A 130,494-nucleotide genomic window follows, 5' to 3' on the forward strand; every position below is an offset into this window, starting at 1 on the left:
GGGGTCCCCACAACCTGCCCCAGGGTGAATGGTGGGAGGAGGATCTGGGGGTCAGAGAGGGTCTCAGGGGTTTTGGCGGGGTCTCCCCTCACCTCCGTGTGGCTGTGGGGAGGTCAGGGTGGTGGGGATCGGGACTCAGGGGTTCGGGGTTGGGTGTGTCCGGACGGGGGTGGGTTCAGGGGGTTCAGGGTGGGCTCAAGGGTCTCAGGGGTTCTCGGTGGTGGTGGTGGGGGTCTCCCCTCACCTCCATGTCCCGGATGGCCCCCCAGGCGCGCTCCACGCTCTCCACCCGCTCATAGCGGAGCTGTCCCGGCAGCAGCCGCTGGTTCAGCACCTCGAGCGAGCCGCGCCGGTACCGCAGCGACTCCAGCGCCATCGCGGGGCCAACACCGCCCCTTCCGGCCCCCCCGACGGGGAGGGGGGTCACATCCACGGAACAACCCCCGGGAACGGGGAACAACACCGGGGACGGGAAACAACACCCGGGAATGGGGAACAACACCGGGAACGGGGAACAACACCGGGAATGGGGAACAACCCCGGAATGGGGAACAACCCCCGGGAATGGGGAACAACACCGGGAATGGGGAACAACACCCAGGAATGGGGGAACAACACCCGGGAACGGGGGAACAACACACCGGGAATGGGGAACAATCCCGGGAATGGGGAACAACACCCGGGAATGGGGGACAACCCCGGGAAATGGGGAACAACCCCCGGGAATGGGGGAACAACCCCGGGAACGGGAAACAACCCCCGGGAACGGGGAACAACACCGGGAATGGGGGACAACACACCGGGAATGAGGGGACAACACCCCGGGAATGGGGGAACAACCCCGGGAACGGGGGAACAACCCCCGGGAACGGGGAAACAACCCTCAGGAACGGGAAATAACCCCCGGGAATGGGGGAACAACCCCGGGAATGGGAACAGCCCCCGGGAATGGGGGAACAACCCCGGGAATGGGGGAACAACCCCCGGGAATGGGTGAACAACACCGGGAATGGGGAACAACCCCCGGGAATGGGGAACAACCCCCGGGAATGGGGAACAACACCGGGAATGGGGAACAACACCCGGGAATGGGAGAACAACCCCCGGGAATGGGAGAAAACCCCCAGGAACGGGGGAACAACCCCAGAGAATGGGGAACAATCCCCGGGAATGAGGGAACAGCTCCCGGGATTGGGGGAACAACCCCCGGGAATGGGGAACAACCCCCGGGAACGGGGGAACAATCCCCGGGAAGGGGAAACAACCCTCAGGAACGGGAAATAACCCCCGGGAATGGGGGAACAACCCCCGGGAGATGGAGGGGCACCCCCGCCAGTGACACCACGTGGGGCCCGATCCGGGGGTCCCGGTCCAGGCTGGAGATCCCGGGGGGTCCTGGTCCAGGCTGCAAACCCGTCGCTTCCAACCCCCCCACAACATCGGGATCACTGTTTTATACTGGGCTCACTGGTCCGTACTGGGGTCCCTGGTTTACACCCCCGATCCCGGGAGGTTTCTGGTCCATGGGAGGGTCCCACAGTCGGGGGGGGTTGTGGAATCCTGATCCATGGTGGGGGTCCTGATCTGGGGGGTTCCCATGGCGGAGTGGGGGGGTCCCTAATTCATGATGGGAGGTCCCAGTTAGGGGGGGTCTCCCAGCAGGGGGTGGGACACACACGACAGGACACCGGTGCCACCAACTCCGTTTAATTTTGGGGTGCTGGGGGGGGTATAAATTACAGGGGAGGTCTGTGGGGGTGGGGAGAGCTCTGGGTGCACCCCAGACCACCCCGGGGGTCCAGCCCCCAAACCGCGGCTCAGGCGCTGTCAGAGCTGGAGTCCGAGTAGTCGGCGACAAGGGACGGGGTGGGGGCGGCCCTGGGGGGGCCCAGGGGCAGCGCAGGGGGTCCCTCCTGTCCTGGGGGCTGCAGGGGCGTCCCCACCGCCCTGGGGGGCTGCAGGGGGTCCTCCCCAGCGCCGGGATTCCCTGGGGGGGGTCCCTCCGCCCCCCCACTCTCCTCCCCCACCCTCCTGCGCACGATGCCGAGGCCGGCGGGGGTCGGGGGGCCTGGGGGTCCTTGGCGCTCAGGCCCCCAGGGGCAGTTTGGGCAGCGCCCGGGGGGTCCCGGAGCCAAACCAGGGCCGGTGCGAGATCTCGGAGCGTTTCAGCCGCTGCCTCTCGTCGTAGGCTGTGGGGGAACAGGGGGAAATGGGGGGTCACCGGGGGGGCAGGACCCCCAGAGCCCCCTCCAAAGGCTCCCAGGACCCCCCCACGCACAGTCGGGGGCGCGCAGGGTGAGCAGGGCGGCGAGGCGCCGATCCTCCTCCTCCTCCCGCACCAGGGGGATGCTCAGCCCGGCCCTCGCCCGCAGCGCCGCTGCCTCCTCCTCCTCCTCCTGCAGCGTCCTCTTCTCCTCCTGGGGGGGCACGGGGGGGCCGAGACCCCCGCACTGGGTGTGTGGGGGTCCCAGAGCGCTCCCACAGTTGGGCTTTTGGGGGGCCCCGAGCCCCCCCAGTGGGTGGTTGGGGGTCCCGGGTGGGTTATTTGGGGGTCCCGAGTCCCCCTGGGTGCATTTTGGGGGTCCCGGGTGGGTTATTTGGGGGTCCCAGTCCCCGGGCATTGGGGTCCCAGGTGGGTTATTTGGGGTCAGTCCCCTGGTGCATTTGGGTCCTGGGTGGGTATTTGCGACCCCTGGGTGCATTTGGGGGTCCCAGGTGGGTTATTTGGGGGCTGGACCCCTAGGTGCAGGTCCCGTGGGTTATTTGGGTCGAGTCCCCCTGGGTGCATTTTGGGGGTCCCGGGTGGGTTATTTGGGGGTCCCGAGTCCCCCCGGGTGCATTTTGGGGGTCCCGGGTGGGTTATTTGGGGGTCCCCAGGTGCATTTTGGGGGTCCTGGGTGGGTTCTGGGGGGTCCCTCACTCGGAACTGCCGGCGCAGGCGGCTGTTGAGCCCGAAGTCGTCCCTCCAGGCGTCCTGGGCCTCCTGCAGCCGGCTCAGGGTGGGGGTCTCGCGCTCCAGGACCCCCCGGTCCTGCACCCCGTGCTCCAGGCGGAACATGGGATCGAGGGCCAGGCGCTCCTTGTGCTCCGGGGCTGCAACGGGAATGGGAGCACTGGGAGTGACTGGGGCTGACCAGTGGGGCTGGTGCTGGGCCTGAGTGGGGTTACTGGGCCGTACTGGTGTTACTGGGCCGTACTGGAGTCACAGAGAGGTGGGGGCCGGGCGCTGTCCCGGGGGTCCCAGCGCTCTTTTCTGGGACTGACTCGCTGGGGGCACTGGGACTCGCTGGGGGCACTGGGACTCGCTGGGGACACTGGGACTGGGCCATACTGGGGTTCCTGGGGTTGCTGGTGCTGCTGCACTCACAGGGGGGCGGGGCCTGGGCGCTGTCCCGGGGGTCCCAGCGCTCCTCCTTGCGCCGGGCCCCGCTGACGATGACGTAGTCGCAGCTGGCGGGGTCCGTCTGCAGCTCGATGTGGTTCACGCACAGGTGACATTTCATCCGGAACCTGGGAGGGCCAGGGGGGTGGTCACAGCTCAGGGGGTCCAGGGGGATCCCCAGGTGTCCCCAGAGCTCGGGGGGGAGGTGTCACACCCACCTGTACACGGGGGTGGTGTAGTAATTCCCCACCTTCTTCTTCTCCGCGTTGTACCTGACACCTGGAGGGGTGGGAGGGGTCAGACCCCCCCTCCCCAAAGGATTTGGGGACCCCCACTGACCACCCAAACCCCTGGGACTCACCAAAACACGCCCACCCCCAAAACTCTGCTGCCAGGCCCTCGAATCCCCAATGCCCCTGGACCCCTCAAAACCCCCAGACAGACCCCCAAAAATCCCTGACATCCCCAGCCCCCAGACCCCCAACAGCTGACCCCCTGATCCTTCACAACCCTCAAAAGCTCCCCCAGAACCCCCCCAACAGCCCAGGACACCCTCCCAGCCGCCCCCAGCCCCGCTCACCCATCCCGATGTGGTTCTTGCAGCCGTCGCACCAGATGTTAAAGGGCATCTCGAACCTGGAGGGGGGCACAGGGGGGCAAGGGAGGTTTGGGGGTGTCCCGGGGCCCCCCCAGCTGTGCCAGGGGCCGTTCTGGGCTGTGCCTGCCCCTCACCTGATGACCAGGATGCCCTGGGAGAGCTTCCGGGCGCGCTCCCGCAGGGGGTGGCTGTGGTGGTACTTGTTGAGGGAGCCATGCTGGAGGAGAAAAGGAGGGGTCAGGGGGGTCCACAGCACCCCAAAACCCCCCTGACACCCCCCTGGCAGCCCCCCAGAACCCCAAACCCCCTGAACCCCAAATCCCCCTCACAGCCCCCAAATCCCTGACAGCTCTCCCAGCCCCCAAATCCACACTTACATCCCCCAGTTCCCCCAAACCTCCAAAAATCGCCCCTAACCCCCCAAATACCTCCTGACACCTTCCCAGCCCCCAAATCCACACTTACATCCCCAGTTCCCCCAAACCTCCAAAAAATCGCCCTAACCCCCCACAAATACCCCCTGCCACCCTCCCAGCCCAAATTCTCCCCAGCCCCCCCAGAGCCCCTCACCCACCTTGGCGGGGTCGAAGTCGGGGGGGTAGTACTTGTTGGTGCCCTTGCGCTCGCCCTGGGGGACATTGGGGGGTCACGGGGGGCCTCCCGGTGGCCTCGGTGGCCCCGTGGTGGCCCCGGTAGCCTCAGGATGGCCACGGTGGCCCAGATGTCTTCCGTGCAGCCACAGTGGCCCCGGTGGCCCCAGGGTGGCCCTGTGGTGGCCCCGAGGTGGCCGTGGTGGCCTCAGTTCAGCTGAGGTGGCCCCAGTAGGCCCAGGGTGGCCCTGGTGGCCCAGATGTCCCTGGTGCAGCCACGGTGGCCCCGAGGTGGCCCCGAGGTGGTCCCGTCCCCACTCACCATGGCCGAGGGTCTCTGGAGCACAGGCAGGACCTGGGGAGGACGAGGAGGTTACTGGGGAGCCCCCAGTTTGTACTGGGACAGGGACCCCCTCCCAGTATGGGGGTAATGGTCACTGGTCAGCAGTGGGAACAGGGTTAAGGGGACAGGGATCCCCAATGCCCTCCCAGTACGGGCTTAACAGTCACTGCTTTATACTGGGGTCCCTGATCTGTACTGGGCTTACTGGTCTATACTGGGGTCCCTGATCTGTACTGGGCTTACTGGTCTATACTGGGATGCACACTGAGTGTCGCTGATCCCTACTGGGGTCTGTACTGGGAGTCCCTGGTCTATACGGGGGTTTCTACTGGGGTCCCTGACCCATACTGGTCTATACTGGTTTAAACTGGTCCCCCCGTCCCCCCGATTGCCCCCGAACCTCTTCCGGCTCCGCTGGTCAGAGCCCCGCCCCTTTCCGCTTGCGTCACCGCGCGCTGATTGGTCCAACAGCACAAGAAAGGCGGGGCCCCCAGGAGGCCCCGCCCCTCTCGCAGCCTCGCGTTTGCGACCCCTGGCGGCGCCGCAGCGCCGTGGCTTACGGCGGCCCTTAGCAACGGGGGCCATAGCAACGACTGGTCCATAGCAACGACTGGTCCATAGCAAACGGGTCCATAGCAACGGGGCCCGTAGCAACAGCAGGACCATAGCAACTGGGCTCCATCTCAAGGGGGCCTGTAGCAACGGGGCCCATAGCAACGAGGGGCCATAGCCACGGGATCTCCATAGCAGTTGGGCCCATAGCAACGAGGGTCTCCACAGGAACAGGGGTTTCCATAGAAACGGGGGGTCCGTCGCAACGGGGCTTCCTAGCAATGGGAGTCTCCATAGCAACGGAGCCCCTAGAAATGGAGTCCATAGTAACAGGGGTCCATAGCAACGGGGCTGTCTCCATAGCAATGGGACCCATAACAATGGGGTCTCCATAGAAACGGGGGGCCATGGCAACCTGGAGCAACCAGAGCCCCCCCAGCCCCTGCCTGTGGGTGATGTCCCCCCTCTACCCCCTGGGTTCTGGGGTTCCCCTCACTGTCCCCTCCCCGGGGTCCCCCCACAGTGTCCCCTGGTCACACTGGGACCCCCTGGCAGCCTCAGCCCTCCCAGGGTGACACAGGGGTGTCACACCCCCCCCATCCATCCCCCTCTATCCCCACGGGGGTGACACTGTCACTGTCCCTCTGCTGTGGATCACATGGGGGTGGCAGTGTCCCCTTCCCCCCCACTCCCCTGTGTCCCCGTGGGGGTGCCATTGTCCCCGTCCCTGTCACACACCTGCCACCACCATCCCTGTCCCCAGCAGGTGCCACCATGGTGGCCTTTGATCCATCCCCGCAGGCGGGCGCTGCCTCATCACAGAGACCGCTAATGAGCCACTGCAGGGCCACCCCCCTGTCCCCACGGCCACCCCTGTGTTCCCACAGCCACCTCCATGTCCCCACAGCCACCCCTGTGTCCCCACAGCCACCCCCCTGTCCCCACAGCCACCCCCTGTCCCCACGGCCACCCCCTGTCCCCACAGCCACCCCACTGTCCCAACGACCACCCCTGTGTCCTCATGGCCACCCCCATGTCCCCATGGCCACCCCCTGTCCCCACGGCCACCCCCCGTGTCCCCATACCCACCCCCATGTCCCCACGGCCACCCCCATGTCCCCATACCCACCCCCTGTCCCCATGTGCCACTCCCTGTGTCCTCACGGCCACCTCACTGTCCCCACAGCCACCCCCTGTCTCCCCACTGGCCCATGCCCCCTGTCCCCATGGCCACCCCCTGTCCCCACAGCCACCCCCATGTCCTCACGGCCACCTCACTGTCCCCACGGCCACCCCCCTGTCCCCACGGCCACCCCCATGTCCCCATGGCCACCCCACTGTCCCCACAGCCACCCCCTGTCCCCACGGCCACCCCCATGTTCCCACGGCCACCCCACTGTCCCCACGGCCACCCCCTGTCCCCATGGCCACCCCTGTCCCCATGGCCACCCTCCTGTCCCCACGGCCATCCCCGTGTCCCCACGGCCACCCCACTGTCCCCACGGCCACCCCACTGTCCCTCATGGCCACCCCACTGTCCCAACGACCACCCCTGTGTCCCCATGGCCACCCCCCTGTCCCCATGGCCACCCCACTGTCCCCATGGCCACCCCTGTGTCCCCACGGCCACCCCCCTGTCCCCACGGCCACCCCACTGTCCCCACAGCCACCCCACTGTCCCCATGGCCACCCCTGTGTCCCCATGGCCACCCCCCCATGTTCCCACAGCCACCCCCTGTCCCCACAGCCACCCCCATGTTCCTATGGCCACCCCACTGTCCCCACAGCCACCCCCTGTCCCCACGGCCAGCCCCTGTCCCCACGGCCACCCCCTGTCCCCACGGCCACCCCTGTCCCAGCCCCCTGTCCCCACAGCCACCCCCCTGTCCCCACGGCCACCCCCTGTCCCCATGGCCACCCCCGTGTCCCCATGGCCACCCCCCTGTCCCCACAGCCACCCCCCTGTCCCCACGGCCACCCCACTGTCCCCATGGCCACCCCCGTGTCCCCATGGCCACCCCCCTGTCCCCACAGCCACCCCCGTGTCCCCACCGCCACCCCCACTGTCCCCACGGCTGTGTCTGACACCGGCCAGCCCGAGGGATGTCCGAGGGAGGGTACGGGGGACACGGGGAGGACACGGGGGACACGGGGAGGACACGGGGGTCTGGCATCCCTTGGGGACAGCAGGGCTGGGTGTCCCCACGGTGGGACACACGTGTGACGTTGGCACCGGCTCGAGGCGAGTCCGGGCAGGGGAAGGTGCTGAGTCTGCAGTTTGGGGTCATGGCAGAGCCACCGACACACGAGAACACGCGTGAGGGGCTGTGCACACACATGTGGGGTCAGGGGCACATGTGTGTCAGGCCATGCACACACATGTGGGGCCGTGCACACACATCAGGTCTGCACACGTGTGTCGGGCCATGCACACACATGTGGGACCTGCACACACATCAGGCCTGCACACACATGTGGGGCCGTGCACACACATCAGGCCGTGCACACACATGTGGGGCCGTGCACACACATCAGGCCTGCACACACGTGTGTCAGATCATGCACACACATGTGGGGCCGTGCACACACATCAGGCCTGCACACACGTGTGTCAGATCATGCACACACATGTGGGGCCTGTGCACACACGTGTCAGGCCATGCACACACGTGTGGGGCCGTGCACACACATCGGGCCTGCACACACGTGTCAGACCATGCATGTGTGGGTCACAGACACACACATCAGGCCATGCACACACATGTCAGTCCGTGCACACACGTGTCAGTCCGTGCACACACGTGTGAGCTGACCCTGGAAGCCCCCAGAGGGTCCCCCCAGTCCCCCCCCCCAGTGGTTTGGGGTCCCCATCTTACAGGTGACACTCAGGGTCCCCTTTGGGGACAGTCCCTGCTCGGGATCCCCCCACGGGGGACGGAACCCACGGGGGTCCCTGGTGACCCCGCACCTGGTGCCGCGGGGGGTCCGGGGGTGCTCTGTGACCTTGCTCCCCCCGCCCGCAGCCCCCCCGGGTGCTGCGGGGTCGCGGTGGCCCGGGGGTGACACCGGCAGTGCCACGTGCGGCCGCTGCGGCGGCGCCGGGACAAAAGCGGCGCCGGGACAAAGGGCCGTGACGTCACCGGGGGCTGGGGGGCACCCCCTGACCCAGTTCGGCCCGTTCGGGGGGGCTGTCAGAGCGGGGGGGGCCCGGGGGACCCCACGGGAGGGGAGCGCCAGGGGGGCACCACTGCCCGTCCCCGGGAGGTCGGACCGGTGGCGGGGGTCTGGGGGTGACAACGGGGTCACCGCGGGGGGAAACTGAGGCAGGGGAGGGGTAATTAAAGCCCACTAATTAACCCTGGGGTAAATCGAGGAGGAGGAGGAGGAGGAGAAAGGTCCCGGGCACTGGGGGGCGGAAAAGGAGGAGGAGGAGGAGGAGGAAGAAGAGGAAGGTCCCAGGTATTGGGGAGCAAGAGAGTAGGAGGAGGAGGTGGAAGAGGAGGAGGAGGAGGAAGGTCTTGGGTATTGGGGGACAGCAGGAGGAGGAAGAGGAAGGTCCTGGGCACTGGGGGGGCAGGAGGAGGAGGAGGACGAGGAAGAGGAAGGTCCCGGGCATTGGGGAGTAGGAGGAGGGGGAGGAGGAGGAGGAGGAGGAGGAGGAAGGTCCTGGGCACTGGGGAGCACGAGGAGGAGGAGGAAGGTCCCGGGTATTGGGGGGGGAGGAGGAGGGGGAGGAGGAGGAGGAGGAGGAGGAGGAGCAGCAGCAGCGCGAGCTCTGCCGCAGCCCGGCCCGATGGGCCCCGTCACCCCGCTGCTGCCGGGGGGCTGACGGCGACCCCCGCCCGGCCCCGCCGCCCCGAGGGGGGGTCCGCACCCCCACCGTCCGCCGCCGCCTTTTTTCTATCGATCCTTTGGATTTTGGGACAATTTGGGGATTTCGAGGGGATTTTTTACCTCCCCCCCTCTCACTGATGCTCCGGGCCGGGGGCGCCGGGATGCGCTGAGCGAGCCCCGGCTTTTTCTGTCCCCCCGCCCCCACCGCCCCAAAATTACCGCAACCCTCCCGGCGGAAGCTGACCGAGCCGCAGCGCCGGGACCCCCGCACCCCGCGCCGGGGGCACCGCGAGCTGCAGCGGAGGGACCCCCCCACCGCGGGGCACCGGGAGCCGCAGCGGGGGGACCCTCCCGGTCTCGAGGCATCGGGACCCCCCACTCCGGGGCACCGCGAGCCGCAGCGAAGGGACCCCCCCGCGAAACCGGGGCACCGCAGCGCCAGGACCCCTGCAACCCGCTCCGGGGGCACCGGGACCACCCCCCCGCACCGGGAGCCGCAGCGCCGGGGACCCTTTTACACCGGGGGTGCCCCTCGAAACCCCCCGCACCGGATTGCGGGGGGGGCACTCGCAGAAGGACCCCCCCCATCCTCCGGGGCACCGCAGCGAAGGGACCCCCAGCGGGGCACTGGGAACCGCAGCGCCGCGACCCCCCCGCGCCGGGGCACCGGGAGCCGCAGCGGAGGGACCCCCGCACCCCTCGGACCCCCTTCCCAATCTCGGGGTCTCCCCCTCGCCGCACCGGCTCGCGGGGGGGCCGCGCCGCACCGAGGGATGCTCGGGATGCTGGCCCTGCTCTGAGCGCCCCTCGTCCGGTCGGGACGGACCCCGACCCCGGCCCCCCGAGGATTTAGGGGGGCCCATGGGATGTGATGAGCTCCTCGGCGGTGCCGGCCTCAGCAGCGTGACCCCCCCTCGGCGGGATGGCTCGTTTCGGAGAGGAGGTGGCGGCCCGTTATGGGCCCGGCGGCGGCGGGAGCGGCCCCGGGGCGGCGGCGGGGGCCGGGGCGCGGGGGTCTCGGCAGGGCCCCCCCGGGGCGCAGCGCCTCTACAAACAGTCCATGGCCCAGCGCGCCCGCACCATGGCCCTGTACAACCCCATCCCGGTGCGGCAGAACTGCCTCACCGTCAACCGCTCGCTCTTCCTCTTCAGCGAGGACAACGTGGTGAGGAAATACGCCAAAAAGATCACCGAATGGCCATATCCTTTTGGGGCGGGGGGACACCCCCGCGCCGGACCCTCCCTCGGCACGGGGCACCCGGCTGTGGCACCCCCCGCACCCCGTGAGGGGGAGCTGGGACGGGCACGGGGACCCCCTGCCCCGCAGGCTGCAGTGGGGTCACCGTGTCCTGCATTGGGATCCCCATTCCCGTATTGGGGTCACCGTGTCCTGCCTTGGGGTCGCCTGGGTTGCATTGGGGTCACTGTGTCCTGCACTGGGGTCCCCAGTCCAACATTAGGGTCCCCAGTCCAACATTAGGGTCCCCAGTCCTTCATTGGGGTCATCATGTCCTGCATGAGCTCTCCAGATCCAAATTGGGCTCTCTCTGCCCTACACTGGGGCCCCTGTTCTGCACTGGGGTCCCCAATCCCATGTTGGGGTCCCCTGGCCTGCACTGGGGTCCCCAGCTCCATACTGGAGTCTCCATGCCCTGTCCCTGTCCCCCTGTCGTACACTGGGGTCTCCATCCCCCTTTTGGGGTCACCATGTCCTACCTAAGCTCTCCAGCCCCATATTGGGGTCACCAGTCCCATTGTGGGGCCCCAATCCCACAGCTCCATCCCCCTACCTGCTTTGGGGTCCCCCTGACCTGTGTGAGGGTTCCCATCCCTGACCTCCTTTGGGGGCCCCATTTCTGTGTCCTGCACCGGGGTCCCCGTCCCTGTCACGTGTCACCTCTCCAGTCCCATATCGGGGTCACGAGCCCCATATTGGGGTCACTGTCCCTGGCCTGTACTGGGGTCCCCATGTGCTGTATTGGGGTCCCCCTTTTGGGGTCACCCCCTGTCCCCCCTTTTGGGGTCACCATGTCCTGCATTGGGGTCCTGCATGAGGGTCCCCAGTCCCATACTGGGGGCCCATCCCCAAGTCCCTGCACTCCATAACCCCCTAGACCCCCCATCTCCATCCTCCCAGGGTCCCCCCAGACTCGGGGTGTCCCCAGGTCCGTCCCCCTTCCCCAGTGGGGTGTTTGGGGGCTGTTTTGCAGGGGCTGCAGATCCTTGGGTTCCACCAGGCCCCTTCCCCCTTCTTCCTGCACCCCAAAACCCTCAATCAGTGACAGCAGCACCCCAAAAGGGCCCCCGTCACTCCAAAAGGGCCCCCACCATCCCAAAACAGGCACTGACACCCCAAAACAGTCACTGTCACCCCAAAACAGTCACTGTCACCCCAAAACAGCCACTGTCACCCCAAAACAGGCACTGTCACCTCTCCCGGCAGCTGGAGGGGGCCCCTAATGGGTTGTGGGGGGGTCCCTTCGTGCTTTTGGGGTGCTGCTGGGGGTGCTATGAGATCTGGGGACCCCCCCCGGCACCGGGGGCAGTTTGGGGGTCCGGGCAGCCTCCAGGCACGTCCACGGTGACCCCGAAATGGGGGGTGGGGGTGGCGGAAGGGTCTGGGGGTGCCGGATCGGAGGTTGCGGGTCCCGGGGGGGTTTGGTGTGCCGGATCGGGGGGATGCGGGTCCCGGGAGGGATCTGGGGGTGCCGAATCGGGGGGATGCGGGTCCCGGGGGGATGGCCGCGCCGTTTCGTGCCGCAGCGGGTCCGGCAGCGCCGTGCGCGGGGCGCGGGGCCGCGGTGATGGGCGCGGGGCCGCGCGGTGGGGAAGGGGCCTCGTGGCGGGGCCGGGGAGGGGCTTTGGGGGTGCCCCGGGGTGCTGAGGGGGGGTGATGCATCACCCCCCCCCGCCCGCGGCCCTGCGGGTCCCATCCTGCGGCACCGGAGCCTCCCACGCCGGTCCTGAGGCGAGGGGGCGGCGGGAGCCCGGGGGAAGCTCCCAGGGATCCCAAAATCCGTCCTGATGGGGACCCCCCCTCCGGGAGGGGAGGGACACAGAAAAGGGGGTGGGGGAGATCCCCGAGCTTGGTTTGGGGGGCAGAACCCCGTGGCTGAGTGGCTGTGCTGGGCTGGATTGGTGCTGGATCTCTCCTGGATTGGTGTAGGATTGGTGCTGGATCTGGGCTGGATTGGTGCTGGATCTCTCCTGGATTGGTATTGGATTGGTGCTGGATCTGGGCTGGATCTGGGCCGGATTGGTGCTGGATCCATCCTGGGTTGGTGCTGGATCCCTCCTGGATCCTCCTGGGCTGGTGCTGCATCGCAGCGCTGCTGCCCTGGTTATGGCCGGGCTGTGCCAGGAGCTGTTCCGGGCCGGATACTGGCACTGGATCCCTGGGATGTGCCAGGGAACTGTGCTGGAAAACCGGGCTGTGCCAGGAGCCATGCCAGGGATACCAGCACTGGATCCCTGGGCCGCGCCGGGGGCTGTGCCAGGGACACTGGCACTGGAAGCTGTGCCGGAGGGCCAGGCCATGCCAGGGATACCAGCACTGGATCCCTGGGCCGTGCCAGGGAGCTCTGCCGGGATGGGTACTGGCACCAGGAGCTGTGCCGGATCCCTGGGCCGTGCCAGGGAGCTGTGCCATGCCGGAGAGTGGCACCGGATCCCCGTGCTGTGCCGGCAGCCTCACCGTGCCAGGGCCTGGGGCCGTGCCCGGTAGCTGTGCCAGGTCACTGCGCTGTGCCCGAACCACGCCGGGGCCGTGCCCAGCAGGGTGGCAATGCGGGATGGGGGACGGGATGGGGTAGTGGGGTGATGGATGTGGGATGGGGGACGGGATGGGGCAGTGGGGTGATGGATGTGGGATGGGGCAGGGGGTGATGGATGTGGGATGGGGGATTGGGATGGGGCAGTGGGGTGATGGATGCGGGATGGGGCAGTGGGATGGGGCAGTGGGGTGATGGATGCGGGATGGGGGAGTGGGATGGGGCAGTGGGGTGATGGATGCGGGATGGGGCAGTGGAGGTGATGGATGTGGATGGGGGATTGGGATGGGGCAGTGGGGTGATGGATGTGGGGTGATGGATGTGGGATGGGGGATTGGGATGGGGCAGTGGGGTGATGGATGTGGGATGGGGCAGTGGGGTGATGGATGTGGGATGGGGGATTGGGATGGAGCAGTGGGGTGATGGATGCGGGATGGGGGACTGGGATGGGGCAGTGGGGTGATGGATGCGGGATGGGGCAGTGGGATGGAGCAGTGGGGTGATGGATGTGGGGTGATGGATGTGGGATGGGGGATTGGGATGGGGCAGTGGGGTGATGGATGCGGGATGGGGATTGGGATGGAGCAGTGGGGTGGCCGTGCCAGGTGCCCTGTGGTGCCAGAGCTGTGCCAGGGCAGATAATGGGGTCGGGTGGCTGTGCCCGAGTGCTGGGCCGGGTTGGGGAGCTGGGCTGTGCCAGGTGCTGTGCGGGATGGCTGTGCCGTGCCGGGATGGCCGCAAGCTGTGCCATGCTGGGTGTCCATGTTGGGTGCTGTGCCATGGGGGATATCCGTGTGGGATCCTGTGCTGTGCTGGATACCCATCCATGTGGGACCCCCTGCCAGCCCCGGTGCCGGCAGCCGCCCCAGGGACTGGATCCGGCCTCTCCTTTGTGCCCATCGGTGCCACCGCGGCCCCAGGCAGGGGCACCACTGGGGACGTGGGGCAGAACACGGGCACCGCTGGTGGGACAGGGATGTGGGGCAGGGGACAGGGACTTGGGGCAGGACACGGGATCGTGGGGCAGGACACGGGATCGTGGGGTTGGGACTGACACGGGATCGTGGGGCAGGACACGGGCTGCCGTGACCGAGGACGTGGGACAGGACGCAGGGACACGGAACAGAGTAGGGTCACCACCGCGGTGCCAGGGCCGCCCCCCCATCCCGCAGCCCCTCGGCGGGGCCCCCCCGGCCCGATGCCCGCCCCCGAGGTGCCCCCGCGGGTCGCGGCGGGTCTCGCTGTCCCCGGGGTGCTTTGATCGCGGTGGCCCGCCGGGCACGAGGCTCGAGCCGCGGCTGCCGCGGCGCTGCTTTGATGAGGGAATTAATTAACGAGCCGCCGAACACGCGGTGCCAACACCGGGGCACGGGGAAGGGAGGGAGGGGGTGGCCGACCCTCCCTTTGGGCACCCTTGGGCTCCTCTGCTGCCTCGGTTTCACGGTTTGGGGGTCCCTCAGCCCCATGGTTTCCTTGACTTGCCCCCCACTCCTTTTGAATACATGATTTTAGCCACCATCATCGCCAACTGCATCGTTCTGGCGCTCGAGCAGCACCTGCCCGACGAGGACAAGACCCCCATGTCGGAGAGGCTGGTGAGGGGGGGGGTCGGGTCGGGGGGGTGGTACTGGGCACCCCTGGGGCTGGGGGAGGGTCCCTGGGAAAGCAGGGAGGGACCCTGCCATCCCTGGGGGCTCCAGAGAGGGACCCCGGGCACCCCTGGGGTTCTGGTGAGGGTCCCAGTGGAGGTCCCTGGCCACCCTCGGGGTGCAAGTGGGGGGTCCCTGGGGCTCTGCTAGGGGTCCCTGACCTCTCTGGGGGCTTGGCTGAGGGTCCCTGGTCATCCTGGGGGCCCCACAGATTGTCCCCAGCCCACTATGGGGTCCCTGCCATCTGTCTCTGTCCCCCCCCAGTGTGGGTAGCAGGCCAAGGGGTGGGGGGACTGCCAGCCCACCCCCAGCCCACGCTGGCCACGAGTCCCAGTTCCCCCCGGACCCGCTGCTGTCCCAGTTTCCTCCTTACTGGAAATCTGGGCCACGCAGGGAGTGGCACCGCCCCTGGCCGGGGCCAGCCAGGGGACTGGGGGGGATGGGGGCAGTGCTGGCCCCTCACCCTGAGGGTGGGGGGCCGGCTAGGGGTGTCTGTGACCCCTGTGACCTGTGCCTGGTCAATGTCCCCTCACACCTGTCCCACCTGCCCCCTCCCACCTGTCCCACCTGCCCCTGACCCCTGTCCCCCCCGCTCCCAGGATGACACGGAGCCGTATTTCATCGGCATCTTCTGCTTCGAGGCCGGGATCAAAATCATCGCCCTGGGCTTCGCCTTCCACAAAGGCTCCTACCTGAGGAACGGCTGGAACGTCATGGACTTCGTGGTGGTGCTCACAGGGTGGGTGACAGCCCGGGGGGACACCTGGGACACACCCGTGGACACCTGGGGGTGGGACACACGCGTGGAAACGTCCTGGGCTTCGCGGTGGTGTTTGCAGCGGGGACACGTGGGGACACACCTGGGGACACCTGTGAGGGACACCCTGGGGTGGCATGCACCTGTGAGGGACACCCTGTGGGTGGCACACACCTTGGTGGGATGCCTGTGAGAGGGGGGACACTTGGAGACACACACCTGGGAATGTCACAGGCTTTGTGGTGGTGCTCACAGGGTGAGGGACCCCCAGGGGGGACACGTGGGGACACTCCTCTGCAGACACACAGAGGTGTGGGGCAGGGCTGTGGGGTGCAGGACTCCCCCACACACCCACCTGTGCAGCGGCTGTGCCTCCACACACGTGTTCCACGTGTGTTCCTCGTGTTCCCACGTGTGTGCAGGGCTGCGGGTGGGGGGAGGTGTGTGTGGGGGGGCTGTCAGTCGGGGCCTTTCGGCTCGTCCTGTCCCTGTGTCCCCAGGGGCCTCTCAGCGCTGTCACAACTTGTCCCCTGCAGTGTCACTCACTGGGAGGCACCAGCAGCGCCAGTGGCAGCTCAGAGACCCCCCTCGGACACAAAACCCTCCTCCACCCATCCTCAGAGACCCCCCCAGACACAAAACCCTCCTCCACCCATCCTCAGAGACCCCCCCAGACACAAAACCCTCCTCCACCCATCCTCAGAGACCCCCTCGGACACAAAACCCTCCTCCACCCATCCTCTGAGACCCCCCTGGACACAGAGCTCCCCCCCAACTCCCACACCCCACCACCACAAACCCAGAAGCCCCCAAACTCCAGAGCCCCCCGGGACCTCTGGCCCTACCCACGGGTCCTTCACTCACTCAGGGGGGAACACTGAGGTGGGGGAGGCCTGGGGCTGGTTTTGGGGGGTCAGGGGGTGATGGTTCCCTCTGCTTCCCCCCCTAAACCCTCCTTTCCCTGCAAGCCCCCCACCCCTAGCCCCCTACTCTGCTCCTCCCCGGGAAATGGGGTGAAGGAAAGGGAGGGAATGGGGGTGAAGGGAAGGGGATTAAAGGGGGTAAATGGGGGGAATTAACGGGGGGAATGGGGGTGATGAACTGAGGGGAAAGGGGGTCATCGGGGCTGGCTGGGGGTGGTGCAGACCAAGGGTCCGTCCCGTTGCCATGGCAACGGGGGATCTTCCTGGGCACCGGGAGGGGAGGGTGGCGGTCGTGGGGACAGCGATGGACCCCCGGGGGGCACACGGGATCCCCTCGGGCTCCTCGGGGACGCCGGCGCTGGCCGCCACCCCTCCCGGGCTGTGCCCACCCGGCTGTGCCCACCCGGCTGTGCCCACCCGGCTGTGCCCGGCTCTGGCACCGCCGCCGCTGGCACCGGCACCGGCAGCGCCGCCGGAAAGGGCTAAAAATAGCCCCGAGCTGGAGCTGCCGCCCCCGGCACCGGCACCGGCTGCGGCCCCGGGCACGTGGGGCTGCGGGGACGCGGGATCGGGGACACGGGAGGGACACGGGGGCTCGTGGTGGCCGCGGGGGCTCGTGGCCCTGCAGCGGGGGGGCACGTGAGGGCTCGTGGTGGCCACGGGCTCGTGGCCCTGAGGCAGGGGCGAATAGGGGGGTTTGTAGGAGCTCACGGTGGCCCTGCAGTGGCGGGGAGGCACGTGGGGGCTCGTGGTGGCTACAGTGGCCCAGCTGGGGGTCCCACCCCCCGGGGAGTGCCCCTGCCCGCTGATCCCCCTTGTCCCCGCAGCATCCTGGCCACGGTGGGCTCCCAGTTCGACCTGCGGACGCTGCGGGCCGTGCGCGTGCTCCGGCCCCTCAAGCTGGTCTCGGGGATCCCAAGTGAGTGCCGGGGGGCTTTAGGGGCCTGGGGAGGGTGGGGTGGGGGAAATTGCGGGTCCAGGGGGTCTGTGTGGGGCCGTGGCCGCTCAGCCCCACCTGCCCCAGGTTTACAAGTCGTGCTGAAGTCCATCATGAAGGCGATGATCCCACTGCTGCAGATTGGGCTCCTCCTCTTCTTCGCGATCCTCATCTTCGCCATCATAGGATTAGAGTTTTATATGGGCAAATTCCACACCACCTGCTTCGACCTGGTCACAGGTGGGGGCTGCACCCCCCAAAATGCTCTCCCCAAATCACCTTCAAACCCCCTGAACCCCCTCCTGACCTGCCAACCCCCATCAACACCTCCCCCCTCCCAAAACCATTCCTGACCCCCTGGAAACCCCACAATCCTCTGCAAACCAGCATGAGTGTCCCTAAATTCCCTGCACCGCCCCACCAAGCCCTCCTAAATCCTCCCAAACCACCTCCAAGGCCTCCCCAAACCCTTCCCAAACTCCCTCCCTTTGGAACACCCTTTAACCTGCCCTGAATCCCCTCAACCCCCTCTGAACCCCCTCCAATGTACCCCCCAAACCCCTCTGCCCCCCTCCTTGCAACATTTTCCCCCCTGGGGTGGGCTCGACTCCTGCCGTGGGGGTGCGAGTGGGGCTGGGGGGCACATCCTCCCCCCCTTCCCCAAATCTCCGCGGGCTTGTGGCCGGTGCTCGATTTGGAACGTCCTAATTCCTGCTCTCCCTTGATGAGGCCGTTAATTGGCCGCGGCTATTTCTGTCAGCGCCCCGCGGTGGGGAGGAGGGGCACGGGGGAGGTCCCAGGGACACCGGGGGGTACGGGCAGGTGGGACCTCACCCCTGTGCCCCCCTCCCAGACGAGATTCGTGTGGAGGTCTCAGATCTGCCGCAACGGCCCCGTGGGGAGTGAGGGCGGGGGGGGATCCCGGGAAGAGCAGAGGGGGTCCGGAGGGGCACGGGATGGGGGGAAATTCGGCCAGGTGGGACCTGCCTTCTGTGCCCCCCTCCCTTGCCCCCAGATGAGATCAAGGTGGAGGTCCCGTGCGGGACGGACGAGCCGGCCCGGATCTGCCCCAACGGCACCAAGTGCAAGAAATATTGGGAAGGGCCCAACTACGGCATCACCCAGTTCGACAACATCCTCTTCGCCGTGCTCACCGTCTTCCAGTGCATCACCATGGAAGGGTGGACCGACCTCCTCTACTATGTGAGCCCCGGGCCCGCCCCGGGCCCATCCCGGGCTCCTCCCGGTCCCCTCCCAGGCTCCCGGCCCCCTCCTTTCTCCATCGGAGGCTCCTCCCGTCCCTCCCCAGGGCATCTTCTGTCAACCCCCAGGACATCTGTTCCCGCCCCCAGGGTCTTCTTGTGTCCCACCCTGGGTCACCTCCTGTCCCCCCAGCCCCCTCTGTCCTCCCACAACTTCATGTGTTGCTCGTGGGACCCCCTGGGAACACCCCCAGGTCATGGGACCCCCTGGGAACACCCCCAGGTCATGGGACCCCCTGGGAACACCCCCAGGTCATAGGACCCTCCCATCTGCATGGGAACCCCCCCCTCCCCGCAACTTGTGGAACCCCTCAACTCATGGAACCCCCTGGGAACCCCCCAGCTCATGGGAAACCCCCAGCTCATGGGATCCCAAACTCATGGGACCCCCCCATCTCTTGGGACACTCTGGGACCCTCTGATCTCACGGCATTCCCCCATGCACCCCCCCCCGCTCCCCTCCACCCCCAGAGCAACGATGCCTCAGGGAACACTTGGAACTGGCTGTACTTCATCCCCCTCATCATCATCGGCTCCTTTTTTATGCTGAACCTCGTGCTGGGGGTCCTGTCCGGGTAAGCGGCGGAGAGCGGGGAGGAAGTTGGGGAGGGGGTAACTTGGGGGCCTCCCCCCGGGCCCTCCCGCTGACCGGGGGTCCACAGGGAGTTTGCCAAAGAGCGGGAGCGGGTGGAGAACCGCCGGGCGTTCCTGAAGCTGCGGCGGCAGCAGCAAATCGAGCGGGAGCTCAACGGATACATGGAGTGGATCTCCAAGGCGGGTGAGGGGCGGGCGAGGGGCGGGTGAGGGCGGTGAGGCGGACCCTCCCGCGACCCCCGGGACTCCCCAAACCCTCCCGACCCCTCTAAACCCCTGTAAAGCCCCTTAAACCTCTCCCGACCTCCCTTAAACCCCTCCCCCGCCCCCAACCCCCTAAACCTCTCCCCAACCCTTCCCAAACCTCCTTAACCCCCTCTGGACCCCTCCCCGGCCCCCCTGAGCCCCCCCACTTTCCCTCAGAAGAGGTGATCCTGGCCGAGGACGAGCCCGAGGCAGAGCCCCGGCGTCCCTTCGATGGTAAGTTTGCAGCCCCGGCCCCCCGGCTCGAGGGCAGCTCCCACTGCGGGGGGCACAGGAGGGACCCCCCGGGTGACGGCTGCCCCCCTGTGCCCCCCCCTGCGGGAGCTCTCCGGAGGGCCACCAGCAAGAGGAGCAAGACGGACCTGCTGAGCCCCGAGGAGGCGAGGAGCAGCTGGGGGACATCGCTGCCATGGGTGGGTGGGGGCCCTGGGGGTGGGGGCGTGGGAGGAGGTTTGGGGGACTCAGCTGGGAGGGGATGGGAGGGTGACAGGGGTGGGGGGTGATGGAGGTGGGCTGGGGGACGGATGGGGGTGATGGGTAATGGTTTGAGAGGGCAGTGGGTGCTGGGTGACCCTGGGGGGGTGGTGGGTGCTGGGTGAGAGTTTTGGGGAGCGGTGGGTGCTGGGTGACATTTTGGGGGGTGGTGGATGCTGGGTGCTCCTTTGGGGGGCCATGGGGTGATGGACCCGACCCCGGGGTGTCCCCACAGGGTCCCCCTTTGCCCGTGCCAGCCTCAAAAGTGCCAAGCTGGAGAACTCCACCTTCTTCCACAAGCGGGAGCGGCGGATGCGCTTCCACATCCGGCGGATGGTGAAAACTCAGGCCTTCTACTGGACCGTGCTCAGTCTGGTAGCCCTCAACACCCTGTGTGTTGCTATCGTTCACTACGACCAGCCAGATTGGCTTTCCGACTTCCTCTGTGAGTCAGCCCGAGCCCCCGAGCCCCTCCGAGTCCCCCTGAGCCCCCCGGAGCCCTCCAGAGCCCCCTGGACCCCTCCAGCTCTTGTGATTCCCCCCAGCTTGTGGGACCAGAGCCCCCAGACTGTGGGATTCCCCCAGTTTGTGCCCCGCTCCTCCTCCCCTCCTCCTGGGATCCCCCAGCTCATGGGACCCCCGGGAACCCCTGAGTGTCTCCCCTCCCCTCACCACTGCTCCCTCTCCCCCCCAGACTATGCAGAATTCATTTTCTTGGGACTCTTTATGTCCGAAATGTTTATAAAAATGTACGGGCTGGGAACGCGGCCTTACTTCCACTCCTCCTTCAACTGCTTCGACTGTGCCGTGAGCGAGGGCTGGGGCGGGAACAGGGCGGGAACGAGGCGGGAATGGGGCTGGGATGGGCTGGGAATGGGGATGGGGTGGAGTAAAATGGGGTGGATTGGGGTGGGATAAGGATGAGAACAAGAATGGGGTGGAATGAGGATGGGGTGGAATGAGGTTGGGGATGGGACACAGAATTGGATAGTTTGGGTTGGTTTCAGAATGGGATGGATGGAACAGGATGGGATGAGATGGGACTGATGGTTTGGGATGGGGGGGATGGGATGGGATGGGATGGGATGGGATGGGATGGGATGGGATGGGGACCATCCTGGGACACCCCCTCCCCCCGCCCCCATCCCAGGTTATCATCGGAAGCATCTTCGAGGTGATCTGGGCTGTTGTGAAGCCGGGAACATCCTTCGGGATCAGCGTCCTGCGAGCTCTCAGGTTACTGCGCATCTTCAAAGTCACCAAGTGAGTCCTGCCACCCCCCTGCCATGACCCCCCCATGTCCCCAAGTCCCTCCATGTCCCCACATCTGCCCACATCCCCTCGTGCCCCCCTGAACCCCCCGTGCCCCTGCAGGTACTGGGCTTCCCTGCGGAACCTGGTGGTGTCCCTGCTCAACTCCATGAAGTCCATCATCAGCCTCCTCTTCCTCCTCTTTCTCTTCATTGTCGTCTTCGCCCTTTTGGGGATGCAGCTCTTCGGGGGACAGTGAGTGACCCCCAGGACCCCTGGGAACACCCTCCCCCCCAGAAACAGGGGGTCTTTGTGCCCCCGCCATGTCCCTGGCAGGGTTGGGGCTCCCACTGCTGCCCCCCTCAATCCCCCCCAGGTTCAATTTTGATGACGGGACCCCTCCCACCAACTTCGACACTTTCCCAGCAGCAATAATGACGGTGTTTCAGGTGGGGACCCCTGGAGCCCCACCCAGGGGAGCTCCTGAGGGGGCACAGGGGGCACCAGGGGGACATGGAGGGATGTGGGGGGACACTGGGGGCATGGAGGGATCTGAGGGGACAGAGGTGGTATGGGGGATATGGGGGTGGGAGGGGATATGGAGGAACCTTGGGGGACATAGGGGCACAAGGAAGAACACACGGGACATGGACTGATGGGGGGCACAGGGGGGCACAGGGGGACGTGGGCTGACAGGGGGCATGGGGGGACTTGTGGGGGCACAGCAGGGCCCGGGGGGTCCCCGAGGCTAGGGGGGAGTCCCTGCTGCCCCCACAGCTTCTTCCTGCCCCAGATCCTGACGGGGGAAGACTGGAACGCGGTGATGTACGACGGCATCAAATCTCAGGGCGGCGTCAAGGGGGGGATGGTTTTCTCTGTCTACTTCATCGTCCTCACCCTCTTCGGCAACTGTATCCTGAGGGTCCTGGGGAGTCTTGGGAGGGTCCTGGGAGGGTCCTGGGAGGGGAGGGGCTGCCCTAGCCCCCACTTTGCCTTGACGTGGCCCCAGACACCCTCCTCAACGTCTTCTTGGCCATCGCGGTTGACAACTTGGCCAACGCGCAGGAGCTCACCAAGGTGGGGGGTCCGGGGGACCTGGGGGATCCAGGGGGCCTGGGCGGGTCCTCGGGGCTGGGCTGGACTCGGTGCTGTGGCTTTGCAGGATGAGCAGGAGGAGGAAGAAGCTGCCAACCAGAAGCTGGCGCTGCAGAAGGCGAAGGAGGTGGCCGAGGTCAGCCCGCTCTCCGCGGCCAACATGTCCGTCACCATGTGAGTGCCCGGAGTTGACCCAGGGACACCCTGGAGCCAGCCTGGATCTGGCCTGGATCCATCCCAGAGTCATCGGGGATCCATCCCGGATCCATCCCAGAACCACCCCAGAGCCATTGGGGATCTATCCCAGATCCATCCTGGAGCCATCCCCGAGCCATCCCGGATCCACCCTGGATCTATCCTGGAGCCATCCCCTGTCCCATCCTCGCCTCCAGCCCAGCCCAACCCCGCCCAACCCCCTCCCTCCCCAGGAAGGAGCAGCAGAAGAACCAGAAACCTTCTAAATCCGTGTGGGAGCAGCGCACGAGCGAGCTGCGGAAGCAGAACCTGCTGGCGAGCCGGGAGGCGCTTTACAGCGAGCTGGAGCCCGAGGAGCGCTGGAAGGTGCCCTACGCGCGGCACCTGCGCCCGGACATGAAGACACACCTGGACCGGCCGCTGGTCGTGGACCCGCAGGAGAACCGCAACAACAACACCAACAAAATGCGCCCTGGGGAACCCCCGCCCGACCCCCGCTTCGGGCCGCTGCGGCAGCCGCGCTACCCCGACTCCGGCGGCGCCCCCGGCCCGCCGAGCCCCCAGGGCCCCCGGGCACCGCCCCTGCAGCCGGAGCCGGGAGCCCGGGCGGGAACCGAGCCCCGAGCGCGGTTTCGGGGACGGGGAGCGGCACAAACCGCGGCACCGGAGCCGCGACGGCCGCGCCGGGTCCCCCGAGCGGGAGCATCGGAGGCACCGCGGGCACCGCCGGGGGACCGAGGAGGGCGAGGAGGGGGGACCGAGGCCCGAGAGGCGCCCGCGGCACCGGGACGGGGCCCGGCCGGCCCGGGGGGACGGGGACGGGGAGCACCACGGGGACGGCGAGAGGCGGCGGCGGCACCGGCACGGGCCACCCGGCTACGACGGAGAGGGCAGGAGGGAGGACAAGGAGCGGCGGCACCGCAGGAGGAGGTGAGGGCGTGGGGAGGATCCCCCGGGCTTGGCAGGACCCCCTCGGAGATGGGAGCTTCTCTGGATCCCAGCAGAGACCCCGGTATCCGTTGGCCCTCCCAGCTCTGTTTGCCCCCAGAGCTTTCCTGGGGGTGCCAGGGGGTCCGCTCTGAGCCCCCTGCTCTGCTCCCCCCCCACAGGGAGCAGCAGATCCCCCCGGCACCGTCGGGCCCGACGCTCTCGACCACCCGCCCCATCCAGCAGGACATGGGGCGCCGGGAGCCCCCCGTGGCCGAGGACATCGACAACATGAAGAACAACAAACTGGCCACTTCTGAGCCCCCAGCGCCCCCCACCATGGGCAACCACACCCCCTGCCCCACCGGGGCCCCCTCGCGCCGGCCCCCACCACCACCAACCTCCCGCCCCGAAAACAGCCTGGTGGTCACCAACCCCGGCCCCCTCCAACAACAACCCTCCAAGGGTGGGGGGAAACCTGAGCACACGGCCGTGGACATCCCCCTTCCCACCGCCCCCAGCAACGCCCTGGTCCAAGGTAGGGGAGTTTGGGGGGCTGGGGTGGGAGCAGGGGGTCTGGAGGGGCTGAAAGGTCTGGGGAGTTCAGAGGGTCCGGGGGGTCCAGGGGATATGAGGAGGTCTGGGGGGTCCAGGTGGTCTGGGAGGTTCTGATTGTCCAGTTTGGGCAGTGAGTTCAGAGAGTCGAGGAAGTTCCAGGTGATTTGGGGGTGGTCCGGGTGGTCCCTGATGCCACTGTCCCCCTCTTCCTGCAGTGAACAAGAACGCCAACCCCGAGCCACTGCCCCGCAAGGAGGAGGAGGAGGAGAAGAAGGAGGAAGGCGACGGGCAGGATGAGAACGGCCCCAAGCCCATGGTGCCCTACAGCTCCATGTTCATCCTCTCCACCACCAACCCGTGAGCACCGGTGGGGGGGTCAGGGGCCGGGGGGACTCTGAGGGGGTCAGGGGTCCCCCCACACTGTCCCCTCCCCTTCCCCCGGCAGGTTCCGCCGGCTGTGCCACTACATCGTGAACCTGCGGTACTTCGAGATGTGCATCCTCATGGTCATCGCCATGAGCAGCATCGCCTTGGCCGCCGAGGACCCCGTGCAGCCCAACGCCCCCCGGAACAATGTGAGACACCCCCCCTCCCTGACACCCACTGGGACCCCCTCGGGGGCTGGGGGAGTGAGCCCACTCCTCGTGGGGCTGATCTGCAAAAGTGGGGGGACCCCAAAATAGAGCCCAAAGCCGGGGGGGGGGCATCTCACAGGCTCTGTGCTGGGTCTGAGAGCCAGAGAGCAGCTGGGGGGTGATGAGTGGTCCCAGGGGGATCCTGGGAGGATGATGAGGGGCCCAGGGGTGCTGAGGGCTGCTGAGGGGGTCCTGGAGGGGGTCCCCATCCATCTCCCCCCACCCCACCTCCAGGTGTTACGCTACTTCGACTACGTCTTCACGGGGGTCTTCACCTTTGAGATGGTGATCAAGGTGAGTGCAGGCCGGGGGTTCTGCAGGGTGGGAGGGTCCCCCCAGCACCCCTTGACCACCCCCTACCCCATTTCCCCCCTTCCTCCCCCCAGATGGTGGATCTGGGGCTGGTGCTTCACCAAGGTGCCTATTTCCGGGACCTGTGGAACATTCTGGATTTCATTGTGGTCAGCGGGGCCCTGGTGGCCTTTGCCTTCACGTGAGTTTGGGGAGGGGATGGGCAGGGGAGGTACGGGGGTTGATGGGTGGGGGGCACCTCTCCCAGTGCCCCCCAGTGCCCCCTGGGGGGCTGTGCCACCGCCCGCTCTCTCTCTGTGTCGCTTTGACGTCCGTCCGTCCTCGGCCGTTTGTCACCACGTTGTGTCGTCCTGTCACCGTCCCCGTGTGGGGGGAGAGGGAGGAGTAACCTGCGAGTAAGGTGGGAGAAAGGGCCTAGGGAGGGGTGAGAGAGCCCTGAGGGGCTGAGAATGCCCTGAGTAAAGGGTGAGCAACCCCTGAGTAAAGGGTGAGCATCCTCTGAGTCACCCAGCATCCTTAAAGGGTGAGCATCCCTTGAGTAAAGAGAGAGCATCCCCTGAGTAAAGGATGTCAATCCCCTGAGTGACTGAGCACCCCCCAAGCAAAGCCCAAGCATCCTTTGAGTAACTGAGCATCCCCCGAGTAACCTGAGCACTGCCCGTGTAACTGAGTGACCCCAAAGCACAGGCTGAGCATCTCCCACCCCCTGTGAGGTGTGAGCAAGCCTGGAGCAGACCCCGAGTAACTCCCAGGAGGCCGGGATGCCCCGTGGCTCCACCCTCCCTCCCACGTGGCTCCCGGGGGGTGGGTCCTGGGGGGTGGTCTGGGCTCTCACCGTGCCTTGTCTCTCCCCTTCCTCTGCCACCGCCGCAGGAGCAGCTCACGGTAAATCCTTCTGCCTTCGTCTCTGTCCTTGTCCTCTCCTCGTGCTCATGGTCTTGCCTTGCTCCCCCCTCCTTCCCTCCCCCCTCCCCAAAAGATGGCTCCCTCATCCTACAAAAACTACCTCAGGGTGGGATGGAAGGGGGGATCAACCTCGAGGGAGGGGAGGGACCGTGGTGGGAGAGGAGGGGGTGGGACCATCCATGGTCCTGCTGGGGCAGATTCAGGGGTGCCTTGGCCACTCTGAGGGTCCCACATCCCCCTGTGTGCCCCCTGCAGTGGCAGCAGCAAGGGGAAGGACATCAACACCATTAAGTCCCTCCGCGTCCTCCGCGTCCTCCGGCCCCTCAAGACCATCAAGAGGCTGCCCAAGCTCAAGGTGGGCTCAGGGGGAGAGTTTTCTGCCCACCAAGAGGGGTTTGGGGGGTCCTAGCCCATGCTGAGCCCCCCCCACTGTGCCCCAGGCGGTTTTTGACTGCGTGGTGAACTCGCTGAAGAACGTCCTCAACATCCTCATCGTCTACATGCTCTTCATGTTCATCTTCGCCGTGGTGGCCGTGCAGCTCTTCAAGGGCAAGTTCTTCTACTGCACCGACGAATCCAAGGAGTTCGAGAAGGACTGCAGGTACAGCCCGGCCGGGCAGGGCTCTGTGGGGCCCCCCTGAGCCCCCTGCCCACCCCCCTGACCCCGCAGGGGCGAGTACCTGGTGTACGAGAAGGACAACGAGGTGAAGGCGCAGAAGCGGGAGTGGAAGAAGTACGAGTTCCACTACGACAACGTGCTCTGGGCGCTGCTCACCCTCTTCACCGTCTCCACTGGCGAGGGGTGGCCGCAGTAAGGGTGGATCTGGGGGGACATGAGGGTTCGAGGGGTGCCGGGGGGTGAGGGTGGGGAGGACAGAGGGACCCCCACCCTGTCCCTGCCCTCCGCAGGGTCCTCAAGCACTCGGTGGATGCCACGTACGAGAATCAAGGGCCGAGCCCCGGGTACCGGATGGAGATGTCCATCTTCTACGTTGTCTACTTCGTCGTCTTCCCCTTCTTCTTTGTCAACATCTTCGTGGCCTTGATCATCATCACCTTCCAGGAGCAGGGGGACAAGATGATGGAGGAGTACAGCCTGGAGAAGAACGAGGTGCCTCCTTTGGGGGGCTGTTGGGGGGCAGTGGGAGCCTTAGAAGTCATTAAAGAAGCCCCACCGTGGAGTCACGAGGTGCAGAAAGGACCCCCTTGCTCTCTCAGCTCAGAGGGGAGCCCGAGCGTGGCTTTGTATCCAGTCTCTGCCTGGGGTTATGCCAGTCCTTTAAATTTAAGGAATTACAGAGGTGGGGCTGAACCATCTTTGTCCCGCAGGTTTGAGTGGTGGCAAATCAGAGATATTTGTGTAAAGTGGATTATTTATTAGGCCAGATGAGCAGACAAAAGATCTCAATCAGAGTTATCTACTACATAGCTAAAAACCTACTAGGAGAGTGTAATATGGCATAGAATAGTGTAGGGCACTGTATCAAAGCAATTATATTAAAACAATGATGTGTAAAGTCTGTGGAAGAACCTGCCCTGTGGAAGTCAAGGCTGGGCCTTTATACTTAGAACAGGTTCCCAGGTCTGGCAGCAGCTCATCCATCAAATTCTGCCTCAGAAAGCAGGATGTGGTTGAGGTTTTGGAACCAGGCTGGGTTTAGCAAAATCCAACACCAAAACCAACCAGAGCAGTGACTCACTATGGAGAGCATGGATTGTTTGGGGTCTCTGGATACATTCTAGGTCTTGTCAGAGTTAGACCCTCCTGCCAGAGGCCTCTCTGGGGTGGGTGATACCTGTGTCCCCCCCTCCCCAGAGGGCCTGCATCGACTTCGCCATCAGTGCCAAGCCGCTGACTCGGCACATGCCCCAGAACCGCCAGAGCTTCCAGTACCGCATGTGGCAGTTCGTGGTGTCCCCCCCCTTCGAGTACACCATCATGGCCATGATCGCCCTCAACACCATCGTCCTCATGATGAAGGTGGGTGGGGAGTGGGTTGGGGGGGCCCAGAGAGCCCCTTGGGGGTTGTTCTTAATCCCTGTAAGCCCCCAGGGTCCTCTCAGGCCTGACCCTGCTGGGGTTGGTCCTCCTCTGTCCCCTGGAAGGTGTCACTGTCCCCTGGAGCTGGACCAGGACTGTGCTCCTGGATCCATCCCTGGATATGTCCCTGTCCCCCAAGGCCTGTCCCTGCCCCCCAGAATCCATCCCCCTCCTGGGATCCCCCCTGCCCCCACGTCCCCACCCTCCTCCGTTGTCCCCCCAGTTCTATGACGCCTCTGACACCTACGAGAACGTCCTCAAGATGTTCAACAACGTCTTCACCTCCCTCTTCTCCCTCGAGTGTCTTCTCAAGATTATGGCGTTTGGCGTCCTGGTACGTCCCAGGGACCCCAGGAATGTGGGGGACCCCCAATCTCAGGGAACCCCAGGACCCCAGAGAGCCCCAGGATTTCAGGGGACCCTGGGACACAGGAGAACCCCAAGAACTCAGGGGACCCAGGGACCACCTGCCATGGATCTGGCACCGGGCATCCTGTACCCCCAGGATCTGGGGAGCTGGTGAAGGGGTACCTTTGGGATTTGGGAACCCAGGATCCCCACATCCCTCCCCCCTTCCCAGAACTACTTCCGTGATGCCTGGAACATCTTCGACTTTGTGACAGTCCTGGGGAGCATCACGGACATCCTGGTGACAGAGTTCGGGGTAGGTGGGAACCGCCCTCACCCTCCAATGCCATGGCATCAATTCCAGGGTCCCCACACCCCCTTGACCCCCACTGTGTCCCCCCAGAACAACTTCATCAACCTGAGCTTCCTGCGGCTGTTCCGAGCCGCACGGCTCATCAAACTGCTGCGCCAGGGCTACACCATCCGCATCCTGCTCTGGACCTTCGTCCAGTCCTTCAAGGTGCCCTCCCAGACCCCAGGAATCCACCTGTGCTCCCCCCGGGGGTTTCCTCTGCCCCCTGGCCCCCCATGACCAACCCTGCTGTACCTCCCAGGCCCTGCCCTACGTGTGCCTCCTCATCGCCATGCTCTTCTTCATCTACGCCATCATCGGGATGCAGGTGAGACCCCCGGTGTGCAGGTGAGACCCCCTGGCTGCAGGTGAGACTCCCAACCCCCCTGAGCCTGCCCGGCCCCTCCCAGGTGTTCGGGAACATCGGGATCGAGGAGGAGGACGATGAATCCGCCATCACCCAGCACAACAACTTCCGCACCTTCTTCCAGGCGCTGATGCTGCTCTTCAGGTGAGAGCGGGGTCACCTGGGCACCTGTGCCACCCCAGCGTCACCTGAGTGCCATCTGGGTGTCATCTGTGTGCCTGGTGGGCCCCCCCAAATGGTCCCAGTGTCACCTGGGGTACTCACTGCGAGGCCAGTGTGTCTTCAGTCACAGTTCCAGTGTCACCCAGTGTCACCCACTGCCATCCTGGTGCCCCCCATGCTACCAAGAGCCACTTTGTTGTACCCCCACTCCCCCCATGCCCCTCCCCAGTCCCCACTGTGTCCCCTGTCCCCAGGAGCGCCACCGGGGAGGCCTGGCACGAGATCATGCTGTCGTGCCTCAGCGGGAAGCCGTGTGACCAGAACTCGGGCATCAAGGAGGACGAGTGTGGCAACGAGTTCGCCTACTTCTACTTCGTGTCCTTCATCTTCCTCTGCTCCTTCCTGGTGAGCACGGGGGGCTCTGGGATGAGGGGGGCCCGGGGGTCCTAAATGCCCCCCCCAACCCTGGTACCCCCCTCCCACCCCCTGAATCCTGAGCCTCTGCCCTGGCCCACCCTTCCACGCCCCCTCCTTAGATGCTGAACCTCTTTGTCGCCGTCATCATGGACAACTTTGAGTACCTGACGCGGGACTCGTCGATCCTGGGCCCGCACCACCTGGACGAGTACGTGCGGGTCTGGGCCGAGTACGACCCCGCCGCCTGGTAAGGACCCCTGGGGGGGTACGTGGGGGACAGGGGGTGTTTGGGGCACCCCTGAACCCCCAGGGGTTGGGCTGGAGTGGGGGGCTAAAAGGTGGCTGAGACCCCCCCATAGGTCCGCTGGGACCTCCCCCAGGATGGGGTGTCCTCCACAAGGGAGTCCCCAGGGGTTGTCCCCTCCCTGCGAGGGGGTCTCTCCCTGGTTCTCTGGGGCTCCCCCAGGAGGGGGTGTCCCCCTCCATGGGGGTTCTCCAGGGGCTGCCCTCCCCTCACAGAGTGTCCCGGGGGTCCCCCTTGGGGGTCCTAAGTGGTCTCTGGAGCCCAAAACACCCCTGGGGGGTGGTCCAGGGAGGGTCTCTGATGCCCAAACCACTTCGGGGAGGGAGTCCTGGGCATGTCCTGGGGGTGTCCCGGGGGTGTCCCTGGGGTCCCTGTCATCCCGGAGGGGCCTGGGGCCACCTCGGAGGGATCTCGGGGGGGGTTGCAGCCCCCACTAATGGGTGTCTCTTGCAGCGGGCTCTGCCCCCCTCATCCTGGGGGGGTCCTGGGCATCCTGGGGGTGTCCAGGAGAGCCGGAGGGGGGTCCCGGGGGGATCCCAGCCCCTACTGATGGGTGTCTTTCTCAGCGGTCGCTGCCCCCACTCACCCCACAGGGGTCCCGGGGATCCCCCTCGCCCCCGGCCCGCCCCGGGGGGCCCGGGGGGGGTCGCAGCCCCCACTAACGTGTGTCTCTTGCAGCGGGCGCATCCACTACCGGGACATGTACAGTTTGTTGCGCGTGATCTCCCCTCCCCTGGGGCTGGGCAAGAAATGCCCCCATAGGGTGGCCTGCAAGGTTCGCGCCCCCGCGCTCCCCCGCGCCCCCTCGGGGCTGGAATGTGCTTCCCGGCGCCGTCTATATATAAAATATCACAGTATATTTATATATAAACCCCTGCGCCCCGGGCCGGCCCAGCCCCCCGGCATGGAGCCCACCCCTTCCCCCTGGCATGGGGCACCCAGCGCCTCCCCCCGCCCATCATCCCTTCCCCGCCCCACGGGGCCGCGCTGAGACGGGAAATTCTGATTTCTTGCTTTGGATTCGCAATTCTTTTAATTAATTTTTTTTATTTATTTGCATTTCATTGTTTAATTAAGTTTTTATTATTGTATTATTTTTATTATTGAGTTATTCTTATTATTTAATTATTTTTATTAAGTTATTTTTATTATTATTTGTATTATTGAGTTATTTTCATGATTTATTTTCATTATGTAATTATTTTGTTCTTTTAATTATCTTTCCTCATTATTCTTTTATTTTTTACTGTTTAATTATCGCCATCTACTTAAAAACTTGCATCGTCCTCCCCATTTATTGTTTTCAATTCTTGTTGGTTTCTGAAAATCTTTATTATTTGCCGTTGGGTTTAAAAATGCCATCCGCGTTTTTTTGAGTTTTTTTTTTTTCTTGTTAATTATTTTATTTCCTCTTTACTTTTTCCTGTTCTCTCCCCCCCTCCTCCTTCCCGCTCCCGCCCGGTGTAACCCCCCCTCCCGGTGTGTTCCCCCCCCTCTCTCGCCCCCAGGGGCCGCCTGACCCTCGCCGACATGTACGAAATGCTGCGACAAATGTCGCCGCCGCTGGGGCTGGGCACGAGCTGCCCCCCCCGCGTGGCCTATAAGGTAGAATATCCCCCCGGGGTCACCCCCAGCCCCGGCCCCCAAGGCCTCACTTTTAGGGGAGATTTGGGGGGATTTGGGGGCTTTTTTTTTTTCCCCTCCCGTGTTTTTCTCCTCCTGCGGCCGCCGGCCCCCGCTGAGCCCCCCCTGGACGGGCTGGGTAAGATGCGTCACCCTGGGGGTCTGGACACCCTGTCCCGCCCCCCACCCCAAAGAGGTTTTGGGGTCCCCCTGGGGGCTCAGCTGGACCCCCCAAAGATCCCCTATTGCGGTCCCTTGAAGTCCCTTCCAGGACTCAACCTCTCCCAGAAGATCTCCTATTTGGGGTCTCCATGGGGCTTTCCCCCCAGCCTCTATTTGGGGTCTCCTAAAAGCCCCTAATTAGGGTCCGCCCCATAGGGCTCAATCAGCCCACCCAGAGCCCCTAACTGGGGTCCCCTAAAAGCCCCTAATCAAGGTTCTCCTATGAGGATCAACCAGTCCCCTGAGCCTCTGTTAGGGTCAACCCCAGGGTTCAACAAGTTCTCCCAGAGCCCCTAATTGGGGAGCCATGTGGGGCCCAACCAGCCCCCCCTTGAGCCCCTACTTGGGACCCCCCAGAATGCCTTTTAGGGTCCCTCTTGGGCTTCAACCAGGCCCCCCAAAGCCTCTAATTGAGGTCCCTTGTGGGATTCAGCCCCCTGTCCCCCACAGCCCCTATTTGGGCTCCCATGTGGAGTTCAACAATGTCCCCCACACAGCCCCTATTTGGGGTCCCCCCTGGGGTCCAACCAGCCCCTCCCAATTCCTTATTTGGGGTCTCCCATAGGGCTCAGCCCCAATCCCCAATATGGGGGATCCCCTGCAGGGCTCGAGGCTGCCCCCCTGTCCATTTTTAGGGACACCCCTGGGGGCTTGCCCCTCTCTCCCCATCCCCCCACTCCTGCAGCCCCCCCTTCCATCCCACCGCAGTGAGACCCCCCTCGGCCCCCCCGGCTGCTGCACGGCCCTGCCCCCCTTCCCCCAAAACCACGGGGGCTCCGGAGCTGCATCGTGGGGTGGGGGAAGCATCAAGGGGGGTTTGGGCATGGGGTGGGGCGGGTGTGTCTCTGTGCCTCAGTTTCCCCCAGCATCTCTCGCTCCCCCCCCTCCCCTGCTCTGCACCCCCAACTCCCCTGCTCAGGGCTGCATGAGAGGGGGGTTGCTCTTTTTGGGGAGGGGGGGCACCTTCTGCCACCGCTTGGCGCTGGAGGTGGGAGTGTGTGGGGCTGATGCCTGGCAAACTCATTGCTCCCCCCAGCATGTGCCCTGGCTCCCCCCGAAACTTGGATGCTGGTTTGCACCCCCTGTTCCCCCAATCTGGAATGGGGCTGGGAATGAGCCCTCCCCCCTCTTCCTGCTGCATGTGCTGCATGCACACCCCCCCCAATTTTGGGGGTCCCACTTGGCTGTGTCCCCCCCATGGGCATGTCCAGGGGGCGGCAGGAGAGGGCGGGGGCTGGGGGGGTGTTGAGGGGGAGTTTGTGCCTCAGTGTCCCTGTGTGGGGCAGCCCCCGCCTTCTCACCAGCCTCCCCCGGGGTTGGGGGCTTTGGGGATGCCAACTGACCCTCCTCCCAATTTGGGGGCCTCCCCTCAGCGGCTGCTCCGCATGGACCTGCCGGTGGCTGATGACAACACTGTGCACTTCAACTCCACCCTCATGGCCCTGATCAGGACAGCCCTGGACATCAAGATCGCCAAAGGCAGGGGGGGACATGGGGACGGGGTGGGGGGAGATAGGGAGGGATATGGGGACATGGGGACACAGGAGACATGGAGTGACACAGGGACATGGGGGGATATGGGAATGTGGGGGACATGGGGGGAGAGGGACACACCCTGGGGACATGGGGACAGGGGTCCCTTGGGTGACGAAGGTCCCTGGGGGTGGAGGGACAGAGAACAGGGAGCCCAGGGATAGATACCCCTGAGAACGGGTGACACAGGACATCAGTGTCCCTGCCAGGCGCCAGAGGGGTCCCCGCAAGGCTGGGGAGGGCAAGGGGTCCCTGAGGTGTCCCCAAGGGTCCCCAGGGTCACCCGTGTCCCCACAGGCGGGGCCGACAAGCAGCAGATGGACGCGGAGCTGCGCAAGGAGATGATCGCCATCTGGCCCAACCTGTCTCCCAAAAACCTGGACCTGCTTGTCACCCCCCACAAGTGTAAGGGGCTGCCCTGCCCCTGTGCCCACTCTGTCCCCACGGTGTCCCCGTCCCCCCTGACCCCCCGGTGTCCCTGCAGCCACGGACCTGACAGTGGGGAAGATCTACGCGGCCATGATGATCATGGAGTACTATCGGCAGAGCAAGGCCAAGAAGCTGCAGGCCATGCGTGAGGAGCAGGTGCGACCTGGAGTCCCCTCCCTGTCGCCCTGCAGTGTCCCCCATCCCCTCCTATGTCCCTGTTCCAGCTTCTGTCCCCTTTGGTGTCCCCATCCCATCCCTGGCCATCCCATCCCTGGCCCCTCCCCATGTCCCCTAGTCCCGGTGTTCCCATCCCACCCTCCGTGTCCCCACAGAACCGAACCCCGCTGATGTTCCAGCGGATGGAGCCACCGTCCCCCTCCCAGGAGGGGCCCCCGGGGCCGGATGCGGTGCCCTCGGCGGAGCCGTAAGTGCCACCGTGTCCCCCCTGCCGCCCCTGTGCTCCCCCTGTGCCCCACGGGGGGTCCCAGCGCCCGTGTCCCCCCAGGGCTCCGCGGGACATGAAGGAGAGTCAGTCATGGGTGACCCAGCGTGCCCAGGAGATGTTCCAGAGAACGGGCACCTGGAGCCCTGAGCGGGGCCACCCCGATGACGTCCCCAACAGCCGCCCCAACTCCCAGGTGAGTGGCTGGGGAGCACCACGGGCGGCACGCTGGGGACTGGGGGTTTCTCTTGTCCCCTGGGGGTCCCCTGAGTCCCATCTCCCCCACCATGTCCCCCAGGGTCCCTTGAATCCCGTGTCCCCCATTTCCATGTCCCAGGAGTCCCCTGAACCCCATCCCCTCCCCCCATGTCCCCAGGGGTCTGTCCCTGGTGCCCGTGCCCCCCTGGTGCCCCGGGGCGGGGGCTCTCCCAGGGTCCCTGATGCCGGTGCCCCCTCCCTGGCCCTGGGGCAGGACGGTTCCTCAGTGTCCCCTCCCCTGCAGCTGGTGGAGATGCGGGAGATGCCCAAGGATGGCCCCTCGGACAGCGACCACCTGCCCATGGAGGGGCATGGCCGTGCCGCCTCCATGCCCCGTCTGCCCGCCGACCCCCAGGTGAGGGAACCCCCTCGGGGCCACCCCCCTGTGTCCCCCAGCTCTAATGGCTTGGGGGGGTAGGGCAGGACACCTGAGGGGACAGTGGTGGCACCTGGGTGTGTCCTGTGTCCCCCCCACAAATGGCTGCAGTGCTGGGCTGAGAGGCTTCCAGGGGTGTTTCTCCGTCAGTGGCTGCTGTGCTGGGCTGGGGGGGGCTTCAGGGGGCTTTGGCAGGGGGGCATGAGCATGGCGAGAGGGGACTTGTGTGGAGGGGATGGCCCTGTGGCTACTGGTCCCCACACTCAGTGGGGACACTCAGCTCCAGGGCAGAGTCAAGGCTATTCTGGTCCCAACCTGGTCCCCCGAATTGAGGATCTGGGGCCCCCCCACCCTTGGGGGTGTCTGTGCCCCCATTTGTGCACCCTGGCATGTCCAAGTTGGGGACAGGGACGCTCTGGCTGCTCTGCTCATTGCTGCTGCTCGCCCGACCGGTGCTTGGCTCCCCCACCCTCCCCCTGCCCCCTCCAGAACCCCTGGCCCCCCTGCCTGGGTTCATGGTGGTCTCTGTCTCTCCCCGGCTCTGCGGGCACCGCCTGGGCCGGCTCTGGCAGCGGAGGAAGGTCCGACCCCGAGGGAATAACCTCAGTGTAGGTACCACGGGGCCCCTGAGCCCCCCGCCAGAGCCACCCGCCCTCTGACCCCCACTGCCACCCCTGACCATCCCGGACCCCACAGCCATCCCCTGAGCCCCCTGGACCCCACAGCCACTCCCTGACTGCCCCAACCTGCCAGACCCACCTGACCTCCCTGGACACCCCCCTACTGACCCCTTTCAGAGTTCCCCCTTCTGACCCCCCCACTACCCTGACTTTTCCCATCTATGTTCCTCACTCCCTGTCCTAACCCCCATGTCCCCCCCCGTCCCCTCCATGTCACCTCCCAGGACCACCTCTGGACACTCGGACCCTACATGTCACCTCTCCTGTCCCTCATCGTCCCGTGTCCTCTCACCAGTGCGGCCAGTGAGGAGCAGTGTCCCTCCCCCTGTCCCCTGCCCCTGTCCCCCCATCCCTGTCCCCCTGTTCCCACCGCTGTCCCCCTGTTCCACTCCCTGTCCCCCAACTTCCCCGCTCAGGGGTCCCCGCTGGCAGCAGATCAATGTTTAGAGCAGCGGGGGGGAGGTGGGGTGTCTGTCCCAGAGGGGCCTGTCCCCAGGGCCGTGGGGACACAGTGACAATGAGGGGGAGATGATGACATTGGGGGGGACATGGTAACACTTGGGGGACACCTGTCCCTCCCAGCCCAGTGATGGGACACGGCAAGTTGGCACCCATGGGGCCAGGGGGGCAATGGGGCTGGATCTGGTGGCCTTGGGGACATGGAGTGGGAGGAGAAGGCATTGGTGGCCGTGGGGACAGTGTGGGGTGGGGGGACAGTGGTCCCAGCGGTGGGAGCAGGTCCTGTGTCTGTGGCAAGAGTGGAGCAGGGATGGGGGCATGGAGTGGGGCGGGGGGGAAGGGTTGGGTAGGGAAGGGGTCCAGTGGGTGGATGGATGATGGATGGATGGATGGATAATGGATGGATGATGGATGGAAGGGCAGATAGGAGGGATCTGGAGTAGCTGAAGCTCCACTGGGCCCAGGGCACACAGGTAATGCCCCCTTAAAGCCCTCCCCCCAGGTAACAACCCCCAGAGTATCCTGCCCCCCCCTACTCAGGTAACCCTCAGCGTAGCCTCCTGCTCAGGTGAGCCCCCCCACCAAGCGACCAATCATGAACCCCTCCTGGAGTTTCCCTACACCCACCCCCCAACTCAGGTAAACCCCCTGGACCTCCCTGGCTCCCCCTCAGGTGACCCCCCTCAGAGCCCCCAGCCAGATGAGGCCCCCAGCCCCTGTTGCTTAGATGACACCCCTCACTCAGGTGGCCCCCCTCAAGTGACCTGCTGGAACCCTTTCTGCTCAGGGACCCCCTTCCCAAGCTTCCACCTCAGCTCCCCCAAGCCCCAGGAGCAACCCCCCTTCAGGTGATCCCCAGCCCTCTCCCCGTTCAGGTGACCCCCATCCCGGCACCCCCCCCCACTGAGGTGCCCCGCCCTGTCCTGCAGACCATCACGGACTCGAGCCCCATGAAGCGCTCGGCGTCCCTGTTGGGCCACTCCCGTGCCCGGGGGGTTCGCTTGGACGATTTCTCGCTGGAGCGCGTCCCCCCACCCGAGGACGGACCGCGTCACCACCCCCGGAGGGGACACCGCGGCCACCGCGCCTCCGAGCGCTCCCTCAGCCGCTACACCGACGGTGACACAGGTGGGACACAGTGGGACACGGGAGGGGACACAGAGGGGAACCCCAACAGGGACATAGGTCCCAGTATCCCCTGGGCCACCCCAACTTCTAATGGGGTCCCCGTGTCCTGTCCCCCCGTGTCCCCTGGGCCAACCCAACTCCAGAACCCCCTGTGCCCCTCCATTCTCCCCTCTTTGTTGTCCCCTGGGTCACCCCATCTCCTGCCCTGTGCCCCCTCCACCTTGTCCCCCCTGACCCCTCTCTGTGTCCACCCCCAGGGCTGGGCACGGACCTGAGCGTCACTACCCAGTCTGGGGATGCCCCTCCACCCAAGGAGCGGGACCCCGAGCGGGGGCGGCCCAAGGACCGGCGGCACCGGCACCACCACCACCACCACCACCACCACCACCACGGAGGGGGCGCGGGGGGGGACCGCGACCGCTGCCCCCCCCCCGAGCGCCACGACTACGGGCGACCGCGGTCCCGCGACCGCCGCTGGTCCCGCTCCCCCAGCGAGGGCCGGGAACACGCGACCCCCCGCCAGGTGGGTGCCCCCCTCCGCTCCCCCCTCCGCCTCTAGGACCACCCCCGCCATGGCGGAGACAAGGGCTGCACCCCCCGTGTCTTTAACCAAAGACCCTCCCCAGCCCCGGGGCGCCCCCATGCCACCCCCCTTGGGTGCTGCTCAGGCTGTGGGGGGGCTTTGGGACAACCCCTACACCGAGGGTCTGCTTGGGGGAGATGGGAAGGTCTCAGAGCCCCCCCCCGTGTGCTCCCCATTGTGCCCGCCCCAGTTTGTACTGGTGGTATCCCAGAGAGCCCAGTTACACCAGCAGAGCCTCCCCAGCACTGCAAGGGGGGGTTTGGCCCCCTCCACCTCGGTGGTCCAGCCCCTACTTCGAGGGTCCAGTGCCCACCTTGGGGGTCCAGCACTCCCTTTGGGGATCCACCCCTCCCATCTTGGGTCCAACTCCCCACTTTGGGGGTCCTTTCCCCCCAAGAGGGGCAGCACCAGTGGGAGGGGATGGGGGTGGGAACCCCCGCAGGGGTCTGGGGGGTCCACGGGGGCGGTGGCGGCAGCGCTTCGACCCCTCCGGATGCCCCCATCCCCTCCCGCTCTCAACACCCCCGCCCACCCTGCCCGCACAGAGCCCCCTCGCTTGGCCCCCGGCCCCCCGGCTGCTCGGGGGGCCTGCCTTGATTCACGTCTCTGTTTCCCCATCGCTGTGCTTTGGCTGCGCTGTCACGGCGAGGGTGGCCCAAATAGCGGCTCGGGGCCCCCCAACATCTGCTCCGGCCCCCCCAGGCTCCGGCCACCCTGGAAAGTTTGGAATGAAGCTGCCGCTCCCCCCTCCCCCCCAAAAAAAATCCCGGTTGTGACCCCAGGAGGAGCCGTTTTGCTGCCCTGGGACATTTTGGGGTGCCCCCACCCCTCTCGCTGCATCCCCCCAGAGCAGGACCTCGGAACCCCTCCAGACCAAAACTGGGGTGTAGGGACCAGCCCCAGCCCTGCACTGGGATGCAGGGACCCCCTCCAGCCCTGTGCTGGGCTGCACAGCCAGTCATGCCCAGGGCTGGGGTGCAGGGACCCCCTAACTAATTTGGAGTGCAGGGACCTCCCGAGCCCTGTTTTGGGGTGCAGGGAACCCCCCTCCCAAGCCCTGATTTGCAGTGCACACCTGTATCAAGGGTCTCTACTCCCCCAGCGGGGTTTGGGGGCTCCCCTCTAGTCCGGTGGGGGGGAGCACAGACCCTGTGCTGAGGTTTTGGGGTGTACAGACCCCCTCCAGCCCTGGGTTGAGGCTTAGTCCGGCCAGGGGGACAATATTGAGGTACATGCCCCCACACACTCTGAGATAGGTTTGGGGTCCTCAGCACCTCAGTTTGGGGTGCACAGACAACCCCCTCAGAGGCCTGAATTGGGGGTGACAGCCCCCTGCCCCCCTCCCCCAGTAATGGGGGTCCCATGCACAGAGGTCCCCAACAGGGGCACATGGACCCCCCAAACCCGGGTCCCTGCAGGTACTGATTGGGGTTCACCTCCAGGTAACAGGTCCCAGATTTGGGGGGGTGACGCTCCCCAGGACCCCCAGATTTGGGATACAGGGTCCCCCCTCCAGGCTGATTCTTCCAAACTTCTCCAGCCCCTGCTTCCCTCACTCCCCCTGCTGACCCCCCCTGACCCCCTCCCACGAGCTTTGCCTTGCGAGTGGCTTTGGGGGGACCCAGCGCCACTCCCTTCCCTCCCCCTGACCCCTCCGATCCCCCTGCACCCCCCGCCGCTGCCTCCCGCCCCCACCCCGTGACACCTGTCTCATTTCTGTCCCCTCTGCTCTCCTTTGTCTTCTCCGTGTCCCCCAGTCCCCACTGCCCCTCCCTGCGTCTGCATGGCCCGTGGCTGTGCCCCCCGCCGTGGCTGTGCCCCCTCAACGCCCCGCCGTGCCCCCCAGGGTCCCCATCGCCCACCTCCACCGGGTCCCCCATGTCCCCTCCCCGTGTCCGTGTCCCCGCACCCCCGTGTCTGCATTGCCCGTGGCTGTGCCCCCCTCAATTCCCCCAAACACGTATCCGTGTCCCCCCCGTGTCCGTGTTCCCCCGCCCCCTCCCGCGACCCTTGTGTCCCACCGCCCCATGTGCCCGACTGCCCCCTCCCAACCCCCATGTCCCCCTACATCCCTCCTCCGTGTTTCCCCCACACGCTGTCCCTGCCGCCGTCCGTGGCCGCCCCACCACATCCTTTCCCCCGTGCCTCCGCGCCCCCGTGCCCCCGCCGCCACCCCGGTGTCGCTGTCGCTGCAGGGCAGCAGCTCGGTCAGCGGCAGCCCGGTGCTCTCCACGTCGGGGACCAGCACCCCGCGGCGCGCCCGCCGTCAGCTCCCGCCGACCCCCGCCACGCCGCGGCCCCACGTGTCGTACTCGCCCGCCGCCCGCCGCCCCCGCCCGCCGCACCGCCCCCGCCCGCGGCCCCCGCCGCCCTCCGCCGGCCCCTGCGGCCGACCCCCGCCCGCCGCCCGCCCCTCCGCCCGCTGGCCAGAGACCCCCCGAGGGCCCCGCGACGCGGAGCCGCCACCGCCGTCGCTCGACGGGCGCGCCCCCCGCGCCCCCCGCGGCACCGGGACCCCCGGCGGCGGCGGCCCGTCCCCCCCCAGGCCCGGCCGGCGGCTGCCGAACGGGTACTACCCGGGCCACGGCGCCGGGAAGGGGCGGCCCGGCCTCCGCGACCCCTACAGCGAGACGGACGATGACTGCTGCTAGCGGCGTATATCGCGACATGACGCGACAAGGGCGCGTATCGCGGCGGGGGGGGTGGTCGTCGCCACACACACGTCCCCCCCCCGCCCGCTCCCGGGGCTATGGATGAGTTTTATCATCTGGAGGAGCCGCCGCCGCGGGGGGCGACCCCGGGGAACCCCCCGAAATCCATCCCCCCGAACAAACCCGGGGGGAGCCCCCGGCCGGGAGGAGCCGCCGGGGCGGGAGCGGAGCCCAAGGAGGCTCCGGGGTGGGCACCGGGAACGGGAACCGGGAACGGGCACCGGGAATGGGCACCGGCCCCCCCCGCCCGAGGCACGGAGGCGGCGGAACCGGGGCCGCCGCCAATTGCATGAACAGAGTTACCGAAACCAGAAATAAAAGATTAAAAAAAAAAAAAAAGGACAAAAAAAAATACAACCCCCCCCAAAACAAAAAAAAAAACCAACCTGAAAATCCCCCAAACCGAAACCATTAAAAAAAAAAGGAATTTTGGATCGAGCCCGTCTCGCTCCTTCCTGGGATCGGGGCAGGGGGCACCGAGGGTCGGGTTGGGGGGACACACAGAGGGGGACACACGCATCCACGGGGGCTCTGCGCCCCCCCAACCCAACCCAGGCCCGACGTCGCGGGGACGGACGGCGGGACCCCTCCGGGACGCTTCGGTAACCGTCACCCCCCCCTCCCACGTGAGCAACACGCGGACCTTCCCGGAACCGGGGCTGGTCCCCTGCCCCCGCATCCTGGTCGCGGGGGGGAAAATGAGGCGGGGAAAGGTGAGCGATTCCTGCAGTTCAACCCCCCCGACCCATCAGAAGATCCAGCGGACACCCCCCTCCCCCCCAAAGCCCTGTTTCCCCCCCCGAAATCGAGGAGGGGGTCACAGCGACACCCCGTCCCCAAACTTTCCCCGAGGAAGCGGCTGCACAAACCCCACTTTTATTTAATTAACAAAATAATAATTAAAAAACAATAAGGGGAGGCAGCCTGGAGCCCCCTCCCCCAAGCGCGGCAGTCACCGGGGGATGCCCCACCGGGACCCTCAAGAGTCCACGTGTCCCAGTTCAGTTCCGTCTGTCCCGAGCGGGGTTCCCACACCAGTTCCGTGTGTCCCCGGGGGGTCCCCATCCAGTTCAGGGAGTCCTGAGGGTCCCTGTCCAGTTTCACGTGTCCCGGGGGGAGAGGGGGGTCCCGTACCAGTTCCGTGTGTTCTGGGGGAAGGGGGGGGGTGTGTCCCCCCATCCACTTTGGGGAGTTCCGGTGCCAGTTCCGTGTGTCTCTCTCCGTTAGTTCCGTGTGTCCTGGGGGTGTATCTCCGTGTTCCCGGGGGTCTCCGAGGGCCCCCGGGGGGGGTCTCAGCACGCCCCGATGGCGCGGACCAGGAGCCCGAAGGCAGCGGCGGGAGGCCCCGAGCAGCGCCCGGGCGGCCCCGGGGACACCGGCACCGGCGGCTCCTCCGCCTCCAGCCGCGCCCGTTTGCTCGGGACCGGCCCCGGCTCCGGCCCCGGCGAGCCGCCGCTGCGCCGCTTCCGCCCGGCCCGGGAAGCTCCGGGAGGCCGGGGAGCTCCCGGGGCAACGCTCGGGTGGTCCCGAGGGGGCGGCAGCCTCGGAGCGCTGGGCGGGTCACGGTCCCGACTCGAGGAGTCCTGGGGGGGGTCCCGGTTCGCAGGATCCGGGGTCTGTGGTGTCTGCGGGTCATCGGTTGGGGCGCTCGGGGGCTCCCCGGTCGGTCGGTTCGGGGGGTACCCGGTCGTGTCCATCGGGGAGTCTCCCCGGTCCGAGGCGCTGCGGGGGTCCTCGGTTAGGTCCCTCGGAGGGTCCCTCCGTTTCCGGCCGCTGTGAGGGTCCCCGGTCAGTCGGATGGGGTCCCAGGCGCTGCGGGGGTTCACGCTCGTGTCCATCGGGGGGTCCCCTTGATCTGGGGCGGTGCGGGGGTCCCTGTTCGTGTCCATCGGGGGGGCCCCTCGGTGCGGGGCGGTGCGAGGATCCCCGTTAATGTCCATCGGGGGATCGCAGGCGGTGCGGGGGTCCCCGCTCGGGCCACTCGGGTGGTCGCAGGCGGTGCGAGGATCCCCGGTCGGTCGGTTCGGGGTGTTCCCCCGTTCTGGGGTCTCTCCGTACGCCGTGTCCCCGGGCGGTGCCGGCCCCGGGGGGATCCCGGCGGCAGCGCGGGCGCTCAGGTATCGGTGGCGGGCGGCGCGGACGAGCAACGAGAGCTGGAGGCTCCGGTGCAGGCGGAGGCCCCCCCGCCGCACCCGGCACCGGTAGAGCTTCCACACCGACACCGTGAGCAGCCGCTGCGCCTCCTCCATCGCGACCCCGCGCCCAGTGCACCGGGGCGGCCCCACGCCCGCTCTTGTACCGCCCGGACTCCTCAGATCCATCCCTCCCCGCCACCGCATCCGGCCCTGCGGCCGCCCTTCGACCGCCCCCCCGCCCTTGCACCGCCCCGGGCACCCCCCGATCCCGCCCCCCTCCCACTCCGTTCTTTTACCACCTCGGACCCCCCCAGAACTCCCCCGCCACCGCATCCGGCCCCGGGGCGGCTCAGCCCAGCTCAGCGGCGCCGGGGACGGAAATGGGTCAGGGGGCTGGGGGAGAATGGGGGGGAGTTGGGAGGGCTGTGTCCACTGCCGGGGGGGGCTCCCTGGGATCCCCTGTGGGTTGGGGAGGGTCTGTACTCCCATGGACTGGGGGGCATGTGCTTTCCGCGATGGATTGGGGGTCCCCCGCGGTGGGGGCGGTTCCTTGTTGCCCCCCCCCGTGAATTGAGGGGTCCCTGTGCCCCCCATTTGCTCGGGGGAGTGTCCCCGTGCCCTCCCCGTGAACTGAGGGGGCCCTGTGCCCCCCATTTACTCGGAGGTGTCCTTGTACCCCCCTCCCCGTTTCCTCTCCCCGCCGGGGATCTCCGGGCCCGCCCGCTCGAGCGCGCGCCGCTTCCATGCCCATATAAGGGCACGGGAAGGGAAAGCGGTGGAACGGCGAGAGCGGCGGGCGGCGCCGCTTCCGCCGGTCCATATATGGGCAAAAAGGGGCGGGCAAAGCCCGAGACCGGAACCAAAACCGGGCCTTGCACGAGTGTCGCACAAGTCCGGGGCCCTCGCGCGGGCACCGGGGCCTTGCACAAGCACCAGGTCTGGCACGAGCCTTGCAAGAGGACCGGGCTCCTGCAGGAGCCTTGCACAAACACGAGGCCCAATACAACTCTTGCACGACCCCTGGGCCCCCCTTGCACGAGCCCCTCCCTCCGCCCACCCCAGGCCTTGCACGAACCCCCATCACCCCCGCCCACCCCCGCGTGTGTTCGGGGGTCCTAGGCAGGGGCTGTTACAAACTCTGTGTTTATTTTCACTATTCACACGCTCCCTCGCGCCCAACAGCAGTTCATGTGCAACCTCCAGCGTCGGGGGGCTCGGGAGAGGGTCCTCGGGGGGCTCTGGGGGAGGCCAGGGGGCTCCCGAAGATCCCCAGGGTGTCCAGGGAGCTCCAGAAGGTTCCCCAGGGGGGCTCCAGAGGGGGTATGGGAGAATCCGGGGGACTCCAGAAGGGTCCCCAGGGGACTTCTGAGGGGGCCCAGGGCAGTCCGGAGGGGCTCTGGGGGAAGTCCAGGCAGCTCCGGGAGAGTCCCCGGGGGGGACCTCTGGAGGGGTCCCGGGGGAAACCCGGGGGTAGGGGTCTTGGCACTTCATTACACAGGACAGACACTGGGGGTCCCGGGGGAAGCGCAAGCCCGGTGGGTGGGGGGGGTCCATGCTGCCACGCGGCCCCCCCCCTTCTATACAGCTTTGGGGGGCCAAAAGGAGAGAAAGGGGCAAAGAAACAGCTGGGCCCCGTTTTTTGGGGTGGGTGTTCGGGAGGTGGGGGCACAGTGACCCCCCTCCCCCACAGGGCTGAGACTGGCAGAACTCGTCACACAAACGGGAAACTGAGGCACGGGGGGGGTGCAGGGGGCACACCCAGGCATCCACGAGGGTCTAGGGGGAGGTTTGGGGGAGTCCCTGTGCCCCCAGCCCATGCTGGGGGGGGTAGGGGGCAGCAGAGACACAATTAGAGCCCAGGGGAGGGGGCGGGTAAGGCACTTGACCGAACGTCAGGAGACCTGGGGGAGTTCGGGAAGGGGAACACCTGGAGAGCCCCCTGCAATGAGTGGGTGGGAGGGGGTTGTCAAATGGTGCCTCAGTTTTCCTGTGGGAGCAAAGCCGGAGCAAAGCCCTGGGGGCCCTCCTGACCCCCCTCCCACCCGACCCTCCCCCTGCAGAGGTGGGACCCCAACCTGAGCACCCCCAGAACCGCTCCTGCTCGCCTGTAGTCCCTGCTCAGCCCCCACCCCGGGTCACACATCCCCACCCCCACTAAGGACAGACCCCAAGATGGGGGGGAGAATGATGGGGGACTCCCCAGTTTGGAGGAGCCCAGACCCACTGGGGTGTCCCAACCTCATTTTGGGGGGGTTCTGGCTCCTTGGGGGGACATCCCCTTTGTGCCAGGGGAGGGGGGGGGGGGCCCAAACACAGGTGTCACCCCTGTGGGAGAACACACACCAACAGGTGACCAGGGGGGCGACACGGGGTCACCTGGGGACACTCCAGCCTTCGGAGGGACACAGGAAGGACACATGCTGGGGGGGATGGGGGTCCCTGAAGGGGACACACAGGACAGGGGGGACACGGGGGGGACACACACATGCAGGTGCCTGCAGAGACAGTGGCCCCGGGGGGAACACGATGGGGGGGACATGGGGGCCACACGGGCGGTCCAGGAGTCACACTGGCCCCAGGGAGGGGACATGGGACCCCCAGAGCCCAAGCTGAGACCCCCCCACAGGTCCCCCAAAATGTGGCCAGTTTCTGGGCAGCTGCCCAGAAACCGCTGCCCTCTCCAAGCCCCCAAAGCCCAGGGGGGCACCAGACCCCCGAACTGGGGGGGGATCCCACAGTGGCACTGGGCATTGCTGGGGGTCCCTGCCCCAGGGGGTGCCTGTGGGGGGGTCCCTAAACCAAAGGGGTCCCTGGTTGGGGGGTCCCTGCCCCATTGGGGCAGGGGGGTCCATTTGCAGGGGTCCCTAAATCAAAGGGGTCCCTGCTTGAGGGGTCCCAGCTCCTGGGGATCCCCATCTGGGGGAGTTCCTGTCATCCCACGGGTGGGTCCCAGTCCCTGGGGCTGCTTGTCTTGGGGGTCCCTAAACCAAAAGGGTCCATTTCTGGTGGGGCCCTGTCCCATGGGAGGGGTCCCTGCCCCTCGAGGTGCCCATTTTTGGGGGGTCCCTCCACCACAGCAGTCCCCACACCTCCCTGAGGTCCTGGCCAGTGGGACCCTGACCCTGGGGGTGCCCAGGTGGGGGGTCACTGTTTGGGAGGTCACAACCCTTGTGGGTTCCCAGTTGGGAGGGTCCTGTCCCATGGGGGGGTCCCTGTCCCATGGTGGGGGTCCCTACCCCGGGGGCCCCTGTTTGGGAGGAGTCCCTACCATTGGGGGCTCCATTTAGTGGGGGGGTGGGGGGGTGCCTCCACCACAGGACTCCCCCTACCCTCCCAGCATGGGTCCCCCTCCACTGGTGGGGTCCCTACTCCTAGTGGTCCCCTGTCCCATGGAGGGAGGTCCCTACCCCCGGGGGGAATCTGTCTGGGGGGTTCCCTGTCCCATGGGAGGACCCTACCCCTGGGGAGACCTGTCTGGGGGTGTTCCCAGTCAGGGAGGCTCCCAGGGGGTTTCCCCAACCGTCCCAACACAGGTCCCCCCTTCCACCCTCCCCATCGGGGGTCCCTAGGGTGGGATCGGGGGGGGGCACTGCAGCCCCTCCCCAGGAGGAGGCCCCTCTGGCTCAGGCCCCCCTGCCTCAAAGGGGGGCTCTGGGCCCATGATGTCGGGCTCCAGCTTGCCGGTGTCGTTGATGAAGGAGGTGTAGGAATCGCCCTCAGCCATGAGCAGTTTGAGTTTGGGTATCCAGCTCTTGCGCACGACCCGCCGTGCGTTCGTGCACATGTCGGCCGCGATCGCGTTCATCTCGCTCTCCTTGAAGTCGGGGGCGAAATTCTGGCAGTAAACTGGGGGAGGAGGGACACAGGCAGGGGCTCAGGGAGAGGCTTGACTGGGAAAGAGCAGCTGTGGGGTCTCCCCCCTCGTCCTCTCCTGTCCTCTCCTTAGGGCTGGGAAACCGCAGGCATGGGGGGGAGTTGTGTTGTGTTGGCACCTCCCGGGGGTACCCCCAGCCTTGGGGCTGTAAACTTGGGGGGAAACGTGGGGAGAGGTTCTTGGGCTGCAAAAGCACCCCGAGGCTGTTGGGGGTCGTGGCAGAGCTCAGGGAGTGGGTTGGGGAGAGGTTTGGCTGGAAAAGGCAGCTGTAGGGTTTCTTTCCCTGTTCCCCTCTTGGCACAACATTATCCCTAAAAACCTCCTTCCCTGGGCCCCCGAACCCCAGGCCCCTCCCATTCCTAGGGTGCTCTCATAGCCTCCTGACCCCCAAATTCCCAAGGTGCTCCCTTGTGTCCACCTGAGCCCCCCAGGCCCCATGTGCCCCTCTCATTCCCAGGGTGCTCTCAGGGCCCCTCGAACCCAGCCCAGCCCCGTGGAGAGGCCCCCACTCACACTTCACCGCGTGCAGCACCCGACTGTCCAGCGGTTTTCGACTGGGGTCGTTGCTGGATGAGCGGATCCCGGTTCCGCAGCTGTTGGCCAGTGTGTTCCTGGAGGAGGGGGGGTACAACCGCTGTAAACCCCTCCCCAAACCCTCCAGGACCCCAAATGGGGGATGGGGGACCCCCGGAGCCGCTCACCGGTCGAAGAAGGAGGCGAGAAGGCGGCGCAGCAGCACCTTGTGCCTTGTGCCCGCGCTGACGTGGCAGTTCATGAGCTGCGCCCGCGTGATGAACACGTTGGTGCCTGGGGAGGGGGCACGGGGGGGGGGTCAGCAGGGCTGAGGGAGGGCCCCTGAACCCCCCGGGGACCCTCCCTCCGTACCGGTGATGAGCTCCAGCTTCTCAGCAGGGTCCCCCTCGTCGTAGAGCTTGGGGTGGCAGCGGTTCCCAATCTGGGTGACAAGCTCGGCCGGCAGCGATGCCAGGTCCTGGCGCACACGGAAGCGGGCACGGGGCTCTGGGGGGGGCTGCTCCGGCAGGGCCTCCACCTTCTCCGAGGCTGGGGGGGCATGGCAGGGTCAGGGGGGGTCACTGAGGGGTGGCACGGGGTCATACAGGGGGACACAGATCCCAGGGATGCACTCCAGTCCAGCCACAGGACTCCAGGGAGGGACTGCTTGGGCAGGGCCTCCACCTTCTCCAGGGCTGGGGGAGCACAAGGGGGTCAGAGGGGGTTCACAGAGATGGACAGACCCTGGGGATCTCCCCCCTGAGTCTTGGGGGGTCTCTGATGTGCCCATGGAGGATGGAGGGGGTCAGGGAGCTCACCTGTTGTGACCACGCCCCCCATGGGCAGAGCCTCGTGTCACCACAACCCCTACAACCCCCTCTTCACCCAAACCTCACCCCCTGGGGCGGAGCTTTATCACCCCCAACCCCAGCAGTGGGATCTCATTGGCTCACAGCATGTGGGCAAGACCTAGCTGGCCACACCCACGTGTGACGACACCTCCCACCAACACACACCTGTTCCCCAAACCCGACTGTTCTCACACCCAATGGGTGGGGCCTCATCTGACTCCACCCCAAGGGCGTCTGCCCCAACACCACCACCCCCCACCGCCCCTGGGGTCTCACCTGCCATGCCCACGTTCATCATGCTGTACATGGTGTACATGTTGCAGATCTGCCGATACTGCTCATCTGAGCCTTCCTCACCCCCATCCTCCTCCTCATCCTCCTCGTTGTGGAAGGACCCGGGACTGTCGCTCGTGTAGGCGCTGGACGTGCCCCCGGGGCTGGTCTGGTCAGCCACGGGTGGCACCGGGGTGGGCGCCGGGGCAGGGTTGGCTCCAGGGGGGTTGGGCGGGCGTGGGGCTGCGGCGGCGGCGTCCGAGAATTTGGCCATTTTCCTGCTGCCGTTGCCCCCGGCGTCCTTGGGCCCCCCGTCCCAGAGCCGCTTGAACACGAAGGTGCACTGGACGCCGTCGGGCTCCCCCTGCTCCGTTTTCACCCGGGACACCAGGGGCAGCGCCCAGCCCTGCCCCGCCGACGTCTGCGCCACCGGGCTCTGCGGCTCCGAGCCCGGCGTGTCGTCGCCGTGCAGCCCCTGCGAGTCGCAGCTGGGCGAGCTGACCTTGAGGAAGAACTCAGTGCCCTTCTCCATGATCTCCTGGATCTGCAGGAAGCCCGCCGTGTACATGAGCAGGAACTGGTCGCCCACGTTCATGCTCAGGCGGCCGGTGTAGCAGAAGCTGAGGATCTGCTGGAAGGACTGGGGCTGCACGGCCGCCGGCAGCTCCACCACGGCGCTCTTGGAGCTGTGGAACAGGTCTCGGAAGTAGGAGCTGCTGGCGGCCAGCACGGCCCGGTGGGCCTTGAACGCGTGGCCCTTCACCACCACGGACACGTCGCAGAACAGCCCCTGCAGCCGCTGCTCGTTCAGGCACTCCAGGATGCTGTTCCCAAAGTTGGGGATCTCCATCTGCAGCGTCTGCGCCATGGTGGGGGGCACGGGGAGCCTGGGGGGGACAGGGGGAGGGGCAGGGACCCGGGGAGGAGTGGGAAACATGGGTAGGGAAGGAGGGCAGGGAACATGATGAGGGACACGGAGGGACAGGGGACATGAGGAGACAGGGCAGGGGAGGGGCAAGGGACACAGCAGGGACGTGGTGTGTGTGGGGGACACAGACACAGAGCCAGGAGGAGAGAGGGAGATGGGGGAAAATGTGGGAAAAGGGGCATGGGGAGGGGCAGGGGACATGGGCGGGGACAGGACATGGGAGGGGGGGACAGGACATGGCGGGGGCACCAGAAGGGACAGGGACAGACAAGGGACAGTGATCAGACACAACCCTGTGGGGGTCCAGCACCCCCACCCGAGGGGGGGGACACCCTGAATTCCCCCCCCAAAGCCCCCACCAAAATGGGGTATTGGGAAGGGAGTTGGGGGGGAATCAGAGGCCCCTCTAAAGACCAGGGATCCTGCAGGGGTGTCCCTTTTGTGGGGGGTCCCTGCACGGGGGAGGTTCCCCGCCAAGGCTGTGGGGGCTCTGAGGGGTCCCCAGTCCTGGGGAGATGGGAGGGTGGTGGGTTGTCAGGCCTGGGACCCCCTGGGGTTGGGCACAGAGAGAATCCCCCCTCACTTTGGGGAGACGGAGGGTCCCACCCCCTGGATTGGGGGCAGTCTCTGGGGGGGGCAATGGGGGCCCCAAAATTTTGGGGGTGATTGTCAGTAAATCCCCCAACCCCTTGAGGGCACAATGAGGGCAGACCCCACTGCCTGGACTGGGGACTGAGAGGACCCCACAGTCTCTGGGTGGGGTCAATGGGGGGGCCCAAATAGTGGCGAAGGTCTCGGTAAATCCCCCAACCCGGGGTGGGGATACAGCGGGGGGACCCCAAACCCTGGTGGGGAGGGTCTCTAAACACTGCATCGCCCCAATCCCGGGGAGGGGAGCAACGAGGAGGTCCCAAAATTCTGGGAGGAGGGATGCCAATAAATCCCCAACCCGTGGTGGTGTGTGTGTGTGTGTGTGAAATGGGGGTACCCCAAAACACGCCGGGGGGGGTATAAACAGCGCAGCCCCCCAATCCCGAGGGGGATCCCACATCCTTAGGGGGGGATTCACCGCAAGGGGGGCTTGGGGGAAGCACCTGAGGCCCAGGGGTACCGGGGCGGGGGGAGGGGGCTGAGCAGGCCCGGCGGGGCCGGATCGCGGGGAGAGGGCCGATCCCAGGGGGATGTGCGGCAGGGCCAGGGGGTCCCCGCCTTACCGGGGGGCGCGGGGGCTGCGCTGGGGCCGCTCCCGGACCCGCTCCCGGTGCCGGAGCCGCTCCCGGAGCCGCCGCGCTCAGCGGCCATTCATTGGAGCGCCAGGCGCGAGCAGCTGAGCGCAGAGCGCGCCTGCGCCCCGCCGGCAGAGCGCCGAATCATCCACCGCCCTCGGCGCGCACCGCGGTGGTGCGGGGGAGACACAAACCCACCGAAAACAGAGCTAAAACACGTCTGAAAAAGGCAGAACACGGGCCGGAAACAGGCCTGAAATAGGCAGAAAGCGCGCCTGAAGCGGGCGGAAAACAGACCTATCACAGGCCTGAAACAGACTGAAAATGCAAGGGGGAAAAAAAGAGGGTCGTAACTACCGGGATTGCCCCCACCCGCGGTCGCGGGCGGAAGTTTTATGACCCTGTGCGGTCCCCGTAGCCGTCGGGGTGTCACGTGACCGCGCCAACATGGCGGCGCCCATCTGAGGGCGCCGGGGATGCGCGGGGCGGCGCGCGCGGGTGAGGAGGGGGCGCGGGGGGACGGTGAGGGGGCATTGGGGGACATTGAGGGGGCGCGCCGGGACACAGCCGAGACACCGGGGAGGAGCCCGGAGGAGGCGGGGCCTAGAGGAGGCGGGATTGAGGGTCCCCCGCTCCCCGGCCTTGTCGCGTGCCACGTGCTGGGGGAGTTTCTGTGTCACCATTTTCGGGGGGCTCACCCCCACCTCCCCGTCGCGGGGGTTCCGTGTCCCCCTCCCCCAGCTCAGCCCCGCTGCCCCCTCCCCTTTCCCCGCCTCTTTCTCCCTCTTTGGGGGTCTCCACCCCTTTCCTCGCCCTCCCCCCCATCCCACGGGGCGCTCCCAAAACCGCCCCATTTCCCCCCAAACCGGCTCCGGTGCGGCTTTAACCTCCCCACCCCCAGGAACGGCCCTCAGGACCCTCTGCAGAGCCCCTCCCGCCCCACCTCGCGGCCCCCCCGCCATGGACGGATCCTCCTCCCCCCACAACGGCTCCGCGTCCCCCTCGGAGGGGTCGGGGGGAACCGCAGGGGGGTCTGGGGCCCCCTCCGGGCCCGGGGAGACGCTGATCACGGAGGGCAAGGCCACCATTGTGTTCCCGAGCGCCAACGAGGTGTTTTACAACCCCGTGCAGGGCTTCAACCGCGACCTCACGTGAGCCGGGGGGGATAGTGGGGGACCCGGCGGGTCCTGGGGAGCCCTGAGGGGCAGAGGGGTGTCGCGGGAGGGGCAGGGGGGCTCCGAGGGGACCCCTGCCCCGGGACCTCCTGTAGGGGTCCGGGGGGAGCTCCAGGCTTGCTTTTGGGAGTCTGGGGGGGCTCCGAGGGGATCCCGAGTTGTCTTGGAAGGGTCCTGGGGGGTCCCAGAGGGATCCTGGGGGGAATAATGTTGTCACAGGAGGAATGTGGGGGGGGTCTGTGGTGTTGAGGGAGGATTTTCAGGTGTCCTGGGTTGGCCCTGGGGGTCTCTGAGGTGCCCTGGAAGACCCAGAGGAGAACTGGGGTCCCTGACCCCCCTTTTTTCCCCAGCTGTGCCGTCCTGACGGAGTTCGCGCGGCTGTGGCTGCGCCTGAAGGGCATCCAGGGTACGGTGGGTTTTGGGGTCCCCCAGGATCCCCCTTGACCCATCCCTGGGGGTCCCTGTCTCCTGTGCCCTCCCAGACCCCATTTCTGGGGTCCCCAAGGCTCTCCCACAGCCCTCCCCCTTTCTTTTCCAGTCATCCTCCCTGGGGAAGAAGAGGAGCTGGTGGGGGGGAGTCCCCCTAAACCCCCCGAGGCTGGGGAACTCCCCAGTCCCCCCCACGAGGGTGGAGACCCCTCAAGAGCCCTTGAAACCCCCCGGATGGCACGGCCGGGAGAGGCCTGTGAGGTGAGGGGGGGGCTGGGGAGGCAGGAGGGGTGTTGGGGGTGTCTGGGCAGTTTTGGGGGGCTGTGGGGATTTGGGGGTGCAGTGAGGAGTGGTCCAGGCCCTTCTGATCTCCCCCTTACCCCCCCTGTGCCCTCCAGGGTGGGCTGCGGGTGCTGGAGGCCCTGGCAGCCTCGGGGCTCCGCTCCATCCGCTTTGCCCGGGAGGTGCCCGGGCTCGGGGCCGTCGTGGCCTGTGACCGCTCGGCCGCCGCCGTCACAGCCATGGCCCGGAACGTGGCCCTCAACGGCGTTGGGGGGCTCGTCACCCCCCACCTGGGGGACGCCAGGTAACGAACGCCCCCCAGCCCCTCTGCAAATCCCTTCCGAAGCTCCCCTAATTCCCCCCCAACCCTCCCCAAAACCATCCCGACCTCCCCTCCCCAGAAGTCCCCCAAACAGCCCCTCTTCCCAAATTCTCCAGACTGTTGACGTGTCAGGGGGTGCTGAAGACCCCCAAGGGGACTTTGGGCGTCCCCTGATCCCCCCTGCCCCCGCAGGATGTTGATGTACCAGAGCAAGGCTGACCGGGAGCCCTTCGATGTGATCGACCTGGACCCCTATGGGAGCCCCTCCCCTTTCCTGGACGCGGCTGTTCAGGCCGTGAGCGAGGGGGGTGAGTGGGGGCGGGGGCTTGGGGGACCCCCCGGATGCCCTCTCAGCCCCCTCTGACCATCCCCCAATTCCCCAGGGCTGCTGTGTGTGACCTGCACTGACATGGGGGTGATGGCCGGGAACAGCCCTGAGACCTGTTACAGCAAATACGGGGCCATGTCCCTCAAGGGCAAGTTCTGCCACGAGATGGTGGGTCTGGGGGGGGCCCCCGGGGGTCTAGGGGGGTGTCCTGGGGCTATCCAGACAGGTCCCAGTGTCCCCAGGGAATGGGGGATTAGGGGGGTTAAGGAACATCCTGATTTTCCCCACCGCACCCCAATTATGGGACCACTTAAGGACCCACCAGTGCTGGGGGGTTCTGGGAGGACCCTGGGGGGTTTTTTGGGGTCCCCATCATCCCGGGACCCCCCTTTGCCTCCAGTGTCCCAGGGAGGGCTCAGGGCACATCCTGTCCCCTCCCCAACTTCCCCCAGTTCTGGGACCCCACCAGTCCCTTCCAGTTCCCCCCCAGGTCCCTGGGGGGGAACTGTGACCCCAGTGGGGGGTCCCACATGCCCCGTGCCCCCCCAGGCCCTGCGGATTGTCCTGCACAGCCTCGATCTCCGGGCCAACTGTTACCAGCGCTTCGTGGTGCCGCTGCTCTCGCTCAGCGCCGACTTCTATGTCAGGGTGTTCGTGAGGGTCTTCACCGGCCAGGCCAAGGTCAAGGCCTCAGCCAGGTGAGGGCCTGGAGGGGTTTGGGGGGGGTCTCTTTGCCCGCTCAGGCCCCATGACCCCCCTGTTCCCCCCCTCCCCAGCAAACAGGCGCTGGTGTTTCACTGCGTGGGCTGCGGCTCCCACCACCTGCAACGCCTGGGAAGGGCCACGACCCATGGCAATAGGTACAGATCCCCTCTGGGGGCACCTGAGGGGCCCTGGCTAATCCCTGGCGTGGTCTGGGGGGTCCCAGGGTGGATGGGGGCATTCCTGGGGTGGCTGGGGGGGAGGCTGTGATGGTTTGGGGGGTCCTGTGGTGGTTTGGGGCACCCCTGGAGTGGTTTGGGGGATCCCAGGATGGTCTGGGGCATCCTGGGGTGGTTTGGGGGGAGCCAGGGGTGGGTGGAGGGGCTGTGATGGTGGGGGGGCTGCTCACACCCCAATTTCCACACCCCCCCCAGTTTGAAGTTCGGGGCGGCCTCGGGGCCCCCCGTGGGTCCCACCTGCGAGTTCTGCCACCACCGGCACCAGGTGGGTGCAGGTGCCCCCCTGAGCCCCCTGACCCCCCCTGGTGCCCCCATTTCCATCACTGAACTTCCCTTTTCTCTCCCTGTGACCCCCCAGCTGGGGGGTCCCGTGTGGGCGGAGCCCCTGCATGACCCCGAGTTCGTGGGGGGGGTCCTGGAGGCCCTGGAGAGGAGCCCTGGGCGCTTTGCAACGGAGCCACGGCTCAAGGGGGTCCTGAGTGTCATCTCTGAGGTACTGGGGACCCCCCAAGGGCTGGGGAGGGGGAGACACCCCCAATTGTGGGGCTGGGGGTGACTGTGGTCCCCCTAACCCCCCAAAACCAGGAGCTGGGGCATGTCCCCCTTTATTACACTCTGGACGGGCTGAGCAGCACCATCCGCAGCAACACCCCCTCCCTGCTGCAGCTCAGGTACAGGGATCCTCAAACCCCACCCTGGGGCACCCCCTGACCCCACTGTGCCCCTCCTGACCCCCCTGTGCCCCCAGGTCCGCCCTCCTTCACGCCGGGTTCCAGGTGTCTCTATCCCATGCCTGTAAAAACGCCGTCAAAACCGACGCCCCTCCTGCGGTGCTCTGGGACATCATGCGTTGCTGGGTGAGGAGGGGACTCCAGGACCCCCCAGGGACCCCCCAAAATCTGGGCTGAGCTCAAACCCCCACTCCCCACACCCCTTTTCCCAGGCAAAGCTGCACCCGGTGAAACTGGAGCGGCTCCCGGACACGAGCCCAGCCGCCCGGATCCTCTCCGTGGAGCCCACGTAGGACCTCCCCAACCCACCCCTGAGCCCCCAAACCCCCTTGAGCCCCCTTTTAACCCCCCCAAATCCCCTCTGTGCCCCCCTTAAAGGCTCCAGGCTTCCTTCGCCCTCCGGGATGATGCCAATCCCAGCTCCCGGAAACGCGGCTTGAAGAGGTTCCCTGAAAACCCTGAAGCCTTTTGGGGTCCCAAGGCCAGAGCCAAGGCAGGGTGAGGGGCTGGGGGGGGCTGATTCGGGGGTTCAGCTTCCCCCTTTCATTCCCAAGTGGGATATTCCCCCTCTTTTTGCCAGGAATTGGGATCAGATCCCCCTAAAAGGGGGGAAGGGACAGGTCCCTCACTCTGTCCTTTTTGGGGGGATCCCCAGTTCTGTCCCCCTTTCCAGGGGAGACCCCCAGCTCCCTCCCTTTCCTGGGGGGTCCCCAGCTCACACCCCCCCCTCCACTCCCTAGGGGGGGCGTTTCCCCTTCCCTGCAGGAGAAGCGGAAGCGGCTCCAGAACAAGCGGACGGAGCGTCCAGATGGGGCTGAGCTCAAACAGTTCCCCTGCAAACGGTTCAAGGAGGTGGGGGGGCCCAAAATATAGCGGGGGGATCCCAAAGTATCAGGGTAGGAGTCCCAAAACACTGGGGAGGGGGCTGGGAACAAAGTGGGGTGCAGGAACGCAGGGGGAGTTTGGAATCAAGGGGAGGAGAGTCTGGGAACGTGTGGGGGGGGTCAGGAATAAGAGTAGAGGGGGCTGGGAATAAGGGGGGGCTGTATGGGAATTATGGGGAGGGGGTCTGGGAATATGGGGAGGGGGGAGTCTGGGAACACGGGCTGGGGGGGTCCTGGAACATGGGGAGGGGTCCATGAATAAGGGGGTCTGGGAATGAAGAGGGGGGGTCATGGGGCAGAGGTTGTCACAGCCCCCTCCTCATACCCTCCTTCCCCCTCCCCCCACAACAGGGCACTTGCTCCCGGGGTGACCAGTGCTGTTACTCCCATGAGGAGGGACCCCAAGACGCCCCCCAGCCCCCCCCCCAGCCCTGACCCCCATTAAACAGTGTCTGATAAAACTCAGGGGCTTTAATGCACTTTTTGGTGAGGGTAGGGGGTGCGAGGGGGGTGGCTCAGGGTCCCCCCGGCCCCGGGTACCGCACGGTGACCTCGAAGGTCCGAATCTGCATTGGCTCAAGCGTCACCCGGCGTGGGTCCAGTCTGGGCACTCTGGGGGGCTTTGGGATGCCTGGGAGGAAAAGGGGTGGTGACAGGAAGCCAGGACCCCCCCCAGGGCCCCCCCCGGACCCCCTGGTACCTGTGGCTGTGGTCCAGAGCAGGCGGGACACGGATTCAAGGGGGACATCCCCCCCCAGGGCCATCTCCCGCAGGGCCGTGATGGTGAAGGCTGAGAACAGGGTCTGGAAGGGGCACAGCCCTCAGAGACCCCCTAAACCTGACCCTGCACCTCCCCCAGCCCACCCCATGGCACAGGGGACTGTCAGGGACCACCCAAACCTGTCCCCCAAACTCCTGAACCCCCCCAAGTGTCAGAGACCCCCCCAAATCCCCATCCCACCCCATGGTGGGGGCAACCCCCCAAACCCAACCCTGTGACCCCCACCCACAGGACCCCCATTGCCCTCCAGGACCCCAAGCACTGGCCCCAGGATGCCCAAACCCAGCTCAGGACCCCCCTTGCTCCCCCTGGAACCCCCTCACTGTGATGTCGAGGGTCTCTGTCCCCCCTTGCTCTGACAGGTGCTCGAGGCGGAGCAGGAGAGTCCCAGTGTCGTCCCCCGGGGCCACTGTCAGCAGGTGCAGGTGCGGGGGCAGTGCCCGGCGGAGCCCCGAGAACTGCATTGTTGGGGGGAAGGGGTGAGCCTGGCAGACAACCCCCCCAGCTCACCTGGGGCAGGTGAGACCCTGCAGACCCTCCCACCTCACAAGGCCCTGCAGATCACTCTCCTCTCACCTGTCTCAGGTGAACCCCCCCCAGTCCCCGTGTCTCACCTGTCTCAGATAAGGCCCCTCTCCTGGTGCCAGGACCAGGTGGGGAGGTGTCACCAGCTCCTGTGCCCAGCCCCGGTGCCCATCAGGCGCAGCCCCCGCGGGGTCCAGCAGCACCAGATGCCTCCCCCGGACCACCAGGGGCTCGTCCAGGGCCTCCCCCACTCCCCGCTCGTCATCGTGCAGGAGCCGCCGGTGCACCTGGGGGAACAGGTGAGGTCCCAGGTGTGTCCCACCCCCATGGGGACACCACTGGTGCGCCTGGGGGGACAGGTGAAATCCCAAGTGTGTCCCCCGCCTCACCATGAGCTCTAGGGCCCCATCCTGGATGCTGCTCCCACCCTGGGAGCGATCTGTGAGCACCGACAGCTGCAGCTTCTCATCCTGGGGAGGGGAAAGGAGAGAGAAAGGGAGAAGGGAGGGGGTCAGCTGTGAGGGTCCCTGGGTGTGGCCCCAGGTGTGCTGAGCCCCGCCTTGGGCCCCCACAATGCAGTACCTGGATGAAGATCCGGGTGTTCACGGGATAATAATTCCCAGCCACTGGCTCCGTCTGGCTCAGGTTCCATGTGGGCCTGTAATCCCTCCTGGCAGGGGGCACAGGGGGGTTGTGGGGGTCTTGGGGGTTTTGGAGGATGGTTCTGTGGGTCTTCTGCTGAGCCCCCCCCAAACCTGCGCTCCAGGATCTGGCGCCCGTTGGAGTCGGTGAAGAACCTCCCAGCCGTGGCCAGCGGCGTCTCGAAACGCGTGATGACCTCCTTCCCCACGCTGTCCCTGGGGGGGCAGGGGGCTTAGGGTTTCAGGGGAGGTTGGGGGTCTCCAGGGGTGTCAGGGGTCCCCGCTCACCCCACGGGGATGGGCCCCAGAGTCCACTCGAGCTCCAGGAAGGGCTGCCCCGGGCGCAGCCGCACGACCTGGGAGCACCACGAGGAGAAGTTCTGGTGCAGCTCCTGCACCAGCGGTGTCTGAGGGAGGGACAAGGGGCGCAATCAGCACCCAGGGACCCCCCCCAAAGCCGGGGGAGCTCCCCAGGACCCTTCCCCACCTTGAGCAGGGCTGTGGAGATGTGTTTGGCCACTGGGATGGGCCCGGAGCTGGGCCGGAAGATGTAGGCGCCTGAGGCCTGGGGGCTTGCGGCATCCCCGGCACTGGCTGCATACCTGGGGGGGCAAAGGGAGGTCAGCAGGGACCCCCCATTGAGGGAAACCCTCCCCTCCTCAGGAACCCTCCCCCAAACCTCAGCAAGGACCCCCCAAAACTCAGCAAGGACCCCCAACCTCACCAGAAGAAGTTCTGGAAGACGGGCAGGGAGACCCCCTTGTCCAGGTTCTGGATCTCCCTCAGGTGCCCCGTGAGGGGGTCGAACAGGACCCGCAGGTGCTGGTGGGTGGAGAGTGGAGAGTCACCTCCCAGTCCTCCCAGTTCCCCCCAAACTGGTTTAAGTGGGACCTATGACTCCACTGGGGGTTCATTCCCCTGCCCAGGGATCACCCCCCATAACCCTGAACTGTGCCCCCTCAGCACCCTTTCTGGGGGGTCTTTACCTCATTCTGGATCTCCAGCGGCCCTGACTCCTCCGAGACCCATTTGGGGGGGTCCAAGGGGCCCTCCCGGCTCAGCTGCTGGACCCTGAAGGTACTGAATCCCAGCGGGGGGGCAAAGGCCTGGAAGAGCAGCTCCCCCTGGGCCCCCCCAGCCCTGCCCTGGAGCCGGCGGGTCACCCCTGACACTGGGACCACCTGGGGACACACAGGAGGGTCAGGGGAGCCAAGGGGGGTCTGGGCTCACCTCTCTGGGCAGAGGTTGGTCCTGTGGGGGTCTGGGCTTACCTGGCTGGGCAGGGGGTGGCCCTGGGGTCCATCACCTCGTAACATGTCCCATTGACTGGGAGCCGCACGGGCCACGACACGCGGTGGGCAAGGGGGTTGTAGAGGATCACGGTGAACTGAGGGGGATCAGGGTAGGGGGGTAAGGCCTGGAGGGACCCCACAGCGTCCCACCCAGGGTTCTCCCCCAGGTGCTCACGTGGGTGGAGGTCTCAGTGAGAGGGCACATGCTGATATTGAGGGCGTCACAGAACACCAGGGGGTCCTTGGAGCGCCCCAGGAGGGACAAAGCATTGGCCACCAGGACCTGTCGGGATGGGGGGCGGGCTGGGAATGAGTGGGGTGATTGCTGGGTCACCCTCAGCCCCCAGAACCCCCGCCAGGTCTCTTCTGCACCTCCCACCCATCCCCACGCCAGTTCAACACTCCCCACATCAGTTCTCCCCATTAACACAAAGCTGGTTGACCCCCCATGGTGTTCCCTGAACTTGTGCCCCCCCAACCCCTCCCATGCCCCCCAAATCCCCCTAGTCTCAGGGTCTTGTCATCAGTTCACAAACCCCCCCCCCAGTTCCCCCTGTGGGGGGGAACACCAGCCCCCACCATTAACATGATGGTGGCTGACACCCCCACTGTATTCCCCAACCTTGTGCCCCCTCAAACACCCCTGTGGCCCCCAAATAGTGGTGGGGGTCCCACCTGGCAGCTTGCCCAGCCCCCCGAGAGCTGCCGGGCATAGTCGTTGGCCACGTGCTGCCTCTCGGTGCCGGTCACAGCGTCGTGGTGCTGGGCCACGGCCATGGCCTCGCCTGGGGGGGCACGGATGGGGCTTGTGGGGGTCTCTGTATCACCCAGGGCGGTCTGGGGGTGCCTGGTCCCCTCGCAAAGGGTACTCACGGAGCACAGAGCTGTCCCCACAGCCTTGGGGACCCTCCCGGGCTGCTGGCCCCACCAGGGCCTCCAGCTGGCTGCAGATCTGGATGGGGGCAACAGAGGGGTTTAGGGGCGCACAGCGGGGCTTAGGGAGGCCCTGGGGCCCGGGATGGGCTCCCTCAATACCTGGGAGGGGGTCCCGGGCACCCAGAAGGGGATTTCCAAAGCCCAGAAGAGGTCCCTGATAACCTAGAAGGGGATCCCCAATACCTGGGAGGGTGTGCCCACTGCATGGGGGCATCCCTGGTGCCCGGGGGCGGGGTCCCTGACACCCAGGAAGGGGGCCCCAATACCCAGAATGGGGTCCCTGGTGTCCAGGGTGGGTAGTCCCCAATTCCTGGGTGTGTCCCCCATTCCTGGGGGTGTCCCCAGTGTCCCACCTGCAGGAAGCCCAGGCTGAGCCTCTCGTAGCCCTTGAGGGCCGGGCGGCTGGAGAAGAACCCGGCCCAGAACTGGTGGGGCCCATCCGAGTACGGCAGGAAATCGTCTGTCTTGAGGGGCCTGGAGAACACAGGGGACGCACCTGTAACACCTGTGACACACCTGTCCCTCTGTCCTACACCTGCCCCCTGTCCCCGTCCCTCACCAGGTGAGGTTGGCGCGGTGCAGCTCCTGCAGGTAACAGGACGGGGTCGAGTACAGGGCGTGGACGCGGCTCCCGTTGGATTGCTGGGAGGGGGGGTCACAGGGTGGGTCATGGTGGGGGCTGAAGAGGGAGGGAAAGGGGAGGAAAGGGAGAGACAAGAGGGAGGGACAAAGGAAGAGGGATTAAGGGGGGGACACCCCCACAAAATGTGGGGTTTGGGTGGGCTGGGGGACACAGTGGGCCCCCTCACCTGGGCAATGAACATGTCCTGGTTCTTGAGCCTCAGGGACGAGGTTTGGGGGGGGAACAGGGAGGGGGCACAGGGGCTGTCAGGGGAAAGGTGGGGCACAGGGGACCCTCACCCGGGCGTTGACGTGGGCGATGAGCTTGTCCAGGTTCTTGAACCACAGATGGGCATTCTCGTAGTGGAAGTCGGAGCCCATGGTCATGATGATATGGTTGGTCCGGTACTGCCTAGCCTGGGGGAGGACACGGCTCAGGACCCCCGCCCTGGGGGGTCAGGGACCCCCAGGACTTTCACTGGGGGGCAGGGACCCCCAGGACACCCACAGACCCCTGGGAACCCCATTCCCCCACAAGACCCCCATTCCAGGGGGACAGGGACCCCCAGGCCCCTCACCTGGGGGTCACAGGCACCCCCCGAGCCCCTCTCGGGGGTCTGAGCCCCCCAGCCCCACCTGAGTGGTCGCTGCCTGCAGGAAAGATGAGACCACCTCGTCCACGTTGCGCTCAGGGCCATCCCCGTCCACCACGGGGGGGTCCGAGCAGAGCTGGTCCCAGCACAGCCCGGGGGGGGGGTTGTACATGTTGGGCAGGATTCCTGGGGACACAAATGTCACTCCCTGGCCAGGGCAGGACCCCTGGGGACAGAGAAGACATGGACTCGGGGGGGAACAGTGCTGGGGACGTGAGCTCTGGGCTGGGTCAGCCCTGGGAACTCAGAACAACCCCAGGGGGGACCCCCAGGAAGGGATGGGGTTTTGGGGGGTCCCAGGCTGTCACCAGTGGCGGAGGAGGGATGGAGACAGGGCAGGTTTGGGGGTCCCAGGGAAGGTTTGGGGGTCCTGGGGGTCTCCTGACCGGTGAAGATGTCAGCTGTGGGAGGGTCCAGGCTCGAACTCCCCCTCCAGAGCAGCTCCAGCTCCTGGTGCTGCCCCCGAGCCATCTTGTCCTGGTAGTCCACGCGGCCCAGGAAGAGCCCATCGTACCCCATCTGGGGGGGCATGGGGGGGGGGGGGTGTCACTGGGAGTCCCACAAAGAACCCGTCACAGACACCGGGGGGTGGTCAGAGGCAGTGGTCGGGAAGGTCCCCTGGGGAGTTTGGGGGTGCAGGGAGGGGTTTGGGGTCACAGAGGAAGGGTCAGGGAGGGGGTTGGAAGGATCAGGGGATGCACAGGGGAGGTTTGGGGGTCCCTGGGGGGGGTTGGGGGTCCCCACCTGAGCAAACTCAGCTGCCATCTCCCGGGAGTGCCCAAAGGGGTCGATCTGCCAGCCCACGCGGGGGGTCCCGCAGCCCCCGAAGTGGCGGCGCAGGAAGCGCCGGCCAAGCCCCATCTGCTCCAGGGTCCCCCCGTAATGGGTCGTGGCCTCATCACTCATGCACCAGCCCCCCCCCACGAACTCCAGCTGGCCTGGGGGAGAGCATGAGGGGGGATCAGCACCCCAGAATCCCTCAAGGGCCATCCCAGAGCCAGCACCACCCCCTACAAGGTCACTGGGTCCCCTCAGAGGTGCAGCCCCCCCTGCAACCCCGCCAAGGGCACAACCCCACTGAGCCCCCGCTCTCTCATGTCTCTGTGCACCCCGCCATGGTCACACAGACCCCACAGAACCCCTAAATATCCCTGTGCACACCCCCAGTGCCTCCCCAGGTCCCTTTGCACCCCCAGAACCCCTGAGAAACATTCCAGAGCCCCCCACACCCCGTGTCCCTCCCGATGCCACCGTGGCCCTCCCAGTGATCCCTCCCATCCTGGAGATCCTCCCAGTGCCCCCGTACCATGTTGGACGAGGTCCCTGACCCTGCTCTGCGTGGCCTTGTCCTGCTGTCCCCACCAGCGGGACAGAAAAGCCACCTCAGCGTAGACGAAGCGCCGGGCGGGGTCGGCCCCGAGCTCAGCCACCACTGAGTCCAGGATGTACTGGACCCCCGCGTGCTGCTCCCTGTTCCGCACTGAGGGGGCACGGGGGGGGCACAGGGTCATCACAAAGCACTAGGCGGGGGGGGAAGGACAGGGGCATGGGGACATCTGTGGGGGAACCCAGGTGACATGTCCTCCCCCTCGGTGCCCCCCCCACCTCCATAGTAATACTGGTCCACGGTTTTGAGCCAGCCGACGTCGTCATGGGAATGTGGGACCAGGTGAACGTTCAGCAGGTCGGGCCGGGTGGGGGGGCACGACTGGGAGGGGAGAGGGGCCCGGTGGGCTCAGAGGGGGCTCCCCCACAGCCCCCCAGTCCATCCCAATGCCCCAGTTCCCATTTCCCCAGGACACTCGGTGTCCTCCAGCCCCACCCAGTTCCCCCCCAAGCCCCTCCAGTTCCCCTTTCCTCAGGACACTTCGGTTCCCCCCGGGTCCCTCCCAGTGCCCCAGTCCCTCCCACTTTCCCCACTTCCCCTTTCCCCAGGACACTCCGGTTCCCCCCGGGCCCCTCCCCGTTTCCCCAATTCCTGCCAGTTCCCGTTTCCCCAGGACACTCCGATCCCGCTCCGGTTGCCCCTCGGCCCCTTCCAGTGCCCTATCAACCTCCTCCGGTGCCCCCCAACCCCTTTCAGTGCTCCCAGTCCACCCCAGTTCCCCCAGTCCCTCAGTTCACGTTTCCCCAGGAAACTCCGGTCTCTTCTCAACCCCTTCCGGGGTGCTGTCACCTCCCTCCATCCCCGCGTCCCACCTGATACCCGCAGCCCGCGGCCGCCGCCGCCCCGAGCAGGAGCAGGAGTAGCGGCGCCGCCGCCATGACACCCCCGGTCACGTGACCGCCCGTTCACATGACCCGGGAACCCCTAGCCCTCGAATTGGCCCCGCCCCCTGAGCGAGTGCCAACCAATGGGTGGCCGGGTGAAAGCCGCTCGGGCCACGCCTCGCGCTCTGATTCGCTGTGGCGCGCGCAGGGGGCGGGGCATAACGGAACGGTGCGAAGACAGCTCCTGCCGGACGAGGGCGGGAGCGTAACGGAGAAGAGCCAATGAGGAGGCGGAGCGCCGTGATTGACAGCTCGCGGGGAGGGCGTTTGCAACGGCGGGAACCGATGAGCAGCCAATGAACTCTAGCGGCTCCCGGAGCCCCGCCCCCGCCCAGCCGTGGTTGGCGGGGAGCGAGTGCCGAGCACTCATCTCCTCCAATGGGGACGTCAAGGAGCCGGTTCCCTCACGGCGGCGGGGGGGGGGGTAATGAGGGTCCTAGAGGCTCCGGGCCCCCCCAGGACCCCCAACCTGCCCCCAGATCCCCCAAACTCTCCCTGGATCGTCCCAAACTCCCCTGGGGCCCTCAGACTGCCCCCAAAACTGTCCCCCACCAAACTCCTCTGGAACCCCCAAACTGCCCTCACGCGCCCTTACACCCCCCCCCAAGTATGTACAGACCACACCAATGGCAGGACCACCTTTTATTGCCCCCTCTCCGATTCCCCCCATCACTGTCACCAGGGCGGGGACATGGGCTGGGGGTTCTGCAGGTAGGACATGACCACGGCCGAGATGGAGAGCCTGGAGGGGACACAGACATCAGCAATCCCCATGGCCCCCTGGCTCCCCCCGGAACTCCCCCGGGACTCACATGAAGCTGCTCATCATCTGCTTGGTGTCCTCAGAGCTGCGGGAGTTGGCGAAGCTGATGAAGGAGCAGTACACAGCGATCCAGGCGCACCACTTGAGCTGGGGATCCCCGAGACACCTCTTTTGAGACTCCCCTGAAACCCTGGGGAGGGGTTCTGAGCCACCTGAGACTCCGTGAACCCTCCCAGTGATCCTTTAGGTGAAGGAGCAGTACACGGCGATCCAGGCACACCACTTGAGTTGGGGACCCCTGGAAGCCCCCTCGAGAACCCCTGGGGATGGACCCTGAGACCTCCAAGATCCCGCGGGGATGGGCCCTGACACAACTGAGATCCCCCTGCCAAGAACCCCTGACACCCCCTGAACACCCTGGGAACGAGCCCTGAGACTCCCCTGCAGATGACCCCTGTCCCCTCCAAGCCCCCTCAAGGGACTATCCCTGTGTCCTCGCCCCGGAATCCCCCCAGGGACGGCCCCCAGCCCCCCAGGCCTCCTCTCCCCCGGGCCGATCCCGATGCCCCCCCGCGCTCCCACCTTGAGCATGAGCCCGCACATGCTGAACACCATCCCCAGCAGGTTCATGTAGTCGGGGGTCGGGTCCTCCAGCGCCGGGTTGGTCTCGGTAGCGGGGGGCTTGTACCTGAGAAGGTGGGGGGGGCACCATCAGGGCCCTCGGGGTCTGTCCTCGGTCCTCCCGGTGTCCCCCTAGGTCCTCCCGGTCCCCTCCGGGTCCCTCTCCCGGTGCCCTCCCGGAGGTATCCCCGTTTTTTGCCTTGTGCCCCCCGGTCCCTCTCTAGTGTCCTCCTCCTCCTGCCGGTCCCCACCCCAGGCCTCCCGGGTCTTCCCCGGCCCCACCTGGCCACCTTGCCGGGTCTCCGCGGGTCGGCCATGGCCCCGCAGCCACCACCACCGCCTCTTCCGTTCCCCGGTACCGCCCCGGTGCCGCCCCCATCGCCGGTACCGCCCCCGGTGCCCTCCCCGGCCCGGCCATGGCGTTCCCGAGGCCGCGGCCCGCCCGGCCCGAGCTGCCCCGGCAGCGGGTGCGGACCCTGCAGTGCGGGCAGGGAGCGGTGCGGGCCGCCCGCTTCAACGGTGAGACTGCGGGGAGGAACCCGGCGAGGGGTGGGGATCAGGGGTGGGGGAAACCGGGCACAGCGTTTGGGGGTCGCGGGGGGCTCATACCATTTCCTGGGCAGGGGGTGCCCGTCTTTGGGCTCTCGGGCAGGGCGTGCCCGTTTCTGGGGATCCCGCAGTGGGGTCACCCCCTTCCCCCCCCAGCCGACGGGAACTACTGCCTGACGTGCGGCAGCGACAAGACCCTCAAGCTCTGGAACCCCCACAAGGGCACAGCCCTTCGCACCTACCAGGGCCACGGCTACGAGGTGCTGGACGCCGCGGGGTAAGGGGGGGCTGCGGGGAGCCCCCTGCCCTGGGGACCCTTCCCACCCCACTCACTGCCCCCCGCCGTGTCCCCCCAGGTCCTTTGACAACAGCCAGCTCTGCTCCGGCGGTGCCGACAAGGCCGTGGCCCTCTGGGATGTGACCACCGGGCAGGTGGTCCGCAAGTACCGGGGGCACGCAGGGGTGAGCCCCGCGGGGGAATTTGGGCTGCTGGGGGATAAAAATTTGGGTGGCTCCCAGGGAAGAAAACGGGGAGTCCAAGGCACTCACTCTCCCCTTCTCCCATAGAAGGTCAACTGCGTCCAGTTCAATGAGGAGGCCACTGTCATTGTGTCTGGTGAGGGAGCAGTTTGGGGGGGTCCCCTGTGAACCCCCAGACCCCCTTTTTCCCCCCAGGACCCCCCAAATATCCCCTGACCTCCCCTTTCCCCCCCAGGCTCCATCGACTCCACGGTGCGGTGCTGGGACTGCCGCTCCCGCCGCCCTGACCCCGTGCAGGTCCTGGACGAGGCCAAGGACGGCATCTCCAGTGTGAAGCTCTCGGCCTACGAGATCCTCTCGGGGTGAGGGATGGCCTCCCCCTCACTGGAGACTCCTCCCCAAATTGAGGAGCCCCCACAATCACCCCCCTTTGGTCCACAGCTCTGTGGATGGACGTGTCCGGCGCTACGACCTTCGGGCAGGGCAGCTCTACTCTGACTACATTGGGAGTGAGTTTCGGAGGTGGGAGGGCTCTGGGGGCATTCCCAAATTGGGGGGTGTCCTAAAGTGATGAGAGAGCTCCTAAAGTGGGGAGGGTGCTCCTTTTCCTCCCCTCCATGTTCCTGCAGGCCCCATCACCAGCGTGTGCTTCACCAAGGATGGGCAGTGTGTGCTGGTCGCCAGCCTGGACTCCACCCTGAGGCTGCTGGACAAGGACACCGGGGAGCTGCTGGGCGAGTAAGTGCCCTCCTCAAACCCCTTCCTACCTCTCCTGGGGGCTCTGCAGACCCCTGTCTCACCCCCACCCCCTGCCCAGGTACACGGGACACCGCAGCACCACGTACAGGCTGGACTGTGTCCTGAGTGAGCAGGACACGCACGTGGGCTGTGCCTCTGAGGACGGCCATGTATACTTCTGGGACCTGGTAGAGGTGAGCAGGGGGTCCTCAGGGGGCTTTGGGGACCCCCCCAGCCCCTTGCTGACCCCCCTGTCGCTCCCAGGGCTCACTCGTGCTCAGCCTGCCCGTGGGCACTGGGGTGGTGCAGTCCTTGGCCTTCCACCCGCGCCTGCCCTGTGTGCTCGCGGCCACCCAGGGCCAGGTGATGCTGTGGAGGGAGGAGACCTTCCAGCCAGAGGGAGATCCCGACACCTGACAGGGCTGCGGGAGGTGTTCGAGGGGCTGAGGACCCCCTGGGCTCCCCTGGAATGAGGAATAAACCCCCTTGGGCGAAGACCCCGCTGTGGTTTATTGGGAGCTCAAATAAATACAAGCAGTGGGGAGGGGGATGGGCACAGGGGGGACACAGGGACACGGGAGGGCAGGTGTGGAGAGCTCCTGTACCCCCCCAGAGGGTGTCACCCCACTGTCCCCCGCCCTGGAGATGTGTGGGGGTCACCCCTGAGCTGGAGAGTCCCTCAGTGCCCCCCTGGCACCGGGAAGGCGTCGGCGCTGCGGGCAAAGGTCTCAGCCACCAGCAACGGGAACACCAGTGAGGCATCAGCATAAACCTGCACCAGAGGAGGGGGTCAGGGGGTTCTCCCCTTCCAAATGCCCCCATGCTTCCGCCCCAGACTCCTCTGGACCCCCCCACCTTGACGGGGGTGGCATCCACGCGGATCTTGCCCCAGGACACGGCCTCGTCCGGCCGCGCACCCGAGTCAGAGCCGTCGAACTCCTGCGCCGTGTTCACGTACACGGAGAAGTCAGCGCCATTCCGCTTGGGGGGGACACATCTGTGAGTCCTGGGGGTTCTCTGCGTCCCCTCCCCACCCCTGGGATATCCCCAGTCCCCTCACCATGAGGTTGGCGTTGGCGATGTGGTGCTTGACCAGGCCCCCACCCAGGATGATCATCCCAGTCTTGTGGGCGAAGATGGCCTGGGTGTTGATGAGCCGCAGGTCTGTGGGCACAGAGGGGGGGGGTCAGGACACCTGGAGACCCCCCAGAAATCCCAGAGGGGACCCCCTGGGCAGGTCACTCACCCTCCACAATGTCCAGCACCAGCCCTGGGCGCTTGTAGGAGTGGAAGAAGATCATGTCCCCGAGGGAGCCATCGGTGAGCGCCGGGCTCAGCACTGGGATGTTGTTCTGAGAAGGGGGGACACAGTGACATCCCCGGTGACACCCCCAGAGCCTCCCAGTACCTCCCACTGTTCCCCAGTACCTTCTGGGCCCAATAACACACTGACTCAGGGTGGTTGATCTCCTTCCCCAGCCGTGCGATCATCCGGGACGGTGTCCACTGCACACCCTGGGGGGAACCCAGAGTCAGGACCCCAGGGTTGGGGTGTCCCAGGACCCCTCAAACCCCACCCAGAGCCAGGGGCAACTCAGATGTCTGAGGACCCCACAAATCTTCCCAGGTGGGTGTGTCGCCCTCACCTGTGTGTCCTGCTCCTCCACCATCTGGTCCAGGATGGGCATCAGCCAGTCCTCAAACTTGCAGTAGTTGTCGTTGGGCACCAGCAGGTTCCCGATCCTGGGGGACCCCAAAATGACTCCGAGGTGAGCCGAGAGGTGGCCCCAGAGGGGTCCCCAGCCCCCCAGCCCCGCCCCCCAGACCTGTTGATGCCATTTTCCCGCAGGTCCCGGCCCCGCAGGTGGAAGTCTCCGATGTAGGTGGGTGCCAGGCACTTGATCAAGTCCTCCTCCACCCCCCCTGCCGTGGTCACCAGCACGTCCACCTGCACAGGGAGGGGCTCAGGGCCCTGGGGACACCCCAGGGACACCCTAGAGACCTCGAGGGACACCCAGGGATCTCAGGGACACCCTGTCCCCCAGGTGTCCCTTGTCCCCCTTATCCCCATTCCGTGCTCTCCCTGACCGCGGAGCTGTGTCCCCATGTGCCCATCTGTCCCAGGTGTCCATGTGCCCAAGTGTCCTCCCCATCCCTGCTCTCCCCCCGCCCCCCTCCCTGCTGTCCCAGGTCTCCCCCCCATGCCCCCAGTGTCCCCCAGTCACCATTGCGTGCTGGACGAGGTATCGGATGCTCTCCCTGACCCCGGAGCTCACGAGGTTGGAGGTGAAGCCCAGGAAGATGGTGCAGCCCGAGGGCGGCCGCGGCCCCGCCAGGGCCCCCCGGTCCCGCTGCTCCGGAGTCAGGGGCTGCAGCTTGGCCGAGATCTGCCGGGAGGGACGAGGGCTGGGTCACACCGGGACCACCGGGATACCCCCCAGGATCCTCACCCGGCCACCCCTCCCCGCGATGTGACTCACGGGAACGGCCCTGGGACCCCACCGCGGGACCTCCCGAGGGACTATCCCCCGTTTGACCCCTCTCAGGACCCCTCTTCCCCCCGTGTGCCCCCCCTGTGCCCGCACCATCCTCTGGATCTCGGCCACGGCCCGCGCGAAGCTCGTGGCCTGGAAGCCGGTGGTGCGGAAGGAGCGGAGCAGCTCCGCCAGGTCGGGGCCGCTAGCGAAGTCGTACCCGCGCACCGGCAGCGCCTCGGCCGGCAGGGCCCCGCTGGGCCGCAGCACGGCCCGGAGCGCCTCGGCCGGGGGGTGTCCGGGGCCCGGGGTCGGTTCCGGGGCCTCCCCCGGAGCCTGTACCGGGGCCGCCATGGCTCGGCCGGGCCGCTCAGGACGCCGCCATCTTCGGCCGCCCCCGCCCCCCCGGGCGCCTGCGCGCCACATTCTTGGGCCGCCTTCCTGTGCCGTACAGCTGGGAGCCGCCATCTTGGTTCCTCCACTGTTGTACGCCCGCGCACCGCCATCTTTGCATTACGGCGGCAGCGGAATGACAAGAGTCGCGCAGACGCAAACGGCCTCGGTGCCAAGAGAGCCCCTAAACCTCCACGACGCCCCCCCTCGAATTCACCCCAAAAGCCGCGGGGGCACACAAATTCGGTCCAGTCCAATCCTTTAATACAACCAACAGCTTCCAGCCACACCCATACTCCGGATCCGGGTCCGGCTTCCCTTGGGCGTGTGTGGGGGGGCTCGCGCTGAGCCCCCCTCCCCGGCAGGAGGGATCCCCTTGGCCCTGAGTCAGGTCCGGAGCCTCCAAACCTCGACCGAGAGCCCACCTGAGGCCGCGGCCACCACGTCCCCATCCACACTGATCTGAAGGGGCACAGGAGGGTCAGGGGGGCACCAGTGCAGGGGTGAAGGGGGGGTACCTGTGTGTGGGGGTTACAGGGCAGGGGCAGCCCCTCACCCCGTTTAGGACGTCGTCGTGCGTCCAGGAGCAGATGGTGCGGGGGGGGTCGGTGGGGATGTGGATCTGCAGGGGAGGAGGGAAGTGATGGTGGGAGCCTCCCCCAAAACCCCCCAGGGGGAGCAGCAGCCCCCCTCAACACAGTGAGGGGATCTCCAACACTGGCAGGGCCCCCCAGCCCAGTGAGGGCCCCCTCCAGCCCTGAAAAGGTCCCCCTCCAGTCTGGTATGAGCCCCCTCAACCCAGAGAGGGCCCCCCAGCCCAGAAAGGTGTTCCCCAACCCTGAAAGGACCCAAGCCCCACAAGGGTCCCTCTAAACCAGTGATGACCCTCCCCCAGCCCAGCCTGGCCCATCCCAACCCATCATTACCCCCCCAATCCAATGAGGGCCCCTCCAAGTCTGGTGAGGGCCCCATAAGCCCAGTGATGGCCCCCTCCCCCAACCTGATGAGGGTCTCCCCAGTCCCCACAGGAGCCCCCCCAATCTAGTGAGGACCCTCCCCAGTACAGATTGACCCTCCCCCATCCCACCAGGGCCTCCTGAGCCAAGCCCGGCCCCCAGAGGCCCAGAGAGCCCCCCTACCCTGAGGGTCTTGTCGGTACTCGTGGTGTAGAGAGATCCCAGCGAGTGCCAGAGCCCCGTGATCTGCAGCTGGTGCCCCACGTCGAAGTACTGGGAGGACACAGGGATCCCCGTGAGGCCTGGGGGGGCACCCAGAACCCCCGGCTCCCCGGCCCCCCATACCCGGAGGGGCTGGAAAACGCCGCCGGTGCTGCCAAAGAGGTAAACGTGGCCCTGGTTGTCCCCGGCCCAGAGCTGGGACCCCCCGTAGGACATGGACAGCAGGTAATTGTCCAGCTGGGAGGGAACATGGCCCTAAATGGCACCTCAGAGGGGGCAGGGACCCCCCCTGGTCCTGAGAGGAGGTCCCTAAACCACTGAGAGCCCCCCGAAGCCCAGAGAGGGGCTCCCCCAGCACAGCATAGGCCTCCCCAAAGCCAGGGATGGTCCCCCCAGACCCAAGGAGCTGCTCCCCAAACCCAGCAGAGGGCCCCCCTCCCAGGCCATTGAGGACCCTGCCAAACCCAGCACAGGCCCCCCCAAGTCTAAAAGGAGCACCCCAACCCAGTGATGGACTCCCCCGACCCAAAAGGGGTCTCCCCATCCCAGCACAGGCCCCCTCCACCCCAACTCAAAAAGGAGTTTCCCAACCCACTGAGAGCAACCCCCCTCTTCCAGCATGGCCCCCCAACCCATTAAGGAGCTCTCCAACCCAGTGATGAACCCTCCAACCCAGCACAAGTTCCCTCCACCCCAGTGAGGGCCTCCCCAGGGACCCCAGTGGAGGCCAGGGAGCCTCCCAGCCCCCCCAGGGGGGGTCAGCCCCACCTGTAGGCGCTGCAGGACACCCCCAGCCCTGCGGTCGAAGACCACCAGGGTTCTGTCCTCGCTGCCCGACACGATGAGTCGCTCGTCGGCCACCAGGGCCAGCACCGCGTTGGCATGGGGCTTGTAACTGCCCACCTGGGCCTGCCCGGCTGCGGGGGACAGGGGGACCCCTGAGACTCCCCAACTGCCCGGCTGGGGGGGCATCAGCAGGACCCTCAAACCCTGATTCCCCCAGTATTGAGACCCCCTAACCCACCAGTCCTGGGATCCTCCCCTCCAGTACTGGGTTCCCCCAATGCTCCCCAGGCTCCCCCATACCTCGGGGGTCGTACACGGTGATGGTTTTGTCGTAGGTGCCGGTGACGAGAATGTCAGGGCCATATGAGAGACACAGCACGGCCGCCTTCTCCCTGGGGGGTTTGGGGGGCCAAGGACCCCCGAGTGGAATGAATGGGCTTAAACCTCATCAAAAACTGGGGTGAGACAGGGAAGGGGGAAACACCCCCCTGGGACTAAGGGGACCCACCGGAACTAAGGGGGACACAGGTGAGGTGGAAACACCCCCTCCAGATATGGCGGGGGATAGGCGAAGTGAGAACAACCCCCTCGGGTTTACCTTCAAATAAAAGTAATAAATTAAATAAAGTTCATTGTTATTATAATATACAATAGCATATTGATATAATGCAGTAATATACAATATATAAATGTATTATATATTAGTATAATAATATATAATTACATCATTATATAATCAATATCAGTATTCTAATACAACACAACATCTAACAATGTAATCTCTGGTATATTAATATAATATTATATAATTATTGTTAATACTAATGCATTATAAAATAAAATATATTCTACCACATCATTATTATACATAATATACTGCTACAGAACACATCTATAAATGTAATTTTGACATAACCTAATAATAGTTAACATACATTACGCCCCAGGCCAGTACCTGATCTCCCCGAATTGCTGCCCCTCAGCCTCCAGGTCCCAGAGTTTGACGGTGCTGTCCCAGGAGCCGGAGCAGACGCGGGACCCGCGCGCGGCCAAGCACCAAACCCAGCCCTAGGGGAACCCAAAAGTGCTGCGGGACTCTCCAGAACACCTCGGGGAGGGGGAGGGGAGGGAGTTTGAAGCCCACCTTGTGTGTCCCACTGCGCCCCGAGCCCAGAGCCTTGACCAGCACCTTCCCGGGGGGGCCCCGGCCCAGCTCCCGCAGGTCCCAAAGGTTCACGTTGCGGTCACGGCCCCCCGAGACACACAGGGAGCCTCCCTGGATTGAGGCGGGACAGGTGAGAGGGGAAACCCTCTGGGAGCTCCTCCAAGATACACAGAGAGCCCCGCCTTGGGTTGGGGGGGGAGAGGTGAGTGGGGAACCCTCCCCCAACTCCCAGGGTCCCACCTGCAGCAGTAGGACGGAGTCCACGGAGGCAAAGTGGCCCTCGTCCAGGGAGAAGTGCTCCATGGGGGCCCCCCCAGCCCCCCAGCGCTCCAGGTGCTCCTCCAGGTCCTCGCACGCGGCCGCCCAGTCGAACCCCGACTCTGGGGGGTGTGGGGGGTGGGGACCGAAAGCAGGGGGGGGCCCAAAGTCATGGGGGGACTCGGGGAGGCACTGGGAGGGTCTCCCAGCCCATCCCAGAGACACCTCAGGGGGAGAACTGGGGGATCCCCCAGTTTCCCATTTCCACCCCCAACCTCCTAAAAGCATCAGACCCACAAATACTTGGAGGGACTCAGGACATCCCACCACCCACCCTGGGGAAACCTTCGGGGTCCCCCAACCCCTGGGGAGTCCTGCACTCCTCCCAGCGTACCATAGGAAAGTGGGGGAGCCAGCGGGGTCCCCAAGGAAAAGCTGGGGGGTTCCCAGCTTCCTCATTCCCTCCCCCCCAGAACCACCTTCGGAGCATCAGACCCACAGACAACGGGGGGGACACAGGAGATCCTCCCGACCACCCCAGGGAACCTTTGGGGTCCCCCAAGGCCGAGGGGGTCCCGGCCGCCCTCAAACCCACCTGGCAGCGGGGGGAGGGGGCGCCGGGCGCACTGCTGGAGCCTCAATCGCCAGGACAGGCTGTCCCGGGCCAGGTCCCGCAGCGCTCGGCACACCCGGGGTAGGATCCGCCGCACGTCCCGCGCCCGCAGGAACCCGCAGATCCGCAGCAGCACCTCCGGGGGCAGCGCCAGAAGCCCCCCCGGAACCCCCCTGCCTGTTCCCGCCCGCCCCTGCCTGGAGCGGGACCGTGGAGGGGTCCCGGGGGCTCTCGGGCTCTTCTGACTGCCGCTCGGGGTCCGAGGGGGTGGCGGGGGCCCGTCCATGGCTGGGGGGTTAGGGGCGGGAGGGTCAGTACTGAGAGACCACCGGGAGACGGTGGGGATCCCCCCGGGTCCGGTATTGCCCACCCGGTCCGTGACAAGGAGTGACTCCCCCTCCCCGATCCCCCCAAACCCTCTGGTACGGGGACCACCCCAACCCAAATACACCCGGTAGAGGGACCCCCACGTCTCGATCCCCCCGAATCCCTCGGTACCGAGACCACTCCCCCACCCAGACCTTCTTTTAGCTCCCGGTACGGGGACCCGCCCCAAGCCCTCAACACACTCCCAAACCCTCCCGGTATCGGGTCCCCCCGACCAGATCCGCGATACTGGGACCCGCCCCAACCCCGACCTCATCCCATCCAAACCCCCCGAGCCCCCTTCAGACCCCCACAAATTCCCCCCTTCCCGCCCCCTCCTGGTACCGGGTCCGGGCCCCGCCGCGTCCCGTCGCCACGGCCACGGTTGGACCCGCTTCCGGCGCGCCCACGAACCCACCAATGACCCTCAACCCTTGGCGTGACACAATCAAAGCGGCGCCGGAAGACACCCGCATGCGGCCCCAGTGGGACCCACGTGCTCCCCGCGACCCTCCCCGGATCCCCCAACTTCTCCCGCAATCCCCCCATTGCCCCCACCCCGGAATAAACAGCACCGACACAGCGCACGGTCAACAACGGCCTTTTTTGTGCCGCCCCGCGCGACACAACCACCCCCCGGCCCCTATCCCCACTCCTCCTCCCCTCCCTCCCCCCCGTAAACGGTAAAAAACGGAACAAAACGGGCAAAATCAAACACGTGGCACCGACTCGCTCACAACGAAGTACAACGGCGGCCGCCCGCCCCGACCCCCCAAGCCCCAGGCACGGGGCTCTTCACGTGTTGCTATGCATGTGTAGGAGGCAGGGGTGGAGGCTCCATGCGGGGTGGGGGGCGACATGGGAACACGAGGGAGGACGACACAGAGGAACCGACCCCCCTCAACGGGAACGGGGACCCTTCAGCCCCGAATTTTGCCCACTCCCTCCAAAGTTTTTGGGCCTCCCCCCCCAGGATTTTGGGACCCTTCAGCCCCAATTTGTGACCCTCCCAAGGGCTTTTGGGGCCCCCTCCCACCAGGGAAACTGGGACCCCCCTTTTTGGACCCTTCAGCCCTGATTTCTGACCCTCCCAAGAGTTTTGGGCCCTCCCCAAGGTTTGGGGTACCCCCCCAGGGTTTTGGCCCCCTCTCCCCAAATTTGGGGGGGCCCCCCCAGAATTCTGGGACCCTTCGGCCCCGATTTTTGTTTCCCCCTGTAGGGTTATGGGCCCCCCCCCAAGGAAACAGGGACCCCCCTTTTTGGACCTTCCCAAGGGTTTGGGGGTCCCCCCCATGGTTTAGAGCCTCCTCAAGTTTTAGGGGCCCTCCCTGGGTTTTGGGACCCTTTATCCCCGATTTTTGACCCTCCCAAGGGTTTTAGGGTCCCTCCCAAGGTTTTAGGGCTCCCACCCGCCGCGGGCCCCCCAACCCCTGCGGCCCCACCCGCAGCCCCCCCTCCCTTTATCCTCCCCTGGCGGGGGGTCAAACCACTCTCAGGACCCCCGACCCTCCCCGGGGGGCTGTGGTGGGGACCCCACTCCCGCCCCCCTCGGGGTCCTCGGCCGTGTCCCCTTGGGGGTCCTGGTGCCGACCTGAGGGAGGAGAGCAGAGATTTTAGGGGGGGGGGGTGTCTGCACACCCCAGGGGGGTTGTGGCTGTGCCTCCCCCATTTTTGGGAATGCTGGGCCCCCCCACATACCTGTTTAAGGGGTCTCCCCCTGGCTCAGACCCCATAAAATGCTGCCAGTCGGTCCTTGAGGAGGGGGGGGAACTGCTCCGAAAACTGCTGCCAGTTCTCCTCACCGACCTGGGCCTTGAAGCCATGCAGGATCTTCGGGGGGGGTGTTAAAAATAAAGATAAGAGCCCTGCTGAACCCCCCCAAAATGGAGGGGTCCTCAGATCCCACCCTGGGCTGCGGATACCTTGTAAAACATGTCCCTCAGGTCATCCTTGGGGCTCACCCAGGATGCGACAGCATCGCAGAAGAAGATGAAATCCTGGGGGGGTGGGGAATTTGGGAGGGTGGGGCAGCAAAATGGGGACAAATTAAAGGGCGACACACACATCAATGGTAGGGTGAAGTGGGGGGACACAGAAGCCCCTTCCTCCCCTCTGGCCCCCTCCCCCCTCCAAATTTTGCCTTGAGCCAAAGAGACCTTGCAAAAATCACCCCATCAAAAGGGTTTGGGTTCCTGCTCACCCCCAGCTCAGGGGGAGCCCACAGCCACCCTGTGCTCTCCAGGGCCTCCAAAACGAGGCACCCACCACTCAAAACACCCCTGGGGACCACCCAAGGCCCCGAGGATCCCCCACCTGCACAACCCCCCCGGGGTTCACCCCGATCATGACACAGATCCCCCGGAAGGCCGAGTCCTTCTCCTCATTGTCGCGAATGTTCCGGAGCGATGTGCACCTTACGGGGGAAAACTGAGGTTCAACACCTCCCACCCTGAAATTCTGGGGGGGTTAGGGACCCCTAAAAGCCCCCCAAACTCACCAGGGCCGGATAAACTGCTGCAGCATCGGGGCCACCTCCTGAGGGCACACAAAGCCAAGGCGCCCGATGGTGATGGCTGGGGGGAGAGATTGAGGATTTAGGAAGGCTTGAGGATTTTAGGGGAGAGTTTTGGAGGGCTTGAGGATTTTGGGGGAGAGTCCCTAGCACCCAACAGGTTGGGGGGGTCCCTCTGTGCTCCCCCAGCCCTCACCCGTGTTCTCCAGGAGCGTTTTGGGGGTGTTGGGGCGGTTGATGATCTCCACGAGGTTAGTGAGGACCATCTGCACGTAGGGTTGCATTTCTGCTCCTGGGTGGGAAAAGCAAGGAGGGGGTCAAGTGAGGTTTGGGGGGGCTGGGGGAGATTCAGGTTAGTTTTTGGGGGCGTCTCAGACGGGTTTTTGGTGGGTCTCACCCATCTGCATGCAGATCTCCCCAATAGCCCAGGTCGCGTTGTTGCAGACGGAGATGAACTCAGGGTTCAGGTTGGTGCCCAGGATAGGCATGAATTCAGCTGGGGAGGGGGACACAGGTGAGCCCAGAAACCCCTCCCTCAGCTTTGGAGGTGTCTCCCCACTTGAGGACGCCCAGAACCCACCGATACAGGGCTTGACATGCACAAAACAGGCCTTGGTGAGGTCGCCCAGGAGGGCGAAGGAGCTTTGCCGCACCTCGGGCATCGTGTCCTGTGGGGACAAGGGGAGTTTGGGGGGGGTCCTGGTGCCCCACAGAGGCATTTGGGGGGTCATGGGGGGTCCCCTCTCACCTGCATGCACTGGAAAAGCAGCGTCATGATGTTGGAACGGGCCACCAGCTGCTCCACGTGGCCACCGAGCCCCTCGGCGAGGCCACTCAGCAGGTCCAGGGCCACGATCATAAAATCCTTGTCGGGGGCTTCGTATTGCTCAGGGTGCTGGTTGTACATCTAGGGTGGGCAAGGAGGGTTCGGCACCACAGGGAGAAGACTGGCACCCCCCGGGGGTCCCCAAAATGCCACAAGATGGGGCTCACCATGGCCTGGGCGAGGGTTTTCTGAACCAGGGTGACGCAGCGCTGGTACACGGGCTCGCAGTAGGGCAGGAACCCACTCTGCAGGGCCGTGGCCACGGAGGACAGGCACTGCGGGGACACTCTGAAACAGGTCAGGCAGCCCCCCCACCCAAAACAAGGTGTGTATGTCCCCCGACTTGGGGGATCCCCCCAGTTTTGGCTGGAGCCAAAGGAAGCCCCCAAAGGGAGGTTCCAGTCCCTGTTCCCTCTCAGCTCAGGGGTAGCCCCCATCCTCCCCACTCTCCAGATCCCCCCAAAATGAGGTACCCCCTCCCCCTCAAAACAGCCCTGGGAACCCTCCAGACCCCAGGCCCCCCCCCCTCAAACACACCTCCAGCAGTGGGAAAAGGTCTTTGTCTTCGTCCTTGAGCTCGTTCCACTTCTGGATGAGCGGTGGCATCAACTTCTGGATGTACTCCTGAGGCCAGGGAGGGTCACGTGAAGGGGGGGACACCCAGTGGGGCATGGGGGACACATGGGGGGATGTGGGGGGAAGGCCCCCCCCAGCCCTGAGACCCTCAGAGCAAAGAGATCCACACTGGGAGTTCGGGATTCGAATGTCACGTCATCACCGGGCTCAGGCTGGGGGTTTGGAGGGCACCAGGAGCCCTGAGACCCACCGGCTGGTTGAGGTGGTGGCCCACAGAGTCAGCCAAGGTGCCGATGGCGTCGTAGAGGATGAGCAGGTTCTTGTGCTGGTACTTCCCGAAGGCGAAGACCAGCGTGTCCAGGATGAAGCTCAGGTATGGCACCAGCTCCGTGCAGGCCTCCTCCTCCAGAGTGGCAAATGCACTAGAGGACCCCAAAAAGGGGTCAGGGAGCCCCTAAACACCCCCCAGGAACCCCAGACCTGGGGGAACCCCCCCCCCACCCCGGGTCAGACAGTACGAATCTCGCCGTCGTCACGGGAGTCGGTGACAGAGATGTCATCATCCCCGGAGGGGCCCAAACCCAGCCCCGCCTGGGCCCAAATCACCCCCAGGCCCCCCAGTCTGACCTGTCACCCCACCTGCCCTCTTCCCTGCCACGCCCCGTGTTCCTCTCCGGTGCCCCCCAAGGCTCCACTGTCCCAGTCCCCCCAGTCTCACCTGCAGGCTGCCTCCTGCACCCGTTTGTTGCTGTCAAGGATACGCTGGAGCAGTTCTGTCATGAGCGGCTTCAGGTAGAGCTCAGGGGGCTGCGCGACCACCCAGTGGGCATAACGGCTCAGGGTCCAGCAGGCGATGGAGCGAACCAGGGCCTTCCTGTCCGCCAGGCACCGGATCAAGTGCGGCACCAGCTCGGGCAGGTATGGCACCATGCCCTGCATGCAGCCTGGGGGGGACAGAGGAGGTCAGAGACACTCCCAGTAAGTAGCCAGGCTCCCCCCAGGTATCGTTTTGGGGGGTCACCTTCAGCGATGGCCCCCAGGACCAGGATTCCTGACTCCTTGACCACCCACTCCAGGTGGAACAGCAGCTCCTTGAGCAACGGCAGCAGGTGGGGCAGCAGCTCCTCCCGGAACACGTTGGCCAGAACGTCCAGGGCGGCGGCCGAGCACTTACCTGGGCACAGGTGAGGGGATTAATCACCCCCCTGGACCCTCACAGGTCCCCCAAGTCCTTGCCCAGCCCCCCTTACGCAGGTTCCAGTCCGACAGGGTCTCGTCATCGTCCTCGTCATCGCCATCCCCGTCGCCATCCCCGCCCCGCTGCTCCTCGTGTGCCAACGTCACCGTGCGGGACTTGTGGAACCGCGGCTTGATGTCCTGCTCACTGTCCGGGACAGCCTCGTCCTCCTCCACATCCCCCTGGGGGGGGTATTGCAACATGATGTCGTTGTATCGCAACGTGACATCGTTTGTCGCGACACGGGGACCCCCGGGGGCCCCCCCCCGGATCAGACAGTACGAACACAACACCCATCACAGGGCTCAGTACAGGAGTGTCATCATCTCCAAGGGCTGAGGGCCTCCCAGTGACACCAGTATGGCCCCTAGGAATTCCAGTGCCCCCTCCCAGTCCTCCCAGTTACACCAGTACAGCCCTCAGTGACACCAGTGCTCCCTCTCAGTGCCCACCTTGAGCAGGATGATGTCGATCTCTGAGTATCTCATCCCATGCACCAGGATTGGGATCAGCCTGGGGAGAGCACGGGAGGGTCAGGCAGGGCTTGGGGGAGATTTGGGAGGTTTCTGGGATGTTTTTGAGGCACCTCAGGGTATGTTTTTCAGGTCGCTTACTGCACCAGGTGTGCTGTCAGCACATCCTTGCAGATGGGGGGGCCTTCGGGGTGAATTTGGGGGGTGTTTCTGGGGGGTTTGGGGTCACTCACTGCACCAGGTGCGCTGTCAGCACGTCCTTGCAGATGGGCTGCTCTGCCAGTGTCAGCCAGAACTCACAGGCTTCCAGGGCCACATTCTCGTCACTGTCCTGGGTCCTCTGCAGCATGTACTGGGGCGTGGAGAAGGGCAGGTGAGACCCCTGTGGGCCACAGGGTCCCCCCACCTGCCCTCCAACCATTCCTCTCAAACTGCCTCTCAAACAACCTTCACATCCTCCTAAATTATCCCTCCCTTTGCACCCCAAACCCAACCAAGCCCTCCCCTGAATGATGCCGTACATGTGGGGCAGCACCCGTACATCCTTCCCCCAGACCCCACAAACCCCCTCACCTGGATGATGCTGTACATGTGGGGCAGCAGGCGGTCGATCCTCACCTCCAGCAGCATCACCAGCGCCCGACACACGTTCTTCCTCACCTCGGGATCCTCATCCACGGCCAGGGCAAATAGGTGCTGGGGGGATTGCGGGTCACAGGTGAGCTCCCCTGGCCCCCCTCAGAGCCCCCCGATCGCTCCCTGGCCCCCCCTGACCTCAATGAAGGTGTCGATGTTCTCCATCAGCGCCTGCGCCCGGTCCATGATGAACTGGTTCACGCAGGCGATGGCGTGAGACCTGCACACAGGCATTTGGGTGGGATTATAGCGGTTGGAGGTGGCACCTGGACACCCCCAAACTCACGTGAATCCCTCAAACACTCCTGAACACCCCTGAACTCAGCTGCCCCCCCCCCCCAAAAAGCCCCAAACCCAGCTGGACTCTCAGTGCTGAATTTGGGGGAGACACATGGAGCGACACTGGGGTCCAAGTGCCTTCCCTGCAGCTGATTTTAGAGCTGCAGTGCCTGAAAAACTGCAGGAACTCAGGAATTTTGGGATCAGGAATTTCAGGATGAGGACCCAGGAGAGTCAGCTAACTTTGTGATCGAGTGGCTCAGGAACGGACCCCCAGCATTCCCACCTGTCTGAGACCCCCCACACCTGACCACAGAGTGCCCCTGTACCTGATCTTGGGGCTGCAGTGCTTGAAGAACTGCAGGAATTTCGGGATCATGACGTTAAGGGGCCTGTTCAGGGCATCACTGTCCAGCAACTCGGAGGAGTCCTCACAAATCTTCTGCAGGGCCCCAAAAGCCCCCTGGGCATAGCAAATCAGGGAGGGGGGTGTCAGCCTCTGCCACACCCCCCTAGGTGCCCCCAGGTGCCCCCCACACCTCGCAAGTGTTGTAATCCTCAGAGTTGAGAAGGTTGCAGAGCTGGGGCAGCAGCTCTGGCCACATCTGCAGCTCCCCTTTGGAGGCGATGGTGGTGATCAAGATGCCTGAAAAACAGAGAAAGGTAAGTTTTTTTGGGGGGTTGGGGGTTCCCTGGGGGTCTCCTGGCCCCCTACTCACCGATGGTGGCCCGGATGAGGGAGGAGTTGTCACCCAGGTGGTTCAGACACTCCTGTTTGATGAACTCGGCCACAGGCGGCGGGAAGCTCTGGAAATGTGCTTTCACATTGTTCTTCAGGATGAGGCCGCTCAGGGAGCGCGTGGGTTCGTCTAGGGGGGGCCAAAGGGGACTTGGGGGCACCGCAGGGTAAAGCCCACCCTGGTGCCACCCAGAGGGCTCCAATAGCCCCCAAATATCTCTGTCAGCCCCCCAAACAGCTCCAATGGTATCAAAATACAACTATCATCCCTTAAATAGTCCCTGCTATCCCCCAAATACCTCTGACACCTCTGAAATGACTCATCCTGGGGGGAGGGTTGGGGAGACACGTGGGGGCCGTAGACCACAAATCCCAAGCTGGTACTACCCAAAAGGCTCCAATATCCCCTAAACGGCTCTGATGGCCCCCAAAGGGCTTGCCCTGGCGGGGCAAATAGAGAGGTTTGGAGGTGCCGGGAGAGGGGGGCCATGGGGACTAAATTCCTCCCCCCCCCCAGTGCCCCCCAAACGGCTTTGATGGCCCCCAAACGGATTTGCCCTCCCCTCCCCCAGTCAGTCTGCCCCTCCCAATACCCATCACCCTCTCCAGGACCCCCTGTCCCCCCAGACGCCCCCAATCACCTCTGCCCACCCCCAGACACTGCCCCAGCCTTCCCACCTTCGGACTTGAGGCGTGTGAGGACGAAAATTAGGTAATTGTTGAAATCGGGGAACTGGTTGAGCTGCTTCAGTTTCTGGGTAGGTGTTAAGGAGGCATTTCGGCAGGAATAGGGGAGACACTAGGTCCTGGGGGGATGGGACAGGACTTGTGGGGGGGAGTCAGGAGAGAGGAAGGGGTATAGGAACAGGACACGGGGCTGGAGAGGCCTCGCAGGGGGGTGGGTCACAGGAACAAGGAGAGGGACATGGAAACAGTGACAAGGATGGGGGTTCATAAGGAGGACGGGACACAGGAATGAAGGCACAATAATGGGGAGAGGGACAGGGGGGTTTCAAGGGTAGGGAGACACAGAGAGTGATAACAGCAAAGGCAAAGAGCACATAGGGACAGAGTTGGGGGGGAACAAGGGACCCCTATCCACCTCCCCCCCACCCATCTGAGAGGTCACATCTTCCCTCCCCGATGGTCCTAGAGACCCCCAGACGCCCCCAGGAGAGGATACATCCTGCACCACGCGCTGTGTTGCCGTGTTGGGCGACTGCGAGTCCTTGAGCAGCTGCAGGACCTGCTGCAGCCCCTGCTCGTCCGGTTGCCAGTCCATGGCCAGCCCGGGGGTATGCTCCTCGAGGGTCTTGGGGGGGTCTCGGGGGTGTCCTCGGGGGTCCCGGAGGCAGCAAACGGGGAAGGGGTGCAGTCCTTGGATCACTGAGGGGAGAGGGGAGTGGAGCTCGGGACAAGGGGGGGTCCTGGGGCTACCCCCGATGGACTCGGTACCGGGGGAGCGGGGAAGGGGCTGTGGGGACCCCCCAAAGAGAAGGAGGGAGCGGGGGAGGGGCCCGCGGGCCGCGCACGTGGGACAGGGAATGGCGGGAGGAAACGGGAGGGGGGGTAGCGGGGGTGTCCCCTCCTAGTTCTCTCTCGGGCTAAACCCAACCCCACTCCCTCCATCTCGCCGCCCCCCCGGGACCCTAATTCTGCCCTCGAATCCCCGATCCCCTGCGGGATCCCTCATACCCCCCAACCCCAGCTCCTCACTCCCCCCGAGCCCCCTTTTTAACCTCCTTGAGATCCCCGCTGCCTCCCCTGGGACCCCTGATTCCCCCTCCCGTCTTCTTTTTCTGCTCCTCGAGACGCCCCAATTCTCCCCCCGAACCCCCTTCTCAACGCTTTCAAGAGCCCCAAGCCTCGCCGGGACCCCCGGTTCCCCATCCCAACTCCCCTCCCTTTCCCGGGACCCCCAATCTACTCCCGAACCCCCTTTTCACCGCCCTAGAGACCTTCACCCCCCGCCAGGATTCCCGATCCGCCCCGGGGACGCCCCATCCGCCCCCAGGCCCCTCGCGCCGTTTCCCGCCGCCTCCACACTGCTGGTACCTGCCCGAGGGGGGTCCCGGTGCCCGGGGGGGCCCAAGGGGGGTCTCGGTGCCGGGGGGGGTTGTCGGAGCGCGGCCGGGGGGGTCTCGGTGCTGCCCCCCCTGACCCCCGCGGGCCACCGTCCGCGTCACGTGCGCCAGGGGCGGGGCCAGGCCGGGAAGGGGCGAGGCCAAAGTGAGGAACGGGCGGAGTCAAAGAGCGCGTGCGCAGAGTTCTCGAGACTGAGGATGAACTACAAGTCCCGGCGTGCAGCGCGCGCGAGACAGACCATTGTCGGGGAAACGGGGGAAGACGGACTCCCTCCGCCCCCCACCACCCCCGCGAGCGGCGACGGGTGGGGGGACCGCAGGGAAGAACCGGGAGGGATTCAGAGGGGACTGGGAGTTAGGGGAATTGGGAGTACCTGGGAGGATTCGGGGGGAACTGGGAGTGGGTTCAGGGAAACTGAGGTGACTATGATAGGGTTCGTAGGGAACTGGAGGCCTGGGACTGGAATTGGGAAGGGGGTCAGGGGGCTCTGAGAGAGGGAACTGGCCGTGCCCGACCTCCTCCTCCCCCCACCCCTTAAATTTTATTGAGGTTAAAAAGGGCAAACCCGGTGAAAATTCAGCACTTGGGGGAGGGTGGCAAATCTCAGGAGCCCTGCAAAAGCAAGATGCCCCTCTGTAGGAGAAGCTACACCGAGAACACCAGCCACTCAGATGATAAACTACTAAAGTAAAAACATCGTGATCCTGAGTGAGCTAGAGCAGAGATCAGTGCTCGTGAAAACAATTCCCGTGTCAGGCCGGAATGGCCCCCGAGGCAGGGTTGTTCCTTGGGGCCAAAGGAGCTGCGGGGCGTGAGCGGGGAGGGGCCTGGCTTGAGAGCTGGGCCCGCTGTTCTGTGGATATTGAGGTCATAAAGTTATGAATCAGTGCTACCTGGGCAAAGCCTCTCTCCTCCCCCCTCCCCAAATCCCAGGAGCCCTCAAAAACTGCCTGCCCCCCCAAACAAGAGTGGAGCCCCTTCCTCAAATCCTGGAAGATCCTCAAAAACGTCTCAGCACCTCTGAAACCTCCAAGTTCTTTAATTCTGCGCCACTCCCCCCCCCCCCCCCAAATCCATAATTTGCCCCCAAAACGCACCGGGGGGGGGAGTGGGTGGAGGGGGAGGGGCAGCACCAAGGCTGCCCCCAGACTCAAGTCCAGGTTTGGGGGAGGAGGTGGCCCTGGAGGGTGGAAGGGGGATGTAGAAAAGGGGCAGGGCTGGCACCTCCCCCCCTTAAAGAGGTGTTTGAGGAGGCCACAGGTGGAACCCCCCACCTTGGACAAGTATTTGGGGGGGTCTCTAGAGCCCCCCCCAGCCAGCTTTTGGGGGTGGGGGGGGCCAGTGCTATTTGACCACTCTTTTGGGGACAGGACTCCCCTCAACCAGGTAATTTTGGAGGGCATGGTGGCGCTATCTGACCAGGGATTTTTGTGGATCCCAGGAGCCCCCTGGTAGGTCTTTGGAAAAGGGGTGGAGGGTGGGGTGGCACTATGTGACCAGGTATTGTGGGAATCTGAACCTCCCCAGGCAGCTTTTTTGGGGACTGGGACCACCCCAGGGCAGTCTTTGGGGTGGAGGACCAACGTTATTTGACTGGTTTTTTAGGGGTCTGGGACCTCCCCTCACCCAGGTTTTTGGGGGGGTGGTCTGGCACTATTTCACCATTTTTCTCGGAGTCCCAGGATCCCCCACCCCCAGGCAGGTTATCTGGAGGGGAGAGGGGGCAGCGCTATTTGACCAGGGATTTTGGGGGTTGCAGGACTCCTGATTCCCCTGGGCAGGTTTTTTTTTTAGAGGGGTAGACACCGGTGCTATTTGACGAGTTTTCTGGGGGTCACAGGACATTCCCCTGGGAAGATTTCTTTGGGGAGGAGCTGGTGTTATTTGACCATTTTTTTTGAGGTCCCAGGCTCCCCCCCCCGGGGTGATTTTGGGGGGGGGCCGGCGCTATTTGACCAGGGGCCGTGTCTTGTCGTCGTCGCTGCACTGGTGGGCTTTGTACTTCTGCACCTCCGCCAGGTACTTGGCCCAGGCGTCGCCTTTACTCGTCAGCACCTGCCCCAAAAACCCCCCCCAGGTCATCCCAAAAATCCAGGGGGGACATGGGCCCTCAGTCCCACCCCTCGGGGACCAATTTCTTCCCCCAGGACCCTCAATTTCCCCTCCACCCCAGGAGCCCCAATTCTCCCTCTAAAGAGAGCAAGTTTCACCCCAGGATCCACCCAATTCCCCGCCAGCACCCCTCCTGGGACCCCCCACTTCGCTCCCGTGGCCCTCCCATCCCCACTCAGAAACCCCGAATTTCCCCCTGGGACGCTCAATTCCCCTCCCCAGGATCCCCAATTCCCCTATGGAACCATCTTTTCCCCCCTTAGCGGACCCCCAATAGATCCCTTACCTCCCTTGATCTTCCCAGTTCCTCTCCTAGGACCCCCAGTGCCCCCTCCGCCACCCAGGAACACTAATCCACCTCCCCAAACCCCCTCACGCTCCCCCCAGGATCCCCAGTCCCCCTCCAATCCCCCCCAGACCCGCCCCAAGACCCACCTCCTCGTCAGTCTTCTGTTTCTTGGCCACCACTCCCGTTTTCAGGGCTAGTTTGTTGCCCCCCCTCCGCCGCCCCACCTAGGGGTGGACATACCCACCCCGTCACCGGAACCCTCCGAAACTGGGGGGGGAATCAGGGACCCCCGGGGGGGGGTGGCACTGGACCCGGGGGGAGGGGAAACGGGGATCAAAACTGCCCTGAAAGCACCCAGAACGGGGTGGAAAAGGGACAGCGAGGGGGGACCGGGACCGAGGAGGACCCCGGGGACGGCACCGGGAAGACACCGAGGAGCCTCCGGGAGCACCTCCCAAGGACCCCTTGTCAGCGGCCCCGCGATCTCCTCGGGGCCGGTTTCCCCGGTGCCGTTACTCCCCGCGCCCCCTCTTCCTTACAAAGCCGAGCGCTCCGCCGCTCCTCTTCGCCCCGTCCCCCCCTCGCTGCGCGCCGGGCCCGCCGCTCCCGGTGGTGCCGCCGCCATCACCGGCCGCCGCCGCCGCCGCCTCGCGTTCGCGCTGCTGCTGCTCCTCCGCCTCCATCTTGCGCTTGAAGAGCTCCAGAAAGCTGCCGTCGTTGGCGAACACGTTGACGCCACCGCCAGGACCCGGCGGGGGCGGCGAAGGCGCCTCGGGGCCCTCCGCGGCCTCGGGGCCCTCCCGGTCTTCGCCGCGCGCCGCCATCTTGTCGCCCCGTCCGCCGCCGCCGCCACTGGCGCGCCACAGTGATGTCAGCGCGACCGGCGCGCGGTGATGGCGTCGCGTTGCCCGGCAACGCGCGGAGCGCTCGGCGCTGCCCTCCGCCTTCCGCGCGGGATTGACGGTCGAGAAGACCAATGGAGAGGAAAGAAAGGGTGGGAGGGGCGTGGTGGCAACCAACCAGCGCGCGGTGGGCGGTGCCGTGGGGAAGATGGCGGCGGCGGGAGGAGGAGGAGGAGGAGGGTGGGTGGCCGAGGGGCCCGAGGAGTTCGAGGACGCACCCGACGTGGAGCCGCTGGAGCCGACCCTTGCGAACATCATCGAGCAGCGCAGCCTTAAGTGGATCTTTGTGGGCGGGAAGGGCGGAGTGGGGAAGACGACGTGCAGGTGAGGGGGGGGGCGGGGAACGGGAACAAGGACGGGAACCGGGGGGAAACGGGATGGGGTGGGATAGGGGGGAACGGGACAGATCCGGGGATCGGGATGGACTGGGCGAGATCGGGACCGGGGAACGTCAAGGGGATCGGGTCGAGGTAGTACCGGACAGCCCGCGAGGGAATCGGGATGGGCCGGGATGGGATGGGGCGGTTAGGACATATTGGGGAGGACTGGACAGACTGGGGGGAATTGCGGTGGAGTGGGGAGGATTGGGACGGGGGAACAGGGAGAAATGGGGAATCGGGCAGACATAGAGGAATCAGGATGGTCTGGGGGGATTGGGTTGGGATGGGGGGAACGGGAGATACCGGGGGAAACAGGACCCAGGGAGGGTGGTGGGGATTGGGACAGGGAGTGGGCGGGACCAGAAGGGGGGAGATGGGGACAATGGGGACCAGGAACGGGATTGGAGGGGGATATTGGGATGGGATGAGACAGGGAACTGGGCTTGGAGGTGATCAGAATGGATTGGGGAGATTGGGATGGACTAGGGGCATCAGGACCGATTGGAGGAGACTGGGATAGGATGGGGGGCATCAGAACATGGCCGGGGGTTCACACACACAGCCCCCCAAGCCTCCCGGTTCCTGTTCCAGCTGCAGCCTGGCTGTGCAGTTGTCCCGGGTCAGGGAGAGCGTCCTGATCATCTCTACTGACCCCGCTCACAACATTTCTGACGCCTTTGACCAGAAATTCTCCAAGGTGCCCACCAAAGTCAAGGGCTATGACAATCTCTTCGCCATGGTGGGTCCCCCGTGGGGGGCTTAGGGGGTGTTGGGGGCGTTTTGAGGGGGATGTAGGGTGTCCCTGGGCAGTGCTGACCGTCTCGTTCACGGGAGATCGACCCCAGCGTGGGGGTGCGTGAGATGCCCGAGGGGTTTTGGGGAGGTGTCGGGGGAATTTTTGGGATGGTTTTTGGAAGGTTTTGTAGCAGATGTTTGGACTGTTTTGGGTGGGTTTCTGGATCAGTTTGGGAGGGTTTTGGGGGTCCCCGGGCAGTGCTGACCCCCCTCTGAACAGGAGATCGACCCCAGCCTGGGGGTGGCCGAGCTGCCCGATGAGTTCTTTGAGGAGGACAACGTGCTGAGTATGGGCAAGAAGATGATGCAGGAAGCCATGAGCGCCTTCCCCGGCATTGATGAGGCCATGAGCTACGCCGAGGTCATGAGGTGAGGAGCTAGGGGGCTTTGGGGGAGTCCTGGCCTCACTGATTTGCCCCCCAGGGCTGAGGTGGGGTCCAGGCCCCCCTGGCTCCACAGGAAGGGGCTGAGCAGGGGGGAGTCAGCTCTGCTGACCACCCCCCCAACCCCTCAGACTGGTGAAGGGGATGAATTTCTCCGTGGTGGTCTTTGACACAGCCCCCACGGGGCACACATTGCGGCTGCTCAACTTCCCCACCATCGTGGAGCGGGGGCTGGGCCGGCTCATGCAGATCAAGAACCAGATCAGCCCCTTCATCTCCCAGGTGGGGGCCTGAGGGGGGTCCCAGGGGGTCTGGTCTCCCCAAGCTGAGGGGGTTGGGTTTTGGGGGACCGGGAGCGGGGGCTGGGCCAGCTCACGCAGATCAAGAACTGGATCAGATCAGCCCCTTCATCTCCCACTGGGGGCCTGAGGGGGGTCCCAAAGAGATCTGGGATCCCACCCAGGCGAGGGGGTGAGTTTGAGGGTCTGGGGTGTCACCACCAGCCTGGGGGGGGAGGTATTGGGGTGTCACCAGCCTAGGGTGGAGTGGGGAGGTATTGGGGGGTCTGGAGCTGTGGGGGTGAGTTTAGAAGGTCTGGGGTCCCCCCCAACTGGGAGGTGGGTCTGGAGGGTCTGGGGTCCCCCCAGCTGGAGGTGGGGGAGATTGTGGGGGATCTCACAGCTGTGCCCTCCCCCAGATGTGTAACATGCTGGGGTTGGGGGACATGAACGCTGACCAGTTGGCCTCCAAACTGGAGGAGACCCTGCCTGTGATCCGCTCCGTCAGCGAGCAGTTCAAGGACCCGGTGAGGCGGTGGGGGGGCTGGGCAGGGGGGCTAGGGGGTCCTGGGGGTCTCAGGGGTTCCCAGGAGGGCACAGAGGGGCACAGTGGGTCTAGGGGCGGTGGGATGCCAGGGAGGGAAGAAGGACAGTGCCCGTGATGTGCTGTGTCAATGAGAAGTTCAAGGGCCTGGGTGCGGGGTTGGGGAGGGTCCTCGGGGGAAGCTGGGGGGCGCTTGGGGGGGCCCAGGTGCTGCAGGGGAGTTGGGGGAATGGAGTCCCAGGGAGGAGGGTGGGGACAGGGACGGGGACAAGCGAGTTGGGGCACATTCCTGAGTGCAATAAACCCCCCAAAGACAGGCAGGGACAGGAATGAGGACAAGAGACCCCCCAGGGCAGGGATGGGATGGGCTCAGGGGCAACGACCCCTCGAGGCCGTGTGGGTGGCTGGGACCGCAGGGGGAACGTGAAGGTGAACGCTGCGTGTGTCCCCGTGTCTCTGAGTGCCACGTCAGTGTGTCCCCACGTTTCCATATCCCTTATTACTATGCGTGTCAGCGTGTCCCCGTGTCTCTGGGTGCTGTGTCACCGTTTCAATGTGTTTCCACGTCATTGCGTCCTTGTCCTCGGTGTCACTATGTCACTATGTCCGTGTGACCAATGTCCTCCTGTGCCTGTGTCACTGTGTGCTTAGGTCACCCTGTTCTTCTGTTGCTGTCTGCATCCCCAGGAACAGACTCGGTGTTTGCATCACCGAGTTCTTGTCGTTGTGTCTGTCACTGAGCCTGTCCCTGTGTCCCCACATCACGTTGTCCCGTGTCCCCGTGTCACACTGTTGCTGTGTTCGTGACTCTGTCTCTGTCCCTGGCAGCAGTCACGTTACTGTCCCTGTCGTCGTCTCTCGTTCCTACGAGCATGCCACCTTTATCTGTGCGCACATCGCCGAGTTCCCGTTCCCGTGTCTGTGTCCGCGCGTCACTGTCCATGTGTCACTGTCCCCATCCCAGGAACAGACCACCTTTATCTGCGTGTGCATCGCTGAGTTCCTGTCGCTGTACGAGACCGAGCGGCTGATCCAGGAACTGGCCAAGTGCCGCATCGACACCCACAACATCGTGGTCAACCAGCTCGTGTTCCCCGACCCGCTGCGGCCGTGCCGCATGTGCGAGGCCCGGCACAAGATCCAGGCCAAGTACCTGGACCAGGTGATCTCCCCTGGGGGGGCAGGGGACAGGTAACCTCACCAGAGGCCAGGGGGACAAGTTTGGGGATCCTTTGGCACCCCTGGCCAAGTACCTGGACCAGGTAACTGTCACCTGCAGGCACGGAGGGTCTAGGGGGCCCAGATACCTGGATCAGGAAGAGAGGAGGTGCTTGGGTGGGGACCTTGGGGTCTGGGACCCCCTTCAAGGTCCCGAGTGGATCAGAGGGGATTTGGCGGGTCAGAGGGGCTTTGCGGGGGGGTCCCACTCTGACATCTGCTGCCCGACGGAGGGATGTGTATGAGCATTTCCAGATGGTGAAGATGGAGGGTGAGGGGTTAGGGGGTTTTGGAGTCTGGACGCATGGAGGGGGTCAGAGTGGGTTTAGGGTGGTCAGAGGGGGTTTGGGGGGGTCCCTTTTGACCCCCCATGTGACCAACCCACAGATGGAGGACCTGTACGAGGATTTCCACATCGTGAAGCTGCCGCTGCTGCCCCACGAGGTGCGGGGGGGAGACAAGGTCAACACCTTCAGCTCCCTCCTGCTGGACCCCTACCAGCCCCCCAGCCCCAAATAGCCCCCCCAGGCCCCCAAGGGGGGACCTCCAACCCTGAATAACCCCCACAGACCCCCGGGAGGGGTTCCAACCCAAAAGAATCTCTGTGGGGGCTTCTACCAGCCCCCAAATAACACAGACACTTCTCTGAGGGGAGCCTCTATCACCCCCCCCAAACCCCCTTGGGGGGACCCTACCAGTCCCCAGCCCCAAATAACGTCCCCAGACCCCCGAGGGGGGCCCTCGAGCCAAAATAACCCCGCCCATCCCTGGAGGAGCCCAAATAGCCCCCTTTGGGGGGCCACTACTGGCCCCCCAGCCCCAAATAACCCCTTGTGACTCCCTGGGAGGGGGAGGTCTGAACCGTAAATAACCGCTCCACACTTCTGGGGGGAACCCAAAAGAAGCCCCTACACCCTGGGGGGATGCAGATAGCCCACCTCGACCCCTGGGGGGGCCTCTACTGACTCCAGCCCCAGATAGGCCCCCAGACTTCTGGGGGCGCCCCCAACCCTAAATAACCCCTCCCCTGCACCCCTGTGGGGGCTTTACCAACCCCAAAAGATCCCCCCTGACACCCCGGGTGGGACAACAGCCCCTATTTATCTCCCCGAGGAGGGGCTGTGGGGCTCTGACCTCCCCCCAGAATGCACCCCCAGGGACACTGCCGTTCCCCTCCCTCCCCCCCAACTTGGGGAGGGCAAAGGTGTGATACCCCCAGGGGAAATCATGTAAATAAATTTCAGAAACAAATTTCTTTTTGGGGGTTTCAGATGGGTTTTAGGGAGTATGAATGGATTTGGGGTAATCTAGATCAATTTGGGGAGGAGCCAGGTGGATTTGAGGGGAGTCCATGTGGATTTGAAGGGTTTCCAGCTGGAATTTGGGGGGATCCTAGGGGATTTTGGGAGTCCTGGTGAATTCTGGGAGGACCTTGATGGATTTGGGTGGGGAACTGGATGGATTTGGCCATTTCCGGGTGTTTTGTGGAGAGTCCATCTGGATTTGGCGGGGGGGGGTCCGGATGGATTTTGAGGGGTGACGTCAGCTTCGCTGGCCACGCTCCCGGGGGACGTGGGGGACCCTCATTAGCACCGGATTAACGGGGTGGGGGGGCCCAGAGGGGGTCCCTGGGAGGATTTTTGTGGAGGGGGGGCCGATTTTGGGTTCTCGGGAAGGATTTTGGGGTCCTGCGGTGGGGGCAATTTGGGGTCCCGGGGGGTTTAATGGGACTCAGCAGCACTTTGGGGGATGAGGGGGTCCCTGTGACCGAATCCCCTTCCCTGCCCCGTGTCCCCACGCCCTGCTGGGATCTGTCCCTGCGCTCCCAGCGCTGGCCTGAGGCCACGGGGACGGAACCAGACCCGCGGCGGGGAGGGCCGGGAGGGGCCCCCCTCCCCAAAACACCCTCCCGGGCCTCAGTTTCCCCCCGGCGAGGGGCGGAGGGGGCTCAGGACTGGCCGGACCAGCACGGCCACTCCCGGGGGGATTCTGGGCAGGACCCGGGGGCCGCCCCCGCTTCCCCGCAAACCCCCCACTGGGACACGCGTGTCTTCCCCCCCCTCTTCCTGGGGACCCCTCAGGGCTGGCCCGGCCCCCGCAGGATTTAAGGGCCAGGATCGGCCGGTGGCCCCAGACCGGCTGTGGCCACTCAGAGGTGAGGGCGGGGGACAGGGTGGAGGGAGCAGGGGGTGGGGTGACGGGGACAGGGAGTTCCCTGCCCGGCCTGGGGGGTGGCGGGGCCACATGGTGGGTCCCCAGGGCACGGGAGCTCCCCTGGGTGTTGATTCAATGTCCCCTCCGTGGGTTTCGGTGTCCCCAAGGTCTCCTCCTTGGTTCTCCAACGCCCCCCAGGTATCCCCCTGAGGGCTTTTCATACCTCCCGGGTGTTCTCAAGGTATCCCAAGGAGATCCCAAGGTGATCCCAAGGTATCAACGTCCTCTCGGTGTCCCCGCAGGTGCCCCACTGTGTCCCCAAGCTGTTCCCTGCATCCCCAACACCCCCCAGGCGCCTCTCCAAAGCCTTTTCCCGGCCCCTCGGGGCTGTGGCTGTTCCCGGTGCCCCCAGATGCCCTCTGAGTGCCCACCCCTGGTGTCCCCAACACCCCCAGATGCCTCTTGTGTCCCCAGCTTCCCCCAGGTGTCCTCCTAAATCCTTTTCCCGCCCTCCCCCGGGGGCGGGGCTGTCCCCAGGTGTGCCCAGGTGCCCACAGGTGCCCCTGCGGTGCCCCCTCGGTGCCCGCGCGGTGTTGGGTGACAATGACAGTGACATACACGTCCCGCGTGGCCACCGCGCGTTTCGGGGGGTTCTCGCAGCTGCTGCTGCTCTGGCGAGGCAGCATCTACAAACTCCTGTACCGGGAGCTGCTCCTCTTCCTTGGAGCCTACCTGGGGCTCAGCCTTGCCTACAGGTAGGGAGGAAGTGGGGGTACAAAGGGGGGCATCGGGATGGGACACGTGGAGGGCACGGAGACATGGGACTTTGTATGGGGGGACATGAGAGGGACATGGGGGGTGGGGACACAAGGGAGACACAGAGGGGGATATGGGGGGACACGGAGGGGACAGAGGGGGACCCGGGTGGGGCATTGGGATGGGACATACGGGAGCACAAGGACATGGGGACTTTGTACTGTGGGACATGGGGGTACACAGGGAGGACACGGGAAGGGTGGGGCCACCGGGAACGTGGTGGGGACAGGTGGGGGTGCGGGAACACGCGGGGACATCAGGGTGAGGCGCACGGGGGTCACGGGGACCTTGTGAGGGGGGACTCGGGCATCCCCGGGGGGTTTCCTGGCCGTTGGAGGAGTCCGGGGGGTGACAGGGACAGGTAGTGGCTTACCCCCTTTTCCCCCCAAGGTTCCTGCTCTCGGAGTCCCAGCGGAGGCTCTTTGAGAAGCTCGTCCTCTACTGCGACAAATCGGCCGATCTGATCCCCGTGTCCTTTGTGCTCGGTGAGAGACCCACCCCGGGGCCTCCCCGGAACCCTCTCTGGGACCCCCAAACCCCTCTGGGACCCCCAAACCACCCTGGGACCCCAAACACCTCCCCCAGGCCACCGGTGTCCTCACCGATGCCCCAGTATGATCCCCTTGTCCTTTGTGCTCAGTGAGGGATGCCCCCCCCCCAGGACCTCTCCGGGAACCCTGAACTTCCCTGTGAGTCCCAGATCCCACCGGGGTCCCCCCATTCTCCCCAGTGCCCCTTCCCAGTGTTCCCAGTGACCCCTCCCATTGCTCCCAGCGCCCCCAGTAGTCCCAGTTTGCAGGGTTCTACGTGGCGCTGGTGCTGGAGCGTTGGTGGGGGCAGTTCCGGGCGGTGCCGGCCCCCGACGGGCTCATGGTGGCTGTGGCCGGGTCCGTCCACGGGGCCGACGCGCGGGGCCGGATCCTGCGCCGGACGCTGCTGCGCTACGGGGGCCTGGCGGCCCTGCTGGTGCTCCGGGCCGTCAGCACCCCCGTCTACAAGAGATTCCCCACCACCGACCACCTGGTGCAGGCCGGTGAGTGGGTTATGATGTCACTGTGATGTCATCAGAGCATGTGAGACAAGTACCGGGAGGGTCATGGGTCAGAGGGAGCAGTGGGAGGGTTGGGGGGACCCCAGCAGGGTGACATCAGGTCACTGTCATAGCCCTGTGTCCAAGCACTTCCCCACCACTGAGAAAAAGAGAGGAGAGAAAAATAGTTCCTGCTAAGAGACCTCATCACGGTTCATCGAGACTTGCGATGTCACCGCGACGTCATCGTGGGGATGATGTCAGCACTGAGGTGGTGGGAGCAGTGGGGTGGTCGGAGGGACACTGGGGGGGTGACATCGTGGCACTGTCACACCACTGTGTCCAAGGGGCAGTTCCGTGGTGACAGGGCAGGTTTTAGGGTGACATTGGGAGTCTCCCCAGGGCTCCTGACACGGGAGGAGCGATGCCAGCTCAAGGGCAGACACGATGTCACCGTTTTAGGGGTGACATTGGGATTTTGGAGATCTCCCCGGGGTTCCTGACGCAGGAGGAGTGGCAGCGGCTCCAGGGGAGGGGGGGCCGTTGCTGTTTTAGGGGGGATGTTGCTGTTTTGGGGGTGACATTGGGGTTTCTTGGCTCCCCCAGGGTTCCTGACGCGGGAGGAGCGGCGGCGGCTCGAGGGGCTGCGCTCGCCCTACAACAAGTTCTGGGTTCCCTGCGCCTGGTTCGCGGCGCTGGCAGGGCAGGCGCGGCGCGAGGGGCGGGTGCGGGACGACTGCGCCCTAAAACTGCTCATGGAGGTACCCCGGGGACCCACAACCCCAATCCTCGAGTGCCCCCAAACCCTCCCAAGTACCCCCAGAACCCCCCGGAGGCCCTGCAAACTCCCCGACACACCTCGAGACACCCCAATCCCCCTAAACCTCCCTGACTGCCCCCTGAAACCTCTAAACCCCCTGATTGACCCCAGAGCCCCCCGGGGCCCCCATGACCTCCCCCTGAACCCCCCAAACCTCCCGATTGACCCTAACCCCCCCAGTACCCTCCAGAACTCCTCCAACGCCCCTGACCGATTCCCCCAAACCTTCCCAACAGCCCCTAGGATACCCCTGAGACCCCCACAATCTCCTCCGGGGTCTTTCTGAACCCCCCCAAACCGTGCACACCCCTTGGGACCCCCTGAGCCCCCCCGGACCTCTCTGCGCTCCCCCCCCAGGAGCTGAACCGGTTCCGGGCCCACTGCAGCCTCTTGTTCCACTACGACTGGATCAGTGTCCCACTGGTGTACACCCAGGTGGGCACTGGGAGCACTGGGAGGTGCACTGGGGGCACTGGAGGAGCACCGGGGACACTGGGATGGGGTGCTGGGCGCAATGGGAACACCGAGAGGGAGCACCGAGGGTAGCGGGGAACCCTGCGGAGACACAGCGGGCACCCGGTGGGATGAGGATGGGGGGACAGGGATGGAAGGCATTGAGAGAACACTGAGGAGACCCTGAGGGGCAATGGAGGGGACCCTGGCGGGTCCCCCAGGTGCCATGTGTCCCCCCAGGTGGTGACCATCGCCGTGTACACCTTCTTCCTCACCTGCCTGATCGGGCGGCAGTTCCTGGACCCCGCTCAGGGCTACGCGGGGCACGAGCTGGACCTGGGAGTGCCCGTGTTCACCCTCCTTCAGTTCTTCTTCTACGTGGGGTGGCTCAAGGTGGGTGGGGTGGTTACAGGCGGGGGTCCAGGGACACCTAGGGACACTTGGGAACACCCAGCCCCCCAACAGGTGGCCGAGCAGCTCATCAACCCCTTTGGGGAGGACGATGACGACTTTGAGACCAACACCCTCATCGACCGCAACTTCCAGGTGCGTGGGATGGGCAGGATGGGGGGACACGGGTGCGACGGGGGACCCACGTGTGCAGGGGCACCCAGATGTCGGGGAGGGGGAAGGGGTGTCCGGGTGAGTCCCCGGCTGCCAGGTGACACCCAAGCACTGGCAGGTGTCGATGCTGGCGGTGGACGAGCTGTACGGGGAGGTGCCGGCGCTGGAGAGGGACCGGTACTGGGACAGCACCTGCCCCCGCGCTCCCTACACGGCTGCGGCCGCGCCCCCCCGGCAGCCCACCTTCCGGGGATCCGCCTTCGACGTCACGTGAGCGGGACCCCGACGACACCCCGGGACCCACCCGAAACCCCTCGACCCCCTCCAACCCCACAGCGGGAACCCCCACCTTGGGACCACCCTACCCCTAAATCCCTGGAACACCCCAATTATGGGACCCCAAAACATTCCAACTGTCCTCCAGGGAACCCCCCAGGTAACCCCAAGATACCCGGGGCGGGCTTTGAGGTGACCGTGTGTGGGGGGATCGGGGTGAGCCAGGGTGGGTTCAGGGGGCAGTTTTTTGTGGTGATCCCGGAGGGGGTTTGGGGGTGGTTTTGGGGCAAACCTAGGTGTCGGTGGGAGGGAGGAGGGCGTGGGGTAACCCGGGGAGGGTCGAGGGTGACCTCGGGGGGAGGGGCCTCAGGGGGATTTTTTGGGTGACCCAGAGGAGGTTTCAGGGGACAGGGAGTTTGGTGTGAACCCGGAGGATTTTGGGGTGACCCCAAGGGCGGTTTCTGGGGTTTTTTTTGGGGTGGCCTCGGGGGGATTTTGTCGTGACCCTCTCCCCACCCCGTTGCAGACTGGCCAAGGAGGAGATGCAGTTCCAGCCTCTGGAGGACGTCGGGGACTCCCCGGGAGATCCCACGGACCCCGCCCCGCGTCCCCCCTCCGCCACTCGCCGCCACTCTCTTCTGCACCCCAAGAGCGGCTCCGAGGGGGAGGGCGGCTCCCCCGAGAACCCCCTGGGGGACGGGGGCACCCAGGACCAGTGGCTCCTCTACCCCAGCGCCGACCACGTGGTTTAATGGGGGGGACACCCCGAAAAACACTCCCCCCCGGCTCAACCCCGTACGAGCTCTCACAGAATCCGGCCCCTCCACCCCCCCGCAAATAAACCTCCAGCACTGAATCCCGAGGCTTTATTGGAACATTTTGTTTTCGGTGGGAGACAAGTGCCCCGCCAGAAATGGGATACAAAAATAGAAGCGAATCATTCCCGGCCGTTTCCAGTTCCCGCGCCGCGCGCCTCACGTAGGCACCGTCCCCCGGCTCGCGCCGTCCCCGCCGGCCGGCTCGCGCCGCCTCTGCCCGCGCGCCAGAGTCACGCGCCCGCCTGAGGGGCCAAGCGCCATTCTGTCCCCTCCCGTGAGGGACAGCCTCAGGTGTGGCCAGTGAGGATGACGAGGGGCAGGACAGCCTCAGGTGTGACCAGGTCTACCCGTTCGACTCGATCACCAGGTCTATCTTTTAAATACAGACACCAGATCTACTTGTCTAAAACAGACCAGGTCTACCCCCTAAAAGAGAACAGGTCTACCTTTTCGACACAGACACCAGATCTACCGGCCCCCGAGAGAACGGGGGCGGGGTCGCGCGGAGGGGCCGGGCCGGGCTGGGCGGGCAGAGCGGGCGGGGCCACCCCGGTGCAGCCTGTCCTGCAGCCCCGCTGGGGGTGTCCCTCCAGCAGCGCAAGGGGTGCGGGGAGCGCAGCAGCGTGCAGCGAGCTGGGGCGGGGCTGTGGCCCGGGAGAGTGTGCATAACCCCCCGAAACCCGCACCCAAAACGAGCCCAAAACAACCCCAAAGCCCAGAGCCAAACGCGGCGGGATGGTGCTGGCCCCGCCCCCCGGCTCGCACTGGCCCCGCCCCCTGGCCGCCCGGCCCCTCCCTGCCCGTCTCCAAGAACGCCGCTGTCCCCGCAGGCTCCGCCGCCGCCCCCCCTTCCCCTTGTCCCGGGAGAGCTCCCGGACGGGACGTGACCGCGGAGCTCCCCCCGCCTTTCCCTGGCCCCAGCAGCGCCCGCCGGGGCTGCGGTGGCGGCGGGGCCAGGGCGGGGCCTCGAGTGCTGATTGGGCAGCCGCTGCCGGGCCCGCGCAATTCAAGGGCGGGCGGGGCCGGCGCAGCTGTGGCGGTTTGAGTGGGTGGGCTGAGCGGGAGGGCTGAGGGTGGGGCCGGCGCAGCTGCGGCTTTTTGAGCGTGAGGGCTGAGCGGGGGCCGTTGTGCTGTGCTGTGCTGTGAAGGGAGAGCGCCGTGTCCTCTGTGCTCCTGGAACGGGGCAGCTGGGTGGTGTTTGGGGCTGCGCTGCGCTGCGCTGCGCTGTGGGGGGCAGAGCGCTGTGTCCTCTGGGCTGGGCTGGGGGGAGAGTGCCGTGTCCTCTGTGCTTCTGGAACGGGGCAGCTGGGTGGTGTTTGGGGCTGCGCTGCGCTGTGCTGGGCTGTGGGGGGCAGAGCGCTGTGTCCTCTGTGCTGGGCTGGGGGCGGAGAGCGCCGTGTCCTCTGTGCTCGTGGAATGGGGGGGCTGAGCCTGGGGCCGCTGTGCTGGGTTGGGGGGAGAGCGCCGTGTCCTCTGTGCTCGTGGAATGGAGGGGGCTGAGCGTGGGGCCGCTGTGCTGGGCTTGGGGGGGAGAGCGCCGTGTCCTCTGTGCTCGTGGAATGGGGCAGCTGGGCGGTGTTTGGGGCTGCGCTGTGCTGGGCTGGGGGGGGAGAGTGCTGTGTCCTCTGTGCTGGGCTGGGGGGGGAGAGTGCCGTGTCCTCTGTGCTCGTGGAATGGGGGCTGAGCGTGGGCCGCTGTGCTGGGTTGGGGGAGCGCCGTGTCCTCTGTGCTCGTGGAATGGAGGGGCTGAGCGTGGGGCGCTGTGCTGGGCTTGGGGGAGAGTGCCGTGTCCTCTGTGCTCGTGGAATGGGCAGCTGGGCGGTGTTTGGGGCTGCGCTGTGCTGGGCTGGGGGAGAGTGCTGTGTCCTTTATGCTGGGCTGGGGGAGAGCTGTGTCCGCTGGGCTGGGGGAGAGTGCCGTGTTCTCTGTGCTCGTGGAATGGGGGGGCTGAGCGTGGGGCCGCTGTGCTGGGTTGGGGGGAGAGCGCCGTGTCCTCTGGGCTCGGGGAGAGCGCCGTGTCCTCTGGGCTCGGGGAGAGCGCTGTGTCCTCTGGGCTGGGCTGGGGAGAGTGCCGTGTCCTCTGTGCTTCTGGAACGGGGCAGCTGGGTGGTGTTTGGGGCTGCGCTGCGCTGTGCTGGGCTGTGGGGGGCAGAGCGCTGTGTTCTCTGTGCTGGGCTGGGGGGGGGAGAGCACCGTGTCCTCTGTGCTCGTGGAATGGAGGGGGCTGAGCGTGGGGCCGCTGTGCTGGGCTGGGGGGAGAGCGCCGTGTCCTCTGTGCTCGTGGAATGGAGGGGGCTGAGCGTGGGGCCGCTGTGCTGGGCTGGGGGGAGAACACTGTGTCCTCTGTGCTTGTGGAACGGGGCAGCTGAGCGGTGTGCTGGGCTGGGGGGAGAGCGCCGTGTCCTCTGGGCTGGGCTGGGCTGGGGGGAGAGTGCCGTGTCCTCTGTGCTTCTGGAACGGGGCAGCTGGGTGGTGTTTGGGGCTGTGCTGTGCTGGGCTGCGGGGGGCAGAGCGCCGTGTCCTCTGTGCTGGGCTGGGAGGGGAGAGAGCCGTGTCCTCTGTGCTGGGCTGGGGGGGGGAGAGTGCCGTGTCCTCTGTGCTGGGCTGGGAGGGGAGAGCGCCGTGTCCTCTGTGGTGGGCTGGGAGGGGAGAGCGCCGTGTCCTCTGTGCTGGGCTGGGAGGAGAGCGCCGTGTCCTCTGTGCTGGGCTGGGAGGAGAGCGCCGTGTCCTCTGTGCTGGGCTGGGAGGGGAGAGCGCCGTGTCCTCTGTGGTGGGCTGGGAGGGGAGAGCGCCGTGTCCTCTGTGGTGGGCTGGGAGGGGAGAGCGCCGTGTCCTCTGTGCTGGGCTGGGGTGGGGAGAGTGCCGTGTCCTCTGCTGGGCTTGGGGGGGAGAGCGCTGTGTCCTCTGTGCTCGTGGAATGGGGGTGCTGAGCGTGGGGCCGCTGTGCTGGGCTGGGGGGAGAGCGCCGTGTCCTCTGTGCTGGGCTGGGGGAGGGAGAGCGCCATGTCCTCTGTGCTCGGGGCGGAGAGCACTGTGTCCTCTGGGCTGGGCTGGGGGGAGAGTGCCGTGTCCTCTGTGCTTCTGGAACGGGGCGGCTGGGTGGTGTTTGGGGCTGTGCTGTGCTGGGCTGGGGAGAGCGCCGTGTCCTCTGTGCTGGGCTGGGGGGAGAGCACCGTGTCCTCTGTGCTGGGCTGGGGGGGGGAGAGCGCCGTGTCCTCTGTGCTGGGCTGGGGGGGGAGAGCGCCGTGTCCTCTGTGCTCGGGGGGGAGAGCGCTGTGTTCTCTGGGCTGTGCTGGGCTGGGGGGAGAGTGCCGTGTTCTCTGTGCTTCTGGAACGGGGCAGCTGGGTGGTGTTTAGGGATGTGCTGTGCTGGGCTGTGGGGGGCAGAGCGCTGTGTCCTCTGTGCTGGGCTGGGGGGGGAGAGCTCCGTGTCCTCTGTGCTCGTGGAATGGAGGGGGCTGAGCGTGGGGCCGCTGTGCTGGGCTGGGGGGAGAACACTGTGTCCTCTGTGCTCGTGGAACGGGGCAGCTGAGCGGTGTGCTGGGCTGGGGAGCGAGCGCCGTGTCTTCTGTGCTTGTGGAATGGGGGAGCTGGGGTGTGTTTGGCTGCATGCTGTGCTGGGCAGCGGGGCTGGTTATGCCTGTTACCTGCCGGGAAGCCCCGGGGGGAGCCGTGGCGAGGCTGAGGGGCTGTTGCTCTCTGGGTGCCTCAAGTTTTGCTTTGGAATCCCAGAGCCTCTCCCCGTGCAGGGCTATGAGGCAAAGGCTGCTCTAACTCGGTTTTGTGGTGCCGACTTAATGCTCTTTCCTTGTTCTGTCTCAATTTCCAGCCTCCCTCGTGGTTTCCCCTGGTGCTGGCGGAGCGTGGTGAGTTGTGCTTCCTGCTGGGAGAGAGAAGGACCTTGGAAAGCTTCTCTGCGACCACAGCTGTACCAAGCCTGGGAGTTTGTACTAGTAAGAGCAGGGCTTATACTCCTAGTGAGGAACTGGGTTTTGCTGTTTGAAGGTGGAATATGCATCTGCCTCTTAAATCCAAGGAGAGGCAGAAGCTGGGAGGGACCCTGAGCAGGTTTGGTGGCACGACAGTAGCCTCAAAAGACCTTGACTGTGGGTGAAGTGTCCAGGAAACGTTACTCCTTTTTTGCAGGGAGGCAGTTTGACAGGGGAGTGCTCTATAGCCTCCGTATCCAAGTGTCAGGAAAAAAGGGGTGATGCTGTCTGAGTTTTGAGGTGTAACGAGAGCTGATACTTTTTGCAGGGGGCTGTGACCTGGAAACTGCACAGAGCTGAGCCAGGGGATTGAAAGGTACTAACCCAGCGAGGTGAAGAAACAAGGAAGAAGGGAACAGAGGCAGCAGCCAAGCAGCACCAAGTTCCTCTGTCAGCAGGTGAGTTGTCTTGAGGTTCCTCAGGCAGACACTTGGGACTTTGGATGCTCCAGACAGAGAAGACCTCAGAAGCCCCTCGATGAAGCCCCTCAGAATCCTTATCAGGGTAGGTGTGTATGGTTGTTAGTGCTGGGAAATGTTCTGAGCGTGGAACAGGAATGCAGGGAACAAAATGAACCCTCATGGAATGCTGAGCCCTCCTGTCATCTGCAGCACAGGTACCTCTCTGTGCACTGTGGGAGCTGATGGCCAGGACCCCCAGTGGGCTGGGATCAGTGCAGGGTGTTGTCAGCAAGGAATGCCTGGCTTCTAAAACTCACCAGCTGAGTCTTAGAGGCTTTTTTGCCGAGCTCTTTTCCGGCAGTCAAATTAACCCCCCAGCAGGGACTCTGTGTCTGCTCTCCCATGGTTCCCAGGGATCTCTGGGCCTTCACGCCGGCACCGAGATGTTCTCGGGAAGGCCCTCAGATCCCCGGAGCAGTCTGGGACACGGGAAAGATCCCCCTGCATTTCGGGGGCAGATTGGGCCCCCCTGGAGGGACAGTGCTGTTGCTGCCCCCTGGGCTCAGGGACATTCGGAGGACTCCGGCGCGCACCGAAAGGGTTCTTCGGGGAGCTCCTCCGAGTGCCCCAAGCTGGGGAGCTGAAAGCAAGGTCCCTGGAATGGATTCAGGCATTGCTGAGAATATCAGAGGTGTAGCTGTCTGTCCTGGCCACGCAGCTCCGGAATGGACTGTAACTGGGTTATAAAAGTGGTGCTCCAGCTGCAAAAGGAGTGTGGGATTGGAATTAAGGAAAACAGTTGTGGCCTTTGAAGGGCCAGCTTAGACAGTTGTCAAACAGTAGCAGAAGTGACTCTCCAGGTAACCCAATATAAATATGAGAAGCGAAGGGGTCAAGTAAACCAGTGCATGCTGTGACTACAGAGGCAGGGATGGGTTGGGATCCCAGAAACTGGGGTGGAGATGCTTGTGATTTAGCTGCTTTTGAGCATGGTTCAGAGGTTGAAGTGTTTGCTGAAGCACAGCCAATAACAGGAGGGAAAGTGGAAGGTGACCCCGATGGTTATCCCATCAGGCCTGACGTGGTGGAGGATTTTACTCAGACTGAACTTCCTGGTGTTATGGAGAGGTTTAAAGCAAAGGCCAGAGAGTCTGTGATCTCCTGGACAGTTGGGCTGCATGACCTGGTAGCCTCTGGGATCAGATTGGACTGGGCAGACAGGGAGCAGTTTGTCCCGTGGAGCTGGGCTGGGTTTGTTCAGGATGCCTTCGGAGGCAGGGCTGGAGAGGCTCCTTTGTTGGCTGTAGTGGTGGAAGGGTGTCCCAGGAGGGCTGGAGCCCTTCGACCTCCTGCTCCCCCTTAGCCCCGACGGGACCGTGCACTTGGCAATGGAGGGCCCCCCATTGCTGAGTCAGCGGTTCCGGGGGCCGGCAGGGATGGGATCAGGAGGCCGAGCTCCAGCCCAGGCAGGGCAGGAAATGGTGCGGCCACTGAAAGAAGCGAAGGCAGAGTGAGGTGAAGGCCGAGCTCCAGCACAAGGGTGGGTGAGAAAAGCCCATGGCCCTCAGGTGGAGCTTTGAATTCCTTGGAAAATTGGATCTTGTCAAAGGGCTCAGGCCCTTGTGGGTGCTGGAGCGGAGGCCTCTTCAACTGATGGTCAACCTAAAAAGGTGCAAGGACAGCAAGTTTTGAGGACAGGATGAGGTGGCAAACAAGGTGAAGTGGTACAGAGAAAAGCTGAGCTTCAGATTGGTCCTCTGCCACAGCAGCCTTGTGGAGTGCTTATTGCTGTGCCTGACTGTGGAAGGGCAGTGGATATTTCCAAGGGCTGCCTTGTGCTGAGGAACACTGGGGTCAGTTCCCTTTCCCTGGGCAGGGCAGGCAGGGCATGTTTACCTGCCGCCCTCGAGGGTGGCTCCATAAGACTTGACCTGATCATCAAATGCAAACAGTAAATAGAGAGGGTCCATTGGTGACCTTTGGGCATCAGGTAGAACAACTCACTGCTCACCTCTGGGGGGACATATTCACAGCATTCTCACCATCTGATAGGAAGTTTCTGAACACTTTATTCCATCCACTAATCATAGTAATTACACTGATTTTATGAACAATAGGGAGTTGTTGTCTATGGTATCAACTCCAAGAAGTTGTTTCTCGCATGTCTCTGTCCTGACCAGGGATCAAAGGACCAAAGGGAAAGGATGAGAAGTTCCCTGAGGGCTGCTGCCCCTGAGGAACAGGGTGAAGGCTGTCTGTGCTCAGGTGCCCTGGCTGAAGTGTGCGGTTGGTGTGAGTGTTACTGCAGAAAGGCAGGCCAGGTGTGTGCAGCTGTTCCGTGCCCTCCACCCTCGGCCCTGCCGGGGCACCTGGCCAGCACTCCAGGGGTGGCCAACTTGGAGCTCACGAGAAGCTGCCCATGCCCACGGCCGGACAGTGCCAGGCCTGGCCTAAAGCCGGCTCTGTCGGTCAGAGTCTGGCCAGCGGGAGCCTCTTGGAGCCGCCCTGCAGCCTCCCCTGCGGGTGGATGCACCCGTAGGAATTGTGGCAGTTCCCTGAGACTGCGGGATCGGCTGCACTGGGGCTGCCCAGCTGCCCTGTGGGCTGGGGGTGGAGCGTGAGGGGGCCGGTGGGGAGGGATTTCTGCTTAGCCACAGTTCTGTCTCTCAGGGCAGTCAGGATTTGATGCCTTGCTCATTTTCTTTTGTATCCCATAAATCTGTATCCGATGTGTTGGATTGGGTTTGTTTAAACTGTTCCTATTATTCTATGACTGGTGAGTTGTTTCCTTGAGTGCCCTGCCTGTCAGCACAGCACCAGGTCTGTGCAGCAGCTGGAGACTGGGCAGGTTTGGGGGCTGTGATGTCCCAGCTCCCTTTGCCATCCCTGCTGAAGGGTGGGAACTGCACAGAGCCAGCAGCGTCCAGCTGGAGGATCCAGGAGGATGCAGCTCTGCTGTTCTGGGAGGTAAGAGGTGGGGGTGCAGGAGCTGGAAGGGGTGTTCTCCAGGCAGAGGGAGGGAAGGAGCAGGGAGAACTGCAGCCCCCAGCAGCTCGGTCAGTGCCGGATGGACTCAGGGCTGGGAAAGGTCACTCAGTGTGAGGGCAGGTGAGAGCCCAGGGTGGCCCTGGCAGCCCTGGGGCTGGGAACAAGTCCAGTGGGCAAAGGAATGGACCCTGGAGAGCTGGGCAAACAGCTGGAGGAGTTTCAAGGAGAAGCAGGAAACTGGACAAGTTGCAGCAGCTCCTTCTGTGTGTGTGTGTGTAACCAGGTCTAGTGCAGCCACGAGTGAGGTGGGAAATGAACCTCAGGAGGCTGGGAATGAGTCCCACAAACTGGTTACACTGGGATTGAGTCTTCCCAAGTGTCTGAAAAGCTTTGCTTTAATTTGGCTTTATAAATTAAAAACTGAAGTGATTGTCAAGGGGTTGGCCCTTGCTGTCCTGTGTCTTTGAAGTGTTGACTCAGTACCTTTATTGGAGCTGCTGCTGGATGAACAGGTGCTCCTAATTTGCCTTTAAGGTCCTGGTTTCTTCCCTTCTTCTCCCAGCTTGTCCAGGAGATGGAATTCCAGTGCTACAGTATAGATGGCTTGTGCTGCTCCTAAAAGGAGCCTTTCTGCCTTCAGGACAAGTTCTGGTGCCACTGGAGCTGTTGGGAGAAGCGGAGGGTTGGCAGTGACAGGCCTGGAATGCTGTTGCTGTGGCACAGAGGCTGCTCCCTGGCAGGTTCTTGGTTTGGATTCCTTGGCTGCCACTTGACCTCAGTTGTGTAGGGAACAAAACATGGTATGGGAAAGCAAAGCAGGGGAGGTTCTGATTTCAGAGAGAATCATTGAATTTTCTCTTTCTGCAGGGACACTGAGCTAGTCCAACTGTGGCAAGAAGAACAAGTGGGCTGTGAAGGTTTGGAGTATTCTGGAAGGTTCCTCGTGCCCAAAGGATCCTGGCAAGTGCAGCCCTGGAAGAGCACAGAATAATGAAAAGTGCCTCAGTTCTCCTGAAGCTCAACTTTGTAAAATATTCATGAAGATAAAATTCTACTGTACTGAGCTGTTGGGTCCCAAATACTCTTGGAGGGAGAGGCAGAAATTCCCACTGCTGCTGGGGCTGAACTGCTTGCAGTGACCAGGTGGGACTCGGCCCTCGTGCCTGAGTCCCCCCAGGATGGATCCCACCTGTCAGCCCCTGGCTCCATAACTTGAGGAGAGGGTGTTCCTGCAAGCCCAGCTGCTGTGTTGGTGGTCCTGTGTGCACCTCTTGCCCTGGCCTGCCGTGAATGTATTTGTGTTGCAGCTCAATAATGTCCCAATAAAGTGGTGATTGTGTGATTTTGGTGTCAGTTCCTCTCCATTCCTCTTCCCCTTGCCCAGTGGCCGCATCACTGACTTGTGCCTAAATGAACTCTTGCCCTGCAGCAGATCTCTGCTCTTCGTTCTCAGAGAGGGTGGAGCTGAGGCCCCTGAGCAAAGGGCAAAAGGCTCCAGCCAAGCCAGGCCCGTGCTTCCCCCCTGCATTTCTGAAGCATCCGGTGTTTGCAGTTGCCATCAGTGCTGGACATACAGCCCGTTCCTGAACAAACCCCTTTGCTGTTCTCTCTCCATGTCTCCCCTCCCAACTCCCCTCCTCTGATGCTCCAGGTGCCACAGGGGTTGTTGTGGCCAAAGTGCAGGACCTGGCACTTGGCCTTGTTGAACTTCATCCCCTTGGAATCAGCCCAACTCTCCAGACTATCCAGAGCCCTCCTGCCTTCCAGCAGATTGACACTCCCTCCCAACTTGGTGTCATCTGCAAATTTGCTGATGATGGCCTCAATCCCCTCATCTAAATCATCCATAAAGATGTTAAACAGGACTGGGCCCAGCACTGATCCCTGGGGGACACCACTGATGACTGGCCGCCAGCTGGATGCAGCCCCGTCCACCAACACTCTCTGGGCCCAGCCCTCCAGCTCTTAACCCAGCAGAGAGTGCACCTGGCCAAGCCGTGGGCTGCCAGCTTTCCCAGGAGTATATTATGGGAGACAGTGTGAAAGGCTTTGCTGAAGTCCAGATAGACCACATCTACAGCTTTCCCCCTGTCCACCAGGCAGGTCAGCTGATCATAAAAGGAGATCAGGTCGGTCAGACAGCATCTTGTGGTGCTCTGTATTAAATCTTGGCTTAATGTTAAAGCTGTGGGCGAGGCGAGGGGCGGTGCTGGACGGGGCTGCCCTGGGGGTGCCTTCCACCGTGGGGGTCGCAGCCACGGGCCCCGCCCCCGCCCTGCGCTGCCCCTCCCGGTGCGCCCCGCCCATCGTTGGGGGCTGCCGCAGCCCCCGGCCCTTCCCGCGCTGCCGAGGCTGCCGGGGAGGGACCGGGCTGTGCTGGGGGGAAAGGGCTTTGCTCCTTGTGTTCGAGTGCGGCAGTGGGAGGGCGTTCCAGGGCGGTGCAGGGGGGGCCGGGTGACCTCACGGATGGCGCGGTGGGGCCCGAGGGCTGCAGCTCTGGGGGCCTGGCGGTGGGCGGGCTCTGCCTGGGCTTAGCGGGAGAAGCTGGGACTTGGCATGGTGCGATTTGGTGGTGGTGGGGGGGAGGGGTCTGTTTTTCTGGTTTCCTTTTCGACCACTGTGGTGCTGGGCAGAAAAGGCTGGAAAAGAAAGACTGGCAGTGGCTTCCCGATTCGCTTTGCAGACATTTGCCACCTGCAGAGGAGGCACTAATCCCCACGCAGCTGAGCAAGGGCTGCGGGGAGTGCAGCAGGGTGCAGCGAGCTGGGGCGGAGCTGTGACTCAGGGGAGGGTGTGCGCAGTCCCCCAAAACCCGCACCCAACCCCAGCCCAAAAGAAGCCCAGAGCGAAGAACCATGAGCCAGCGCAGGTGCCGTGCCCCGCCTGAGAACAGCCCCTGCCTCCTGCTCACTCCGGCAGCGCCCCTCGGCTGGCGCCGGCCCCTTTCCCCGGCTCGCCTGTGGTTCCATGCACCCTTCTGTCCTCTCCCATGCGAGACAGCCCCAGGTGTGGGCAGTGAGGATGACAAAGGAGCGGGACAGCCCCAGGTGTGGGCAGTGAGGATGACGAGGGGTGGGCCCTGCTGAGTGGTTATCTGGGCCACTTTTTGTAGAGAGCTTTTGCCGAGGAGCAGTCTTTCAAGGAGTAACGGTGAGAGCGTCTCGCTGGGGCAAGCACCTGAGGTCCCTGGATCATCGCTCAAGGAAGGGGCCGAGGGATGAGCCGTGTGCCGGGAAACAGCACAGGAGAGGGGAGCAGCGCACGTGAACAGGTGGGGGAGTGGGGGAGTACAGAGAAGATGCAGCTCAGACTGGAGGAAGAACTTGGAGGTTTCTTTTACTGATATTAACATTGAAAGCAGGGAGGGAGGTGGGATATAAGCACTCTAGGTGCTCGGGCAGGTGAGCCAGGACTTAGGGGAGGGACTAGCTTTCCTGAGCACCAAAAGTTCCAATTATTTGCCTCTCTCAGGAGCAGTGGAGAGGAGTTTCTACTTTGGGGCTGAGCTACAAATGAAAGCACCTGAAACTGCTGGGGGAAGCTTACTGCTGTAACCAGACTGTAGTTTACACTGAGTTTTTAACTACTAAACCCACTGAGTTTTGTTTTCTCTGTGCACAAACCCTGCTGGTACTTGTTAAACTGACTTGCTAAGTTGTGCATTGCTCGATAAACCCTTGCCTCTCCCTTTTCCTAGAGGAATGATTGGTCTTACCTTGGAAGCAAGAGAATGTCCTGGTGTGCGTGCTTTTGCCATTTTTTATCCCAGCTTATCTTCGAGCCTTACTTGATGCTGCGTGTGATTTTTTTCAGCACTGTGGGAAGGGCACAACTTGCCATAATATTGGCCTGTTTCCTTCTCTGTGCAAAAGGACGTGTTTCAGCAAGTGTGATGGTGCCGGTGCCACCTGCAGAGCTCTCTGACTGCCTGAGCCCTCTTTTCCTTTTACTTTTCTTTTGTGGCTGTAATTGGCACCTGGATAAGTTTAGAAGAGCTGTTAAGTTCCTTGCCTGTGTAAATGTGCTGGTAATAGCAGGGAGGGAAATGCTTGAGGCAGTAGTGTTAACTGGGCTAGGAGCAGAATTTCTGAAGGAAGAAGAACAGTAAGCAAATAGCAATTGTCCAAGAACTTGGCTGTTTTGAAGGCATCAAAGTTTTATTGCTGCCTGTTGTTTGGCACAGTGTGGCGAGCGGATGGTCTTGGAAACAGATTTGGAAGAAATTCAGTATGGGTTGTATGAGGCCAAAGGTGTCCCTCTGTGCATGTCTCCTCTGCAGGAATCCCATCAGTGGGGCTGCCTTTCCCACTCTTGGCATTGCCGTGGCTGTGCTGCTCTACTCAGATCCGATGGGTGGCTTGGGGGTGCTGGATGGCTCTGTCAGAATGGCGAGGTGGGGGTGCCCATCCTTAGGGTTACACTGTGGCTCAGGAGCATTTTGTGGTTTTGCTGTTGCAAGATGGAAGAGAGGGTGTGCTTCTTAAATCCAAGGACAGCCAAAAGCTAGGAGAGATCCCAAGCAGGTTTGGTGGCACAACAGCAGTTTTAAAAAATCCTAACCCTTAGAGAAATGGCCAGGGAAAATGGTTCCTTGTTTGCAAGGAGAGGGGGCTTGCTGTACTAACTAAGCAGAGTACTCACCTTGGGATGTGCAGGGTGAGGAAATCTCGGTTCTGTGTAGGCTTGAGAAAATGTGTATAGGTACCCGTGTGTGGCATCCGCACAGATGTAGGAAAGGAGATCTGTGACATCCAAGCTGCCAGGGAGCCAAAATATTGTGTGATTGTCTGAAAAAGGCAAAAGCTCTGTCGACCTCTATCGACACCTGTACCAATGGAGATGCAAATACTTTTTCCTCCTCTCAGCTGAAGACCTCACAAAGCTCAGCAGAGGTTTGAGGACGACAGCATTTTGCAGAGGAGATAGAGATAATCAGGATTGGTTTTTTCATGGTAAAATATAGGTAACCTGTAGGGATTTTTAGTGTTAATATAGATAATATGCTGCACCTGTGAAAGCATAACCTTATGCTGCAGGTATAGGGATTTCTAATGCTGATTTAGAGTATATGCTGCAAGCTGTGAGAACATAGCCTGATGTTGCTAGCATAGAAAATATGCTGCTGTGGGAACACAATTCTATGTTGCTAACTAGAGTATATGCTACTATGGGAAATAATTTTATGTTTCAATTCTTAAAAACATGATCTGCTGTTCTGATGGCCTTCTGATGGTACAGGATGAGAAAGATTTACTAAGAGAAACAGTAGCAAAACTAGATCTAGAAACTAGGGTCTCAGTACCAGCTATCAGGGTGAGAAAGGATGTAAAGTATGCTAAAGAAACAAAGGTCATAGAAGAGTATTGTTAGAAAACTGTATAAAAGACCAACGCTTGGTTTCAATAAATGGCATTCTCCTATCATCACATTGATGTGCTGAGTCGTCCATGCTTGCGCCGAGGGAACCCCACAGTAACCTAGGGATGGAATGAATATTTTGGGCCTAAAATCAGAGGTAAACTCTAGGGGAGAGAGTGTATATTTTGAGTGTAAAGCTCAGATAGTTGTTGGGGGTAACCTGGATGAGGAAGAGGAGTTTAAAAGGTGGAAGGAAGCAATGTCTGGCAACATAGGCCAGATAGCATCAGACAGACAGACTGTCTGTTAGATGGTGAGCTCTCTCTCTTGCTGAGGGAGAGCAGGTTTCTCTGATTGGCCAAAGTCCAGTTAGAGGCAGTTAGTTTTCCCAATTAAGAACTTAGTAGTTATCTAAAGATGCATGTATTCCCCCCTATTATGTATATCAATCTTAAATCCTATCCAATGCCCTGTCCAAGTTTATATATACCTATCCCCTTTTTCCAGAACCTTCCTTATCTGCCTATAAAACCCCTCCATTTTGTGAAATAAAGTTAGATCACCCTTAGCACCCACAGCTGGTGTCTCTGTGTGATTTGACCCCTGAGCTCGGCCGATACACCACCAGGCACAATGAGAGAAACTGCAGCTCAGCTGTGAACCCCTGCTGGTCTGAGGTGATCCAGAAACCCCAAACCATGATAGTCTTTTCCCTAGGAATGAAAGCATGTAGCCCTGTGATTGAAGGTGTAGATGACAGGCTGCCTAGGGGAGGTAAAGGACAGCAAGACTTTTCTGTCCTGACCCTTTCTGTACAAACAGGTGAAAGAGGCCATCGGCACAAGTGTGGAGAAGAGCTAGGTGAACACTGGTGAGCAAGATGAGTGTGGACTCCTTGACAGAAGTAGATGTTCCTTTTCTGGTGAGCTACAAACATGCCTAGTATTTTGCGACAAGGTTGGGTGGTCTCGGGCTGGCCTTGTGAGTAATCCCGAAGTATTACAGGGCTCAGCGATAGAGCATGTGCCTTTTCTATTTGCAGATGCTGCCCAGGTTGCCTTTGGAATGAGAGGAGAATTCGAGGTGAGTCGGGGCGGTGGCAGGAGGAGCAGGGGTGCACTGAGCTTTCCAAAATGCCCCGTAACTTTGTCTGTCACTCACCCAGGTATCCCATGCAATGCCAGCCGCAGCCTCCGGCATCGACAGAGGTGGCAGGACTGCATCCGGAGCCGGCGAGCCGAGGGCCTCGGTGCAGCTGGGAGAGTGTGAGTATGGGAACTGTTGGGGTTTGGCTGAGCTGCTTCTAAGCTCCTGAAGTGATTGTGGGTTTGTTTCTTGTAGCTGATGAGGAGGATAAGCCAGCGTCTGCAGGAACCTCTGAGGTAGCCAAGACGACCTTCCTTTGTGTTGAAGAAGGATTCACAACCCCAGCTGTCCTAAAGATAAGTGGAGGGCTGTGACCCGGAGAGGGGAGGAGAGCAGGGTACCAGGTTGGGAATTTCTGGGATAGATTTAGAAATTAGCATAACGAGAGAGGGATGTCCAGTAACAGGCCCCTAGTGCACAAAGAGGGAGTGGCTTACTTTGGAGCACCACACCGGGCCGTGCAGGGCAGAGCAATTCCGGTCTGCGTCACACAGTTTGTCTAGTCCGTCTTGCGTGTCTTGCGGGTTCCTCGGATCAGCCATCTTTGCATTCTGCCCCAAAGGGGCTTAAGGGAAGCGTGGGGCGTCATCCCCGGGGTCTCGAATGTCTCCTCGGCACGGTGCCGATATCGTCCGTTCCTCGACTCGCAATCTCGCATCGAAATCTCATCTTGGAATTTTACAGTCGGGTGTCTTCTCCGGCCACGTTTCAGGCTGCGTCGTCAGCTGTCCCCCCAGTCTTACATCCCGAACATAGCATTCTCGCACATCCCTCTTTGTGGTTTTGACAGGCCCTTCTTGTCCAAGGTAGTCCTCTTTGAGTCTTTCCAGAGGTTGCCGTAGGGCATTCTCAGCTCGGAGACGCAGTTGCGTAGGTCATCTTGCTCAACAGCATCTCGGTTCTCGGAGTTCTGCTGCTTGCTGAGAACTTTCCCTCATCATTCTGCTGCATGTTTGTAGTGTTACGTGTCAGCTGGGCATGTATTTGTCCCGAAGCTGCTCTGCACTGATGTTAGACGAGGGGGCGGAGGGTGGCAGGTACGTGACATCATAAGAGCTGCAGGTAGTCCAACCTTGGAGGTTGAGGGTAAGCCATTTCTTCCCTAAGAGGAAAGGGGTTTTGTTTCATTGCAGGAGTCCCGTCATGAAATTGCCAGTCTGACTGCCAAAAGTGAATACAAAGAAAGATTCCTCCGAGACAAAGGTTCCATCACAGAAAGCTCCTCTGTCCATGGAGTATCCAGGTGGGCCTACAACCTGGACTACTGACCCCGTGGGTAAGCACTTTCTTTCCTGGGAGAATTGGCTGTCGTTCGCTTGTAGGAATCGTGTGCCAAAATTACCAGTGTGACCCCCAGATTGAATATGGACGAAGATTGCTCCAAAAGAAGAGGTGCAAGAACAGAAAGCTCCTGCTGCCCAGGGAGTGCCCAGGCTGGGTCACCGACTGCACCGGAGACCCCCAGGGTAAATGCTTTCTTTCCTGGGAGAAAAGGCTATTGTTCGCTTGCCAGGATCACGCGCTGACATTACAAGTATGACTGCCAACACTGAGTTTGGATGAAGATTGCTCCAAGGCAGAAGGTGACTGGACAGAAAGCTCTTGCTGCCCATCGAATGCCAAGGGCAGCCCACAGCTAGGACCCTTGACCCTGGGGATAAGCACTACCTTTCCTGGGAGAAAAGGCTGTTGTTCGCATGCAGGAATCCTGTGCTGAAATTGCCACTCTGACTGCAAAATTGAATACAAACAAAGATACATCCCAGACAGAAGGGGGCAGGACAGAAACCTCGTGCTGCCCGTGGATTGCCCAGGCTGGCCCACCAAGTGTACCTGAGAGGCCGAGGGTAAGCACTTTCTTTTCTGGGAGAAAGGGCTATTGTTCCCTTGCAGGAATCCTACACTGAAATTACCAGGCAGTCTTCAAAATTGAATCCAGACAAAGGTTCCTCCAGGAAAGAAGGTGGCTGGACAGAAATCTCATGCTGCCAATGGAGTGTGGAGGCCGGCCGACAACCTGGACCTTTGACCCCGAGTGTAAGCGCTTTCTTTGCCAGGAGAAAGGGCTGTTGTTCACTCGGAGATAAGCTGTGTTGAAATTGCCAGTCCGAGTCCAAAACGGAGTACGAATGAAGGTTCTTCCCAGAGAAGAGGTGCCAATCGAGAAATCTCTTGGTGCCCATGGAGTGCCCAGGCCGGTCCACCAAATACTCAGGACAGCCAAAGGCTACAGGCTTTCTTTCCTGGGAGAAAGGGCCGTTGTTCTCCTGCAAGAGTCCAGCGGTGAAACTGCCAGTCTGACTGCCAAAAGTGAATACAAACAAAGATTCTTCCCAGAAAGACGGGGGCAGGACAGCAACCTCATGCTGTCCGTGGATTGCCCAGGCTGGCCCACCAAGTGTACCTGAGAGGCCGAGGGTAAGCACTTTCTTTCCTGGGAGAAAGGGCCATTGTTCTCCTGCAAGAGTCCAGCGGTGAAACTGCTAGTCTGACTGCCAAAAGTGAATACAAAGATTCTTCCCAGAAAGACGGGGGCAGGACAGAAACCTCATGCTGCCCGTGGATTGCCCAGGCTGGTTCACCAAGTGTATCTGAGAGGCCGAGGGTAAGCACTTTCTTTCCTAGGAGAAAGGGCTATTGTTCCCTTGCAGGAATCCTACACTGAAATTACCAGGCAATCTTCAAAATTGAATCCAGACAAAGGTTCCTCCAGGAAAGAAGGTGGCTGGACAGAAATCTCATGCTGCCAATGGAGTGTGGAGGCCAGCCGACAACCTGGACTTTGACCCCGAGTGTAAGCACTTTTTTTCCCAGGAGAAAGGGCTGTTGTTCACTCGGAGATAAGCTGTGTTGAAATTGCCAGTCCGAGTCCAAAACGGAGTACGAATGAAGGTTCTTCCCAGAGAAGAGGTGCCAATCGAGAAATCTCTTGGTGCCCATGGAGTGCCCAGGCCGGTCCACCAAATACTCAGGACAGCCAAAGGCTACAGGCTTTCTTTCCTGGGAGAAAGGGCCGTTGTTCTCCTGCAAGAGTCCAGCGGTGAAACTGCCAGTCTGACTGCCAAAAGTGAATACAAAGAAAGATTCCTCCGAGACAAAGGTTCCATCACAGAAAGCTCCCTCTGTCCATGGAGTATTCAGGTGGGCCTACAACCTGGACTACTGACCCCGTGGGTAAGCACTTTCTTTCCTGGGAGAATTGGCTGTCGTTTGCTTGTAGGAATCGTGTGCCAAAATTACCAGTGTGACCCCCAGATTGAATATGGACGAAGATTGCTCCAAAAGAAGAGGTGCAAGAACAGAAAGCTCCTGCTGCCCAGGGAGTGCCCAGGCTGGGCCACCGACTGCACCGGAGGCCCCCAGGGTAAACGCTTTCTTTCCTGGGAGAAAAGGCTATTGTTCGCTTGCCAGGATCACGCGCTGACATTACTTGTATAACTGCCAACACCGAGTTTGGATGAAGATTGCTCCAAGGCAGAAGGTGACTGGACAGAAAGCTCTTGCTGCCCATCGAATGCCAAGGGCAGCCCACAGCTAGGACCCTTGACCCTGGGGATAAGCACTACCTTTCCTGGGAGAAAAGGCTGTTGTTCGCATGCAGGAATCCTGTGCTGAAATTGCCACTCTGACTGCAAAATTGAATACAAACAAAGATACATCCCAGACAGAAGGGGGCAGGACAGAAACCTCGTGCTGCCCGTGGATTGCCCAGGCTGGCCCACCAAGTGTACCTGAGAGGCCGAGGGTAAGCACTTTCTTTCCTGGGAGAAAGGGCTATTGTTCCCTTGCAGGAATCCTACACTGAAATTACCAGGCAGTCTTCAAAATTGAATCCAGACAAAGGTTCCTCCAGGAAAGAAGGTGGCTGGACAGAAATCTCATGCTGCCAATGGAGTGTGGAGGCCAGCCGACAACCTGGACCTTTGACCCCGAGTGTAAGCGCTTTCTTTGCCAGGAGAAAGGGCTGTTGTTCACTCGGAGATAAGCTGTGTTGAAATTGCCAGTCTGAGTCCAAAATGGAGTACGAATGAAGGTTCTTCCCAGAGAAGAGGTGCCAATCGAGAAATCTCTTGGTGCCCATGGAGTGCCCAGGCCGGTCCACCAAATACTCAGGACAGCCAAAGGCTACAGGCTTTCTTTCCTGGGAGAAAGGGCCGTTGTTCTCCTGCAAGAGTCCAGCGGTGAAACTGCCAGTCTGACTGCCAAAAGTGAATACAAACAAAGATTCCTCCGAGACAGAAGGTGGCATGGACAGAAAGCTCCTGCTGTCCATGGAGTGCCCAGGCTGGGCCTACAACCTGGACTCTGAACGCCGAGGGTAAGCACTTTCTTTCCTGGGAGAATGGGCTGTTGTTCGCTTGCAGGAATCCAGCGAGCTGAAATTGCCAGTCTGACTCCCAAATTGAATATGGACAAAGATTCCTCCCAGAAAGAAGAGGTGCAAGAACAGAAAGCTCCTGCTGCCCATGGATTGCCCAGGCTGGGTCACCAACTGCACTGGAGGCCCCGAGGGTAAGCACTTTCTTTCCTGGGAGAAAGGGCTATTGTTCGCTTGCCAGGAATCACTGCGCTGAAATTACCAGTCATGACTGCCAACATTGAATTCGGACGAAGGTTGCTCCAAGACAGAAGGTGGCTGGACAGAAAGCTCTTGCTGCCCATGGAGTGCCAAGGGCAGCCCACAACCTAGGACCCTTGACCCTGAGGGTAAGCACTTTCTTTCCTGGGAGAAAGGGCTGTTGTTCGCATGCAGGAATCCTGTGCTGAAATTGCCACTCTGACTGCAAAATTGAATACAAACAAAGATTCATCCCAGACAGAAGGGGGCAGGACAGAAACCTCGTGCTGCCCGTGGATTGCCCAGGCTGGCCCACCAAGTGTACCTGAGAGGCCGAGGTAAGCACTTTCTTTCTGGGAGAAAGGGCTATTGTTCCCTGAGGAATCCTACACTGAGATTACCAGGCAGTCTTCAAAATTGAATCCAGACAGGTCTCCAGGAAGAGGTGGCTGACAGAAATCTCATGCTGCCAATGAGTGGGAGGCCGCCGACAACCTGACCTTGACCGAGTGTAAGCACTTTCCCAGAGAAAGGCTGTTGTTCACTCGAGATAGCTGTGTTGAAATTGCCAGTCCAGTCCAAAGAGACGAATGAAGGTTCTTCCCAGAGAAGAGGTGCCAATCGAGAAATCTCTGTGCCCATGGAGTGCCCAGGCCGGTCCACCAAATACTCAGGACAGCCAAAGGCTACAGGCTTTCTTTCCTGGGAGAAAGGGCCGTTGTTCTCCTGCAAGAGTCCAGCGGTGAAACTGCCAGTCTGACTGCCAAAACTGAATACAAACAAAGATTCCTCCGAGGCAAAGGTTCCATCACAGAAAGCTCCCGCTGTCCATGGAGTATCCAGGTGGGCCTACAACCTGGACTACTGACCCCGTGGGTAAGCACTTTTTTTCCTGAGAGAATTGGCTGTCGTTCACTTGTGGGAATCCTGTGCCGAAATTACCAGTCTGACCCCCGAATTGAATATGGACGAAGATTCCTCCAAAACAAGAGGTGCAAGGACAGAAAGCTCCTGCTGCCCAGGAAGTGCCCAGGCTGGGCCACCGACTGCACCGGAGACCCCGAAGGTAAACACTTTCTTTCCTGGGAGAAAAGGCTATTGTTCGCTTGCCAGGATCATGCGCTGAAATTCCAAGTATAACTGCCAAAATTGAGTTTGGACGAAGATTCCTCCAAGGCAGAAGGTGACTGGACAGAAAGCTCTTGCTGCCCATAGAATGCCAAGGGCAGCCCATTACTAGGACCTTTGACCCCGGGGATAAGCACTATCTTTCCTGGGAGAAAAGGCTGTTGTTCGCATGCAGGAATCCTGTGCTGAAATTGCCACTCTGACTGCAAAATTGAATAGAAACGAAGATACATCCCAGACAGAAGGGAGCAGGACAGAAACCTCGTGCTGCCCGTGGATTGCCCAGGCTGGCCCACCAAGTGTACCTGAGAGGCCGAGGGTAAGCACTTTCTTTCCTGGGAGAAAGGGCCATTGTTCCCTTGCAGGAATCCTACACTGAAGTTACCAGTCAGTCTTCAAAATTGAATCCAGACAAAGATTCCTCCAGGAAAGAAGGTGGCTGGACAGAAATCTCCTGCTACCCATGGAGTGTGGAGGCCGGCCGACAACCTGGACTTTAACCCCGAGTGTAAGCACTTTCTTTGCCAGGAGAAAGGGCTCTTGTTCGCTCGGAGATAAGCTGTGTTGAAATTGCCAGTCTGAGTCCAAAATGGAATACGAATGAAGGTTCTTCCCAGAGAAAAGGTGCCAATAGAGAAATCTCTTGGTGCCCATGGAGTGCCCAGGCCGGTCCACCAAATACTCATAACAGCCAAAGGCTACAGGCTTTCTTTCCTGGGAGAAAGGGCCGTTGTTCTCCTACAAGAGTCCAGCGGTGAAACTGCCAGTCTGACTAACAAAATTGAATACAAACAAAGATTCCTCCCAGACAGAAGGTGGCAGGACAGAACGCTCCTGCTGTCCATGGAGTGCCCAGGCTGGCCTACCAACCTGTACCCTGAGAGGCCGAGGTAAGCACTTTCTTTCCTGGGAGAAAGGGCTATTGTTCGCTTGCAAGAATCCAGCGGCTGAAATTGCCAGTCTGACTGCCAAATAGTGAATACAAAGATTCCTCCCAGAAAGAGGTGCAAGACAGAAAGCTCCTGCTGCCCATGGATTGCCCAGGCTGGTCCACCAACTGTACTTGAGACCCCGAGGGTAAGCACGTTCTTTCCTGGGAGAAAGGGCTATTGTTCGCTTGCCAAAATGCTGCGCTGAAATTGCCAGTCTGACTGCCAAAATTGAATCCGGACAAAGGTGCTTCCAGGACAGAAGGTGGCTGGACAGAAAGCTCATGCTGCCCATGGAGTGCCAAGGCCGAGCCGACAACCTGGACCCTTGACCCTGGGGTAAGCACTTTCTTTGCCTGGGAGAAAAGGCTGTTGTTCGCATGCAGGAATCCTGTGCTGAAATTGCCACTCTGACTGCAAAATTGAATACAAACAAAGATACATCCCAGACAGAAGGGAGCAGGACAGAAACCTCGTGCTGCCCGTGGATTGCCCAGGCTGGCCCACCAGAGTGTACCTGAGAGGCCGAGGGTAAGCACTTTCTTTCCTGGGAGAAAGGGCTGTTGTTCCTCTGCAGGAATCCCACACTGAAATTACCAGTCAGTCTTCAAAATTGAATCCAGACAAAGGTTCCTCCAGGAAAGGAGGTGGCTGGACAGAAATCTCATGCTGCCAATGGAGTGTGAAGGCCGACTGACAACCTGGACTTTGACCCCGAGTGTAAGCACTTTCTTTGCCAGGAGAAAAGGCTGTTGTTCGCATGCAGGAATCCTGTGCTGAAATTGCCACTCTGACTGCAAAATTGAATACAAACAAAGATACATCCCAGACAGAAGGGGGCAGGACAGAAACCTCGTGCTGCCCGTGGATTGCCCAGGCTGGCCCACCAAGTGTACCTGAGAGGCCGAGGGTAAGCACTTTCTTTCCTGGGAGAAAGGGCTATTGTTCCCTTGCAGGAATCCTACACTGAAATTACCAGGCAGTCTTCAAAATTGAATCCAGACAAAGGTTCCTCCAGGAAAGAAGGTGGCTGCACAGAAATCTCATGCTGCCAATGGAGTGTGAAGGCCGACTGACAACCTGGACTTTGACCCCGAGTGTAAGCACTTTTTTTCCCAGGAGAAAGGGCTGTTGTTCACTCGGAGATAAGCTGTGTTGAAATTGCCAGTCCGAGTCCAAAACGGAGTACGAATGAAGGTTCTTCCCAGAGAAGAGGTGCCAATCGAGAAATCTCTTGGTGCCCATGGAGTGCCCAGGCCGGTCCACCAAATACTCAGGACAGCCAAAGGCTACAGGCTTTCTTTCCTGGGAGAAAGGGCCGTTGTTCTCCTGCAAGAGTCCAGCAGTGAAACTGCCAGTCTGACTGCCAAAAGTGAATACAAACAAAGATTCCTCCGAGACAAAGGTTCCATCACAGAAAGCTCCCTCTGTCCATGGAGTATTCAGGTGGGCCTACAACCTGGACTACTGACCCCGTGGGTAAGCACTTTCTTTCCTGGGAGAATTGGCTGTCGTTCGCTTGTAGGAATCGTGTGCCGAAATTGCCAGTGTGACCCCCAGATTGAATATGGACGAAGATTGCTCCAAAAGAAGAGGTGCAAGAACAGAAAGCTCCTGTTGCCCAGGGAGTGTCCAGGCTGGGCCACCGACTGCACCGGAGACCCCCAGGGTAAACGCTTTCTTTCCTGGGAGAAAAGGCTATTCTTTGCTTGCCAGGATCACGCGCTGACATTACAAGTATGACTGCCAAAATCGAGTTTGGATGAAGATTACTCCAAGGCAGAAGGTGACTGGACAGAAAGCTCTTGCTGCCCATCGAATGCCAAGGGCAACCCACAGCTAGGACCCTTGACCCTGGGGATAAGCACTACCTTTCCTGGGAGAAAAGGCTGTTGTTCGCATGCAGGAATCCTGTGCTGAAATTGCCACTCTGACTGCAAAATTGAATACAAACAAAGATACATCCCAGACAGAAGGGGGCAGGACAGAAACCTCGTGCTGCCCGTGGATTGCCCAGGCTGGCCCACCAAGTGTACCTGAGGGGCCGAGGGTAAGCACTTTCTTTTCTGGGAGAAAGGGCTATTGTTCCCTTGCAGGAATCCTACACTGAAATTACCAGGCAGTCTTCAAAATTGAATCCAGACAAGGGTTCCTCCAGGAAAGAAGGTGGCTGGACAGAAATCTCATGCTGCCAATGGAGTGTGGAGGCCGGCCGACAACCTGGACCTTTGACCCCGAGTGTAAGCGCTTTCTTTGCCAGGAGAAAGGGCTGTTGTTCACTCGGAGATAAGCTGTGTTGAAATTGCCAGTCCGAGTCCAAAACGGAGTACGAATGAAGGTTCTTCCCAGAGAAGAGGTGCCAATCGAGAAATCTCTTGGTGCCCATGGAGTGCCCAGGCCGGTCCACCAAATACTCAGGACAGCCAAAGGCTACAGGCTTTCTTTCCTGGGAGAAAGGGCCGTTGTTCTCCTGCAAGAGTCCAGCAGTGAAACTGCCAGTCTGACTGCCAAAAGTGAATACAAACAAAGATTCTTCCCAGAAAGACGGGGGCAGGACAGCAACCTCATGCTGTCCGTGGATTGCCCAGGCTGGCCCACCAAGTGTACCTGAGAGGCCGAGGGTAAGCACTTTCTTTCCTGGGAGAAAGGGCCATTGTTCTCCTGCAAGAGTCCAGCGGTGAAACTGCTAGTCTGACTGCCAAAAGTGAATACAAAGATTCTTCCCAGAAAGACGGGGGCAGGACAGAAACCTCATGCTGCCCGTGGATTGCCCAGGCTGGTTCACCAAGTGTACCTGAGAGGCCGAGGGTAAGCACTTTCTTTCCTGGGAGAAAGGGCTATTGTTCCCTTGCAGGAATCCTACACTGAAATTACCAGGCAGTCTTCAAAATTGAATCCAGACAAAGGTTCCTCCAGGAAAGAAGGTGGCTGCACAGAAATCTCATGCTGCCAATGGAGTGTGAAGGCCGACCGACAACCTGGACTTTGACCCCGAGTGTAAGCGCTTTCTTTGCCAGGAGAAAAGGCTGTTGTTCGCATGCAGGAATCCTGTGCTGAAATTGCCACTCTGACTGCAAAATTGAATACAAACAAAGATACATCCCAGACAGAAGGGGGTAGGACAGAAACCTCATGCTGCCCGTGGATTGCCCAGGCAGGCCCACCAAGTGTACCTGAGAGGCCGAGGGTAAGCACTTTCTTTTCTGGGAGAAAGGGCCATTGTTCTCCTGCAAGAGTCCACTGAAACTGCCAGTCTGACTGCAAAAGTGAATACAGACAAAGATTCCTCCGAGACAGAGGTGCTGCACAGAAAGCTCATCTGCCATGGAGTAAGGTCCTACAACCTGGACTCTGACCCGAGGTAAGCACTTTCTTTCCGGGAGAAAGGCTGTCGTTCGCATGCAGGAATCCTGTGCTGAAATTGCCAGTCTGACTCTAAAATTGAATACGAACGATACATCCCAGACAGAAGGGGGCAGGACAGAAACCTCCTGCTGCCCATGGATTGCCCAGGCTGGCTCACCAAGTGTACCTGAGAGGCCGAGGGTAAGCACTTTCTTTCCTGGGAGAAAGGGCCATTGTTCCCTTGCAGGAATCCTACACTGAAATTACCAGTCAGTCCTCAAAATTGAATCCAGACAAAGATTCCTCCAGGAAAGGAGGTGGCTGCACAGAAATCTCATGCTGCCAATGGAGTGTGGAGGCCAGCCGACAACCTGGACTTTGACCCCGAGTGTAAGCGCTTTCTTTGCCAGGAGAAAAGGCTGTTGTTCGCATGCAGGAATCCTGTGCTGAAATTGCCACTCTGACTGCAAAATTGAATACAAAGATACATCCCAGACAGAAGGGGGCAGGACAGAAACCTCATGCTGCCCGTGGATTGCCCAGGCTGGCCCACCAAGTGTACCTGAGAGGCCGAGGGTAAGCACTTTCTTTCCTGGGAGAAAGAGCTGTTGTTCCCTTGCAGGAATCCTACACTGAAATTACCAGGCAGTCTTCAAAATTGAATCCAGACAAAGGTTCCTCCAGGAAAGAAGGTGGCTGGACAGAAATCTCATGCTGCCAATGGAGTGTGGAGGCCGGCCTACTACCTGGACTTTTGACCCCGAGTGTAAGCACTTTCTTTGCCAGGAGAAAGGGCTGTTGTTCGCTCGGAGATAAGCTGTGTTGAAATTGCCAGTCCGAGTCCAAAACGGAGTACGAATGAAGGTTCTTCCCAGAGAAGAGGTGCCAATCGAGAAATCTCTTGGTGCCCATGGAGTGCCCAGGCCGGTCCACCAAATACTCATAACAGCCAAAGGCTACAGGCTTTCTTTCCTGGGAGAAAGGGCCGTTGTTCTCCTGCAAGAGTCCAGCGGTGAAACTGCCAGTCTGACTGCCAAAAGTGAATACAAACAAAGATTCTTCCAAGACAGAAGGTGGCATGGACAGCAACCTCCATGCTGTCCATGGAGTGCCCAGGCTGGCCCACAAGCTGGACCCTTGAGAGGCCGAGGGTAAGCACTTTCTTTCCTGGGAGAAAGGGCTGTTGTTCGCTTGCAGGAATCCTGCGCTGAAATTGCCAGTCTGACTGCCAAAATTGAATATGAACAAAGATTCCTCCCAGACAAGACGGGGCAAGACAGAAACCTCATGCTGCCCAGTGGATTGCCCAGGCTGGCTCACCAAGTGTACCTGAGAGGCCGAGGGTAAGCACTTTCTTTCCTGGGAGAAAGGGCTATTGTTCCCTTGCAGGAATCCTACACTGAAATTACCAGGCAGTCTTCAAAATTGAATCCAGACAAGGGTTCCTCCAGGAAAGAAGGTGGCTGGACAGAAATCTCATGCTGCCAATGGAGTGTGGAGGCCGGCCGACAACCTGGACCTTTGACCCCGAGTGTAAGCGCTTTCTTTGCCAGGAGAAAGGGCTGTTGTTCACTCGGAGATAAGCTGTGTTGAAATTGCCAGTCCGAGTCCAAACGGAGTACGAATGAAGGTTCTTCCCAGAGAAGAGGTGCCAATCGAGAAATCTCTTGGTGCCCATGGAGTGCCCAGGCCGGTCCACCAAATACTCAGGACAGCCAAAGGCTACAGGCTTTCTTTCCTGGGAGAAAGGGCCGTTGTTCTCCTGCAAGAGTCCAGCAGTGAAACTGCCAGTCTGACTGCCAAAAGTGAATACAAACAAAGATTCTTCCCAGAAAGACGGGGCAGGACAGCAACCTCATGCTGTCCGTGGATTGCCCAGGCTGGCCCACCAAGTGTACCTGAGAGGCCGAGGTAAGCACTTTCTTTCCTGGGAGAAAGGGCCATTGTTCTCCTGCAAGAGTCCAGCGGTGAAACTGCTAGTCTGACTGCCAAAAGTGAATACAAAGATTCTTCCCAGAAAGACGGGGGCAGGACAGAAACCTCATGCTGCCCGTGGATTGCCCAGGCTGGTTCACCAAGTGTATCTGAGAGGCCGAGGGTAAGCACTTTCTTTCCTGGGAGAAAGGGCCGTTGTTCCCTTGCAGGAATCCTACACTGAAATTACCAGGCAGTCTTCAAAATTGAATCCAGGCAAAGATTCCTCCAGGAAAGAAGGTGGCTGGACAGAAATCTCCTGCTACCCATGGAGTGTGGAGGCCCGCCGACAAGCTGGACTTTGACCCCGAGTGTAAGCGCTTTCTTTGCCAGGAGAAAGGGCTGTTGTTCGCTCGGAGATAACCTGTGTTGAAATTGCCAGTCCGAGTCCAAAATGGAATAAGAATGAAAGTTCTTCCCAGAGAAAAGGAGCCAATAGAGAAACCTCTTGGTGCCCATGGAGTGCCCAGGCCGGTCCACCAAATACTCAATAACAGCCAAAGGCTACAGGCTTTCTTTCCTGGGAGAAAGGGCCGTTGTTCTCCTGCAAGAGTCCAGCGGTGAAACTGCCAGTCTGACTGCCAAAAGTGAATACAAACAAAGATTCCTCCAAAACTGAAAGTGGCTGGGCAGAACACTCCTGCTGTCCATGGAGGGCCCAGGCTGGCCTACAAACCGGACCCTTGAAAACGACAGTAAGCACTTTCTTTCCTGGGAGAAAGGGTTGTCGTTCACTTGAAGGAATCCTGCGCTAAAATTGCCAGTCTGACTCTAAACTTCAGGATGAACAAAGATTCCTCCTAGACAAGAGGTGCAATGAGAGAAAGATCCTGCTGCCCATGGATTGCCCATGCTGGCCCACAAACTGAACTTTAGACCCCGAGGGTAAGCACGCCCTTTCCCGGCAGAAAGGGCTGTCGTTCGCTTGCCAAAATGCTGCACTGAAATTGCCAGTCTGAATGCCAAAATTGAATATGAAGAAAGGTGTTTCCCAGACAGAAGGTGGCTGGACTGAAAGCTCCTGCTGCCCGTGGAGTGCCCAGAACAGCCTAAAACCCAGACCCTTGACCCCGAGGGTAAGCTCTTTCTTTCCTGGGAGAAAGGGCTGTCGTCCGCTTGCGGGAATCCTGCGCTGAAATAGCAAGTCTGACTAATGAATCTAAACACCGACGAAGATTTCTCCCAGGGAGAAGGTGGCAAGACAGAAAGGTTCTGCTCCCCATGGAGTGGCCAGGCTGGCCCACTAACTAAACCTGAGACCCCCAGGGTAAGCACCTTCTTTCCGGAGAGAACAGGCTTTTGTTTGCTTGCAGGAGTGCCGCACTGAAATTGCCAGTCGGACACCAAAACTCCAAATGAACAGAGATTGCTCCCAGAGAAAACGCGCAAGGAGACAAAGCTGCTGGTGTCCATGGAGTGCCAAGGCCGGCCCACCAAGTGCACTTGAGACCCTGAGACTACGCCCTTGGATTCCTTGGAGAAAGGCTTGTTGTTGGCTTGCAGGAATCCTGCACTGATATTGCTACTCAGACTCCAAAATTGACTCCGAACAAAGATTCCTCCCAGACAAGAGGTGCCATCAGAGAAAGCTCCTGCTCCCCATGGATTGCCCAGACCAGCCCACCAGCTGCACCTAAGCCCCTGAGGGTAAGCATTTTCTTTCCTAGGAGAAAGCGCTGTAGTTGGCTTGCAATAATCCTGTGCTGAAATTGCTAGTCTGACAACAAAATGGGATAGGAATGAAGATTGCTCCCAAAGAAAAGGAGCCATCACAAAAAGCTCCTGTTTCCCTTGGAGGGCCCAGGCTGCCCCACAAAGTGCACGTAAGACCTTGGGGGTAAGCCCTCCTTGTCCTAGCAGAAAGGACTTTGGTTCGCTTGCAGGAGCGCTGCGCTGAAATTGCCAGTCCGACTGCAAAAATTGAAGACAAACAAAGATTCCTCCCAGACAGAAGGTGGCCAGGCCAAAAGCTCCTTCTACCCGGGGAGTGCCCAGGCCGACCTACAACCCAGACCTTAAAGCCAAGGGTAAGCACTTGCTTTTCTGGGAGAAAGGCCTGTCGTTCGCTTGCAGGAATGCTGCACTGATGTTGCTACTCTGACTTCCAAATGGACTAAGAACAAAGATTGCTCCCAGACAAGAGGTGCCATCACAGAAAGCTCCTGCTGCCCATGGAGCGCCCAGGCTGCCCTACCAACTGCACTCTGGACCCTGAGGGTAAGCTCTTTCTTTCCTGGGAGAAAGGGCTGTCGTTCGCTTGCGGGAATCCTGCGCTGAAATAGCCAGTCTGAGTGCCAAAATTAAATACGGACGAAGATTTCTCCCAAATCAAAATGTGCAGAGAGAAAGCTCCTGCTGCCCGTGGAGTGTCCAGGCTGGCCCAAAAGCTGGACATTTTACCCTGAGGGTAAGCACTTTGTTTCCTGGGAGAAAGGGCTGTTTTTTCCTTGCAGGAATCGTGCACTGCAATTGCCAGTGCAATTCCAGAATTAAATTCAGACAAAGATTCCTCTCAAACAAAAGGTGGCTTGACAGATAGCTGCTGCCACCCATAGAGTTCCCAGGCTGGCCCACCAACTACACCTGATACCCCTAGCATAAGCACTTACTTTCCTGGGAGAAAGGGCTTTTGTTCGCTTGAAGAAATCCTGCGCTGAAAGTGCCACTCTGACTCCAAAGTTCAATACAAGCAAAGATTTCTCCCAGACAAAAGGTGCAAGGACAGAAAGCTCCTGCTGCCCATGGAGTGCTGAGGATGCCCTACAACCCTGGACATTTTACCCTGAGGGTAAGCACTTTTTTTTCTGGGGAATGGGTTGTTTTCTTGCAGTGATCCTGCACTGATATTGTTACTCTGACTCCAAAATTGAATAAGAACAAAGATTCCTTCCAGACAAGAGGTGCCATCGCAGAAAGCTTCTGCTGCCCGTGGAGCGCCCAGACAGGCCCACCAACTGCAACTAAGCCCCTGAGGGTAAGCATTTTGCTTTTCTAGGAGAAAGAGGATTTTGTTTGCTTGCAGGAATCCTGTGCCAAAATTGCCAGTCTGAATGCCAAAATGAAATATGGACAAAGATTGCTCCCCAATCAAAATGTGCAGAGAGAAAGCTCCTGCTGCCCACGTAGATGCCAGGCTGGCCCACAACCTGGGCATTTTACCCTGAGGGTAAGCACTTTCTTTCCTGGGAGAACGGGCTGTTGTTTGCTTGCAGGAATCTTGTGCTAATGTTGCTACTCTGCCTCCAAAATTCAATAAGAACAAAGATTTCTCCCAGAGCAAAGGTGCAAGGAGAGAAAGCTCCTGCTGCCCATGGATTGCCCAGGCTGGCCCACTATCCGCACCTGAGAGCCCCAGGGTAAGCACTTTCTTTCTTGCGTGAAAGGGCTGTTTTTTCCTTATACGAGTCTTGTATTGAAATTGCCAGTCTGACTACCAAATCGAATACAAAGAAAGATTTGTTCCAGAGAGAAGGTGGCTGGACAGAAAGCTCCTGCTGAAAATGGAGTGTGGAGGCTGGCCCACAACCTGGACCTTCGACCCCAGGGGTACTCATTTTCTTTCCTGGGAGAAAGGCCTGTTGTTTGCAGGAGGAATCCTGCGCTAAAGTTGCCAGTGCAACTCCAAAATTGAATCCAGTGGAAGTTTCCTTCAAGACAAAATGTTGCTGGAGAGAAAACTCCTGCTGCCCGTGGAGTGCCCAGGCTGGCCCAAACCCTGGATGTTTTTCCTGAGTATAAGCACTTTCTTTCCTGGGAGAAAGGGCTGTTGTTCACTTGCAGGAATCCTGCACTGAAATTGCCAGTCCGATTCCAAAACTGAATACGGACAAAGATTCCTTTCAAACAGAAGGTGGCTGGACAGATAGCTGCTGCCACCCATAGAGTTCCCAGGCTGGCCCACCAAGTGCACCTGATACCCCAAGGGTAGGCACTTGCTTTCCTGGGAGAAAGGGCTTTTGTGCACTTGCAGGAGTCCTGCGCTGAAATTGCCAGGCCGACTGACCTCACTGAATACGGACGAAGATTCATTCCAGACAAAACATTCTAAGACAGGAAGCTTCATTTTCCTATGGTGTTCCTAGCCTAGCCCACCAACTGCACTTGATATCTTGGTGATAAGCACCTTTTTTACCTGGGAGAAATGGCTGTTGTTTGCTTGCAGAAGTCCTGCTCTGAAATTGCCAGTCTGATTCCAATATCAAGTAAGGATGAAGATTCCTCCCAGACAAGTTCTGCCACCACACAAAGCTCTCTCCTACGGTGGGCTCAGCCTGGCCCACTAACTCCTAACAGCCCAGTTCTGTGGGAAAGGGCTGTTGTTTGGTTTTCAGAGAGTTGTGCTAGTCATTACAGTATGACTGTCAAAGGTGTACACGTATCAACATACTCCCCATACAAAAGATGGAAGGACAAAAATGTGTGGCTGCCCCATGGAGTGTCACGGGTCTCCCCTCACCTGCATCTGAGAGCGTGCGGCTACTAGCTGCCTTTCATGGGGAAATGGTCTGCGGTTCGCTCGCAGGAGCCCTGTGCCGATATTGTCCGTCTGCCATCCAACATTGAATGATGACTAAGATTCCTCCCAGACAAAGGATGCCATCAAAGAAAGCTCCTGCTGTCCATGGAGCAGTATGCTGGTCTATCAACCGCACCTGAGATCCCAAGGGTAAGGGCTTTCTTTCCTGGGGGAAAGGGCTGTTGTTATCTTGCAGGAGCCCCGCACTGCAATTGCCAGTCCAATTCCAAATGGAACAAGGAACAAGATTCCTCCCAGACAAAAGGTGACAGGATAGAAAGTTCTCGCTGCCCACGGACTGTCAAGGGTGTCCAATTCACGCACCTGAGACCCTGAGGGTAAGGGCTTTTTTTCCTGGCGGACAGGAATACCATTTGCTTGCAGGAGTCGTGGACTGAGATAGGTGGTTTGACTTGTCAAATTGAATACAGATGAACATTCCTCCCAGACAAAAGGTGCCACTACAGAAAGCTCTTGCTGCCAATGGAGGCACCCACCAGCTGCCCTTGAGAGACAGAAGGTAAGGGCTTCTTTACCTGGGGGAACAGTGTCTCATTTGATTACAGGAGATCTGTACTGGATATCCCAGTCTGAGCTCCCAAAGTGAACACCGTCAACATTCCTCTCAGACAAAAGGTGCCACCTCAGAAAGCTGTTACTGTCCATGGAGTGCCTGAGGTACCCCACCACCTGCACCTGAGACCCGTAGGGTATGTGGGGTTTTTTCCTGTAGGTAAGATCTGTTCTTTTCTTGCAGGAGTGCTGCATCAAGATAGTTGCTTAGGTTCCCCAAATTGAACGGGGATGAAGATTTCTCCCAGACAAAAAGTCAAAAGACAGAGCGCTCTTGCTGCTCATGGAATGTCCTGGGTCTCTCACCAATTGCACCTGAGATCCTGAGGGTACAGGCTTCCTTATTCGGGGAAAGATTTGTCATTTTCTCACAGCAGACTGGGACCAAAATTGCAGTCCAAGTCCTGAGACTGAGTACAGACAAAGATCACTCTGAAACAAAAGGTTCCAGGCCCAGATGATTTTGCTGCACGGGCAAAGGCAGGGGTCTCTCACTAACTAGACTTGAGACCTTGAATTTAAGAGCTTTTTTTGCTGGGCAAGAGAGCGGTCATTTATTGGAAACAGCTGGGCTGTAGACAGCTTAGGCCTTGAATTTAATCAGTTACAGCTGTGAGCTTGTAAAAGAACGTAAACAGCACCAAGGCAGGAGAGCAGAAAGGGAAGAAAAACTACAGTAAAAAATAGGCATCATTTTGAGCTTTGCCAGCACACGCAAGAACACCGACCACCTATCGAAAGACTAAGCACGCCATGCGAACAGAAACACTTAACCAACCAATTATAGCACGTATATGCACCAAGGGAAGAAAAGACTATAAAGCTAAGCCTGCCGTTCCTAAAGTGCCTGTCGCCTGCCAACCTACCGAGCGAGTGTTTTTTTTGTCTGCCACAGCCATTCACTCATAGGAGTCCTGCAGCAAAGTAGGTGGCGGGACTCGGGAAACTGAAGTCATATGAAGATTCCCTCCAGATACAAGGCATCAGGACTGTGAGCTCTTACTTCCCACAGAGTGCTTTACAACCTACACCTGATAACCAGAGGGTAAGGGCTTTCTTTTCTGGGGGAACGGGGTTTTGTTCACTAGCCGAGTCCCGCCCCAAACTCAGATGTACGATTTAGACACTTAAATGTGTCTGAAGGTTCCTCCCAGGCAAACCGGCCCAGGGCAGAAAGCTGTCGCCGCTCCCGGAGAGTCACACCGCCCACCTCCGTGACCACCACACATCTCCCGAGGAAAAGGCCGTCGTGCACTCGCACGAGCCCGCACTTAAAATGGCAGTCTGACCGCCCCCCAATTCATCACCGCTGAAGATTCCTCCCAGACAGCAGATACCAGGACAGAAAGTTCTCACAGCCTATGCAGCACCCAGGGTACACACTTCATGCACTTGGGGATCCTGGGGGTGAGGAAGTTTTTTTCTGGGGAAAGGGTTCTAGCTCATTTGCAGGTGCCTTGGAATGAAATTGGACATCTGAGACCCCAAACTGAACACAGCTGAGGATTTCTCCTGAAGAAGACATGCCAGGATAGGTAGCTTTTGCTGCCTATGGAGTGCCCATGTTGGTCCCCCACCCTTTCTCCTTCTCTGCTCAGTTACTTTTTCCCCTGCCTTTCTAGGTTGCTTATCTTTTTCTCTCTCCGTCTAAGAAACAAAAAGTTTAGTTTCTTACCTGGTCTCTGCTGATTCTAGCTGCAGAAAGAGAGCAGGGGTCTTTCTTCTCATTAGCAGTCTTTCCTGCAGCACAACCTTTACACATGCTGAGCTTGAAAATCAAGGTGCTGCTCCCCAGAGAGCCTTTATAATGGCCAGTCTTCGCGAGCGAAGATCCGGGGAAGGTCTTTACACCTTCCAGCCTGCGCATTGGATTTTTTTAGGTGAGACACAGTGTGCGCGGAACTGAGCCCACCCTTTAATCCTAAGGTTCATCTGCCGGGGCCAAGCGAGCTTGGACAGTGGCAGCGAGGTCCTTAGGACGTAGGTGGGTTGCCTTTAAGGGCTAACGAGCCCCACCTGCCCGGGAGTGGCCCTGACCGGGAATCGAACCCGGGTCTCCACAGTGATAGCATGGCGCCTTTACCACTAGACCACCAGGGACTGCCAGAGAGCCTTTATACTCTGTGGTAATTGGCTCCTCCCTTTTCCTGGGGTCTGATGGGAAGGGAGGTGGGACTAGGCAGGGGTATATTAGCTCCAGCCTGTGGTCAGGGAGCTCATTCACCAGCTGGGATTCAAGGGAATAACAGCTCTCCTTTCTTTCATGGAAGGAGATCTTTCAAGGTTTTTTAGGTTAATTGAAAGACCAGCTTTGGTATCTGAAGGACCACAGCCCTATGGGGCCACGAAGAGGATTACACTCGAATGCAGGAATTTTGAAGGTATTTGCTTAGGGATGGTAAGGTGCTTTTGTAATTTGCTTGGGTTTTTCTGGTTTTGGGTTTTTTTTAGGAGCATTTTGTCTTTTGGAATTTCCTAATTTAAAATTATGTTTCAAATGTAATTTGGTGTCGTGGTCTAATCTGGTCCCCACACATCCTGGCAGTCTCTACCCCCATTCTTCACCAAAAATGTTGTGGGTTTACTCTGGGCTAATTTTCTCTCACCCCACACACAATTGCTATAAATTCAGAGAAGGTTTATGCAGACAAAAGAGGTCCAATCTGGGGAGAGTAACATTACAATTTATGCCTAGCAAGATAAAAACTAAAGAACCATATATACAACAAATCTAACTAGGCAAAAGTGCTATGTATTTACAGCAGTACTCCTCTGCTTTTGTATCACTTTAGAAAGAGAAGCAGTCCCACAACGAGGTGCCGAGCTTTATCGGTTGCAGGTGCCGATCAGCAACGAAGCCCCGGGCTTCATCAGTTGCAGGTGCCATTCGGCAAACCTTGGGGAGCGGCCGGGCATTGGAGGCAAGTCGGGGGGGCATCGGGAGGAGCAGGGATCCACCACAGCTTTAGAAATTCTCTCTAATTCTATCTCTCACTCGCTCAGGTAACCCGGAAGATGACAGCCACAGCGTGCGACTACTCCCGTTTGATCCGGCAATCCGAGGACCTGCACGGGTGACAGTGAGTAGGGGGATCATCGGGGTTCATGGCACGTGCCACACAACTTATGTGTCGTGTCTGGTTTTCTTTATTGTA

General features: G+C 62.5%; 14 protein-coding genes, 3 long non-coding RNA genes and 1 other non-coding gene across 23 annotated transcripts in view; 8 read left to right on the plus strand and 10 right to left on the minus strand.

Moving 5' to 3' along the window:
- Positions 1-1,798: 1,798 nt before the first annotated feature.
- On the minus strand, positions 1,799-5,301 carry YJU2B (YJU2 splicing factor homolog B). The gene is given in 10 exon segments (XM_050305965.1): positions 1,799-2,067; positions 2,069-2,189; positions 2,279-2,417; positions 2,921-3,093; positions 3,368-3,510; positions 3,601-3,661; positions 3,963-4,018; positions 4,115-4,197; positions 4,555-4,608; positions 4,893-5,301. Coding segments are annotated over 10 exon segments (1,083 nt in total). The 5' UTR covers positions 4,896-5,301; the 3' UTR covers positions 1,799-1,817.
- A 4,913-nt stretch (positions 5,302-10,214) lies between these two features.
- On the plus strand, positions 10,215-40,677 carry CACNA1A (calcium voltage-gated channel subunit alpha1 A). The gene is given in 49 exon segments (XM_050305958.1): positions 10,215-10,498; positions 14,558-14,664; positions 15,318-15,457; positions 17,226-17,317; positions 17,423-17,575; positions 18,351-18,538; positions 19,069-19,172; positions 19,260-19,375; positions 19,615-19,671; positions 19,780-19,833; positions 19,836-19,868; positions 20,165-20,374; positions 20,624-20,736; positions 21,080-21,192; positions 21,304-21,435; positions 21,557-21,629; positions 21,974-22,091; positions 22,190-22,257; positions 22,343-22,449; positions 22,704-23,012; positions 23,014-23,400; positions 23,580-23,935; positions 24,171-24,312; positions 24,401-24,530; positions 24,825-24,884; positions 24,977-25,083; positions 26,064-26,163; positions 26,249-26,409; positions 26,479-26,619; positions 26,718-26,919; positions 27,625-27,789; positions 28,073-28,183; positions 28,430-28,513; positions 28,601-28,717; positions 28,812-28,877; positions 28,960-29,060; positions 29,333-29,483; positions 29,615-29,742; positions 31,308-31,404; positions 33,018-33,123; positions 33,475-33,582; positions 33,662-33,762; positions 33,939-34,030; positions 34,112-34,244; positions 34,551-34,661; positions 35,255-35,290; positions 36,751-36,949; positions 37,207-37,472; positions 39,728-40,677. Coding segments are annotated over 49 exon segments (6,978 nt in total). The 5' UTR covers positions 10,215-10,221; the 3' UTR covers positions 40,184-40,677.
- A 432-nt stretch (positions 40,678-41,109) lies between these two features.
- Positions 41,110-42,492, minus strand: IER2 (immediate early response 2). The gene has a single exon (XM_050305957.1). The coding sequence runs from the start codon at positions 42,490-42,492 to the stop codon at positions 41,536-41,538; it is 957 nt and encodes a 318-aa protein (XP_050161914.1). The 3' UTR covers positions 41,110-41,535.
- A 1,977-nt stretch (positions 42,493-44,469) lies between these two features.
- Positions 44,470-50,120, minus strand: NACC1 (nucleus accumbens associated 1). The gene is made up of 6 exons (XM_050305974.1): positions 50,032-50,120; positions 47,893-48,776; positions 47,138-47,314; positions 46,954-47,059; positions 46,766-46,863; positions 44,470-46,224 (listed from the first exon to the last, which is right to left on the minus strand). Exons 2-6 carry the CDS (start codon positions 48,755-48,757, stop codon positions 45,944-45,946), a joined length of 1,527 nt encoding a protein of 508 aa, XP_050161931.1. The 5' UTR covers positions 48,758-48,776; positions 50,032-50,120; the 3' UTR covers positions 44,470-45,943.
- A 361-nt stretch (positions 50,121-50,481) lies between these two features.
- TRMT1 (tRNA methyltransferase 1) lies at positions 50,482-55,591 on the plus strand. The gene is made up of 17 exons (XM_050305959.1): positions 50,482-50,541; positions 50,945-51,194; positions 51,569-51,624; positions 51,757-51,908; positions 52,046-52,233; positions 52,444-52,559; positions 52,635-52,747; positions 53,129-53,277; positions 53,356-53,439; positions 53,716-53,785; positions 53,879-54,013; positions 54,106-54,191; positions 54,269-54,377; positions 54,464-54,540; positions 54,630-54,749; positions 54,992-55,103; positions 55,487-55,591. Exons 1-17 carry the CDS (start codon positions 50,520-50,522, stop codon positions 55,568-55,570), a joined length of 1,923 nt encoding a protein of 640 aa, XP_050161916.1. The 5' UTR covers positions 50,482-50,519; the 3' UTR covers positions 55,571-55,591.
- On the minus strand, positions 55,592-62,858 carry MAN2B1 (mannosidase alpha class 2B member 1). Its single transcript, XM_050305964.1, has 25 exons — positions 62,784-62,858; positions 62,190-62,292; positions 61,891-62,064; positions 61,329-61,522; positions 60,971-61,103; positions 60,568-60,710; positions 60,232-60,348; positions 59,870-59,952; positions 59,664-59,784; positions 59,248-59,326; positions 59,050-59,159; positions 58,550-58,657; positions 58,374-58,469; positions 58,313-58,333; positions 58,069-58,263; positions 57,807-57,904; positions 57,570-57,684; positions 57,371-57,489; positions 57,197-57,298; positions 57,024-57,111; positions 56,831-56,911; positions 56,531-56,728; positions 56,240-56,374; positions 55,836-55,938; positions 55,592-55,766 (listed from the first exon to the last, which is right to left on the minus strand). The coding sequence occupies exons 1-25, from the start codon at positions 62,847-62,849 to the stop codon at positions 55,651-55,653; spliced, it is 2,898 nt and encodes a 965-aa protein (XP_050161921.1). The 5' UTR covers positions 62,850-62,858; the 3' UTR covers positions 55,592-55,650.
- Positions 62,859-63,482: 624 nt separating this feature from the next.
- WDR83OS (WD repeat domain 83 opposite strand) lies at positions 63,483-64,599 on the minus strand. Of its 2 annotated transcripts, XM_050305962.1 has the most exons (4): positions 64,522-64,599; positions 64,201-64,306; positions 63,668-63,765; positions 63,483-63,597 (listed from the first exon to the last, which is right to left on the minus strand). In XM_050305962.1, the coding sequence occupies exons 1-4, from the start codon at positions 64,554-64,556 to the stop codon at positions 63,531-63,533; spliced, it is 306 nt and encodes a 101-aa protein (XP_050161919.1). In that variant the 5' UTR covers positions 64,557-64,599; the 3' UTR covers positions 63,483-63,530. The 2 variants fall into 2 exon arrangements, with proteins under 2 accessions (XP_050161919.1, XP_050161920.1); XM_050305963.1 differs by lacking the exon at positions 63,483-63,597 and having other exon boundaries at positions 63,671-63,808.
- Positions 64,600-64,611: 12 nt separating this feature from the next.
- Positions 64,612-66,501, plus strand: WDR83 (WD repeat domain 83). Its single transcript, XM_050305961.1, has 9 exons — positions 64,612-64,758; positions 64,945-65,065; positions 65,145-65,250; positions 65,356-65,404; positions 65,504-65,630; positions 65,710-65,777; positions 65,898-66,006; positions 66,086-66,200; positions 66,271-66,501. Exons 1-9 carry the CDS (start codon positions 64,656-64,658, stop codon positions 66,421-66,423), a joined length of 951 nt encoding a protein of 316 aa, XP_050161918.1. The 5' UTR covers positions 64,612-64,655; the 3' UTR covers positions 66,424-66,501.
- Positions 66,493-68,963, minus strand: DHPS (deoxyhypusine synthase). The gene is made up of 9 exons (XM_050305960.1): positions 68,592-68,963; positions 68,232-68,393; positions 67,833-67,954; positions 67,653-67,749; positions 67,435-67,521; positions 67,253-67,358; positions 67,067-67,170; positions 66,862-66,987; positions 66,493-66,778 (listed from the first exon to the last, which is right to left on the minus strand). The coding sequence occupies exons 1-9, from the start codon at positions 68,946-68,948 to the stop codon at positions 66,686-66,688; spliced, it is 1,254 nt and encodes a 417-aa protein (XP_050161917.1). The 5' UTR covers positions 68,949-68,963; the 3' UTR covers positions 66,493-66,685.
- A 143-nt stretch (positions 68,964-69,106) lies between these two features.
- On the minus strand, positions 69,107-73,715 carry FBXW9 (F-box and WD repeat domain containing 9). Its single transcript, XM_050305968.1, has 11 exons — positions 73,585-73,715; positions 72,856-73,190; positions 72,243-72,382; positions 71,982-72,113; positions 71,793-71,905; positions 71,138-71,229; positions 70,820-70,968; positions 70,175-70,288; positions 70,013-70,102; positions 69,430-69,495; positions 69,107-69,335 (listed from the first exon to the last, which is right to left on the minus strand). Exons 1-11 carry the CDS (start codon positions 73,713-73,715, stop codon positions 69,261-69,263), a joined length of 1,437 nt encoding a protein of 478 aa, XP_050161925.1. The 3' UTR covers positions 69,107-69,260.
- Positions 73,716-74,776: 1,061 nt separating this feature from the next.
- Positions 74,777-83,518, minus strand: TNPO2 (transportin 2). Of its 3 annotated transcripts, none has more exons than XM_050305970.1 (25): positions 82,573-83,518; positions 81,701-81,903; positions 81,196-81,271; positions 80,498-80,647; positions 80,318-80,424; positions 80,108-80,241; positions 79,638-79,719; positions 79,437-79,559; positions 79,097-79,215; positions 78,843-78,903; positions 78,404-78,572; positions 78,175-78,327; positions 77,872-78,097; positions 77,404-77,575; positions 77,115-77,201; positions 76,745-76,852; positions 76,500-76,646; positions 76,332-76,419; positions 76,149-76,247; positions 75,948-76,043; positions 75,737-75,812; positions 75,553-75,652; positions 75,162-75,236; positions 74,938-75,069; positions 74,777-74,830 (listed from the first exon to the last, which is right to left on the minus strand). In XM_050305970.1, exons 2-24 carry the CDS (start codon positions 81,797-81,799, stop codon positions 74,962-74,964), a joined length of 2,655 nt encoding a protein of 884 aa, XP_050161927.1. In that variant the 5' UTR covers positions 81,800-81,903; positions 82,573-83,518; the 3' UTR covers positions 74,777-74,830; positions 74,938-74,961. The 3 variants fall into 3 exon arrangements, with proteins under 3 accessions (XP_050161927.1, XP_050161926.1, XP_050161928.1); XM_050305969.1 differs by having other exon boundaries at positions 76,500-76,658; positions 82,573-83,516; XM_050305971.1 differs by lacking the exons at positions 80,498-80,647; positions 81,196-81,271; positions 81,701-81,903; positions 82,573-83,518 and having other exon boundaries at positions 76,500-76,658; positions 80,323-80,415.
- LOC126635052 (small nucleolar RNA SNORD41) lies at positions 78,657-78,722 on the minus strand. The gene has a single exon (XR_007627486.1). It is a non-coding gene; the product is annotated as a small nucleolar RNA SNORD41 (small nucleolar RNA).
- Positions 83,519-83,621: 103 nt separating the features above from the next.
- TRIR (telomerase RNA component interacting RNase) lies at positions 83,622-85,863 on the minus strand. Its single transcript, XM_050305972.1, has 3 exons — positions 85,543-85,863; positions 85,150-85,227; positions 83,622-84,657 (listed from the first exon to the last, which is right to left on the minus strand). Exons 1-3 carry the CDS (start codon positions 85,825-85,827, stop codon positions 84,550-84,552), a joined length of 471 nt encoding a protein of 156 aa, XP_050161929.1. The 5' UTR covers positions 85,828-85,863; the 3' UTR covers positions 83,622-84,549.
- Positions 85,864-86,051: 188 nt separating this feature from the next.
- Positions 86,052-90,754, plus strand: GET3 (guided entry of tail-anchored proteins factor 3, ATPase). The gene is made up of 7 exons (XM_050305975.1): positions 86,052-86,229; positions 86,877-87,024; positions 87,301-87,449; positions 87,595-87,745; positions 88,161-88,268; positions 89,250-89,447; positions 89,891-90,754. Exons 1-7 carry the CDS (start codon positions 86,054-86,056, stop codon positions 90,020-90,022), a joined length of 1,062 nt encoding a protein of 353 aa, XP_050161932.1. The 5' UTR covers positions 86,052-86,053; the 3' UTR covers positions 90,023-90,754.
- Positions 90,755-91,722: 968 nt separating this feature from the next.
- Positions 91,723-96,443, plus strand: BEST2 (bestrophin 2). Of its 3 annotated transcripts, none has more exons than XR_007627485.1 (9): positions 91,723-92,412; positions 92,864-92,958; positions 93,273-93,506; positions 94,110-94,264; positions 94,681-94,758; positions 95,017-95,169; positions 95,242-95,322; positions 95,459-95,776; positions 96,143-96,268. XR_007627485.1 is itself a non-coding variant. In XM_050305976.1 (9 exons), exons 1-9 carry the CDS (start codon positions 92,261-92,263, stop codon positions 96,366-96,368), a joined length of 1,326 nt encoding a protein of 441 aa, XP_050161933.1. In that variant the 5' UTR covers positions 91,723-92,260; the 3' UTR covers positions 96,369-96,443. The 3 variants fall into 3 exon arrangements, 2 of the variants coding, with proteins under 2 accessions (XP_050161933.1, XP_050161934.1); XM_050305976.1 differs by having other exon boundaries at positions 95,459-95,610; positions 96,143-96,443; XM_050305977.1 differs by having other exon boundaries at positions 95,071-95,169; positions 95,459-95,610; positions 96,143-96,443.
- Positions 96,444-103,806: 7,363 nt separating this feature from the next.
- Positions 103,807-130,494, plus strand: part of LOC126635046 (uncharacterized) — a 30,264-nt gene continuing 3,576 nt past the window's right edge. Inside the window, exons 1-2 of the long non-coding RNA XR_007627482.1 lie at positions 103,807-103,932; positions 104,680-104,955. This is a non-coding gene — a long non-coding RNA (uncharacterized LOC126635046). The remainder of the gene's footprint in view (positions 103,933-104,679; positions 104,956-130,494) is intronic.
- On the plus strand, positions 105,759-110,075 carry LOC126635047 (uncharacterized). Its single transcript, XR_007627483.1, has 3 exons — positions 105,759-105,941; positions 106,925-107,083; positions 109,993-110,075. It is a non-coding gene; the product is annotated as an uncharacterized LOC126635047 (long non-coding RNA).
- LOC126635048 (uncharacterized) lies at positions 127,140-128,556 on the plus strand. Its single transcript, XR_007627484.1, has 3 exons — positions 127,140-127,668; positions 128,235-128,384; positions 128,483-128,556. It is a non-coding gene; the product is annotated as an uncharacterized LOC126635048 (long non-coding RNA).

The sequence above is a fragment of the Myiozetetes cayanensis genome, unplaced genomic scaffold, assembly GCF_022539395.1.
Source record: "Myiozetetes cayanensis isolate MyiCay16 unplaced genomic scaffold, myiCay2020 scf105, whole genome shotgun sequence".
In the NCBI taxonomy this organism is placed as follows: Eukaryota; Metazoa; Chordata; class Aves; order Passeriformes; family Tyrannidae; genus Myiozetetes; species Myiozetetes cayanensis.

Excerpts from the sequence above, each read along its gene's own strand:
- NACC1 (XM_050305974.1), bottom strand. The coding sequence starts at position 48,757 with ATGGCGCAGACGCTGCAGATGGAGATCCCCAACTTTGGGAACAGCATC. Across the intron at positions 47,060-47,137 it reads GAAGCTGGAGCTCATCACCG|GCACCAACGTGTTCATCACG; the intron begins GTACGGAGGGAG and ends CCCCCTCCCCAG. Across the intron at positions 46,225-46,765 it reads GGTGCTGCACGCGGTGAAGT|TTTACTGCCAGAATTTCGCC; the intron begins GTGAGTGGGGGC and ends CTCCTCCCCCAG.
- WDR83OS (XM_050305962.1), bottom strand. The coding sequence starts at position 64,556 with ATGGCCGACCCGCGGAGACCCGGCAAGGTGGCCAG. Across the intron at positions 64,307-64,521 it reads AGACCCGGCAAGGTGGCCAG|GTACAAGCCCCCCGCTACCG; the intron begins GTGGGGCCGGGG and ends CCACCTTCTCAG. Across the intron at positions 63,766-64,200 it reads TGTGCGGGCTCATGCTCAAG|CTCAAGTGGTGCGCCTGGAT; the intron begins GTGGGAGCGCGG and ends GGGGATCCCCAG.
- WDR83 (XM_050305961.1), top strand. The coding sequence starts at position 64,656 with ATGGCGTTCCCGAGGCCGCGGCCCGCCCGGCCCGAGCTGCCCCGGCAG. Across the intron at positions 64,759-64,944 it reads GCGGGCCGCCCGCTTCAACG|CCGACGGGAACTACTGCCTG; the intron begins GTGAGACTGCGG and ends TTCCCCCCCCAG. Across the intron at positions 65,251-65,355 it reads AGTACCGGGGGCACGCAGGG|AAGGTCAACTGCGTCCAGTT; the intron begins GTGAGCCCCGCG and ends CTTCTCCCATAG.
- IER2 (XM_050305957.1), bottom strand. The coding sequence starts at position 42,492 with ATGGAGGAGGCGCAGCGGCTGCTCACGGTGTCGGTGTGGAAGCTCTAC.
- GET3 (XM_050305975.1), top strand. The coding sequence starts at position 86,054 with ATGGCGGCGGCGGGAGGAGGAGGAGGAGGAGGGTGGGTGGCCGAGGGG. Across the intron at positions 87,746-88,160 it reads TCAGCCCCTTCATCTCCCAG|ATGTGTAACATGCTGGGGTT; the intron begins GTGGGGGCCTGA and ends GCCCTCCCCCAG. Across the intron at positions 89,448-89,890 it reads AGGCCAAGTACCTGGACCAG|ATGGAGGACCTGTACGAGGA; the intron begins GTGATCTCCCCT and ends ACCAACCCACAG.
- TNPO2 (XM_050305969.1), bottom strand. The coding sequence starts at position 81,799 with ATGGACTGGCAACCGGACGAGCAGGGGCTGCAGCAGGTCCTGCAGCTG. Across the intron at positions 77,202-77,403 it reads GCCACCACCTCAACCAGCCG|GAGTACATCCAGAAGTTGAT; the intron begins GTGGGTCTCAGG and ends CCCTGGCCTCAG. Across the intron at positions 76,044-76,148 it reads GGAGATCTGCATGCAGATGG|GAGCAGAAATGCAACCCTAC; the intron begins GTGAGACCCACC and ends TTTCCCACCCAG.
- FBXW9 (XM_050305968.1), bottom strand. The coding sequence starts at position 73,715 with ATGCGGGTGTCTTCCGGCGCCGCTTTGATTGTGTCACGCCAAGGGTTG. Across the intron at positions 70,969-71,137 it reads CACCGTGTACGACCCCCGAG|CCGGGCAGGCCCAGGTGGGC; the intron begins GTATGGGGGAGC and ends TGTCCCCCGCAG. Across the intron at positions 69,496-70,012 it reads GTACCGACAAGACCCTCAGG|ATCCACATCCCCACCGACCC; the intron begins GTAGGGGGGCTC and ends CCTCCCCTGCAG.
- TRMT1 (XM_050305959.1), top strand. The coding sequence starts at position 50,520 with ATGCGCGGGGCGGCGCGCGCGG. Across the intron at positions 51,909-52,045 it reads GGCCGGGAGAGGCCTGTGAG|GGTGGGCTGCGGGTGCTGGA; the intron begins GTGAGGGGGGGG and ends TGTGCCCTCCAG. Across the intron at positions 53,440-53,715 it reads GCCACGACCCATGGCAATAG|TTTGAAGTTCGGGGCGGCCT; the intron begins GTACAGATCCCC and ends CACCCCCCCCAG.
- BEST2 (XM_050305976.1), top strand. The coding sequence starts at position 92,261 with ATGACAGTGACATACACGTCCCGCGTGGCCACCGCGCGTTTCGGGGGG. Across the intron at positions 94,759-95,016 it reads TCCCACTGGTGTACACCCAG|GTGGTGACCATCGCCGTGTA; the intron begins GTGGGCACTGGG and ends GTGTCCCCCCAG. Across the intron at positions 95,170-95,241 it reads TCTACGTGGGGTGGCTCAAG|GTGGCCGAGCAGCTCATCAA; the intron begins GTGGGTGGGGTG and ends GCCCCCCAACAG.
- DHPS (XM_050305960.1), bottom strand. The coding sequence starts at position 68,948 with ATGGCGGCTCCCAGCTGTACGGCACAGGAAGGCGGCCCAAGAATGTGG. Across the intron at positions 67,955-68,231 it reads ACCTCGTCCAGCACGCAATG|GTGGACGTGCTGGTGACCAC; the intron begins GTGACTGGGGGA and ends CTCCCTGTGCAG. Across the intron at positions 67,522-67,652 it reads TGGAGGAGCAGGACACACAG|GGTGTGCAGTGGACACCGTC; the intron begins GTGAGGGCGACA and ends GGTTCCCCCCAG.
- TRIR (XM_050305972.1), bottom strand. The coding sequence starts at position 85,827 with ATGGCGGCGCGCGGCGAAGACCGGGAGGGCCCCGAGGCCGCGGAGGGC. Across the intron at positions 85,228-85,542 it reads GCGGCGGAGCGCTCGGCTTT|GTGGGGCGGCGGAGGGGGGG; the intron begins GTAAGGAAGAGG and ends GTCCACCCCTAG. Across the intron at positions 84,658-85,149 it reads AACAGAAGACTGACGAGGAG|GTGCTGACGAGTAAAGGCGA; the intron begins GTGGGTCTTGGG and ends TTTTTGGGGCAG.
- MAN2B1 (XM_050305964.1), bottom strand. The coding sequence starts at position 62,849 with ATGGCGGCGGCGCCGCTACTCCTGCTCCTGCTCGGGGCGGCGGCGGCC. Across the intron at positions 62,293-62,783 it reads CCGCGGGCTGCGGGTATCAG|TCGTGCCCCCCCACCCGGCC; the intron begins GTGGGACGCGGG and ends CTCCCCTCCCAG. Across the intron at positions 62,065-62,189 it reads GGACCAGTATTACTATGGAG|TGCGGAACAGGGAGCAGCAC; the intron begins GTGGGGGGGGCA and ends GTGCCCCCTCAG.